The following is a 144179-nucleotide window of genomic DNA, read 5'->3' as shown; positions in this document are numbered from 1 at the left end:
TGTGGGAGAATGGTACTGAAACCTACTTTGCTCTAATTTAGAAGCTGTATTTTCTATTCCTTTTTTAAATTGGTTATACTAAATATTATGACATACATTTTAATTTTATAGAATATGACATTAATGAACATATGGATCTTTCTCTTGAATAGAACAAAGTTGTTTACTTTAAAATCTCATCATCCTCAAACCCCACCTTAGTCTTGTTAATTGGGACTTTAATTGCATTTTTTATTAGTTTGTATTTAATAGGTTTTATTTATGATTTTAGTGTGTAATTTCATGAATGTATGTAAAATTGGTCTTGTAATTAATATTTTTATTGTATTATTTAACTTGTTTTTGACTAGAGAAAATATTTGATTTGATATTGGGATATTTATATTCATTTTTCATATTTAGGCTTTCTTAGTATATTTAGATAATTTATATTTTTCATAAATGTAGACTTTTTAAGGATTATGAATTTTCTGAATCATATCCTCAGTAAATAGTGATAGAACTGTCTTCTTAATTATTATTATTTTTTTCTTATCTTATTTCCCTTGCTAGAACTTTACAACCTTATAAAATAATAGTTAAAGCAACATTTCTCACCTTGTCCCTGATTTTAGAAGAATGATTCTATTTTTATGCTAGATCCTTCTGCTTAAAAATGATCTTTTATCATAATAAAATAATTGTGCTTACAGTAGTAATATTAACTTTTAATTGAATTATTTAAAGTGTCATTTCTACTACTAAAATAAATATAGTATTTTCTCTTTTGGCCTACTGATATACCATATTAAAGCTATTGAATTGTTTCTATTGGTGGTGGTGGTTTATATTTTTGATTTTGTGTGTTTTTTTTTCCTTAAGCAACTGACTTTTATTTCTCATAGTTCTAGAGGCTGAGCTGGCCAGGTTCTGGTGAGGCCAGAACTCTTTTCCTGGTTTGTAGAGAGCTGCTTTCTAACTGTATCTTTGCATGGTGGAGAAAGCTGGATTTTTTTATATTCTAGAAACTTGCATTGCTGGAATAAAGCTTACCTGGTTTTGTTGGATTCAATTTTATTTGGATTCTTCCAGATGATTAAATTTAACTGGGATGTATTGCATAGTATTTCATGGCATATAGCTATTATTTTCTCATGGAAATTGTATTTTCCCAAAATTTCTAATAACTCATTGAAAAACACAATGGCCCTAGCTAAATTTTCTCACCTGGCTGTCTGCCATTTTCTCAAGGTTATTGGATGGTTTAGACTATTATTTTTTTCTTGAGTATGTTTACGTAACATATTTTTTTAAATTACAAATATTCTGTTCTTTGACATGAACATTGTTTGCCTCAGGGGATGCATCAGATTCTTAAAATTTATTTACTCTAATATCTGATGTTATATAACTTATCAGTTCTATTTGTCTTTATATTTATGTTGTTATCTTCCCACCATTTATGTGTGCTTTGCTTTTATTTTAATTCATTAGTTTCTACTTTTATATGTTTCATCTTGTTTTCTTTATTCTTAACTTGTTGTGTTTAATGCTAACTTCTTGATATAAATACTTAGGTTTTTTTATTATTATTTCTTATTCAGTTAAACCATACATTGATGCGACTTTGCCTTACAGAACAGCTTTACCTACAGATAATAACCTTAGATTAGTAGCACCCTCACTCTCATTATTTTCCAGTTTTTGCTTTCTCTTTCTTCAAAGAGTTATTTGGAATATTTTAGTGCCAACTTGTTCAAATTCTCATTGATGTGCATTTAGATTATAGGATGATAAAATAATATCTTCTATGAGAGTTGAATAAATTATTTCACAAATAGATTTAACTAAAATTTATCAAACATGCCACAATATTTTGGTACTATATGTAATGTTAATTTGCAAAATAATCTTGCTCTTCAAATACAAGCCTCTTGAAGTCTCTGCCTGTGCGCCTTTGCATAAGCTGAGTGAATTCCTCCAAGAATTGTGATCCCTCTTCTTCCCCGTTAAAAATCTACCCATTTATTTGGAAAAATTAAAAATGGCATTTCCTTCTTCAATTCCTTCCTGGTTGCCTCAGCTGAATAAAATATTTCTCACATCTGAGCAATTTGTTAATTACTTACTCTGATCATAGCACCTACAATGTCTTATTTTATATTTTTTGACTTGGTAAATTTTAATATTTCTTCAGGGCATAATAAAATATAAAGAGTGGGAGGTGTTACATAAGAAGCCCTCAGATATTTGTCAGGTCAGATTCAATTGAATTCAGATTCCAAAATAGAAAATCACTGTTCCAAATAGGAATAATTTCCCCACAGTGGACTGCCTGGAATATAGACACTGGGCTTTGTGGGTTTTACAAGTTAAATTGGATTAATACAAAACTTTTCTCCACACAAGTGGAAACTGTTGCTGTTAATAAAGAACAGAACTCCTGGGTAAAGAGAAATGGATGCCACCTGTTTAAAGTCACACCTTCTACCTCCTCCTTTGCCTTCTTCTGGGTCCTGAAAACCCCCATGTATTTCTGCTTTTTCTACCAGTAAACCTTCCCTGGAGAGACTCGATTCTGAAGGCAATTTTCCAAGACCATTTGCAGAATTGGCTGGGCCTTCTGCTGAGACATAATAGGGCATTTATTCTGGGACCTAAAAATGGAGTTTGGAGGAAACATCGCTGAACTTGTATCAGAAATAGATACTATATGCATTAGTTATATTGCTTCATGTATATGTGTTAAACCTAATATGTTCCACTAAAAGAATATGCATTTGCATGTGTGCATGTGTACACTTTAAGTGTTGTTTATATAAATTTCTGCAGATATTTTAACACTTCCATGTACAAGTGAGGTGAGGTTAGTGCTATGTTCTCAGCCACATATCTGTAGAAGCAGATATGTTCTAACGCTAGATTATATGCCCAAATTACAATACCCTGCATTCTAGAAACATGCAATATAATGGAATTTCCAGCCATATGATGAAAAACTTAGAAGTTTTAGTCTCTATATGTTTATACCAAGTTTAACATCAATGAATTTGATTTTTGTCAGCTTTTGACAAGGCCAGCCAATCTTATTTGAGACCTAGGAGAATAAGGAGGATTAGTATAGTTTAGAAAGGATCTTAACTTCCACTCTATAATTTTAAGTTTTAGACAGGTGGTAGTAGAACTAATCTCATAGGCTGACCATCTTATATACTGTCCAAATTGGAAGACACTACATTTGAGATTGAAAGGTGGTACTGTCACCCAAGATCTACAAGTGTAAATCCATCCATCATGGAGGAAAGTGGCATATGATCACCCTATATTTTAAGTGTTAAAAAAATACACTTTATTTCTGAACATTTCTAGGTTTTGGCCATGTATCTGATGGATCCATGGAAGCCTGTAGTCCAGGCATAAAATAACAAATATTTGGCACTCATATAATATTTCTTCTGTCTAATATTTACAGCATATTTAACGTACCAAAACATTATTTCACATTGATTTCTGTTATGTATCAGATTCCTTCTCCACACAGCTCTTCAGATAGCCAATAACTCTTATCAAGCTTGACTCATTAGGTTGGTGCCAAAGTAATTGTGGTTTTTGCCGTTACTTTCAGCTACAATTACTTTTTGCACAACCTTTATAAAATTGAACTTACTACTTCTGTGCTCAAATAAATTTGCTATGGCATTACATGGCTACTTTTTATTTATTTTTATTTTTTGGAAAAAAAGGGCAAATGTAGAGATAATAACACCTCTTTCTTTGCTAATTAGAGCTTGGTGGTCCAGAGAGCGTCTGCAGTGATTCAAGAACATCAGCTGTAATATCATTATGGTAACTTACTAGGTAACAGCCAAGTAAATCAATGAGAAGGGCTGCAGCAGGCAGCCCAGTAGTTGGGCGTATACTGGATTACGGGTTTCAGAACACCCTTGAGTAGGGCAGAGCGAGTTCAGGGGACTAAGATTGATACAAAAGTAACTGCATTTATTGCCATTAAAAGCAATGGCCAAAACCACAATTACTTTTGTACCAACCTTTTAGAATGGTTCCAATTGCACCTCCTCTCTTCTTTGGTTCCCTTCCATGAGGGCTATGCTTAGGCAAGGATCAAAAGCAAAACAGTGACCAAATTAAAGTTTATCCAAAGTTTGACAAATGCTTGAAAACTTAAATGCAGTTTCTTTACTTAAAAAATTGCGTGCTTTCTTTAGGCCATGTGGCAGAAGTGGGGCCTCTTACTTCCCTCTATGAAATCCTAAATGGCAAAGCATTCATGTCAGTACCAATCCTGCCGATCACAGGGAAAGCAGAGAGCTGGGCATGCAGGCAGGGCCTGTCAAATCTATTTACTACACAGAAGACACAAAGATGAAGTTTTCCCCTTGCCTTTGGATCTTTCAGGCACAGGATAAGCATCTACTGGAAGATGCAGGCCCAAGAATATCCTAGGATCTCAACATTCAGGTTAAAGAATTTTCTTCTTCTGGAGATAGACAGGAGTTAATAAAAAGTAAGAAAAAGGGAAATGTGGGTGTCTCTAATCTCAAGGATAGAGTTCCAATTATGAAAAACAAAAAAAGAGTATAATTGTTCCTCTTCTCCAAAAAACACAATGACTTTATTCCAAGCCCTGACAGTAGTTGGGAGTGTGATTGCTGCTATATGCCCTGACTGATCAATCTTGGCTCAGGATCTCATGAGTGTCTACCTGTTGGAGCATTAGTGACTCCAGCTCTAAAAAGTTGGAAGCAAAAGATCCTGGGGAATTTAGGTAGAGCTCACGTAAACAAACATTGCAAGTTTATGATTAGATCCACTTGGCCATTATTAATGTGGCATTAAAGCAATCTTGTTTGAATCTCAGTTATTGACTAGAATGTTTCTCTTCTCCATGATAAAGAAGAGCTGCATCTTAAGCTTGGTAAATGCTTCTTTGAGAGGAACCGTAGCTCTTTGATAAGCAGTGCTCACCATCATGGCTAAGATTAGTGCCATGCTGTATGTTCTATACTCAGTAGGAAGTGTTGAGATAACTCCCAATATATCCATTTGTGGCTCCTTATATTGCTCTCCTGAGACTTCCCATATTTGGATCAATGTGTTCTCTGCTTCTCTGATCCTGGACTGCTGAGACAGGATTGCTGGAGAGTCGAGTGCAGCCAAAACCAAGAATTTGAGTGTTGTTGGACCATTTAGATATTCTTCTCCTAGTTACCCTTCAATGTGGTTCAGTTTCTATTTCTCCCTAGTCAGCTCCCTGTCTCATGCCTCCAGTGATGTCCTTTCCCTGTGAACTCATTTTCAAGTCAATTTGTGATCCCTTCTCTCTTAAGCGCTTGCCTTATCAGCAAGCTTTCCACTAGGGATAGAATGTGCATTTTGTTTAACTGATATCTCTTGAAATTAGCTGTGTAAAATAATAAAGTGAGGAGAACCTGGTAGCCATATCTGGCCTGGGTGTGAAAGTGCACACTAAATGACTACAAATCTGTGTCAAGCCCTGCTTAGAAACAAGGAGTAGTGTCACAAGTGCCAGGGATTTAACATCCTTACTCTGGGACCATCAAATGACTCCATCTCCCTGTCATAGAGAGCTCTGGCATAAACATGTTGGACTGAGGCTCCAGATGTGCTGAAACCTGAACAACAAGGGCATCCCAGAATTCTGAGGCACTGATCTGCAGGAATTATCCCATCATGGGCAGCTGGCTAGTCCCATACAGAAAGATTAGAGACTGAGAACCTGGTTTGTAGAGGTTTCAAAAGCTGGGAAAGACTGAGTATGAAGACTCTGGTGTACTGAGAATATATTCCAGGAACATCCAGACATCAGAAGAACTCCAGATATCAACACTGACATCTAAGTAAGTTTCTCATTCATGAGGAAGTTAGGGGTGTGGGGAGGACCTAGGTGTTGGAGAAACTGTCTGGTAAGGTAAAGGCAGAAGAACTACTGTTCAGGCCAGGGTTTCAGATCCACAGAGGAACAGGAGAATTCGGTTGGAAAGCAGTCTCAGATCTGTTCTATAGGCTGGGCTAGCATGGTGGATGATAGAGGTCCTGAGATTCATAGCAGCCTTAACAGATTTAAGGAAAATGTATTTCTGACATAAGTATCCAGTAACAGACTGTCTCACCTAGCTCAAGACAAAGTCAGGCCAACTCTACAGGTGAAGACATCAGTACATTTGCTTAGAAGAGTATCCCTTGCAATCCAGGTTCTAGAAGATTCCACAAAAATGGCACCTCAACCCTTACTCTTAACCTTGAAGATTACATGCAAATATCTTGAAGATATACAGCTGTCTCCTTATTCAATTGGTCATTTTAAATCGTATTAATTTGGCTATGTATTAAAATGGAATCTTTGGATAAACCAATGAGATCTCTAGTATCTGTTTGTTTTTTCCTCCAGAAAAATTAAGAAGTGAGCATTGAAGAAAAATAGAATGAATGACTCTCCTCTGCACACTTTCCCTTTGGCCCTACTGCCTTGCTTATAGTTTCACCTTGTGCAGTGGTCATAAAGTCAAACAGTCCCCATGGCATCCTGAAAAAGATCGTTCTTTTCCTATCAAACCTAGATCCTATTGACACTCAGATCCTTAGACTCATCCCTGAATTACCATCTTTGAACTGAGGACTTTTTAGATAACCTGGGGGTTTCCTGGGAGTTTTCATCCCTTTTTTAAATATCGATTTTGGAATTTTAAACTAGGTTTGTGCCTCTGATCTTTTATCAGCATCTGTAAAATCCTTTATTTCCCACAAGTTTGACAGAAGCTGACTGTTGGAGATGTAAAAGGATCAGGACAGAAGGCCTTAAAACAAGTTAGCGAGAAGTTTATCTCCAGAGTCTGGGGCAGGTATCTAAAGTGTTACACTGCATGGGAACCAGATGGAATTTGGCTCACGGTGTCTTACAGAAAGTATGGAAAGAAATAACCGCAGAAAGGGTGTGTAAAAAACTCATTCCTGGTTTCTCCTTTGCCCTCATAGTTGTCACGACTTGATAATATCTGGCTCTCTGGAAGCCACACTATGAAACAGAAACAGCAGGAATATACACCAGTGGCAGGTCTAAGTGGTGTTTACATTTGACTTTGAAACATGTTCTTGCACTGATGTCTGAATATGTCAAATAGCCTAATAATATAATTTATAATTAAAAGAGCCAAACAGGATACCATTATCCTAACTATTTGAACCACTGTTCACCCCATCTGTTCTATAAAGCAACCTGAATAATATGTTGTCAAACTATGCAAAGGATGAATTCAAGAAGGTTGAATTCACCAGTTGTCACCAGTTACCTCTCTTGCTCTCTACAGCAGTCATTACTGCTGCCTTCCTCATATCTCCTAGGTATTCGCTCTTTCTACCAAAGGCTTCTTCCTGAATACACCTGCAACAGATAGAGACCTGAGGAGTGGGCTTAACCCCCAAACAAGGCAGGCCTGAAGTGTCAAGGACTCAATGCTCCTTGTAACTGTCTTCAATTAATGACAGACGGAAGTTGGTAGAAAAATAGCTCAGCTACCTCATTCTTTTGATAACATCTCTGTATTGTAAACATCAACAGATGTCACCTAAGAGGTCGAGCGCTGGTTACTCAACTAGGGTAGTGAGCAGTAATGGACTTGTTTGTGCATCCTGTACTGTCTTATTTCCTTTCTTTTCTCATTTTCTTGCTGTGCTTTCTGAGATCATCTCCCAAACAAGCTACTCACCTCCACATCCTTCGCTTGATATTTATTCTGGGGCACCCACCTTGAGGCTCTGCCTGTCTCAACTTGTGGGCATCAAAGAGGAGTTAGAGGCTATTGATATGTTAGCAGTAAAATACCTTCCTGGGATTAAATACTTGAACAAGGCAAAGCCTTCTTCAGAATGGAAATATTGTACTCTTGTAAGATTATCAGCATATACATTATGTGTGCAAAGAAGGCAATATGTTTATTTATTGGCAATTAAAGATCCTAGACATTATATTTAGATAGATGTATATAAAGGCACATAATATATTATTTATTTGCTTACAATCATTATTTTTTTCTTAATGAATGTGTGTCAGTTACTTTAAAAGATGCAATAAAATACAATAATTAAATCAATGGAAGCCATGGGTTAGCAATTTGAAGGTTAGAATGTGAGTCCTACTAAGGACTATATATCATAAAACACGGGCAGTTGCAATAGGTGGGCTGTAAATGTAGTCAGTCCTAAGCATCCTAAAGAAGAAAAAACTAAAGGAAATGAGCTTTCTTAAAAGCCTGAGAAATTAGGAGCACAGTTGTATATGGCTTTATAATTATATAGTTTATATTCTTATTGTGTATTATTTATAATCATGTCAGTTACTTAGATTCCTGACTTCATATTTGGTGCCCTTCAAAACATCTGTACTGTTTCATTTTTGACTTCCTTATTTAGGTTGAGTTCCTCCTCTCTTCTCCACTGGGTAAACAAAGATTTCCCCAATTTTAGGACCTATTTTGTTTGTTTCCATAGTTACTGAGAGTGTACACATATATACACTTACCACATGCACACAAATACACAATGACTTTTGAAACTTTTGAGATAAATATCTTGCATGTAGTTTTTCATCTACCAGATTCAAAAATAAATATTTTTAAGAGTATAGTCTCTTTAAATACATTCTAATTATTTTTAAAGATGGTTTACTTCTTCCTTTAACAATGTCAGAACTTTGGTTTGAATAGCCATTATTAATGCAGATTCTGGGGAGATGTATCATCAAAGTTAGAAAATTATAGAGTAGGTCTGTTCTAAAAACTGACAATTGGTATCTTCTAAATTAATACATTATTCTTAGTTCAAGCAACTCAATGCCCAAAGGACAAACCAAATATGAATTTCAATAACTAGCGAATGTAAGGATCACAAATCTTTTGCAATATCTTCTGGGAATGAATATTTGTGTCTAATTTAATGTGTTATCTTTTGTTAAAATCCAAAGTTTAAGATGTAAATTGTCAAAATAATCTAAGATAGGAGTTTTCAAACTTGCATTGGGCAGACAGGTAGATTACCTTATTCCTGGGACAAGATACCTTATGTCTTATGGATGTCTACCTCACAGGAAGAACTGATTGGTCTTAACGCAGTGTGAATTAAGCTGAAAAGGTCAATTGAAGTGACATTTTAGAACAAACATTCAAGTTCTCAGCTAGATACCAGTAAAGTATCTCATTCTCAGAACCTATGTTCCTCCATTAGTTCATCAGATCCTTTCCCCTTCCCTGCACCCACCCAAGGACTACAACTATCACTCAGTTTCAAAGAGTTAAACAAATAACATCAAATCCTTCTAGCCAAATCACCATTGAGCTGACAATATAAAAAATTAAATCTATGAAGTTTGAGAATCTTGAATGACAAGAACTACAGATGTGAAAACTTTTCATTTGTGTACTAATGGCATAAACCTTTAGTAATATTTTTCTGTACTTTCTGGCATATTTCCTGCTTACTCTTGTGCTATGGTTAGAGTGTTTGTGCCTTCCAAAATTCATGTTGAGAGTTAATTGCCATTTTAACAGTGTTAAGAGGCAGGACCTTTAAAGGGTGATCAGGCCATGAGGACTCAACCTTCATAAATGAATTAAGGCTGTTATCAAGGGAGTGAGTTCTTTATAAAAGGGTGGGTTTGGTCCCCTTTTCTGTCTCTCTCTAACCCTCTATTTGCCTTTCTACCATGTGACGCCCCTGCAACATAATGACACAGCAAAAAGGCCCTTGCCAGATGTCAGCACCTCAATATTGGAGTTCTCAGTTTCTAGAGCTGTGAGCCAATACAGTTTCGGTTCACTATAAATTAACTGGTCTGTGGTATTCTGTTATAGCAGCACAAAATCGACTAAGACACCTTGGGAATAAATTTAGTGATATAAGATCAAAGCCTATTTGCACTTTGGAAAAATAGAAGAAGAAAATAAAAATTCTGGATGCAGAAATAACCAACAAATATAGTTAAAATGTGAATAAATGCATATATTTCTTCAAGCTGCCTAAATATAATGCTCATTGCAAAACAGTCCCTGGGAAATAATCTTGATTTTTTAGAATAAAGGGTGACTTCTGTTGGTAATGGGTTCAGTGAGATGAACTTTAATCTCCCTTTCAAATTTATAATCCTTTGATTGTTCAAGCAGTGTGTTTCTTTGGATAAGGCTGAGGAAGTGGTGTGGACTACAGTTTACTTAACAAATACATTTTTACAAGAGAAATAATTTGGGGAATCTAGTTTCCTAGACTCAACAATGATACAAAATTGTTTACATTAGCTGCATCAGAGAATTTCCTCAAATCACCATGTCTATATAGAGAGTTGTTATTTTTCTCTTAATGAGAAAAGTTCAACTGATGGTTTTCCTCACAACTAGAACAAATGATTTGGAGATGAGTCCAGCTATTTCTACTGACCTTATTTGAGCCCCAGAGATATCATTTTATGTGTTTTTCCAAAAAAAGGGAATCAGAAAGGAAACAGGACTTATCACTTGGAAGAAATAAAATACTTACCAGATGATTCCTCCAAACAGTGGTAGCCCTGCCTTCCTTAGCACTCATTTGATTCTTCAAAAATGTGTTATCTCCATAACATGCACCTTCTCTGTGACAGTTAGGATTTTAGAAATGCCTATTGTCAAGAGAAATGAAGGTTACCTAAGGATAAAGCAGTCGATTGGAATGGCTACGCAACAGAAAATGACTATCGTGGGAAAAGGACCGTTAATATCACGGGTTTTCTGGTGACTGCAGGAAAACTATCCATGCAGTGACTTAGAAGTTGGCCCCGACTTACAGACTACACAAGCGGCTTCCACACTGGTTAATGACGCTGGTAAAATCTGGACAGTTAGCACCCTACTGCTGCCGAAATTTCAATTAATAAAAGTAGTTATAACTGAACTAGTATGGCAAGGAGGTAGAAACCCATTGTATTTTATTGATTGATTGATTTAATAATAGAGCCTTGTTTATTAAGTTCTAATGGCCAAATGCCAAGGGCAGTATGGCCTCACCATTTGGCCCCAAGTTAGTGTATTCATAATAATCCAATTATCCAAGTTTGGTGTTCACGCCAATGGTGAAAATAATGAAAATATGAAAAAGTACTCTTCTTGTAGTGAGCCTCACTACTTGACCACAGCAGCAGGATTCCAAATGCTTACGAGAGTAGCAGTATTCAAAATGCTTGAAGAGCTAATTTAGGTTTCTGAGGTCTCTGGAAGCCTTCATGAGGCAATCACCATAATGATCTCACCTGTCTATCTGGAATGGAACCTGCGGGGTTCTAATACACTGCTTCTTTTTCCTCAGATACAGGGAGAACCTTGGCCAGTACTTCATCTCAGTCATGAATAGACAGTACATTTTAATAAAAGGCATGCTTACTGTAAAGCAACATGAAAATCTTTTTACCAATGCCTGCACATTCTGTATATACAACTTGCAATCTCAACCACATTTGAATTCCCCAGAAACCATAAGAGAAATAGTTAATGAAGTGTAACAAGCATAAGGAGGCTGTAAGCTACAGCTTAAACAATAAATATCTTTCAATTGCTACAGCCCTGAGTACACTGCAGAATCATTTGAGAGCCTTTGACAAAATATCATTGCCCAGGCCCACACCTGACTTACATTGTATTTTTTCCTTTTTACATCTGGGTTTGTGTTCAGATAATAGTGGTTTGAAAAACATCCTAGATGATTCCAATGGCAGCAGAGCAAAACATAAACCCCAAGTAAAATCAAATAGACTTATATGTCTACCCAAGCAAAGGGGAGGGTTAAAAGGATCCATAGTTTCTTTTTTAATCACCTCAACATGACATTGCATTATTAACTTACAAGACAGGCTGATTCTACCAAGAAAAGTCAAAATAACAAAATGAAAGATCTGGGGAAAATAATTATAAGAAAATAGTCTTATCTGTATAGTGGCTGATACTTGAATTACACCTTTAAACAAATGAGATCATGTCCCGGATTACTAGATCCCAACAAAATTCAGAGTATAACAAATCTAAGTGCCTAGAACATTTACCTTTGTACCCTTCTCAGAAATTCAAGAAATATCTATCAACTGAATGACTGCATTTATGAATGAGTCGATGTATAAAGCAAGGTAAGAGATTGACAACTATTTATCTATGCCTATGTTGTATGCCCAGCACTATACCAGGGCCTGAGGCAGGGAATTAAATGAAGATAATTCCTGTCATTGGGGAACTCATAGGCTAAGGGAGCAGACGTGAATCAATCAAGGAAGAGCTTTAAAAGAATTGAAAGGTTAAAACATCATTAACTTTGCAGGGCCTGACAAACATCACAAATCAAAAGAAAATGGCATAACAAAATATTTAGAATGTAATGAAAGTGAAATTATTATATATATATTTAATTGTGAGATACAGCTAAACTAACATGTAAAGAGAATTGTAGATCTTTAATGGAATTCTTTTAGAAACAAAAAAATTCAAAATGAGCTAAGCATTCAATTAAGAAATACTAGGAAAAGGTTTTAAAAGTAAATAAAAAACAACGCTGAAGGAGGGAAAAATAATATCAAAGCATAAACTTTTAAAATATACGTATGTATTAGACATGGTCGGTGAAACCATAAACGGTTTCTAAAAGAGATTAATACAATGGGCATTTGGGTTGATTCTAGGGGATGCAAAACGAGAACACATGGACACAGGGAGGGGAGTACTAAACACTGGGGTCTATTGGGGGGAAAAGGGGAGGGCCAGTGGGAGGGGGAGGTGGGGAGGGATAGCCTGGGGAGAAATGCCAAATGTGGGTGAAGGGGAAAAGGAAAGCAAAGCACACTGCCATGTGTGTACCTACGCAACTGTCTTGCATGCTCTGCTCATGTACCCCACAACCTAAAATCCAATAAAAAATTAAAAAAAAAAAAGAGATTAATACAAATAAATCAAGGCTGGGTGCTGTGGCTCATGCCTGTAATCCCAGCACTTTGGGAGGCCTAGGCAGGCAGATCATGAGATCAGGAGTTCAAGACCAACCTGGCCAACCTAGTGAAACCCTGTCTCTACTAAAACATAAAAAAATTAGCCGGGCGTGGTGGTGGGCACCTCTAATCCCATCTACGTGGGAGGCTGAGGCAGGAGAATCGCTTGAACCCATGAGGTGGAGGTTGCAGTGAGCCAAGATCGTGCCATTACACTACAGCCCAGGCAACAGAGTGAGACTTAGTCTCAAAAAAATGAAAAAATAAAAATAAAATAAAAAATAAACCAAACAGATAAAGAAAAAAAAAACAGGAAAAAATCATAAACTAATTATGAAAAGAAATGGAGAGGATTAAATAATTGATCAACAGAGGTTTCAGATATCAGAATAACTTTATGGCAATAAATGAGAAGAATTAGACAAAATGGGAACTGTAAAAAATAATTTCCAAAATTGAAGAAAAAGATTATTGTAAAAAGATAAACATTAAATAAATAATAAATATTTAAAAATTTTTATTATAAAATTTCAAATTTTTATAATAGAAATTTTAATTTTTAATGTTTAACATTTATAATAAAATTGTTTATTTTTAAATTTTTTTTAAATTTTATAATAAAAATTTAATTTTATAATTAAAAATTTTTAATTTTAATAGCAAATTTTAATTTTTATAATAAAAATTAATTTTTTATTATAAAAATATTAAGCTCTTAGAGACAGGAATTTTTATTTTCTACAAGTGATGGGAAGTACAATCTGTTTCTTTTATAAGCTGCTTCAGAAAGTAAAGAAATAGGAAAAGTTTCTCAGCTCTTTGAGAGAATATTAAAATATCAATACCAGACTAAGATGAAAAAATTATAATTATAAATTTTTTATAAAAATTTTCTCAAGATGAGAAAATTATAGGTCAGTCAGAATTATGAACATTCACGGAGAACTTCCAATATAAGTATCAGCAAGTTAAAATTCACATTTTATTTAAAAGTTTAAAAGTCACTTAAAATTTTTTACTAAGCTATCAATGGGCTCATGGCCTGATGCACATACAAGCTAATGTCATGGCACTGGCTTTTGAGAAAAGAAAAGCTTCTCTGCAAGTTGATTGGCAAGGAAATAAGAGGAAAGGCTCAAATCTGTTTCCTTGAGCTGGTGAGCTGGAGCAGGTCTTATAGCTATAGAGTAATGAGGTGTGATCTGATTGGATTTTTCAATCAGATGATTCCACTAGGCATGGATCTCTTGATCTGACAGGTTCCCGCCATGGTGACACTAGGGCTTGATCTGATTGCATCCTGGATTGTGCCATGTAGTGTCCACTTCTTAATTAATTCCTGTTTCTTGGTCTGAGCACTTAGGTTCCAACTGTGGTTGCATACTTGGTTCAACTGGGTATGTGGCGGGTTGCAGGGGGCATCCACAGCAACTGAAGAACTCACAGCTTTGTTACATGAAAGTTGAACCAGATTTGTCTGGTATGATTACAAAACCATAAACAAGTAGAATTTATCTCAAATGCGTATTTCCCAGACATCTTAGATATGTAATGATGGGTCAACATTAGAGAATACCCCAATATTTGAGTAAATTAAAAGAGAAATCAAAACTGTGATTATTTAAATAAATGTGATAAATCCAGAGGAAAAGTTAATCTCCTTTATGATATTTTTTGTAGTTTAACAACATAGAAATAGAAACAAACTTTCTTAACCTGATGAAATATATTAACCTGATAATTTCAGCTCTTAGCACACTTAATAGTAAAGATGAACATTTGCATCAAATGCAGAAAAACACAAATGCCTCTTATTACCAGTTCTACGCATTATAATAATGTTATTCCTAGGCAATGTAATAAGACAAGCAAAAAGAAAAATAATCAGAAAGGAAGTTGTTCGTTTTTTTTTAACTCATTATTTGCAGAACATAATTGTCTAGATAGAAAACCCAGGAGCTTTCCATTGGCTCTCTATATGTGTGAGTTTCACATCTGTGGGAAAATACTCTGAAAAAATAAAAACATAACAATGAAAATACAAATAAGAACACAATAAGAATAATGTTTACATAGCATTTGTAGTTTATTAAGTATATACATAATCTAGAGGCGATTTAAAGTCTGTGAGAAGATGTATGTAGGTTATATACCAATACTCCACCATTTTATTTAAGAGACTTGGAGACTGAGGATTTTGGTATCCACTGTGGGTTCTGGAACCAATCTCCCATGGACATGAAGGGACAACGATTTACATTTCTTAAACCTATTAAGACATTATATGCATTTCTTAAAACTATTATTCTTAAAACTACTATTGTGATAGTCCAGAAAGGTATCTGAATTTAAGATATTATACATATCTCAAAAATTAAGAGAACTCATACATATTAATATCAACAATAACCAATGAGAAAATGCATTTTGAAAGTCTCATCTTAATCACGGTAAATGAATTAAACATGTGAGAAGAAACACATCTTTGAAAATGACCTTTGTAAGATTACCATGGAGTGATTTAGAAAAGAAGCAGTAGCAAGTACAAAGTGTCTCCTAAATTATCAGTGAGTTCAATGCATTGCCAAAAATGTATAAGAGTTTATTATAACACTTGACATGTTAATTCTAAAGTGTGTATGGAATAATATTTTTAAAAATCAAGACAATTGTGAATTTATAAAAATAGAAGAAAACTGACTTGAACAGTTGTCAAGACATTATAATTATGATAAATATAATGATCACATCCAACTTTTTATTTAAATAAGGTAGCATCATATAACTGAGGAAACATTGAAATATTTAGTGTATTAGAGTATCTTAATTATTCTCTGTACATATAAAATAACTCCTGTAGTCACTCAGAAATACATTACTTCATATTTTCACAATTAAAAATGAAATATATCAGTTGGAAAGGCTTTTATGATATCAAGACAGAGAAAGAAATCTTAAACATGCAAGAGAGAGAATAAGCCTCAAAGAAAAAGACTGAAACATTTGATGGCAACAAAAGGAAAAATTTTCGAACTGAAAAATGAAGTCTTAGACAAAGTTTAAAAAACCTCATTTTATGTGGGAGAAAATATTTGTGTAGTACATAAAAGACAAATAATTATCCAGGTTACGCCAAGATCTCTACTAAAATAGTCAAATTCATAAGAAAATGGCAAGAAGTGATTACCATGTGATTCATGGGGGGCTGGGTGTAGAGTTGAGAGCATTAGGGCCAAAAATATGTCAGAAAATGTAGCAGCACAACATTGAGATATATTTTACTGCCATCGAAATGGAAAAAGAATTATGAAGAGTGACACATCTAGATGTGTAAACCCAGGCTACTAGGAAAAGGACCTCTCAGACTCTGCTGTGTGAGTTGGTACAATCATTTTTTTAAAAACTGGCAGTATACATATAAAACTGAAATAGATATCCTTTAGAGGCCAGGCATGCAGTGACTCAGGCCTGTAATCCCAGCACTTTGGGAGGCCAAGGTGGGTAGCTCACTTGAGGTCAGGAGTTTGAGACCAGACTGGTCAACATGGTGAAACTCTGTCTCTACTAAAAATACAAAACTGAACTGGGCATGGTGTTGCGTGCCTATAATTGCAGGTACTTGGGATCCCAGCTACTTGGGAAGCTGAGGCAGGGGACTCACCTGAACCCAGAGGCGGAGATTGTCCTGAGCTGTGATTGCACCACCACACTCCAGCCTGGGAGACAAGAGTGAAACTCTACCTCAAAAAAGTAAATAAATAGAAAATTTAAAAAAAATTCTTTAAAGCCTAGTAGTTTTGTTTCTCCTTTTATATTCTAGAAAATTCTGGAACATATGCACAAGTATATATGTGCAAAGAAGACTTTAATAGAAAAGAATAAGAGTAAAATGCTATTTTAGCTTGACGTGGAAAATGGGAAATGAAAGTGCAGTGTAAAGCAAAAGCACAAAATATTAAATACTATGTCATCTATATTTAAATCTATAGCTACGACGTTCCAATGTGAATGGATCTCAGAAATGCGATTTTATAAAATTGAAAATTAATAGCTGATATTACTATAATACATTACCATTGATATCATAGAAACCAAAGAAACACTACACATTATTTATAGTTACATTTACATGTGAATATATAAAATAGATTAAAAAGATACACACTACATTTTTTATAGTGATTACTGGTCAGAATGGAGAAGAAAATGGAACTGGTATAGGGAGTGTATTTGTGTATGTGTGTGTGTAAGTGTGTGTGTGAGAGATAGAGAGACTCCATGTAAAATAAAAGTGAGAAATGGTTATAGTTATCATTATACTGATCATTTTGTTCATCGTTTCCTGTTCCTTTAAAATTTCCCAGAGACTATAGTTAAAAATGACATTTCAGTGATATTTCCACATCTCTAAACATTACTTGGAATGTGGTTTTTAAAGACTGCATAGTATTCTATATTAGTGACTTATCATAATGACTTAATGATTCTCCTATTATCATGACTTCTATTTATCATCGTTGTAAATGGTATTGTTAGCATATTCTTGGATGTGAAAGTCGTTTTTATCTACTCGATGTTTCTTACGTGCAAAATATTGTGTTTAAGGTTGTTAGTATAACTTTATTTCCCATCATCTCATTTTATTGCTTACATGTTTTGCTTTATATAGTTTAATATTACTTATTTGGCACATAAAATTTCATAACGATCATACCAACACTATGCATTGTATTTGTTATTTGTACAAAATAGACAAGATTTTCTTTCTTTATGCCTTTAATTCAATTGTACTTGATTTAGGAATAATCACTGGTGGTTTTTTATTCTTACAGAGAATTTTGATCTTGAAAGGTATAATTTCTAAACTATATAAGTTATTTAAACAATACAAGACTGGCTTCCTCATTAATTTACTGAGTTGATACAATTCTGATTTATTATAAATACTGTCAGGAAACAGAAAACAATGATACTCTGGTTTCTGAAAATAGGAGAAAAATATTCTATTAGAGTATTTTAAAAGAGATATGATGAAAAGAGAAAATTCATTATTCAGGAATAAACAATAACAACAAGTATTACAAATAAAATTGAAATAGATAATTAAAAATCTAAAATATAGTTTTTCTTACACCAGTGGCCAATGTCATACTTATGGCTGAATCACTCACTATAGGCTTTTCTTTTTCTTTCTTTTTTTTTTTTTTGTGTGTGTGTCTCGAGATGGAATCTCACTCTGTCCCCCAGGCTGGAGTGCAGTGGCATGATCTCGGTTTACTGCAACCTCCGACTCCCGGGTTTAAGTAATTCTCCTGCCTCAGCTTCCTGAATAGCTGGGATTACAAATGTGTGCCACCATGCCTGGCTAATTTTTTTTGTATTTTTAGTAGAGACGGGGTTTCACCATATTGGCCAGACTGGTCTCCAACTCCTGATGTTGCGATCTACCCGCTTTGGCCTCCCAAAGTGCTGGGATTACAGGTGTGAGCCACCGTGCCTGGCCCACTATAGGCTTTTATATTTAAATAATAAAATGAAAATGACACCAGGAGTGTAAATATTTTCCAATTATTAGCATTTTTTCTTATATAAAAAGTCTATCCAATTCACTTAAAAATGACTAATAATAATGAATGCATAAAGACCCTAAACAGCATTATTTTCATTTAATGCTATTTAACTAAAAGACTTTTTTTCCACATGGTCAGTAAAATCATAAATATATTTTCAACAAGTTTTAAATATCGCTTTACCATATGTTAAGTTATATATGGCTCACAACTTCAAATGAAATCTCACTGCATTGAATTTGTACATAAGTTTGAAAATAACATACTTCACTTAACATGGGTCTTCTAATGGAGAACTGATTAAATCTCTACACATATTTAGGTATTTTTTTCTACATGTATTCATTCTTCAAATATTCATTAAGCACCTAATATACTGCAGACCTGGGGAATATAATCATGAATAACTAAACTTGAATGCTCTTCTGTAATCTTGAGCATTTATACTTACCATTATCTTCAAATGTTTTGTAATTTATTTGCTCTATGTGTGTGCATACCTTTGTTTTATTGGGTCCTTGCAGATGGTTTCTAGCTGGAATTTCTCATTGGTTACTGCTTGGATATCAGAAAATCATTGATTGCAATGCAGTCACGAGTGAAATGACTTCCTAACAATTTAAAGGCTCTAAAGTTGATTTCCCCAGATTTGTCTGAGAAAAATTACTTATTTCCCCCAAAAGGTAGAGTCATGACTTCACTACAAATATTTAGACTTATTTGTTTCTTATATTTTATTGCATTGTTTAGAATTTCAAAATTCCACTGCATAGCAATTTGCTTACTTTAATAGCAATGGATGACAAATTTAAAATTATATGATGAGTGTCACTGACTTTCTAATTTGTTTATCAAGTTACAGATCTTTATATATTTATATTTTAAGGAATTTATTTTTGCTTTTTATTTTTTCAGAAGTAGGTGCTGTATTTTATCAAGTGATTTTTTTTGCTAGACATCAAAACATCCAAATGGTTTCTTAGATATCGTCTCTTTATGCGCTGAATAATATTAACCTATTTCCTGGCATGTAATATCCTTGCCATTTTTATATTAATCTTTGTTTTAATTAGAATCATAAACATATTGAAAACAGAAAACAAGAAATTGCATACCTGCTACAAAAGTTGTTGGGAACTACCAAAATTCATAACTTGAAGTTAGTAAGTATTGATGTTTGCTATTTTTCTCTTTATATTTTCAAAATACATTCATTTCAGATTCTCAGGATGCAACAGTGAGCAAACAAAGCTCCTTCCCTTACAAAAATGTAAATATTTCAGGCGATGATAAACAGAGAGATACCTAGGAGCAGAAAGAGTGCTCCTAGAAAGAGTGCTCACAGAAAGAGTGCAGGGTGTTATTTCACATAGGCTGTTTCAGGAAAGTTCTACTGAGAAATGACAAATGAGCAGAGACCTTACAGAGGAAAGGGAACGAGGCACAGGGTTATCTTAAGAAAGAGTATTTCAGACAAAAGGAGCAGCATGTGTGAAGGTCCTGAGGTGTGAGTATATTTTTCTCCCAGCGATATTTTTCTCCCAGGATCTTTTTTTATTGTAGTTTTTAAGTTTTGTGTTTTAACGTTTGAATCTTAATAAAATTGAAGCTTATTTTTGTTTTGTGGTATGACATAGGGTTATAAAATTACTTTTTAAAGTCATATTTTCTTAGTGATTTGTAAAAGCCACTTTTGCCTTAAAACCAGGCCCCAGCTACGTACTTTGATAAACTTTGTTTTGTCCATAAAAGTTCATATCGTTTTAAGAGTCATTTCCAGGAAACTGATGATTTTGTTAATAGTTCAAACATATGGCTTTATCATAGACTATCATTGTGTATTAATTACTTTTTTATTTTGACATAGGAATGCTATTGACCTTTGACTTTTGATCTTGAGGCTGCAATGGTGGTAAATTCTTTTATGCATTGCAACAATTTGTAGATTATTTTACACTAATCTAGGTAAAGTATCAAGCCTGTGGAATAATGTTATTTTGTTTTCTCTTTTGGAGCCCCAAATATTGTTCCTTAGCTGCCATTGAAAAGTTCTCCAGTATTACAGCAAGCAGTGGCAATGGTGGCTGTTCTTTTCTTTGACCAAATTTAAGAGGAAGAGTTCTAACACTGCAAAATTAAGTACAATATTCCCTGTGAGGTTCCTCTTTAGCAATCTATATTGGAGTAAACTGACATAATATAAAATGTATCCATTTGAAGTGTACAGCTCAATGGATTTTGGCAAGTGTATATATCCCCAAAACTACCACCACAATTAAGATACAGAATCTTTTTAATCAACCCAAAAGTTTTCTCATTTTTTTCAACATCTTTGCCCTACCCCAGATCCAAACAACTATTCTGTCTTTTCTCATTTGAAAATAGTCCCAGATTTACATATAAATGAAACCCTGCAATGTGTACACCTTGTATCCAGTTTCTTTCACTCAGTATAATGTTTTGGGATTCTCATGTGTTGTAGGTGCCAGTAGTCCACTCCTTTTACTGCTGAGTATAGTTCTATTGTAGGGATATAACAGTTTGTTTATTCACTCTTCTCTTGAAGGATAGTAAGCTGTGTCTAGATTTTGTTGGTTAAAAAAAAAGTTATTATGAAAATTACTGTATAGATCTTTGGATGTTTATTTCAGTTTTTTTTGGATAAATGACTAGGAATGGAATTGTCAAGTCATATGGTAATTGTATATTTAATTTTACAAGAGGTTGCCAAACTGCTTTTCAAAGTTGTTGGGCAATTTTATGTTCCCACAAGCAATGCATGATGGCTCCAATTGCTGTATATGCTCACCGAGATTTTTTCTAAATTTTACTCTTTTTAAATTATAGATGCTCTAATGGGTATATAGTGGTATCTGATTGTGGCTTTGATTTTTGTTTCTTTTATAACTAGGAATGTTGAATATCTTTTCTTGTGCTCACTGGCAATTTGTATCATTGATGTATCTGTTCCAATCTTTCTTACCCATTTTAAAACTGGTTGTTCATCTTATTATTGTTTAAAGAGTTCTCTATGTGTTCTGGAAATAACTATTTGATCAGATACATGTTCTGCAAATATTTTTGTCAGTATGTTGCTAGCCTTCTTATTTTCATAATGGTGCATATGTGTTCTACCTTTACATTTTCCTAGACCACAAAGAATCTTTCTTATTTTTTGTTATTAAAAGTTTTCTTAGTGTTAGTGTTTACATTTAGGTCTTTGATCTATATCGAGGTTTGGTATACAGGATAATATGAGGAGTGAAATTCATTTTTTTTTTACAGCATAAATATACAGTTGTTAATACCATTTGTTAAAATGTCTACCTTTTCTCTATTCAAGTACTTTTTTAGCTTTGTGGAAAGTCAATTTAATAAAGACGTGGGTGTAGTTCTGGACTCTTTCTGTCTGGCTGATCTCTGCAGTTTATCCTTACTGCAACCATCTTAATTACCATTAAGTCTTGAACAGGTAGAGTAAGCTCTTGTACTTTGTTTTCATTTTACAACATTCATTTAAGTATTCCAGGTTGTTTGAATTTTTTTAAATTTTAAATCAATTTCTCAATACCTACAAAAATTTTTATGGATTTTGGATTTGAATCACATTGAATTTATTAATCAGCACTGGTGGGACTGACATCTTAATGATATGTATTCACATCAATGAACATGATGCAGTTTGTCACTTATTTAAGTTCTTTCTTTCTGTTGGGTATTGTCTGAGGTCAACAGAATATAAATCTATACATATTTTGCTAGATTTGCTCAATTTTGTAATTTTGGATGTAATTTTAAACTGTTTTAGTTTTATATTTCATTTTTCAATTGATTGTTGAACAACTTAATATAAGTATTATTAAACTGAGTTTTATTTATTGGTGGCTCATTCTGCAAATATGTTAAGTTCATTTTTTCCTTCTAATAGATTTCTAGTAGTTTTTAATAGTTTTCTTTGTTTTTTGTGTACAGAATGATAGCATCAAAGAAGATTTTATTTCCTGTACAATCTGTGTATCTTCTAATTTAATTCTATTAATTAATTAATGCATTTATTTATTTATTTCTGCTAGCTTTACAGTTCTTCATTTTAGTACAATGTTTAATAGAAGTAGTGAAAGTGAACATAATTGTCTTATTTCCAACCGTAGGAAGGATTGGGGGGATATTTCACCACCAAATATTGTGTTAATTATAGTGGTTTTGTAAATGTTGAATATTAAATTAAAGACTTTCTCTTATCTTCTTAGCATTCTGAGATTTTTATAAATCCTGAGTGGGAGTTTAACTTTGTTGTTTGCTTCTTTTGCATTTACTGAGATGATCAAATTGTGACATATTGTTTAAAATTTTTTTTTAATTTAATTTAAAATTTTAATATCAAACTAACCTTGCATTGTTTGGATAATGCCCATTTAGTTATGATCTAGTATTGATAAATTCAGTTTGATTATTTTTAAGCCTGGCTGTCTTCCACAGCCGAGCTTCATGGAATCGCTTCTACGTTCCCTTCTATACCACCTCCACGTTCGTTCACTCCCCAGACAGTTTAGTGTCTCCACATCTTACCCCCCATGCCACTGAAAAGGGACTCCAGTCACTGATGCCACATCCAGTGGGACTTCCTCTGCCTTTCCTCATCCTGGCCCATCCAGGCTGCTGCCTCCTGGCCCACCCTGTGGGGTTCTCAGAGCCCAGCTGAAACCAGGCTGCCTCTTGCTTCACAATAAAAAAATTTTTAAAAAGTAAAGAAAAAGAGATTATTTTTAAATAATTTGCTCATATTTTAATAAGTAATACTGATTTTTAGTTTTCTTGTAATTATAAATTAATTTTTGTTTATGGTATTAGTGTAATGCTAGACTCTTAAAACAAATTAGAAAATGTTTCTTCCTCATACTGGTGATAAATAATTGCAAATAAATATTCTCTATTTTATTTATAATTTTAATGACATTTTCACACAGCATAAGTTCAACCTTTGTGGAAGACAGTATGGCGATTCCTCAAGGACCTAGAAATAGAAATTCCATTTGATCTGGCAATCCCATTACTTGGTATATATCCAAAGGATTATAAATCATTCTATTATAAAGACACATGCACACGTGTGTTCATTGCAGCACTGTTTACAATAGCAAAGACCAGGAACCAACCCAAATGCCCATCGACAATAGACTGGACAAAGAAAATGTGGCACATATACACCATGGAATACTATGCAGCCATAAAAAATGATGGGTTCATGTCCTTTGTAAGGACATGGATGAATATAGAAACCATCATTCTCGGCAAACTGACATAAGAACAGAAAATCAAACACCACATATTCTTACTCATAGGTGGGTGTTGAACAATGAGAACCATGGACACAGGGAGGGGAGCATCACACACTGGGGTCCATTGGGAGGGAATAGGGGAGGGACAGAAGGGGGTAGGGAGGTTGGGGAGGGATAACAAGGGGAGAAATGCCAGATATAGGTGACAAGGGGATGGAAGCAGCAAACCACATTGCCATGTATGTACCTATGCAACAATCCTTCATGTTTTACACATGTACTCCAGAACCTAAAGTGCAATTTTATATATATATACGTATATATTTTTTTATATAATCTTTTATATATACATATAAGGATCCCTGAGAGGGTTTCTTTAAACTGGCACTTTGACTATTTTGTTCCAATATTATCTCACTTCCACTATTTCCAATGAGAGGTCAACTAATGATTGTTCCACTGTTTCATTTGCTGCTTTTCTTATTTTAAAATTATGTTTGGTTTTTACCAGTTTGCCCATCATGTGTTTAGATGTAGTTTTATTTGCATTTATGTTGTTTGAGGGTCATTGAGATTCATGAATCTGTAAGCATATGGTTTTCACCAAATTTGGGAAATTTTTGATCACTATTTGCTCAAATACATATATTTTTCTTTTTTTTCTCTACATTGTGTTCTCCAATTACCTGCATGTTGGATTCCTTCACATTTTTCCACAGATCTCTGAAGACTTACGCATTTTCTTTGGTTTTATGCTCTTTGTTCTTCGTATAATTTTAATTGCTCTAACTCCATATCGAATAATTCTATCTTCTGTCATTTTCAATCTGTTCAGCAAACCTGGCAATATTTTCTTTATGTATGGTTTTCAACATGATGTTTTAATATGCATAAACATAGGTAAAAGATTACCACAGAGAAGCAAATTAGCCTATCACCTTCCACAGTTTTCTTTTTGTATGTGTGTACACATATGGTAATAGCACTTAAAATTTACTCTCTTAGCAAACTTTCAGTATACAATTCATTATTATTAACTATAGTATACTAGATCTATAGACTTATTCTTTCCATATAATTTCAAGTTGGTACCCTTTGACTTACTTGCCTTCATTTCTTCCTCTCTTTGCTCTTGGTAATCACTGTTCCACTGCCTGTTTCTATATATTAGACTTGTTTTAGATTCCACATATAAGTGAGATAATGTGGGATTTGTCTTTCTGTTCTTGGCTTATTTCACTTAGCATAATGTTCTCTGGGTTCATCCATCTTATCATAAAAAGCAATATCTCCTTTCTTAAGTCTGAATAATATGGCATTATATATTAAGTAGTCATTGATGATGAATAAATAAATTGTGAAATACACACCCACACACCCACATATATATCACAATTTATCCATTCATTCAATGATGGACAGTTAGATTGATCCCACATCCTGTCTATTGTGAATATTGGACAATAAACATGGTAACACAGATTTATATTTCTATGTGAAGTTCTGATTTCACTTCCTTTGAGTATATACCCAGCAGATGGATTGCTAGATCATGGGGTAGTCCTATTATTAGTTTTTTGAGGAACTGCTATACTGTTTTCCATAATGGCTTTACCAGTTTACATTCCCATATATAGCATAAAAGAGTTCCCTTTTCTCCACACCCACACCAACACTTGTCATTTATTGTCTATCTAATGAATAGCCATCCTAATAGGTCTGAGGTAATGTTCTACTCTGCTTTTGATTTGCATTTCCCTGACGATTAGTAGTAATGTTGAGCACATTTTCATATACTGTTGATCATTTTTATGCCTTGTTTGGGAAGATGTCTATTCACATTCTTTGATCTTTTTTTTCTTTTTTTGAGATGGAGTCTTGCTTTGTTGCCCAGGCTATAGCACAGTGGCAGGATCTCGGCTCACAGCATCCTCCACTGCCCAGGTTCAAGCAATTCCCCTGCCTCAGCCTCCTGAGTAGCTGAGACTACAGGCATGCACCACTACGCATGTTTTTGTATTTTAGTAGAGACGGGGTTTCACCATATTGGCCAGGATTGTCTCGATCTACTGACCTCATGATCCACCCGCCTCGGCCTCCCAAAGTGCTGGGATTACAGGTGTGAGCCACTGCGCCTGGCCTCTTCGACCATCTTTAATCAGGTTATTTGTTTCTTTGCTATTAAATTATGTGAGTTTATATATTTTGGACATTTATCCCTTATCCGATATATGACTTGCAAATATTTTCTTCCAAACAACAAACTGCATTTTTATTTCATTAATTGTTTATGTTGCTGTGAAGAAGCACTTTAGTTTGTAGTGGTGATTTATTTTTCATCTTATTTTAATTTTTAGTTCAATAATTTTTATTTTGTTCATTTTTAAATTTTTTTCACTCATGGTATTCTCTAACTTTTCAATTATTAAGACGTTTCCTTATTTCTTTAAATATAGTTTTTATTAATTGTTGCAACATTAATAATAGCTTCTTAAAATTCTTTTTCTACTAAATCTAACATCAGGCACACTCTGTCGAATTTATTTACCTCCTTTTTTCTATATATGGTTCACACTCTTCTGGGTTTTTGTTTTTGCATGACTACTCATTTTTGGTTGAAAGGCAAATATTGAAGTCTATATATCTTAGTTATTTGGATACTCTTATGTTCTTCTGAGGATTAAAAAAAAATTTTCACAGATAGTACTTGGCATGTTCTTGAACTGCAAACTCTATGTCCCCTGCAGTGAGCAGCAGCTGTTACTTCTGCTTAATTTTATGAGTTTCCAGCAGTTGTATTTTTAGCTTTTTTTGGGGGGGTCTCCCATTTACCTGTGTAGTTTTGCTGTCAGCCAGGGATTTGGACAGAGTTTACATACAGATTTTGGGACTCACCCTCACTGTGATTCCCTGCTTTTAAGGTTTTCCACATAAAATTCCAGCTTGCTCTGCCAGCTCCAACCTCTCTCTCTCTCTCTCTCTCTCTCTCTCTCTCTCTCTCTCTCTCTCTCTCTGTCTCTCTCTCTCTCCCTCTCTCTTTTACTTAGAACAGTAAGATTTTAGCATTCTGCCACTTCAGCATGCACTTGGTCAAAAATGCAACAAATCTTCCCCAATGTAGTTCTAACGGCTAAGAGTAGCTTTGGTTTTTGCCTGTGTTTGTGCCTGGACTCTGGTGTTTCCCACTGGCGTGGATAGTTTAATTGTCAGTAAGGTGTTAAGGAAGGGTTTACCCTTAGATGTAGTCTCAGCCTTTCTGCAGTTTTCCTAACTCCGGGAATTATCTCTTAAATATTAGGCTGCTTTACCTGCCTTGAACTGTATACTTTGACACCTCAAACCAGTAAGGTTGTAATCTTTCATTGCTAGAAACCCTTACAAATCAGTGTCCTTAACATAGGAGTTTATTTCTCTCTCACATGTAAATATTTAGAAGTAGTCTGCCAAGGCTTATATGTAACCCCTTCATGTCATCAGGGACACAAGATACTATCTTTTTGTATTCTTATCAAGTTAAGCTTCTTGTCACCTTGTCCAAAACAGTTGCCGCATCTCCAGCGGTCATTTTTGCTAAAGACCAAAAGAAGAGGTAAGTGTAGAAAGGAAGAGTGGAACACTTCCAGCAGTATCCTCTGACTTTATACAGCCACTCCCACCAAGATAAACAAACAAGCGAACAAAAAATAAACAAAACAAAAGTACTGTTTCTACTAATTATCTCTCATCGGCTAGCAATTAGATATACAACGGTTATACCTAACCACAATGAAAGATGGGGAATGTAGTCCTTTTATTCAAGATGCCTGTCTCTTTCCAGCTCAGAATCCATGTTCTATTTACCAAAGAGCAGTGAGATGTTGAGGTAAGAAACTAAACACCACAAAGCTTGTTTTTAATTGTGATGACAAAAGCCAGATTAGATGGGGGTTGGAAATGGATTAGATGTCAGAGAAAAATGATCATAGTCAAGAAGTTTGTGTGGAAAGAGTCCGCAATAAACTCAGGATATATAAGACATTAACAACTGGTAAAATTGACCTCAGAATGTTTGCTAAGTGAATAAACGAGTGTAGGCACAGCTTGCATGTCTAAGCTAAAAGATCTTACTGGTAAGCTCTGTAATTAGCATGGTAGCCAGCATCAGTTTTCTTTCTCTTTCTAACACATTTCAAAGAGTATTATTTTCATCATTCATTCAAAAAGAGTGTGGGTATAGTAGACTGTGGTCTGGTGCTTAGCCGTTGAGATCTCTTGCCAGGGACTTCAATAATAAGCATTTCACTCAGCAAGGTCTCAACTGATGGCCTTAAGAATTCCTTGCCCTGCTAATTCATGGCAGAGGCTGCTGTATGTCAACAGCAGGAAAGACAGAAACTCTGAAAACATGATTCATCTTTCAGATAAGTTTTCTCACCAGGACACAATCCCAAAGGGTCAACAACTTTGGAGAGATGGTTCAACAAGAAAGTTTACTAAAGTTATCAGAACCAACACTTCAATGCAAAGTGTTTTGTCAAAGTAGGCTTCTTACTAAAGCAACATTAGTTGGAAATTTTCTCTTCTTCAGCAAAATGAATAACCTATTCCTCATTTTCTTGTCTTGGAAAGGCCAGTGATATTGAATTCATTACATGTTGCAATCAGAGTTCTGGTTACTGAGACCAATATTTTTGTAAAAGAAGAACCTGTAAGAACCACTTCCTGTCTTTAGAAACAAGGGGATTTTCAGATCTTTTCCTTTAGGACCACATCCAGAGATGGTGTATCAGAGATTTAGACTAACTCCTAATTGCTCCTTTGTGAAAAATTTCGAATTTAACTACATTTAGTTTGGAAATAAATGCAAAGATAGCTGGGCTACATTTACACTTCAGCCTAAGAGATTGCTTTAAATGTGCTTACTGTTAGTCAATACCATACGGTGAACTCTTCAAGAGTTCAGAATCTGACCATAAATAGGTCTAGATTTGATTCCAACCCTAACACTTATTACCTACATGATTTTGATCAATCTTCAGTGTCCACATCTGTAAAATGGATGTCATATTATCAAGCCCACAGGGCTTCTGTGAGAATATAATTTTCTAGAGAGATGGAGGAAATTAGAACAAAGCTTGCATAAAGTAAATGTCAATAAGTACAAGCAGTAAAATCAATTATTAAAAGTAATAAAAACATCTGGATATTATCTTAGTTACATCATGCTATAACAATCATGATTTCATACTTGTTTCATCACTTCAAATATGGTTAAATTATCTTATTTAAGGTCAGAGTGCTCATGCAACTAGATAAACAATATACCTAAACATAGACTTTTATGTATAGCATAAACATAGACATATATATATATATATATATACACACACATTTTGTATATATGTAAATATATGTATGTATATATATGAACTAGCTTCCTCAAGAACTTTCTTGATTTCCCGGCCGAGAAACCTGAAAGTTTTGTCGTTATGACCTTGTCAAAAAGGTTGAACAATACCAAGTCAGACAACTGAGAATACAAATTTTACCCAAAACCATGATGGCCAAGTTTATACCTATGTAAAATTTCCCCTCATGTTTGAGCTAATAAGACCAGGATTTCCCAGGCAGCAGAGTTCCACAGACCTAAGAATGAGAACAGGGAATCCCTGCTTGATACAGTAAGAGATGTGTGAGCCAACGATAGGAGGCAGTAGATAGGACTTTGTTCCCTGACTTACCTCATTGAGGTTGTGTCTGAATGAGAAGAAACTGTTAAGGAACTCTGTATACTTGTCTTGAAGCTGCAGGCTGGAGCTGCAGGACAATTAAGAAGAAGGTGGATCGCATTACTGTGGCCCATGGGAGAACAAGGTGGCCTGGGGCTCGAATTCAGTCATTTGAAAGTGGAAGTGGTAAGGAATATCAGGACTGAAGGAGGGAAGAACCCAATAAGCAAAGGCTGGAAGAGGGGTCCTGACCTTGACTTGACTAAAGAACACTTCACGGTGGCTCACGCCTGTAATCCCAGCACTTTGGGAGGCTGAGGTGGGTGGATCACGAGGTCAAGAGATCGAGACCATCCTGGTCAACATGGTGAAACCTCATCTCTACTAAAAACACAAAAAATTAGCTGGGCATGGTGGTGCATGCCTGTAATCCCAGCTACTCAGGAGGCTGAGGCAGGAGAATTGCTTGAACCCAGGAGGCGGAGGTGGCGGTGAGCCAAGATTGCGGTGAGCCATTGCACTCCAGACTGGGTAATAACAGTGTGAAACTCCGTCTCAAAAAAAAAAAAAAAAAAAAAGAACACTTCAGTTCTGCTTAGCTGCAGCTGCCAGGTTCAACTTCCTGCATCGGTGGCAGACCTAGGCCAGTCAATCAGGATTCCTTTGCCAGTATACTCTCAGTGTTGAAAATCATCATTTGTTTCTTGATGCTTTAAGAGTAAGCATACTTGACATTCTTAATACATTGTCATCTCTCAGTCATGCTCCCTCCCAAATGTTCTATCAGGCTGACCCATTGTTTCCTGATCCATTGACTGCCAGCTTGCACCATAGGTCCAAGTTCTGTAGCACAGCATTGAGGATTGGAGACTTTGATACATAAAAGGAAAGTGTTTCCTGCTTCAGCTACCTCACGGGATCTTTGGTCTCGACAGTTCCATAGCCTGTGAACTGACATCAACCCTGACCCCTTTCATTTTTATTAGGATTCTTAGAATGGCACAGATCTTACCATCACTTTCATCATCTCTGCTCTTTATTTTTGATCCTTGTCTTCCATGGCTGATCTCATTTAAGTGCCAACTTGCAGGTAATCCACCAGCATATCCTGTTGGCTCAACATTTAAAATTCATCCCTAATCCAACTATGTCCCTCCTCTCTATTGCTACCACCTTGGTCCACCATCATCTTGCCTGGATAGGTGCAGATGTTTTCTAAATAACTTCTCTTTTCAGCTTACTCAAGAACGCTGAAGTGATCCTGATAAAACATAAGTCATGTCTTCTTGCTCCTCTGCTCAAAACCCATTAATTTTTTTCAAAATAAATGTCATTCAAAATAAGTAAAGCCCTTAATGACTTGAAAGCTTCCACCATCCATCCTCCATTCCTCCTTCCCTTTCTCCCTTCCTCCCTTTTCTTCCTCCCATTCTCCCCTCTTCTGTTTTTCTCTTTCTTCCTCTGCCCTTCCCTCCTCCCCTCCTCTCTTGCTTCTATTCTTTCTCCATCCCGTCCTTTCTGTTTACCTTTCTTTCTTCTTCTGATATACTGTAATATTCTTTCTTTGTCTTAAACCATATTCCAAAAGCAGAAATTGTTCACAGATAAAATTCCTGTATTCTTTTTTTTTTTTTGAGATGGAGTTTTACTCTTGTTGCCCAGGCTGGAGTGCAATGGCACGATCTCGGCTCACCGCAACCTCCACCTCCTAGGTTCAAGCGATTCTCCTGTCTCAGCCTCCCGAGTAGCTGGGATTACAGGCATGGGCCAGCACACCAGACTAATTTTTGTATTTTTGGTAGAAACAAGGTTTCTCCATGTTGGTCAGGCTGGTCTCAAACTTCTGACCTAGTGATATGCCTGCCTCGGCCTCCCAAAGTGCTGGAATTACAGCTGTGAGTCACTGTTCCTGGCTTTCCAAATTCCTGTATTATTATTCAATGTCTATCATTTTATCTTTTATAGTTTTGATGTATTTGTTTTTCTTCCACAGTCTTAGAGAACGTTTCAAGTATGCTCTTCATTTCACTGATCGTATTTCCACAAGGATTTGTTAAGATAATTTCTTTCTCTCAATACAGATTTAAAACTCTATGGTAGAGATGAAGTCTAAAGCAGAGTGAAGATTAAAAACAAATCTACGGTGCAGAGAAATAAGCTGCTAGGTCTTTTTAGTTTGACAGGTTGCTGGATTTCTGGAGAGAGAACAGAACAGGAATGTGGTATTGAGCTACCTTCCATGTTTCTTTTTCTTCATATTGTTTTTTCTTTAACCCAGACTGGTCTACTTTGTAAATATTATTCAATCTACCATTTTTCTAACACTATTTTATCTTTTTAAATTATTTATTTACTACTTAATAGATGAGATCTCACTCTGTCACCCAGACCGGAGCACAGTGGCACAATCATAGCTCACTGCAAACTCAAACTCAATCCTGGGCTCAAGAGATATTCTTGGCTCAGCTTTCTGAGTAGGTGGGACTACAGGTTCAGGCCACTGTACCCAACTAATTTATTTTTATTTTTTTTCTCTTTTTTAAGAGAGGGTTTCTCACTAGATTGCCAGGCTGGTCTCAAAATCTTTGCTTTAAGTTGTCTTCCTGCCTCTGCCTCTCTAGTCACTGGGATTACACGAGCTACCGTGCGTGAACTTTTTTTTTAATTAGTTTTTTTGTCTTTAGGTTTTTTAGTCTTTGTTGCTGTTTTTTAAAATCATTTCTTCTTTTTGAATACATTTTTAGGAAGCAAAAATATATTCAAATCTTCTAGCCAGATGTCATTTGAATTTAGATATCTGAGCATACGTATTTAAGAGAGGAGGAATCAGATGTGGATATTAATTTGAGGGAATGAGACATAGTTCTAAGTAATTGGCTTCAAAGGCTTACATGAAGTTCAGTGAGTAGTTACTTGGAGATACCAGTGGAATGGGGCATAGCTATGCACTAGAGGACCACCCATGCCCCTGCCTTTAATACATTCACTCTTTTCCTATAGTGCTCTGTCCAAATTTCTTTCTTCAGAGTAATTTCTTAAAATCAGAGTCCAGACTATGAGGCTGGTATAGACAGAAGCCACAGGAGGTGAAACTTTTCAGAAGTGTTTACTTGTCAGTGTCTAACATGGCCAACAATTATCTACCCATAAGAAAAAAAAGTCATTATATGAAAAAGACACGCGCAGACACATGGTTACAGCTAGCAGCACAATTTGCAATTACAAAGATATGGAACTAACTTAAGCACCCATTAACCAATGAGCAGTCAAGAAAATGTGGTGTATATACACCGTGAAATACTATTCAGCCACAAAAAGGAACTAAATAATGCCTTTTGCAACAACTTGGATGGAGCTGGAGGCCATTATTCTAAGTAACTCAGAAATTGAAAAACAAACACCATACGTTCTCACTTATAAGTGGAAGCTAAACTATGAAGACACAATGACATACAGAGTGGCATAAGCTTTGGGGACTCAGGCAGGTGTTGGGGTGCAGAGAGGTTGGGATGGGAGGAGGTTGAGAGATGAAAGACTATACTGCTCAGGTGATAAGTGCACTAAAATCTTAAAATTCACCACTAAAGAACTCATCCAGGTAACCAAAGCCACCTGCATCCCCAAAACTATTGGAATAAAAATAAAGACAATAAAATAAAATGGTCACCATGATCAGTCAACCTACACCACTGGGAGTGCCCAGGCTCCCTACACGCACACACGCTCCTGCACACACACACACACACACACACACGTGCGGGAGCACACACACACACACACACACACACACACCCCACCTGGAGTCATAAGCCTACTAAGTTTGCTACTAGAGCTGGACAAAATGAAGTGTAAGCCCACTGGGCCATTAATTCCCTCAAACCTGATTTGCAGTAGTCACCAATCTTTATATTACTGTAATTGCTGGCTAAATGAACTATAATTGTATTAAGAGGTAACTCTGAAATATGTATGTACTTTCTGCTAATTCTCAGGGGATTGATTCACTGTGCTTGGAAGGACCATTTGGAGATGTTCCCCCTGAGGTCTGTCATTTGGAGGCCTCCTTTGCATTTTGGAGAAAGTCAAGGCCAGATGCTTAAGAGTCTGGGAGACAGACATGCAGGAATTTCTAGGAATCTCAGTGGCTTCTCACGGTATGATTGTTTGCAGCAGTTATCTACGAGTGTCAAAGGAGCCAAAGATCAAGCCAGACTCCTCTTTAGTCTTGGACACAAGAGGAGAGATTTAGTTTAAAGTTCATATTCTGATAGCCTACTTTGCTAAGACGTGGGCAGGAGTTTTACAAATATTCCTTTCAAATACCCCTGCAGTATTACTATGCTTGTTTTAAAAATGAGAAAACAAAGGATGGAAGATGCTTAACAGCTTGTCAGTGCTTGTTTGCTGGTAATAGAAAATGGAGACTCATATCTTGGTCTGCTGAGTTCAGGTCCATAGCTACTAGAGAGATATTTTCACTAACATGTAAGGCATTAAAAATACCTTCAGATATGGCCAAGGCTAGAGAATAGTGGTGTAGGTTTATGTCAGGGTGACTGTATGCTGAAAAATGACGAATTTCTTATAAAGAGTTCTGTGTAGTATGTTTGTCTGCTATTTTGAATAATTAAATATCTCAGATAACCCACAATTTTCATCATTGGGGCCACCTGCTTCTTTGATACAGTCTAAACTTGAAGTTTTGGGATTCCTGGGGCTGCTTCTTTGATACAGTGTAAACTTGAAGTTTTGGGATTCCTGACTTCTCATTATGGCTGGTTATTGGGCATCCTTATCCTCCCCTCCCTTTAATTGGTGTAATGACACCGATGTCCTTACTTAAAAAGCCGAAGGGGATAAAGTGGGCTAGACTATTCTGGGGAAAAAAAAATAAACCTCAATGTATGAGTTCCAGTGAGTAATAACATAATAAAGCAAACCCAGTTCCTGTCTCCAAGGAACTAGAAGTCTAGTGGGTGGAACACAGAACCAATCAACAAAAAAGAAAGTAAAACTCGGACTTAACTATGTTTTATACAGTATGGCAGAGACTGCTAGCTACCACACAACCTCTATGAAGCTTTTCTTCCTTAAAAACAAAAATTACAATTTTACGTGGAACAATAATATGCCCAGCTAAAATATTGCATCTCCCATCCTCCCTTCCAGCAAGATTGGTCATGTATCTGTTTTGGTGAATGAATGTTCTGTGATTCTTTAAGGAAGGCTGATTAAATGAAGTGAACTCTTCTATGAGTGATTCCTGCTGTCCACAAGGTAGATGTGATAGCTGGAATGCCAGCAGCCGTCTTAAACTGTGAGGGGACCTCAGACATAGAAACCATTTGCCAGCAGCCGTCTTAAACTGTGAGGGGACCTCAGAGATAGAAACCATTTGCAAACACCAAGAACTTGTAGGTACTTGAAGAAGTTCTGTTTATACCCTCACTTACCTCTAAGTTTATCTGAGGTTGCAGTGAATCACTCCTTGCGTAATTCAATGGCTTGAATGTTTCTGCTTTTCTACCTGAGCAGGGCCACAGGGGCTTGCCCTACTCAGAGCAGGGAAGTCCATGGAAGAGGGGATTTGTTGCCCCTAGGAGCAACTCACAACCAATTAGGAGCCAAAGTCACTGTATAAATCCTTAGGTTTACGCCTCCCTCGGTGGAACAATTCTAGATACCTTCTACAGATCCCTCTAGAAGATCCTCGTTTGCTCACTGGCTCATTCATGTATCCTCAATTGACTCCTGGCATTTCTGCCTCACTGTTCTGACCCCCTTCCTTGTTCTTCCTAGGGATATCTCTCAAACAAACTACCACTATTCAGTATCTGATGTTGAGGTTGGCTTTGGGAGGAATCCACAGCATGACAATAAAGTACTGGCTTTGGTTGACCAAATGAATCCTCTTTGCCAGATCCATTTACCTTGCTTTGACCTTCCTCTTCCTCATTCTTTCTATAGTTTGTGCCGGCATTGATCTTTTCTTTTAGATTGAAATTCTCGTTCCCTTTGACTTCCACTACCACCTGTGTGTTCATGCCTTCTTTGCTTATTTTAGTCCAGGAGTCCTCAAGCCCCAGGCTGTGGACTGGTACTGGTCCATGGCCTGTTAGAACCAGGCTGCACAGCAGGAGGTGAGCTGCCAGCGAGCATTACTGCCTGAGCTCCTCCCACTGTCAGATCAGCAGGGGCATTAGATTCTCATAGGAGCGCAAGCCGTATTGTAACTGCAAATGCCAGGGATCTAGATTGCATGCTCCTTATGAGAATCTAATTGAAGTGAAACAATTTTATATGAAAAGCATCCCCGACACCGTGGAAAAATTGCCTTCCACGAAACTGGTCCCGGGTTCAAAAAGGCTGGGGACTGTTGTTTTAGATCACTGCAACATCATTCACTCTAACTGATGTTCCACCTTTGAGGTCTCTTCGTTCTATTCCAATATGTGTACACTCAAATGTTTTGACATTGGCCGAACCAATAAACACCTTGATTCTCTTTCCATAACTCCAACCTACCTTTCCAGATTACTTTTCCACATTCTCTGCAGTATCTGAAGTGCTAAATAACTTTTTTTGGTGTTTTCTTGAGCAATGCCTATCCTTTCCTTCCCATGAGCCTATAGCCCTTCTATATCTTGTTGCTAGCCCCTTCCTTTCAGGATTTATACCTACCCAAATCCTACCTGCTCTGAATGGTCTGCATCATCTATTTCTTTCCCAAGGATACTTTCATATTCTCCATCAAAAAGTGGCATGTGTTCCTTGGCATCATACTATTCTTCGTATCTTCTGATCATTTAAAAACATATTATTTTGACCCTGAGTCATTGATAAATATTGGTTGAAAAGGATTACAATTATTTTTAATAAGACTTGCCTCTTATTTTACCATTTTCTAGAGGAGATAACTCTGCCCATAGAGTTTCTACTATTTGAATTTCAAAATCACATACAGGCAAATCATATTTCATCATATGAAAAGGTAGTTTGAAATATCAACATGTTGAATCCTTTTCCTTAATTTTTTTCAGGGTGAAACCTACTTTTATGTAGATACACATGGAAAATGCTTCCTATGAGCCTCTATTTTTATTTTATGTTTCCCCTTACAACCAACTAACTACTAATGATCATTCTGTCTCATTCATGAAATAAAATGTAGAGTGAAACTGACAGATTATAGAAAACAAATTTTGTGTCTAACGAGTGGCAAAACATTTGAGTTACAGGAAATGTAGTTAAATGTTCCAAATCTTTAGATATCTTTGAAATAAGTGTACTCATGTAACTCCCTTGTGTACCATGTATTTCAGAGTTTCTTAAGAATTATAACTATTGTGCTCAGGGATATGTGGGAAAACAGTATTAGCAATTACAGAAATCAATTTTCTTTCAATCCGACTTTCCTTCTCAAATGTAGCATATAGGTTCCAATTAAAACCTATTTAATTTCCTTGTTCTAGATATGACTCTTTGAAATATTGTGAATCATTTTCTGATGCATGCTTCTGGTAATATTAAATATCATACCCAGTTGTCACTGGTTCTCCAGGGAGTGCAGAACAGTCTCTCTTCTGACATAGTGCTTTCTTCCCCCTTCTCCTGAAGGAGCTGCAGTTCAGGATAGTTATGTTCAGTGAAAGAAGCTTCTATTGTTTGAAAGGGACATGAAGAGAAAGTAAACCATGAAGGTAATATAGCCAGGAGGCAATCAAAGAATACTGACATTTTGAATGGGCACAAGCCAAAAATAGGGGTGGGGCTCAGCAGTTAAAGACAAGAATCCAATGACCTTGAACTAATTTCTCTTGCTTAATAGATCTGGATTCTATATTGAGGGGTTGCTTTCAAGAGAAACCTGTAAGGCACAGTGGAGCAGGATAGAAAAGAAAGAGTTCAGAAGGAGGTTCACCTTTCTCTGATGCCACAGAGAGATCCAGAGGATGAATTCTACTCAGAGCTCCCCTCATCACTTTTCCTCTCCCAGGGAAAGGGGGTAACATTCTTGTACACTTGTATCAGTTACTGGCAATCGACCCCCTCTGTGAAAAGGAATAAAAGTTTCTAGGTATATGCACAAGGCAGGCCCTATCAGCCACAGAAAGTCCTCCAGAAGAGGAGAAAAGTATAAGCCATGAGCAGCCAACACCTCCATTAGAACCAAGTTACGGGTACCAGTCTAGTAAAGAGAAACAAGGTAGATGATCAGCATTACCTGCCACAGTAATGTATTACTGAAATAAACTGCGCTGAGTGAGCTCATGCTGGGATTGCTACTGAAACTTATTAGTAGTTAGAGCTACAAATATCTGAGCACATCAATAATAACTAACAAAATTGCTTGCTTCATAAGACAGCATCCCACCATTTAGGGAGTTCACATAGAAGACATCTGTATGCACATTGGGAGGATCCTAGGAAAGTAAGTTATGTCATTGCTTTGCCAGCAAAGGTTGCTTTTCACACACAGGGAAGCTTCTGATCTTCCTAAGGATGTGTGCTTAAACCACTGACAGTTGAATTCTTAAAGCTAATCGATGGTCAAGCACCAGTTCACGTTATGGTCAACAAACACTATGTCAGGCCATCTGACTTCTGTTACTGTGCCTTGTCCCCTGTGATTGATTCTGGAGGTTTTTGCTAGCCTATCAAAAAGACACCTGAAACTGCATCAGAAGAGGTAATCTCCAGTGTCTGGGAAGTAATCATTTTATCACAGTTCTGTCTCTGGGAAATGATGGTTTAAACTTACTTACCAGCTATACCCGCATGGGTCACAAGCTGAACTTGTCAGAAATAAATTGAGGGTATAGATATATACTCTGCATATACATAGATGTTGCCTTTTGCTGAGCTGAAAGAAATATCCATGGTCAGGAAGGGCTACTAAAGCAAGTTATGCTCTGTGGCAGAATATTTCTCAAATGCTCAACTAAAAATCAATTTATCAATCATTAATAAAGCCATAAATCCAAAGTTTGCAGTTTATAGCATGCCAGAGGTGACAAGAGTTCAGGGATTGTCCACTACAACCTTCTCATTTTGCAGATAAGGGCATTGCCATTACTAGCTGTGTGTCTAGCTGTATGACTAGTGTGACTATGTAAGTCTATTACTAGCTGTATGACTTTTTCCAAGTTACTTCAACTCTCCATGCCTCAGTTTCCTCTCGTGTAAATGGAGTACTTAGCTCACTGAGATGAAATGTGAATTAAATGTGTAAAACTTACAGACTCCTTAGGACAGTGTCTGATACAAAGGCCATATGTGTTCATTAAATAAAAATAAATAAATAACTTGCCCAGAGTCAGTCAGTTAATTGGCTTATGTTATTAGAGGTTTATTAAGAGTTTTACTGAATTAATATAAAATATGAATAAACACCAATATTCGATCAAAATTTAATTATAAATGATTAATAGAAATGAACTAACATACAAACATGTCAGGATATTTTTATATTCAGGCCCATCAAAGGGTATATAGCCATCGTTTAAAGCCCTAGCTTTAGGTTCACACAGGGGAGAATTTTATTTCTTGTTCGTGCTACTTACTGTGTAATCTTGGGCAAGAGGTTTGATTTCTCTAAGATTCAATTTTCTCAAATGTAAAACAGAAATAATAATTTAAAAAAATAATAGTTACCTGTGGGATTGCTTAAAGATCAAATGTGAGGGTATATTTTGGCATATAGTACAAGTTTAGTCAGTGGCACCTATTATTACTACTATAATAATTTATAGTATCTTTCAAAGAATTTCTTTTACTCATCTGTGAGCAAGAACTATATATACTCAGATGTTTGCTGTTTAGGATAGTAATATAAGATAAAGATAGCAAGCTCAGAACGTTTGCTCATATAAATCACTGCTCAGTGGCTTACTTGTTCTGAATGCCTTATTCTGTAAGTAAGCTAGGATGGAGTCAACAGAGACATCGTGCTTAAAGCTCAGAGACAGGCAGTAGCTGCAACCATAACTTAGAACAAACTATAAGGACATCTGTAGTCCTCCTTCCATGCTGGGATGGCTATGAACTGGTCTGTCAGCATTGCGTGTATTCATATTTGAATAAGTTTGAATTCATACCATAAGCATTTAAATCTCTTTCAATGAGAGGAAGAATACAGAGGCTGCCCACCCACAATATATATAATTTAGATGGGAAAGAGACCACTTAGGACCTTCTCAAACTTAGCTCTGGCCTGAAGGGAGTGAGTGAAAAATAAAAAATAATCTCTATCCTCAGGAAAGACAATCTACACATGCCACATTCAATGAGCAGAATGATGATCAACGTGTGATGCCCATGCTGATGGTGGCACCCGAAATGATTTGAAGTAGGACAGGGATAAATGTCTCAGTGAGAACTACATTGGCCTCTAGTAACAGAAAACCTGATTTAGAAGTTGCTTAAACAAGTTGGGAGTTCATTTTTTTCTTGCACAATAATCAAACACCCTATTCTGTCTATATTTCTGTTTGGCCATCTTTTTAAAACAATTTTAACTAATTAATTGACAAAAAAGTATATATATATATATATATATTTAACGTGTATAATATGGTGTCTTGAAATATTTTTATACATTGTGGAATGCCTAAATTGAGCTAATAAATGTAAAATATCTCACATATTTATCATCTTTTGTGGTGAGAACACTCAAAACCTGCTCTCTTGACGATCATCAAGAATACAGCGTGTTATTAACTGTGGTTGCCATGTTGTCCAGCAGATCTCTTGAACTTATTCCTCTGATCTAACTGTGATTTTCAATCTTATGCTTGTTGCCTCATTGACCCAAAATTGCCACTTCATCTTTAATACTGTGACCACTTTCAGGGCAGGAAAAAAGAGGACAGGCAAAGGTATACATCAGTGGCCTCATTCTCCTGTTATGGCTTTCCCAGAACCTCTTTTGAGCATCTTCTTTTTATTCTTGCTGCTCAGGACCATATCCAGGACCATCCTAACTGCAAAGGAGGTTGGAAAATGTAGTTTACATCTGTTCATGTTGCCACTCTCAAATAAAACAAAGCAAAATGAAACGAAGCAAAACATGATTCTGTTAACACAGTAGGTTAGAATGCGTATCGTGTAGGCAAACAGTAATTAATAATTATGTGTTTATTTATTTTTAAATTTATCTTTCATTAATGGTAGTGAGATTACATTTCTTTTATGAATGAATAAATTTTTAAAAAATATGAATTGATTTCAAGAAAAAATTAATTACTTGAAATTACAAGTAATTTGGTAGTAGATGGAAAGTGCAAGTTTATGGAGATGGTCTATGAATGATTGGAATGAGTGAAAAAATCCCATCGGTAAACAACAACTATGGTGGGCTTCTAAAAAATGCAAGAACCAAAAAGACTTTCAAATATGTGCTCTAGTCTTCTTTTGTGTGTACGTAAGACAAGTGGCAGGAAATACATCCATGAAACCAATCACTTTTGCCCTGGACTGGGGAGAACAGCAAAATGTTTGAGGGCACAGACTTTGCAAACAATGGGCTAAAACAAAAGCCTCTATAAACTGGATTTCTGAGTCTACAAATCTGTCTTTGAGTGCATTATGCATTATGACTGAAGGCCAGTCTCTGGTAAATGTCAATGCTTGCCCAATAATTTCCACTTTCATTGGGTAGCTATGGAGGCTGCTAAATCTCGATAAGAGGTAATGGAGAGGTTCTCCTCATTAGCTCGGCCTGGAGAGGCATCATCCAGTCACCTGAAGTGTCAATAAACACTGGCCTTTAATGGTGTTGGCTTAGTGATAACGATGCTGCACATTTCTGTTTGTCATTATGAGATTTAACACTGGCTGATTCCCTCTGGGTATGGACTCATTATCAGGCAGGGGAATAGAGCAATTGGTGTCTCTTAGAATCAGTCATTGGCTCCTCTAGTCTCTCTCTTCAGTAATGAATTTGTAAAAGCAAGACAAGGATGTGTTTCTTATATTCACAAAATAAACTGTAACACACTTAAAATGTGGTGGTCTGAATTAAGTCAGAGTGGAGAATAGAATGTAAACTAGACATGAACCACTGAAGGTATGGTCTCAAGGAAACAGCACGAACCTAATTAAGAGGATACAATGATGATATTAAGTCAAAAGTGCATCTATAGTATGCAGAAGGAAAGAAAATAGTAAGATGACTGCTTCACCACATGCTGACTAGAAATGAAATATGTCTAGGAATGAACATTATTTGAATTGTTTTGGGAAGAAAAGAACTCTAACTTTAGCAGTTTTAACACAGTCCTGACCAGATTTCTAGATCTCCTATAACTTAAAACAAAAACAAAAACTCCTTCATTGAGGTATAATTTACATACCATAAAAATCACTGATTTTGTGTTCAGTGATTTAAATAAATGTATACATTTGTACAACCATCTCCCAATCCAAGTTTTAGAACACTTTTATCATTTAAAACTCCATGTGTGCCCATTTGTCATCAATCCCCATTCTAATCCCCAGTCTCCAACAATCACTAATCTGTTTTTTTCTACATATAGATTTATCTTTTCTAGAAATTCCTTATAAAGGCAACCATACACTATACAATTGTTGTGTCTGGCTTCTTTCACATAAGGTTCACTCATAATGTGGCAGGCATCAATAATCTGTTCTTTTTCATTGATGAGTAGTATTCCACTGTATGGATCATGCTTCTGTTGCCTGGTTGATGGACATGTGCATTTTTTCTCATATGTTGGCTATTATGAATAATGTTGCTTTGAATATCTGCTTACAAGTTTATATGTGAACATGTTTTCATATTTCTGGGGTTTATACCTATAAATGGAATTACTGGTTTGTAGGATAAGTATAATTTTAGCTTCTTAAGAAATTGTCAAACAGTTTTCCAAAATGCCTGTATTGTATCTTACATGCTGTCTCTTGGTTAGGATTCAGGGTTCTTTCTCTCTCCTCCAACATGACTGTATCATTTTGCATTTCCACTATAAATATGTAAGAGTTCTAGTTTTTCTGTGTCTTCACCAATGTTTGTTATTGTCAGTTTTTTGGATTATAGCTTTTCTAATGGATGTGGAGTGGTATTTTCCTAATGCCTAATAATGTTATGCAGATTTCATGTGACTATTAACCATGTGTATCTTTGTTTGGCAAAATGTTCATTTAAATGTTTTGCTTATTTTAAATTTGGATTGATTGTTTTCTTCTTTTTGAGTTCTTTATGTGTTCTGGATACAAATCCTTTAACAGATACATGATATACACATATTTTTTTCACAATCTTTGACTTGCATTTTCATTTTGATGGAGTCCAATTTTTATTACGTTTTTAATTTTAGAAATCATACTTTTTGATGTTATATCTAAGAAATTATTGCATCACCCAAATGCACAAAAATATTTTCCTATGTTTCTTTTTAATCACTATTTTAAAATAATAAAATGGTAAAACAATTTTTCTGAGGCTTGGAGCCAATGGAGAAAGTGTAGAGTAATTGGCATCTGATCTTCAGGGGGTCAGGGTGAATTATTTTCTATCCATAAAGCTATGAATGTTTTTATAAAGAGTTTTATGAGGATGCTCAGAGGCATGTATTCTCAATGCTTGCAGAGACAGAGACAGGGGAAGTCTTTCACGGTTCCTCATGGCATTTTCTTCTTATGGCAATTGCAGAGGAAAGAGAATAAAGGAGATGGTGGTCTGACCGAAGTGCAAACATTTTCCTGACCACAGCAAATCTTGTGCAATGTGGCTGAGAAATGATTAGGACTCCTGCAGATCATCCACAGGGAAATGGATGGTTGGATAGATGGATGATAATGAGACCATAGCCAGTAACACTCATTTACTTTTAAAATCATATGTTTTTAAATATTCTATATTAACAAGATAGTTTACTATATGTTTATTGTTTGTCAAACGCTGCACAAGGCTTTCAGATCATAATATCTTATTTAGTCCTACAACAACCCTCTGAATTAGAAGTTTTACTGACTTTACAACGAAGCTTAAAATTCATGAAATTACGGTAACTAAGCAGATTGTCTTATATTTAAGACATAAGAGTTGAGATTTGAATCCTGGCTGGTTTTATTTCTGAGCCTGTATAATCAACCACTTACTCTACTACCTCCTGTAGAAACCAAACACCTCTCAGAGTCACCCTCAAGGCTGATGGCTCTAGGAAAAAGTCAGTCTTTCACACACTAGTTTACACACTCACCTACACACACACACATACACACACACACACACACACTGTGAGAGTAAAGAGCGTGGATTAAGCTCTGTTCCCATCATAAATTAATTGTTAATAAAACAGGGCCCAGCAACCCACAGACATGTGAGAACAACTGAACTTCTGGGTGCTCATCTTGGTTGAGACAATAAACAGGACCAAAAGTGACCCTGTCTTTAACCCATTTGCTGAATGTGTTATATATTGATTTCGGAGCTAAAACTAGACTAATGATTTGAGTGGGGCTCCTTTAATAGAATTCAGACACAGGTGGATTCCATGTTTTAAGAAAAGATTGAGCAGATAATGACATTACTTCATTTTTCACTTCTTCCTATACCCACCCTTTTTCTGTATGACTTTGCAGTTCCTTTTACCAAAGTTCCTTAAAGTAAAAAAACCGACTCCATCTCTTGCTTTGGGTTTGCCCATGTAACTTGCTTTAGCTGAGTGAAGGAAGTAGAACTCATGGATTTCTACTTCCTCAAGTGGTCTTACGCATGTCTGCTTGCTTTGCTGAGCCTTTGCCATCAGCAAGGATCTGCCTAGACTAGCCTGCTAGTTCCAGGAGAAGGAAGAGAGACACAGACCCAAGTCATTCCAGATATATAAGAGAAGGCTAGCCTAGATATGCAGACAGTCAATCTTCAGATGCATAAATCCAAGAACACCAGATTTAGCTGACCACTTCAGAGACATGAACAATGAACACTTATTGTGGTATGCCATTGCGTTCTGTTTGTTACACGGCATCATTGTCGCAATAATTTATGCAAGAGGGAAGTGAGTGTTGCTTTAGTATTTTATCTCTGAGAGATGCTTTAACTACTTTTCTCAAGGTATTAATGTAAGATATCTGCTCCATAAAGAAGCTGCTAAATACTGAAGTGACATGACTTGTGGGAGTAGGTTCTTGTGCTGCAATTTATGCAAATAATTAGCAGCTGCTTCCTATCATGAAAAAATATCTCAGCTTATGTAAACTGTGGGCCCAAGCCCTTTGGAGAAGTTGGACCTTATTCAGTCAGTATTTTACACTTTTCCTTTGCTACATCCTTGATGATGAATAGGATCTCCTTTCCTTGCTTCTACACTTAATACTCTTGTATGTTCTGTACTTCTGAAACTAAGTAAGAAAACTTCCACAATTATCGTATGATGATGGTGAGGCTAAGGAAATAACCACAACAGTAGCAGCTAAAAGTTACTCTGAGGCTGGGTGTGGCGGCTCACACCTATAATCCCAGCACTTTGGGAGGCTGAAGTGGGTGAGTCAAGAGGTCAGGAGATTGGGACCATCCTGGCCAACATGATGAAACCCCATCTCTACTAAAAGACAAAAAAACTAGCTGGGTGTGGTGGCATGTGCCTGTAGTCCCAGTTACTCAGGAGGCTCAGGCAGAGGAATCGCTTGAACCCGGGAGGCAGAGGTTGCAGTGAGCTGAGATCGTGCCACTACACTCCAGCCTGGTGACACAATGAGACTTCATCACACACACACACACACACACACACACACACACACACGCGTTACTCATTATGATTCAGTAATTTAGAGAATGGGTTTGGCATCATATTAGCCAGACTCCTATCCTACCTCTTCAGTTTACCGTTTGTGTAACTTTGGAAATTATTTAGCCACTTAGACACTCAATTTGCTCATCTGTAAAATATAGACACCTAATCTGCCTACCTCGCAGGATGATTAGAAGTGTGATACATGCTCGGCCGGGCATTGTGGCTCACGCCTATAATCCCAGCACTTTGGGAGGCCAAGGTGGGTAAATCATGAGGTCAAGAGATTGAGACCATCCTGGTCAACATGGTGAAACCCCATCTCTACTAAAAATACAAAAATTAGCTGAGCATGATGGCATGCACCTGTAGTCCCAGCTACTCGGGAGACTGAGGCAGGAGAATTGCTTGAACCCAGGAGGCAGAGGTTGTGGTGAGCCAAGATCACACCATTGCACTCCAGCCTGGGTAACAAGAGCGAAACTCTGTCTCAAAAAAAAAAAAAAAAAGAAAAGAAAAGAAATGTGATACATGCTCATGCAGGTGAGATTCTAGGCACAGCGTTGGCACATGACCTCTGTTCCCTATATGATAGCTATTATCATCTTTATTTCACAAGTAAGTAAGCTGAGAATGTAGAGGGGGTAAGTAACTTGCTCATGCTCAAAAGGCATGTAAGAAAAATTTGACCACCCCCATGAGGTACCTCTTACCAATGTGGGTTTCATCACACCGCCTTTCATCTGTTCAGACTGAGATACCAAGCCTAATCAATCTGGCCTCATATGATCAAATCCATGCCTACACAGCTTCATAAACCTTCTGCTTGCTCATCTAATCCAGTGAGGGCCATTACTAAGTTCAACAAAGGCTTGTTTTGCTACTTTTACATTCCTCTCTAACATTCTCCACTTTCTCAGTGCATCCTACAAAGGACAGGTTTCCGTGGCCGCTGTGTGGTCTCTGGGAGGTCAGCGAGTTACAATGCTCAGCACTAGAATGAGGTGGTACCCTACAGCACTTTACCTTCTTCATTCGTGGTGAAGCCAAATGAGCCCCTCCTCTTAAAGAGGGCCCACAGTCTAATGCTTACCTTGCCAAGTCAAGATGATGTGACAAAAGGAATAATCTGGAGCCTGCTATGACCTCTATGACCTCTAGAAAACCAGGTAAGATGTATATAAAAGGACCCACCACACCCAACTGTGAGCATTCCAGGTAAGAGTAGAAGACTTAAGTAATTTCACAAAGAGGGGCCAAACTATGAGTGTGGCAGAACTGAGAAGCCTTCGATTCAACCATGTGGGGCAGACCTACAGCCCTTATGACTTTCTGAAGCAATCAGCTAATTCGGCTCCCGCCCATCTGTTGTCACTATTCTAGAAGGAAGAAAAGGCCTGGATGAGTTCCACTGCTATGTGCTTGGGTAGCACCAGCCCCAGGTTGCAGTTCCCAAAGCTGCTCCTGTGCTCAGAGGGAATGAGAAAGAATGGATCCAATATTACTAAGTCACTTTCCTGCAATGAATATGGGCTCCAGATCAATTCATAGTTCATTTTTACAAGAACACCACTGAGGAAGTTTGTATGACCTCTATTTTATAGATTAATAAGCACAGATACAGAAAAGCCACCAGACGTAAGTAGCTCCTCCTATACCACCTGCATGTAATCCCATACTATCCTGTGATTTCTCCCCTTCAAAGCAATGCATTCCCTTATGAATACATTTAATGGCTATCTCCCCAATTAGTAGGGAGTTCCTTGAGGGCAGGTTTCTGTTGGCCATTTCTGCTACTAATTTCCAGAATCTAGCCTAAGACCTGGTGTAAATTAGGAACTCAAGCAATGACTACTGCCTAAATAAATGAATGAATGATAAATAATTCTCTCGAAGTTACATACCTAACAGGACAAACCTGAAATTTGAATTCCGAAACATCTAACTGCAAAATGTAACAGCTTTTGATGAATTATTGAATCAAGTCCCATACCCTTTCTGCTTTCTTTAGATAGATCTGGACCCTGAGCAGAAGTCCTTCTCATGTGGACATTCACAGGACCTCGTATAAGCCACATACTTATTTAAGCATGTATTAATTCATCCGCTCCTTTGGTCAACAAATAGAATGCCTAATAAAAAGCATAGGTTTAAATCTGGAGATGTAAGAGCTAACAAAGTAGATAAGGCCCCTGAATTTGTGGGTCTTGCGTTCTAGTGGAAAGCAGCAAAAAACAAACAAACAGGTAAATTAACAATAAACAAACATCAGATAGGAATAAATGCTAGGCAGAGAATTAACTTCATAGGAAGCTACTTTCTTACTCAGAGAAACTGATAAAATAACTTTCTCTGTTGACCATCCCCTTTTTCTTTGCATCTTTTTGGGTTATCCTTTCAAAACATGTAAGAAAGCTCCTAAAGCCCTTATTCCAATGTTTGAGTCCTAGACAGGCTTGCCATCTTCATCAGAAGTTGCACCATGCTTTCCTTAATTTAATGTGGAGGAAAATTGCAGCAAGATGAGTGGTCCCTAGAAGTTTGCTTTTCTAAAGAGTAGAAGGTTAGTTGTTTTAACCAGAACCTACTTGAAAGATAAGGTATTTGAAATTAAATGTTTTATTTTCTTATGTATTTAAATGTATTCTTGTCTAATTTTATAATATTTATATTTAAGACTGATACAATCAAACACTCCTAGATATAGAAAGTATTTTAGAAGTAATATTTACTTTAATTTTTTTCCCACTGTAGGCATACTTTATAAATCATCCTTGACAAAATGTTGAATGAGATCTACTGAAATTTATGGCCTGGGTGATTTAGAGGTTGAAGGTGTCACTAACAGGGAAGAAGACACAGGAAAATGATCAGATTTAGGCCATAAAGGAAACACAGGGAAGGCATGGTGAGATTTGTTTCAGGGCAGAGTTTCTCAGCCTCAGAACTGCTGGCCAGATAATTCTTTGTCGTGAGAAGCCATTCTTTGCTTTTATGGTGGTTAGCAACATCACCGGCCTCTACTCACTAGATGCCAGGAGCATCTCCAACCCCAGTTGTGATAACCAGAAAATGTCTCCGGACTTGTCAATGTCCCTGGGGAACAAAATCACCCCCAATTGAAAACCACAGATTTAGGCATTTTGAAATTGAGGAGCGGGAAGCGAATCCAGATGGATATGTCTGGCAAAGAGTGGGCAGTGTTAGAATGGGGTGGTAAAATAAGTTAGGCTGTAAAGATCAGGAGACGGTCACCTGAAAATAATAGTTGAAGTCAGGAAATGATGAGACACTAAGGGAGAACTTGCAAACAGAGAAGAGAGTAAGTCCAAGGGCAGTTTGCAGAACATCACTTACATTTGGAATATGAGTAGAAAAGGCAAAGAAGGGAAAGGAGGGAGTGGTGCTGGGCTGAGAAGTCAGCGGAGAAGAGAGTTCAAGGTCAAAAATGTCAAGAGGGAAGAGAGTCAATTATATTATCATGTATGCTCCAACCATTTAAAAATACTGGAGCAAACTTCTCTAGATTTGTGATATTTATTTTTTAATCAGATGGAAAAAAATGTGTGGCTAAATATCATTTCAGTAAATGACAGTTGGTATGTGAGTATGGAAACAAGTAGGACTCCCAGGGTCACAAATATAGAAATCTAACTCTGGATTGTTAATAACTTACCTTGAGCAGACCAATGGCAAATAAAAAAAAATTAGGCCTCAGAAGGAACAAGAATGGTGAGTCACTCTGTTTTCTTTCTCTACTTATCTATATTCCTCTTGTTTTTACATTGATAATCATTCTTCTTTCACATTCCAGATAGATTTTCTGCATTTCTAAGTTCATATGGCAGAAAAACGGCTGCTACCATTGGGACATTATATTTTCTTCATTCAACAAAGCATTAGGCAGATCTATACCTTCTTAACCATGATTCTAGATTCTCAGGGAAAGATTCTAATTGGCTCATCTCTGGTGAGGTGCCCATCCATGAACCAGTGAACCATGGCCATGAATTCACAAGAAAATGCTCATGGTAATTTTGTCAATGGGAGGTTGCTGATGGGCATAGGAGGAAAAAGAAATAGAAGGCAATTCCAAAAAGAAGGACTGAAGCTATCTTCACAGTTGATACGAAGAGCTGGAAAGAAGGAGAAAGTCACTGAAAGGTCTGATGTATGGAATAGGAGTGTGATATCCTGAAAGTTGAGTTTAGAGAATTTGAGACAAGAAGTTGTCTATGGTATCAATAGAGAAGAAAAAGGTGATGAGGGGAGGATAGAAAATCCAGTAGGGGCTGATGAGGGCCTGTGTGTGGTGAATGACAGTAGGAATGGAGAATAGATGCTGACCAGGGACAAGTCCCAAAGGGCTTGATGAATGACTGCCAGATGTGAACAGGAGCAAGAATTCAAAGAGGCCTTCAAGGCATCTAAACTGAGTGATTTGTAGGAAGATGATTATTTGAACTTGGTAATGAGATAGAGGAACTAGAGAACGAATCAATTTGGAGAGTAAAGGCATAGAGGTACAAATGATTCAGATTTTTAATAAGTGAAAATTCCAAATAAGACAAATGACTCCGCTTCAAACACAGATAGTAGTTACAATTTCTTCTATTAACTGGAACTTTGCAGTTGCTTGAGAAGGACTTTGCATATGTCATCTTCATGTTAGCAATGAGGTCAATGAGACTCAGAGAGGTGAAGTTACTTGAACAAATATAGAAAGCCTGTAAAGGGTAGATGAAAGAAATGAAGCCAGCTAATCAGACTTTAAGGCGCTACAGCTCTCCTTGAAAACACAACCACCCTCACAGAAAACAAAATTGCAGACTTTCCCGCATGTTAATCCTAAAAGTAGGTCCCTTGGGGAGGAAATTTCAGCTGGGTAGGAAAAGATACTCTCTGTTTAAATGCTACTAAGTTCATAGTAGGAGGGTCAGGCAGCTTGCCACCCTGAGGGCTTCAGGATGGGCAACCACAAGGCCATGATAAATGTGCTTATTTATCTTAATTGCCAATTTACTCAAAGGCAACAGCCATCTAAGGACATGAAGATCTGGCCAAGGATAGGTCACGTGGAAAGGAAGGGGTAGAAAGATGGCCACAGGAATGCCAGCTCTTTTGCCTAAGGCTCATAAATCTGTCTGCATGGTGACTCTGCTGGCCTGGAGATCAGAGGTCTCTGGCCCAGGGCACTGTCTCCAGGTCCTGTCCAGACATCCCTGAGCTCTCTTTAAGGACCGATTTTAGAAGCTAACCGCCAGGGCTTGGCTTGGCCCCAGGGTATGTCATAAGACCTGAGTGGGGAAGCACTGGGCAGCCACACAGCCCCTCACCCGGTGAGAGACAAGAGTCTAATAGCAGGTTATGTTTCTTGTGATTTGGCTTGAGTGGATATTCAACCCTGAAAGTCCTCCAGGACTAAAAAGCAAGCCAGTCAGGCCAAAACTGGGTGGTCAACGTGAGCTAGCCTCTTTGTTAGAAAACAGGAAGTGCAGTTTTCAAAGGATTACGTTCCCCTGGGCTGTCCTGGTTCTGTGGAAGAAGTGTTCTGTCCTTTCAGTTGGATAGAAGAAACAAACAGAAGTGCCTCTTCTGGTGCTTCAGCATCTCTGACTCAGTAGATCACACATACATTTATGCACGTCCCCAGCAAGCCTAATGCTGGCTTCACCAGTTCTCTCCATACTGAACCTAGAAGACATTGCTTTTTATCTATCAATTTATTATTGCTGGCTGTATAACACACATGTTGTAAAGGGCACAAATCTTAAGTATGGATTGATAAATGTTTTTGTGGACATGTATCCTAGTACCCACTCAGGTCAAGATATAGAACATTTCACCAACTTACAATGTTTTATCGTACACTTCCATCATCGATACCCTCCCCCTATCCAAAGGGAAATGCTATTTTAATTTCTGTCATAAATAATGTTTACATATTCTAGAACTTCATATAAATGAAATAAGACTTTTTTTAAATTTTGGCTTATTTCATACAGCATCATGTCTATGGGATTCATGATATTGTGGCATGTGTCAGTGAGCTGCTCATTCTTACTGCTATATAGGAATTCATTAGATAAATATATAACGACACATTTATCTGTTCCCCTTTTCATGGACATTTGAGTCATTTCCAGTTTTAGGGAATTATGACTATGCCTGCTATACGCATTCTTGTATAGATCTTTTCAAAGACATGTACTCTTATTTCTCTTGGGTAATTACCTAGGTTTGAAATTTGTGGGATGTAAGACTTAGGAGTAGGCTTAAGTTTATTAAATATTACCAAACAGTCCTCCAAATGGGTTAAGCCAATGTATACCCCATTAGCAATGGATGAGACTCAGAATTACTTCATATCCTCACCAATGCCTGATGTTAGCTTTTTAATATTTTATTTATTCTGTAAAACATTTTTCAAAGCTAGAAGGGATCTCATGGTACCAGCTTCTTTCTTCCTTCTTGACGTATCTCTTTTATTTTTCTCTAGTTGTGTTTTTTTTCCTTAGTGGCAATTAAATTTTTTCATTCAACCACAGTATTATATGAACAGAAAAGGTGTTACTTTGTTAATGTAATGTTTGACAAATTAAGAAATAAATCACTAAGTGAATGGATCCAGACTTAGCAGAAAATAAAACCTGCCAATATGCTGTTGAATTATACCCAGGGTTCATCATATGGGAAAAATCTTGGCCTTTGTGTCTAACAAACATTCTGTTAGATCAACCCTTGAAAAGTAAGATCATTTTACATTACATTAGAGACATGGACAAGAGTTACAAGTTTAAATGCTAGCAACTATGGTAAAGGCTTTGAACAAATTATCTTATTTAATCCTCTCAATAACACTGTGAGTTTGAAATTTTTTTCCTCAACTTAGGAGGCTTAGGGTTTATGTGACCTACAAAGAACCCTCAGGTAGTGTGAAAACAGAGCTGCAATATCACTTTTTCACAGTGTAAATGTAAAGTTATTCATCTGAAAAAAAAGAGAGAGAGAGAGAAAGAACTTTTACCGTTAAATTACTCACAGAGATGCAGTCACTATTAATCAACTATGAACATGTGATTAAGTATGTTGGCTAGTTATATATTAAATCAACTGCATGAGGCTTTAGAGCATTTCAGGGCAATTGTAACTATTGTCATTAAATTGATTTGCATTGTAAGTTAAGAAGTTATCATTTCAATTTTGTTAAAAAGGCTATCGTAACACTATGGATTGACTTCAGATCATTAAACTGTACGTAGTTATTTCAGTTATTGATTACTGTGTAAGAAATCACCCTAAAATTTAGTGGCTTAAAAGAACAATGACCTTATTTGCTTATGATTCTATCATCTGGACTGGGCTCAGCTGGGCGGCTTGCCTCTGCTCCATGTGGCATTAGCTGGACTGACTCCTGTGTTTGCAGTCAGCTGGCAGCTCTACCAGGCCTAGATGATGCAAGATGGCCTCATTCGCAAGTCTGACACTTCAGTTGGGGTGACTGGAACAGCTAGGGTCTGACTGTGTTTCTTTTTCCCCTTCAGGGCTTCCCTACTCACATGGCCTCTCGTGCTTAAAGACTTTATGTCAGATTTTCTCATAAGGCATCTCACTCCCATTACATTCCCAATACAATGCATTCAAATTTTCATGAGCAGCACTCTTAAAATTATTGTGGGACTCTAAATTATTGTTTAGGATGATGATCACATCTTTTGCAACCTAACTGGTAATAGGTCTTCCAGCAAAGAAAGAATTCATCTTCAGCTGCTAACCACAAAAATGGGTGTATACAGAACATAATGACTGCATCTCCTCCACCTTTCCTGTAATGATCCCATCTTCATATGCACCATATGCAAGGGGATGATTGCACGTCTTTCTGCAATGTAATTATAACAAGTTTATCAGCAATGCAACAACCCTAATCTCCACCTGAAATGCAATTGTTATTATCATTATGGGCAGTATAAGGAGCATATCTCTACCATAAATGTAGTTAACACATTGTCTTTTGCACACTAGAGATTACATTTCTTCAGGAAATGCAATAACAGTTCTATCTGGAGTGCAATGATCCCATCTATTTGTGCAAGTTAATTATCACTTTTCCACTTGCCAAGCTATAATGATAGGTATTCCTATAGGCCAATGATTGCATCTCTGCCCTCGGGGTAATGATCACATATGCAATGTGAGATAACAAAATTGTCTTCAGGGCAATGATCAGATTCTTTTGCATTGGGTAATGTTAACATATCCACTTTAACCTAAAGATAGTAGGCATGTTGTCAATGCTGTGATGCCAACTTCCCCTGCAGTGACTATGGGTGACAGACATTAATGCAGCATGTATTCACATCTACCTGGATGTGTAAGAATTTTGTAGGGAGTCAAAGTCCTACTTATAGGTAGCATAGTGACAGGAACAAAAGTGCTAGGAACAAAGAAATATGAGTTTAAATAGATGTCACCACATAGTCCATGTTACTTGGAGCATATGGCTTAGCTTCTCTGAACCAGGTTGCAAAACTGAGAATGATAACAGATTTTTCTGTAAAAATATTAGCATGAACATTATGCTTCTCAACATAGAGCCTAGCCCTTAAGTCAAGTTTATTAATTTTCTTCTCCTTCCCATTGATCTCTGGACCATATCCTTGTCCAGATTCCCCCAGAATCTGAATCCATTATCACCTCTCCCCACTCCAGCTTCAACTAAAATTTGCACATTCTTATTCTTAGGCTCTTGTTCTTACCCTCCCTTCTGATATTCTTTTTTTTCCATTTCTGCCTGCAAATATGCTTCTGCCTCTGTATTAGTCCATTCATGCACTGCTGTCAAGAAATACCTGAAACTGGGGAATTTATTTTAAAAAGAGGTTTAATTGGCTCACAGTTCCACAGGCTGTACAGAAAGTATGGCATGGGAGGCCTCAGGAAACTTTCAATCATGGGGAAAGGGGAAGCAGTCACATCTTGCATGGTCAGAGCAGAAGGAAAAGAGAGAAAGGGGAGGTGCTACACACTTTTAAACAACCAGATTTCATGAGAACCCACTGTCATGAGAGCAAGTCAGGAAATCCACCCCCATGATCCAGTCACCTCCCACTGGGCCTCTCCTCCAATTCTGGAGATATAATTCGACATGAGATTTGGTCAAGGACACAAATCCAAACCATATCAGCCTCCTATATCTTACAACCTTATTTACTGACTCTAATTTTATTAGCTCCATTGTAAATACATTTTCTTAGTTTCTAAAGTTGATCCACCTGTTTTCGTGTTTGGTGACCCTTATCTATCCACACATTCAAGATAGAAACCTAGACAGCAATTCACTTCTCACTGTGATTTACTCTGTATTTCCAATCAGGCACTATGTGCTGTTGTTTCAACCTCCTTAATGTTGACTATTACGCTGACCTTCAGTCTGTCTCCATTACTACTATCCTAGTCCAGGCCTTTGGTACTGTTCCCACAAGTGGATATTTAACTTGTCTTGGGTTGTGAAAATATTTTCTAAGGAAAAAGGAAGAGATTTATGGATATGAATATATTAAAGTTCTGAAATGTCATTAAATCATAAATTACAAGAAACAGTGGAAAAATTTTTAAATGGACAAAAAGTCTTTGCTAGGCAGTTTCCAGATAAAGTATTAACATTCTTGGTAAGCAAATAACTTTTTGCCAATTAAATATAAAATTATGAATGCCTCAAGAGAAAATAATAGGAAAACACATCAACATTCAATTTATTAAATAAGAAATTCCAATAACTAATAAATGTAAAACCATTTTAATACGTATATTAATTTTTAAAAGTTCATATGTATAAAATAATATCAGTTATCATATTTTCAAAGATGAAAATAGACAATATTTCTCACAACTATCCAGTACTTCCTCGTAAGTAACTTGTCCAAGCCTTTTGCTTTAGAAAGACAGATACACAAATAGATAAGTAGATATAGACATAAACATACATATAAAGAGAAGTTATAAGACTCAACAGATAGGAAAGATAGGTTTCAGAAATCTCCAAAACAAGTAAGCTATTAACAAAAATCGCAGTATTCAAAAGAAAATATTAAGAAACTATGACACTCAAATATGTAGAAAGTTATGACCCTTAAATGTAGGGAATGTCTCAAAGGAGACAGTGTGTGTTCCTTAATTATTTCTTTTCCCTACATTTCCCTACACACACCCACACACACATTTTTAGAGATACACCAAATTAAGGATTAGTGAAAAAATTTTAAAATTCCAGCAATATTCACATTGAGCACAGAAAAGAGTATAATTGAGATTGTAGGGATGTTGAATCAGTAGCGTGGAGGATATTTTGAGGAAACATCTGAGAATAAAAAGTAGGAGAACAATGAGATAAAAATGGCAAGAAAGAAAATTTTAGAATAAACAAAGAATGGAGACCTAAAATAGAAATAATAGGTTCTCTTGAGGAAAGAGGCTTGGAAAGATTAGGAAAACGAAAAGAAAGACAATAATCACATTCGTAATAAAAGACATTTCCATAATATAGGGGAGAAACTGTATCGGTAAATTGCAGAGGTTTACCGAGAACTACAGAAAAATGACAGAATTAATGGTCTATATTCTTCATCTTTTTTAATGATAAGGATTTCTTGAATGCTAAAATCATTTTGATAAAAATAAAACTTACAAGAATTTTTAAAATACATAAATACAAATATGTTGACACCTTGGGAGGAACAAGAATTTGTCTAATCTGAGGGCTTTTAATCTAAAACATGAAATGCTAGAAGAGAAATAGCCATGCCTATAAAGTTTTGACAGGAATAGTCTGTGTACTTTCTTTTTTACTTTTAAAAAATATGTTTTATTTATTTTTGCTTTTCTTTTTAATGAATGCATCCAAGTTACTTTATACTAAAGAGAAAAAAACATTTTTCGTAAAATAAAAAAATAGAGAAAATTATGCTGTTCATGGTTGCAAGGAACCAAAGTATGGGAAGAGAAGAAAATAAATTTGAAAAATGTGCTTCCTTTTGGTTGAGACAGGAGACAAAATTCATATCAAATGAAAGTAAAAGGGGAAAAACAACTGTCAATAAAGCACCAAAAGCAGTTTTTAAAAATCCAGCCCTATCTGCTTTCTGCCTGGTTAAAATAAGTGCAAATTTCAGCATTTTGGAAAGATATATAATGTACAATTAATGTTATAGTAACACAAATATGTTCCTACACCTTTAATTTTCAAAACTTAGAACTTTATGTGTGTTTTTTCATGTGCGTAAAGAAAGAAAATTAAATGTGAACTACATACCTTGCCTCAGCAAGACACCAAATGATAGTTCCTTCTAAAATGACAATGAAGGTGAGAGAGGTTAAACAACTACTTTGAAATGGCCAAGATAATGGCCATTATTCTTAGGAAAGTAACGCAGGAACAGAAAGCCAAATAGTGCGTGTTCTCATTTATAAGGAGGAGCTAAATATTGAGAACACATGGACACAGAGAGGGAACAACACACACAGGGACCTTTTAGAGGGTGGAGGGTGGGAGGAGGGAGAGGGTCAGGAAGAAAACAACTAATGGGCACTAAGCTCCATACCTGGCTGATGAAATAATCTGTACAACAAACCCCCAGGACATGTTTACCTAAGTAACAAACCTGCACTTGTACCCCTGAACTTAAAAGTTAAAAAATAAATGACTAGTATACTTTTTAAGTAGTATTAACAGTATGAGGCCGGGCGTGGTGGCTCAAGCCTGTAATCCCAGCAATTTGGGAGGCCGAGGCGGGTGAATCACAAGGTCAAGAGATTGAGACCATCCTGGTCAACATGGTGAAACCCCGTCTCTACTAAAAATACAAAAAATTAGCTGGGCATGGTGGCGCATGCCTGTAATCCCAGCTACTCAGGAGGCTGAGGCAGGAGAGTCGCCTGAACCCAGGAGGTGGAGGTTGCGGTGAGCCGAGATCGCGCCATTGCACTCCAGCCTGGGTAACAAGAGTAAACTCCATCTCAAAAAAAAAAAACACAAAAAACCAAACACACAGTATGATGCATGCTGGAGAAGTATACTGTTTCCAAAGCAAAAGGGAAAACTAGGGAAAAAAAGTAGGAGGGATTATGTATATGAATGTGTGTGTATGTGTGTGTGTGTATATATGTGTGTACATTATAACATTTAAAGCATTGCATAAGGCAAAAATGCTGCTATTACTACAATAATTCACCACAAGATTAAAACAGACACAAATATCTTAGAAAAGAGAACATCCCTACAATCTCATCGAAGGGCAACAACATTGCCTACACGGAAGCCCTCACCAAATCATGTGTTTATCAACTCCATGACTTATTTTCTTTTACTCCTTCTGATTACAAAGTCTATCCTATCATGGGCTCTTGGTAAACTCAGGATTTCTGAAACATGCATCTTGTCTTCATAAGAGGTCTTGTCTCACTACTACTCCCATCTCCCAAGTGTCTGCCTTCCTTGCCCAAGTCTTTGCAAGTTTCTGGAAGAACACCATGTCATTTAGTGGTTTTCAGGCTTACTTCCCTTTGACTGTAAGTCCCTACAAGAAAGAATTGCTCTATACATCTTTGCAAGTCTAGCTTCTATGCAATACCTGATGCATTTTAAGTCATTCATAATTTGGGAAAGAAGAAATTTGTAATTGAATAAATTCATGAATGACTACAATGCTTCTGATGCCCACTGAACTCTTACTCAGCATGAAAACCTTACTCCAAAATTTCTTGAGCACAGACTTCACTCCACGTAAGCCCCTGTTCCATACACACATCATTCTTATACTACAATTTGGTGTTTCTCCTACCCTTTGAAGCTCTCTCAAAAGTCACTCAGATAAATGCTCCTAATTTTTGGAAGGTAATTTGGTGACAAGAGTTGAGGCAGGAGCATGAATAGTATTCTAATGTGTGTGACATGTGAATACGAGTATGTACATGTGAGTATAGAGTCTATATGTGAGAGTATGCATGTGTGTGCATGTGTATGCATGTGTGTGTGTGTCTGTTCATTTTAAAGGGACAGGACTGAAAAAAGAGTCAGAGATTTAAAGGACATTATAGAAAGAAGGAAGAACATTTACGAGTCTAGGGAGACAGAAACCCACACACACAGAATGAAAGATGCTATGCAGAGATGACTAGCCTACAGTTGGATGCAGGCTAGGGTCCTATTGGAAGAAAGAGATGATTCCATGGGAGAAAGAAAACAGTGTCCTTCAGCTACCTTCTCTGAGGGGGAAGAATTTAACCAGACATGGGTATATAAACAAGTAGTAGAATTCTCAGCTCTAAGTATATATTCAATAACTGGGCAAGTTGAAATGTTCACAATGCACCCAGATCTTCATTTTTAAATACCATTCTCCAGTAAAAGGAACCAGGGCCATTTAGAGAAATGGCCAGGAAAATGAAACTGTAAGACAGGCCTGGAACATCTTGTAGTGTCAGAACAGTTTAAAAACATTCAAAGAACAAAAGGATGGGATTATGTCAAAGGGTTGCAGGGAAGAACCAGAAAGATCTCCTATGTCCAATGCTGGAATAATTGGAGCAACAAAATAAAAAATTCTAGTATTGAATTATAACCCCAAAAATAAAGTAAAATCCCAAAATCCATACTGATATAATAATTGAATAAATGAATAAATGGAAGAGAAGGAACACTTCTTACACTTCTTTCTTACAAATAATTCTATTAATTCTTTTTTTTTTTTTGAGACAGAGTCTCACTCTGTCATCCAGACTGGAGTGCAATGGCACGATCTTGGCTCACTGCAACCTCTGCCTTCCGGGCTCAAGTGATTCTCCTGCCTCAGCTTCTCTAGGAGCTGGGATTACAGTCACCCACCACCACCACACCCAGCTGATTTTTGTATTTTTAGTAGAGACAGGGTTTCGCCATGTTGGTGGTCTTGAACTCCTGACCTGAAGTGACTCACCTGCCTCCGCTCCCAAAGTGCTGAGATTACAGGCATGAGGCACTGTGCCCAGACCAACAAAATAATTCAAATTAATAAATGCAAAAGTGGTAAAAGAAGTAAAAATCACTGTTGGAATGCCAAATGCCACAGATTGCTGAAGACACACTCTGTCAACAAATGCTAAAATCATCATGTAGAACTCTAAGGACGAGCAGGATATTTGTATCAGCTCAGATTATCTCCTCCAAAATTTACTAAGTATTATGGTGATTTTTAACACATGATCAAAAATTCTTTAATAACCTTGCTTCCAAGAAGTGGAACTTAATTCCCCTCCCCTTAACTGTGAATTAGACTTAGTAACTTGCTTATAAATACTAATAACAGGGTAGAGAAAGGAGGAAATAATAACTATAGCAGGGGAATTTGGAGATATTTATTAACTACATAATCAAGGTTAATATCACCAGTAATAAAACATTTTGATACCATGTGCCACTGATAAGATGTGATGAGATGATATATTAGGCTGTTCTCATATTGATATAAAGAAATACATGATAATGGATAATTTGTAGAGAGAAGTGGTTTAATTGGCTCACAGTTCTGCAGGCTACATAGGAAGCATGATGCTGGCATATGCTCAGCTTCTGGGGAGGCCCCAGGAAACTTGCGATCATAGTGGAAGGCAAAGGGGGAGCAGGCATACCACATGGCGAGAGCAGGAGCAAGAGAGAGAAGGAGAGGCGCTACACCTTTTTAATGACCAGATCTCAGGAGAACTCACTCACTGTCCTCCGAGGACAGTATCAAGGGGGCTGGTGCTAAACCTTTCTTGAGAAATCTGCCCCCATGATCCGATCACTTCCCGCTAGTCCCCACCTCCAACACTAGGGATTATATTCTAATATGAGAATTGGGCAGGGACTCACGTCCAAACTATATTAGAAGGGTACATGACCTCTGTGGTATTCATCCCCCAAATCAATAACCTAGTCTATTCATGAGAAAACATCAGATAAACCCAAATTTAGGGACATTATACAAAATATTATATTGGTACTCTTCAAAAGCATCAAGGTCATGAAATTCAAGGAAAGACAGAAACTCTTCTAGACTGGAGAAGACTAAGCATACATAACTAAACGCAATATGGTGCCTTGGATTAGATCCAGGTACAGAAAAACGAGAGGGGAGATCCAAAGAATGCCTGTAATTTAGTTAATAGTGTATATGAATGTTAATGTCTTGGTTTTAATAAATTTACCATAGTTATGTAAGATGTTAACATTAGAAGCTAGGTGAAGGTTATATAAAAACACTGTACTTTCTTTGCAACTCTCTCTTCTGTAAATCAAAAATTATGGTAAAAAATCTGTAATTTAATTAATTAATTCATTAATTTTTACAGTCTCATAGAATGCAACCTATTTTGTTTTTTAACTTTAAGTTCTGGGATATAAGTGCAGAACGTGTAGGTTTGTTATGTAGGCATAGGTGAGCCATCGTGGTTTGCTGCACTTATCAACCCATCACCTAGGTTTTAAGTCCCGCATGCATTAGCTATATGTCCTAATGCTCTTCTCCCCCTAGGCCCCCATCCCCCAACTGGCCCCAGTGTGTGTTGTTCCCCTCTCTGTGTCAATATGTTCTCATTGTTCAACTCTCACTTATGACTGAGAACATGCGATGTTTGGTTTTCTGTTCCTGTGTTAGTTTGCTGAGGATGATGGCTTCCAGATTCATCCAGATTGTCTTAAAATATGCATGTGAGTACATGCTAGAGCCTCGCAGACCTCCCACGGACCTGCACAATGCTAGAGACAAGACAACTCTTGGTTCAATAAACAGACATTTTAGTAACCAACACACCATTCCTAAAAAATCAGAAAGCACCAGGAAAGGATAAGTTTTGAAATTGGCCTCTTCATAACTTTTCTCCTTGCACTCTTTATTATATTTATGTGTAAGTATATATTTTCCTTGTCTTTTATTTTATTTAGGCACTTTCTAGAGTTCAACTGTCGCTCAGGGCATCAAACTAATTTTCTCCTCAGCAGTGATTGCAGAGCTGCATGCATAATGAACCCCGTTATTGCTCTTGTCATTAAGTAGACCGTTTGGGGACATGGATGGGAGGGAGGCCACAATCTAAAAAGCAATGGCTCTTCCCAGCACTGCCTGCCCCCAATCATAGACTGAGACCACTGCGCAAAGGAAAAATAACACATAGAAATAGAGTCAAATGATACTGATCCTTGATGTGAGGAAATGTCAAAGGTTTGCATTGGCTTTGAGGCACTGACTTTTGTTATTTATTTAATGCAAAATAGAATCGTTCTTTATTGACCACTTGAAAAGACTGCATATTTTGAAAACCAACACCATGTCAGCATTTGCCTTGGGTATTTTCTGAATGTTATCTCATTTAATCCTCACAGCAAGTCTATAAAGACAATGTAGTCATCCTGTTACTAGTTAGGAAACTGAGGCTGAGAGATGCTAAAGGACCTGTCTAAAGTTTTCTACATGGTCTGCAAGGGGTAAGGTCTAGTAGAGTGGTAGACTATAGTCCAGACATCCCAAGGACGTGCTTTCATATCCCTATATTTACCAGAAGCCGGAAGCTGTCCTGTTTCTCTATGTGGTCATAAACAGCAGGGTTCCCAAATTTTAATGTGTATTTGAATAAGCTGAGACCTATTTAAACTGAAGATTCTGATGGAGTAGGTGTAAGGTGGGCCCTGACTTTCCCAGTGCTAGTAAGCTCCCAGGTGATGCCAATGCTACTGGTCCATGGTTCACACTTCCAGTAGCAAGAATGAAGGATAAGACTGACACCTATTATTATGGAGTCATGCCTTAGATTTAAAAGGGAAAAGTAGAAATTAATGGCAAAATTCAAACAGTGGTAAAACATTATCTAGTATTAAATTATTGACTGCATAGCTTGGGCAACATGGCAAAACCCTGTCTTTACTAAAAATACAAAAGTTAACCAGGAGTGGTGGCAGTCACCTATAATCTCAGCTCCTGGGAGGCTGAAGTAGGAGAACTATTTGAATCCTAGAGGCAGAGGTTGCAGTGAACTGAGATTGTGTCACTGCACTCTAGCCTGGGTGACAGAGTGAGACTTTGTCTCAAAAAAAAATTATTGACTCTAGTTAGATTTTATACATTGAATAGATTTATCCTAGGGCTAACAGCTTAGGGTAGACTTCAAAATAAATCAGGAATAATAAAAATCACTATAAATGCATACTGTTTCAGGGACAAAATAAGAAGAAACAGGATTTGTATAGGTGCCTTCATGATTTCCCATGTAGCCATGTTCAGCCTCCTATCCTCCAGTCTTCCTTAAAAAAACTCTAAAGGACCAACTTGTTCCCTTATTAGTAACTTTTAGGTACGACCAAGGGAGACTCATCTGTTACAGACTGGCAGGAAAGACTGAATACCTTAGTTGTTACGCTTTGGGAAAGGTGCTTAATTTCTCTAAGCTCCAGTAGCTTATCTTTAAAAAAAAAAAAAAAAAGTTGGCCAGGTGCGTTGGCTCGTGCCTGTAATCCCAGCACTTTGGGAGGCCGAGGTGGGCGGATCACAATGTCAGGAGTTTGAAACCAGTCTACCCAGCATGGTGAAACCCTGTTTCTACTAAAAATACAAAAAAAAGAAAAAAAAATTAGCCAGGCATGGTGGCTCATGCCTGTAGTCCCAGCTATTTAGAAGGCTGAGGCAGGAGAATTGCTTGAACCCAGCAGGCGGAGGTTGCATTGGGCCAAGATAGTGCCACTGCACTCCAGCCTGGGCAACAGAGCTAGACTCCATCTCAACAAAAACAACAACAATAATAACAAAAGTTAAGTACAGTGTCAGATACATACAAAGTGTTCAGCAAATTCTTGTTCTTCAGCACGTCTCTTCTCCCCAATTAATCTTTTGTACTCCTCACTCTGTCTTTGTCAGATATGTATGTTACAGATATTTTCTTTTAGTCTATACCTTTGCCTTTTCAGTATCTTTTAATGGCACTTTCTAAAAAGAAGTCTAATTTTGATGAAGTCCAGCTAATCATTTTATTTTCTTTTATGGCTAATGTAAACCACTTTCTGTCAAAGAAAATTTTGCCAAATTCACATACTTGAAGGTTTTATCTTATATTTCCTTTTAAAACTTTTGTAGTTTTAGGTTTTATATAGGTATATGATCCATTTTGAATGATTTTTACATAGATGATGAGGTAAAATTTGAGATTTAAAAATAATTATACTTTAAGTTCTGGGGTACATGTGCAAAACATGCAGGTTTTTACATAGGTATACATATGCCATGGTGGTTTGCTGTACCCCATCAATCTGTCATTTACATTAGGTATTTCTCCTAATGCTGTCCTTCCCTAGCTTTCCACGCCCCAACAGGCCCCAGTGTGTGATGTCTCCTCCCTGTGTCCATGTGTTCTCATTGTTCAACTCCCTCTTATGAGTGAGAAGATGCAGTGCTTTTTTTTTTTTTTCCTATTCTTGTGTTACTTTGCTGAGAATGATGGTTTCCAGCTTCATTCACATCCCTGCAAAGGACAGGAACTCATCCTTTCTTATGGCTGCATAGTATTCCATGGTGTATTTGTGTCACATTTTCTTTATCCAGTCTATCTTCGATGGGCATTTGGATTGGTTCCAAGTCTTTGCTATTGTGAACAGTGCCACAGTAAACATATGCATGCATGTGTCTTTATAGTAGAATGATTTCTGAAGCCCTCCAATTTTGTTATTCTTGTACAACATTTTGCTTTGCCCATTCTTTGACTTTCTATATAAATTAAAAAATAAAATTTTAAATATCTATAAAATAGGCATGTGGATATTTTGGATGGGATTGTATTGAATCTGTAGATCAAATTGAGGAAAACACATCTTAAAAATTTTAGCCTTAAAATGCATGAATATTTATTCAGTGTTTTCAGAATACATGGCTTGCACATATTTTGTTTATTTTCTCAGTATTCTGAGAAGAATTCTTCTCAGTATTCTGTCATGAATTCTTCTTGAAGCTATTGTAACTGGTGTGGTCTTAATTTGGTCTCAGCTATTATATAAAATACAATTGATTTGTATTATTTACTTTGACTCCTACAATGTTACTAAATTCACTTGTAGGTTTTAGCATTTAAAAACAAATTTTAAGTTTTCTATATAGAGTCTCCTGGCTAGACTCTCCAGGACTATGTTGAACATACATGATTAGAGGGCTATGCACTTACATTTCACCATCAAGAGTGAGGTAACCTCCAGAGGTTTCTTAACACCTAACCAGATCACTGAAATTAAAGTCCTTTCTTTCTTTGCCAGTATAAGAAGTTGAAGCTATAAATTTCCCTCTACTACAGATTTAGTTACATCCCACAAATTTTGTCATGTTGTTTTCAATATCATTTAATTCAAAATATATTTTATGTTTTATTCTGCTTTTTACTGAACCATGTATTTAGAAGTGTAATTTACACTCCCACCAACAGTGTAACAGTGTTCCTATTTCTCCACATCCTCTCCAGCATCTGTTGTCTCCAGATTTTTTAATGATCGCCATTCTAACTGGTGTGAGATGGTATCTCAATGTAGTTTTGATTTGCATTTCTCTAATGACCAGCGATGATGAGCATTTTTTCACATGCTGTGTACCTATGCAACAATCTTGCATGTTCTTCACATGTACCCCAAAATCTAAAATGCAATAAATAAATAAATAAAAACGTATTTCCAGCATAATCCCAGGTTATACAAAATAGCAGTAAGACTGCCTTTAAAACATGGAAAAAAAGCTATCTTTGAAACTGCTCTGGTGTTTGTCCATTCAACATGAAGAACTGAAACTATGTTTTCATTCTACTGTTTAGAAAAAAAAAGAAAAAAGAAGTGTAATATTTACATTTTGAATATTTAGTAATTTGTTTTTCCGGAAATCTCTGTGCTATTAATTTTTTAATATTGTTGTGTTAGAGAACAAACACAAAATTTGTTTGTGTGTGTATGTCCTGGTGTGAAGGACATCCATGTCCCTGAACATTTTACTATGTAAAATTTCAAATATTTTAAACTTACTGAGAATTGTTATGAACTGATTACATACAATCTACATTGGTGGATGTTCTGTGAGCATTTGAATTCATGTGTCTTTGCTCTTATTCAGTTTAAAATTTAATCTTCTTGTTTTGTCCTATTTGTACCATGAGTTATTTAGTAGTGTTTATTTAAATTTAAATATTTGAGTATTTCCTTTTTCTTTTTTTCTCTTTCTTTATTTTATTTTACTTTAAGTTCTGGGATACTTGTGCAGAATATGCAGGTTTGTTACATAGGTATACATGTGCCATGGTGGTTTGCTGCATCTATCAACCCATCACCTAGGTGTTAAGCTCCGAATGCATTAGGTATTTATCCTATTCTTTCCCTCTTCCCCCCCAACCCCCAGAGAGGTCCTCATGTATGATCTGACCATCTCTGTCTGTGTCCATGTGTTCTCATTGTTCAACTCCCACTTATGAGTGAGAACATACAATGTTTGGTTTTCTGTTTCTGTGTCATTTTGCTGAAGATAATGGCTTCCAGCTTCATCTATGTCCCTGCAAAAGACATGATTTCATTCTTTTTTATGGCTGCATAGTATTCCATGGTATATATATACCACATTATTCTTTATACCATCTATCACTGATGGGCATTTGGGTTGGTTTCAGGTCTTTGCTATTGTACACAGGGCTGCAATAAACATACATGTACATGTGTCTTTATAGTAGAATAATTTATATTCCTTTGGGTATATACCTAGTAATGACATTGCTGGGTCAAATGGTATTTCTGGTTCTAGATCCTTGAGGAATTGCCACACTGTCTTCCTCAATGTTTGAACTAATTTACATTCCCACCAAAAGTGTAAAAGTGTTTCTATTTCTCCACAGCCTCACCAGCATCTATTTTTTCTTGACTTTTTAATAATCACCATTCTGACTGGTTTGAGATGGTATCTCACTGTCATAGAGAAATATGATTTGCATTTCTCTAATGATCAGTGATGAAATGTTTTCTTTTCAGGAGTACATGTTCATTTAATCTGTCTGATTTTTGATGGGGTTGTTTGTTTGTTTTTTTTTCTTGTAAATTTGTTTAAGTTCCTTGTAGATTCTGGCAATCAGACCTCTGTCAGATGCATGGATTGCAAAAATTTTCTCCCATTCCGTAGGTTGCCTGTTCACTCTGATGCTAGTTTCTTTTGCTATGCAGACACCCTTTGGTTTAATTAGATCTCATTTGTCAATTTTGGTGTTTGTTGCAATCACTTTTGGTGTTTTTGTCATGAAGACTTTTCCAATGCCTGTGTCCTGAATGGTATTGCCCAAGTTTTCTTCTAGGGTTTGTATGGTTTTGGGTTTTATATTTAAGTCTTTAATCCATCTTAAGTTAATTTTTGTAAAAGGTATAAGAAATGGGCCCAGTTTCAGTTTTCTGCATATGGCTAGCCAGTTTTCCCAGTACCATTTATTAAATAGGGAATCCTTTCCCCATTGCTTGTTTTTGTCAGGTTCGTCGAAAATCAGATGGTTGTAGATGTGGAATATTATTTCTGAGGTCTCTGTTCTGTTTCACTGGTCTATATATCTGTTTTGATACCAGTATCATGCTGTTTTGGTTACTGTAGCCTTGTGGCATAATTTGAAGTCAGAAAGTATGATGCCTCCAGCTTTGTTCTTTTTGCTTAGGATTTTCTTGGCTATATGGGTTCTTTTGCATTCCGCATGAAATTTAGTGTTTTTTTTCTAATTCTTTGAAGAATGTTAATGGTAGTTTGATGGGAATAGCATTCAATCTATAAATACTTTGGGCAGTATGTCCATTTTCACGATATTGATTCTTCCTGTCCATGAGGACGGAATGTTTTAGCCAATATCATACTGAATAGGTAAAAGTTGGAAGCATTCCCAGCACAAGACAAGGATGCTGTCTCTTACCACTCCTATTCAACATAGTATTGGAAGTTCTGGCCGGGGCAATCAAGCAAGAGAAAGAAATAAAGAGTATTCAAATAGGACTCAAATTGTCTCTGTTTGCAGTCAACATTATTCTATGTTTAGAAAACCCCATTGTCTCAGCAAAAAAAAAAAAAACTCCTTAAACTGATAAGAAACTTCAGCAAAGTCTCAGGATACAAAATCAATGTGCAAAAATCACAAGCATTCCTACACACCAATAATAGACAAACAGAGAGCCAACTCATGAATGAACTCCCATTCACAATTGCTACAAAGAGAATAAAATATCTAGGGACACAGCTTACAAGGGACTTGAAGGACCCCTTCAAGGAGAACTGAAACCACTTCTCAAGGAAATAAGAGAGGACACAAACAAATAAAAAACATATTTGAGTATTTTCTAGCAAGCTTTCTGTTACTGATTTTTAGTTTAACTTTGTTGTGACTAAGGAACATACTCTAAGATATCAATTTTTTTTAATTTGAGAAAGATTTTATAATTGATGTTGGTAAGTATTCAGCGTACACTTCAAAGTTGTGTGTGTGTGTGTGTGTGTGTGTGTGTGTGTGTGTGTTTGCTGTGACTGTTTTGCATTTTTTTGCCTTATTGCTTTGTTGTGTATTACATCTCCTCCTTCTCTGGAACTCCAACTTTACCAAAGAGTGTTTAACGTTTTCACCATGTCTTATGTGTATCTTGCACATCGATCTTACCAATTAACTTCCTGTATATATTAATCATAATCGTTTTGAAATCTGTTATCTATTAACTCCAAAATATGGCTCTCCTATGGGTCTGTTTCTAGTCTCTTTCTCTCTCCCTGTATTATATTTTATTAAAGAATGGATATTGAGTTTGAAAATGTATAATGATTAAGGCCCTGCATTGTGTTATATTCTTCTAGAGAAGATCTAATTGTGTACCTGGTAGGCATCTAGGTTAGAGAAAAATCACCTTAATCCAAGCAGAGAGCAAGCAGTCAATTCACAAAGATCAGTCTTTTTAAGAGCTGATTCATCTCAAACTCTAATTCTTGAATAGTCATCTTTGTTGGGTACCAATTGAATGCCCAAGGCCTTAAAAATACTTTTTTTACTATGCCGTGTAGAGAAAAACTATAAAAGATTTTAAAATATTTTTAAACCCAGTTGCCCAGCTTCGGCAATATCAACCCCCAGCATTGATTCTGGTACCTTTAGAAAAATTCCCCATCTTCAAGTTGTTCCTTCCCCATTTCAAAGCTATTCTGGGACCAACTTATATTTGTTGTTGGTTCCTTTATTTCATGTTTGCTTGCTTTGTTTGTGTGTGTATGTGTGTGTGTATGTGGTTATGTGGGGTGGCAGTGGGGGAAGGAGCCTGAGGGTTGCCTCTGACATCTTCCCTAACAATTGTGGGATTAGAATTTTCTCTAAAATGTGTACCTCTATACACTGTTCAGTGTACAGCAGGAGTCTCTCAGAACTTCTTGGCATTTATAGTTCTAAAAATGGAAATATCTCAAAATAGCAGAATTTGTCAATTTCATATGCATCTAGTTATTTCTCGTATGTTTTGTTTATGTCTGCTTCTGTAATGTAAGCTCCATAAGGTCATAAAGTTTGCTGTGTTGTTTTATTTTGTCTCCACAGTCTAGCATAAACACTTTGCATATGATCATCATTCATTAAATGTCTGAATTGAATGAATGGATGAAAGGGTAGATGTGTAGATGAATGGAGAGAGGCTAACAGCACTCTTTATTACCACTGCCTAGCAATGTACTTATAGGCACTCAAATGTATGTGCTGAGCAACTCAGTTGTACACAGACAAGGGAAAAATGTTGGTGCATGGAAACAGGACCGCAGAGTCTTTTCCTGCTAGGCTGATCCCATTTAGAATGGGGCCCTACGAATGAATATCAGCATCTTTGTGGGTCACCAAGGGCTAAGCATAGGTAGTTATTCGGTAAGTGTTAGTGATAATGATAATCAGCTGAATTCAGTCAAACTTCTCATAGATGTGCCTTCAGTTAGAAGCTGTTTTCCTGGCACTTTGCTTTGGACACATCTACTGCTTCTATTTTGCTCGTGTGTGCATAAACACAAAAGTATACTGACAGTCACTGCTTGTTGAGTACCAGCCTGCAAGGAGAGACTAATGCTCTTACTTATCACTATATCCCAAGGACTAGGACAATAAATATTTTAAAACTAAATTAATAAGTGTATGACTGGTAATGAATAAATGAAGATTCCCTATTTATTAATAGCCAATAAAAAAGTTATCTGAACAATAAACAAGGCTCTTTACTCAAAAGCTTGTAAAAAATTCCAGAAATGAAATAGTATGTAAGCTTGCAAAAAAAAAAAAAGGTATGGTTATGGTTTAAGTCACAAGGGAGCCTCGGATATTCACTCTTTAAGATTCTATTTACTTTTGCAGTATCACCTATATACAATGCGAAGGTTTCATTTATTTATAGTAATCTATAGAAATCTATTTGTGTCAATGGCTTCTGATGTTGGTTAGGGTCTTAAAAACTTTGCGTCTAATATTATAAATATCCATAGTAGGCGATCATATGTGTACATTTCTTTCTTCCAAACTTGAAATTATTGGTCATAAAACTTACATATTTATTTTTCTATCATTGCTATGAACATAGTAGTCAATATTGAATGTAGGTTTACAATATTACTGAAATTCTCTTACCTTTACAGAGACACTGCATATGACTTTCATTTTCTAAGTTTGTACCCCATTTCTCCTACTCTTTCCTTTACATTCCTAGATGAAAGGGACCCTCATTGCCCAGACTTTCTCCTCTTTCATCAACTATGATTATCTTAATTTTCAAACCATAAGATGGGATAAACAACGTCTGGTAGTTACTTAAATGATCTGGAAATTATGCACCCACCACCACTTTTGTCATCTCTACAAATGAAAGAATCAAAAGAACTTCCCTCTTTGGGTTCTGACCTTGGAAACACACCCACAGCTTTCATCATCTCCCACAGCCTTTCCTGCCGGGAACAGACCAGCAGAGTCCCCCAGACAGCTGTTAGAGCTCAGAATCAATTTACTTTGGGGTGAGGACTTGAGGGACACAGATGGGTGAATTACAGGTGTTCAGCTTAGTGGCAGGCCCTGCTTGGCACAGTTTAATATGAGCTCCCACTTGTTTCAGCTGCAGGGCAGCAAAGCTGTCACTCTTTGCCCTGGAGAGGGCTGGCGGGTTTTGGCTGGATGCCATATGCAATCCTAGCTACAAGGTCAACTGCACATTTTTGATTTTTGGAAGCTGTTACAAGTTGAGCTAGTTACTGACTAAACCTTTAACTTGGATCAAGTTTCTCTCTTTAGATTTTTACTGAGATTCAGAGTGACTATTTGTCCCATTCAGTGGCACTATCCAAGAACCTACTGCTGTAGTTTCTGCTCCATGTTTCTGTCAACCATGCATCCTTGCTTCATTGCTTTTTCTGTTTTCTACTTATTTCAATTTCTAATCTTTTCTTCTATAACATACTTCACTTCTTCTCTACAATCAGTTCTGATACTTTTGGGCATTTACTTTAGGCATAATTGATGTAAGAACTCTGAAAGAAGAGGAACTCAGTTCTATGAAAACTTAAGTTAATTTAGGGAGAGAGGGAGAATTGTTTAGGTTCCAATGGGTTGAATACTTTTCCAAATCAAAACCTACACAGAATTGGACAGTGGAAATAATAAAATAAAATGCCCCAGCATCTTAGCCATTCTAGACCTCAGTGGATCTCATCAGCACGTAGGGATTGAGTTCCAGGCAAATTATTCTGAAAACCAGAATTGCCTTGGAAATAGAAAAAACATTTCTAAGGCAATGAAGATACAGGCCCTGGAATAGGATTCATTTCCCTACATTCACATACATTTATGGTTTGAAATCAGGCCAGGCATGCCCTATCCTGGCCATAGCATGACCTCTGCAAAATCATATCTATCATTGAAAAGGCCCTGCTTTCCGTAACTCCTTCTGATATGCTGCCAAAAATTCAAACAGCTATTCCGATTACATTTTAATTGGTACTTTATATTCAACACATAAGAAAACTCACCATAAACAAAAGCTGTTCTTTCCTGAACTCTGTGAAGTTAAAGTATCTGGATCGTGTGTTAACTGTATAATATTTATGGAGTTCAGCTTGTGGATAAAGTCAGCCAAAGCCCATTTCTCCTCCTTAAGGCCGTATATACTAAAAAATGCTTTATATATGATGATCTTGAAATAGCTTTGAAATCCCCACCCCTCAGAAATTCTTGCAATTTTAAAGAACAGAAGAAATAATAAATAGTCAATTCAGCTGACTGTTTTCTGTTTTTTCTTTTTATTCTTTGAGAAATCAATACTAATATAGTTGGCATTTATGTAATCAACCTTCTTCCAAGAATCTCGAAACACATATAAACTCTGCTGGTTGGTTACTTAAAAATAATCACTTGCCCTGAAACCATAAACCAGGTCACATATGGAACTGGTTGTAAGAGTCAAATGCTAAGCCCTAACATTTCTACCAGTAGTTTATGCCAATCTATTACCCTCTCTCATTCACCTACGTCCATGCAAGTAGGCGAGGACCATCAAGGAGTTTGAGATGAAGAGAGCAATTTAAGATGTGTGGACTCAATCAACCAAATTACTGAACATCTCCTCTGTGCTAGATCCCATAGTATGCATAAGGGACAGTGATAAATAATAGGTGGACTTTGCTGTCTAGAAATTCACCTCACCATCTCTAATAGGTAACAGTTATGAATGTCAGCATGTAATGAGCACCTACTCTGTCCTTTAAGCCCTTTATATGCATTAATTCACCTAGTCCTCAGAGTTACTTTATGAAGTAAAGTCTAATATTACACCTGATGAACAGTGTCTATCTAAATATTAAGATGCTTATATTAAGCCTTGGTTGCTTCACATTATTTTTAAATATTTCTTTTCAGACAGACTTTAGGTCCCTGTTGCATCTCTTCTAAATCTCTTTTCCTAGTCTCCTTCCCAGCAGGCAATTTCCCTTCTACAATTGATGTATATATTGCCTATTTATTTTTTTAATAATATGCTCTGTATATCTACACATAAACATATATACATACATACAAACAGCATATTGTATTGTGTGTTTTTAAAATTTGTGCAAATTGTATAATTCTTTAATATTCTTTTGTTCCTTGGTTTATTCACTTGATTTTGCATATTTGAAATAATGTGTGTATGTTGAATCAAAAAGAAATTGTGTATAAACTGTAACAGTTATATAGTATGCTATTATATTAATACACACATTTATCAATCCATTCCACTATTACTGGGCATTACTATAATGGATATTTTCAAATCACTCCCAAAAACGGTTGTACTGTTTACACTCCTACTGGCAATAGATGAATGGTCCAGGTCCCCTATAACTTGAGTGTCACTGGGAGGTGCTAGAAATTTAATTTATGTGAGTTTGATGGATATGAGAAATATGTTGTTATTAACTGATATTTTCATCCATGTTTCTACATAATATTGACTAACATATACTTTCTTATGCTGTCTTTTTTCTGTTCTTTTTTTTATATAAAGGCTATATTATTTTCAGAAATATTGTTAAAGAACATTTCTTTATATTACCTACAATGGTTTTAGAAATTGAAGAATTTTTGTTTTTTAAAAGTGTAGTAACCCTTTATAAAACTATTTTATAGGGTGAAAAGGTATAAATTAATTAAGTATTGGCATTTTATAGTTTCTACTATTTCATAAGTCAAAGTTATTTTATTATTATAAAATTTTACTATATTATCAATGTATTATATTTCTTGATTATGTCATGATTTTCAATCAAATTCTAATATTTATTATTTATGCACATTTCTTATATTTCTTACTTGTGCCTTCTTTTTCTTTGGCCTGTCTCTCAAGGGAATGTTTAATTAATAATTCTAAAGAATCCGCTTTTGTTTTTGATATTTTTCTCCATTGTTCGATATTTCCTATCTTTGTAATTATTCTTTTCTGTTATTAGCAGCTTCTGTCCATTTGGAGGGAGGATCTGGAGAGGAAACTAACACTTTCGACTGAAACTTTAAGGGTTGAAGTCTGGTAGTTAAGATGACAGTTTTGCATCATTTTACTCTCCAGAAAACCTAAAGCATTAACCTATATTAAATGGTCAAAAATAGTGTGCCCAGGAGTCTGGCAAAAGCAATGAATATATTTACTGGAGGAAGACAACTTTAATCAAATCTTGAATTTGTTACTAAAAGTCAGTTTTTAAAGACAATGACCAGCACATAATCAGAAATCACTGGATACATGAAGAATTGAAATACCATTAGAAAAAAAAAAAAAACAGGAAAAATAATACGGTATAGGAACAAACACAATAAAGTTTAAAAAATAGAATTACCAGGCAACTATGTAACAACTGTGCTCTCTATATAAAATGAAAGTCAAGCTTTAAAATGTCAGCAGGGAACCAGCGACCATTAAATGTGACATCAGAGAGTCAAAACTCAGTAAAATATACATTCTAGAATTAGAGTAAAATAGTCAAAAAGATTAAATTAACAGCAAATTAGGAAGAGTTGATAGAGAACTATTGAACAAAAAGATTGGTCAGAAATCTATAAAAAATCAGGAATGAAGAATAAATGAAAGATTGAAAATATACCAGAACACCTAAGAGATATAGATCAATACATAGCTTTTTCTACAAAAATAAAACTATTCTGTATCTGTGCTGTCCAATACAGCAGCCACTATATACATATAAATGTCAGGTATTTCATATGTGGCTATTGAGCTTGAAAAATTATTTAATTTTATTTAATTTTAGTTGGTTAAGTTTAACTTTATATACCCCCATGTGGCTAAAGACTAACATATTGAACCATACAGACATAGAGAAGATGTATAAAGATTCTAATATATAAGTAGTAGAAATACCAGAAGCAAAAGAGGAGAGAAAGTGAAACAGACATAATGTTTGTTTGAAGAGATAAGGGCATAAATGATTTCATAACTGATGAAAGACACAAATTCACACATTCAAAAAACACAAAAATATCAAGTGAGAATAAAAAATCTTTCAGAAATGTTATAGTGATTCTGAAGAAAATCAAGTACAAAGAGAAAAATTTTAAAAGGAGGCAGAGAAAAGAGGAGAGATTACTTTCAAACAAATAATATTTACTGACATTTGACTTCTCAGTTAACAATGGAAACAAAAATAGATACATTCGATGTGCTAAAAACAAAAACAAAAACAAAACCAACAATTAAAAAAACTCCCATCCTGTAGTTTCATGCCCAGAAAAATAACTTTCAAGAATAAAAGTAAAATAAAGTCATTTTAAGATCAAAATCAACAAAGACAGTTTAACACCAGCAGATGCTACCAATGGGAATTATAAAATATTCCCAGATGAAAGGTGAGAGATGTAAGAAGCAAAAAGAACCATGAAAATGATAAATATGTGGGTAAAGTATAAGAGAATAATACTATAAAACACAAATGATAATTCCTTGTGAACTCTCATTTTTTTTCTCTTTCTCCCTGTGTACTCCCCATGTTATGTTGAAGTTGTTTACCTACACGACTGAAATTTGTGCTTTTTTGGTTGGGATCTATGTTAAAGTGTCCAATAAAGCAGCACAATATTAATGCTGCTTGTAAGGAGAAATGGATGAATGAAATAGAGCCAAGGAAGTTATTTAGTTTTTCCCTAGTGATGGGGCAAACATATTAAAGCACAATGAGCTTCAGAGAGAGGTAACAACTTTGAGGAGCTGAGTCTCAAAATAGTCACTTGTGCCACTTCAGCATTTTCAGATAATATCACAGACTTGATATTTCTGACTTATGATTCTTATAATAAAAGTCCTGAGAGCTCATTCCAGATCTTGGCTTTGGTCAAGTTACCAAAACTTTCCAATCCTCATTTTCTTAACCTTTGAACCAACCCATTTTGCATGGCTGCTGTGCAGAGAACCACACTTGGCTCCTCTTCACTAACTTCCCTGAAATGCTGTTGACTCCTTGGCAATGTACTCTCAGACCTTTTCTCTGACTTTATTTATTTATTTATTTTTGTTGTTTCCTTTCTAACTGTTTGGGTACTTCCTCAGGAACACATTCAGGCCTATGATTTGTATCCTGTTTCTCTCTCTCCCTTTGTCTTTTTCATCAATGTTTTTTGAGAACTTTTCAAATTGTACTTTATGTTCCCATCTTAAGTTCAAGTAGTGCAAATTCTTTACCACTTCAAATGCAGACTTTGTTTTGATATTATTAGAAGTTTTGTCTGATCCTTTTATTGTTTCTTATGTCATTTTTAAGACTCGTCTTTGAAGATTACTTTGTAGGTATATTTTATATCCAATTAAATATATTTTAAAATATTTTTCAGTTAACTCATCCATGAATGAGAGAACATTTATCAAGAGCTGATGTTTGTCAATACGGGTACATGGTCTTCATTTGTGAAAACAAACTCATTTAGATATTAAGATTGATTTGCTTACTGTTCAGTTCCTTACTGTCTTCCATGGGAGGACTATATTTTCCTTCCCTGGAAGACAGGTTAATTGTACAATAACTGAACAATTTCCAATATCTAATCAACTTTCATATTTTTGAGTGCTGATGCAGAGGTGGCTTTTTCAACTCCAACTGACATTCTGAAGAAAAGAAATACATAACAAACTACTACCACTGCAATGTACTGTTACCATGAGTTTTCCTGACTACATTCTTGCCAAAGCAGTGTAATTTTGCAGTGTACCATGGCAATATTTGCTAAAAGCTCTTTTTTTCTAATTCTCCGGTTGGTTTTTGGAAGTTGAAGTCTCCAAAAATTGTAATAACAAAATAAAAATACTTTGCCTCAAAAAGGTAGCATTCAGAGAAGAATTCTCCAGTTTTTTCCTTGTTTCAGACTATTCTGGGTAAGTTTTTTTCTGCTTCCACAGTAAACTATGAGTTCACTAAGGTTGGACTTCCACACCCCAGGCGCATTTAAATTCATCTATATGGATTTTGGTCATGGAATGCTCTTTGCTGTTCCTCACTTGTGTTTTATGTATTGGATTGGAAAGCTGTGTTAAGAACTTCTAGTAACATTCCATTTTAAATTGAGGAAGATTCTTATGTATCTAATAAAATTTCCCTCTCTCTTAGAATATTCTGTATTTTGTACTTTTACTGGGTCAAGTATACTGTTTTCCTTGCCCCAATAATTGATATTTAACTCTATATAAATATAGACTTTTAAAAATAAAATTTGGGTAGAATATAGGATTTTAGAAGCTGTGGCTCTCTGATGTTTCCAAGGATTCAGTATAGGTACCCAAGAGAGCATTTATTTTAATATTTTATTGTAAAAAAAATTAAATGTGCAGCAAAAGTGAAAGAATTCTGCAAGAAACAGACTTGCACCTACCATCTATATTTTACCTTTAACATTTTTCTCTACTTGCTTTACCACGTCTGTCCATTGATCCATCAGTTAATTTGTCACAGTTTGGATGCATTTGAAAGTAAATTGAGAAAACTAGTATACTTCTTCTTAAATCATTCTGTATAAATATTATTAGAGTTCATTATTTGTTTACCTTTTTCTTTATTTGTGTAAAAATTTACATGTAAGGTTAATGTACATTTATTGAGTTTTGCAAACATACACCTGTGTAATGCAGACCCCTATCAAGTCATAGAATATTGCCATCACCCTTTTACTCTTTCAAAAAGTACAATTCTAGGACATTATAATCTGACAAAGTTAGAAAGGAGGCAATTTCCTCCAGAAACATCCTCAAGGCTAACTCAGTTTCCCCACTACATTTATGGTAGAAAAGGAATTCTTTCTTCCCTGTAGTTTCTTAGATTTTGTACTTTTGGTACTGAATTTCGTGTTTGGGAGTGTGGAGAGTAAAGAGGCAAATGGAAACAGAAAAAGCCATGTCATCATTAAAAATAAACAGAGACACAAATATGTCAGAGGGCAGAGGCAGGCACTTCATTGTGCAAGTGATTTATGAGGAAGCTAATTTTAAACAAGTTTGGGCTTCATGGTGCCTTGCAGCCAAACAAACATGCAAAGCGCCCTTTCGACAGCAGCCGAGAGCTGCTGATCTCCTCAAGAAGTAATCTCATTTTCTTGGTGGTGTAAAAGGCACTAAGTGGCTGTTTTCTGTCTAAGAAAACCCTGGCTGAGTCATTGAAAGCAGCCCCTATTAAATGCCAGAGAGTAACAAGACAAAGTCCTGCCCTCTACAAGTCAAAGCCACAAAACAAAACACTGACACATTAACAACAAATAAAGCAGGAGGCTTCCCTCTGTGTATTCCATGTCCTACATTTTTTCCCCCTTTAAATGGCACCAGGACATGAGAGAGAGGGGCTGGCCACCCAGGAAATTAGCCATGCCTCTCTGGCCTGGCTATTCATGTCTGTTTTGTAACACAGATCAGGCAGGCACTGAGAGTTATACCTGGGGGAGCCAGCCAAAGAGCTGGGAACGTAGAACCAGAAGAGGCAAGCAGGCCAGGCTCATATGTGCTGGAAGCATTGCAATGCTGTACAAGACAGCCAGCCTAGGATTAATGGAATCTATCTTTAGATTGGAGGCCTTGGGCTATTAGTTTTCTCTACCTTCAGGTTTGAGGCTTTTCCACATGCTAATGCTGAAAATTCTGTAGTTCAATAGTCTGCTGCATGGGAAATTCTTATAACCAAGCAGAGGTAAGGGTGTGTGTGTGTGTGTGTGTGTGTGTGTGTGTGGTGTGTAGGGATTGGTTGTCAGCAGTAGTTTCAGTGAATGAACATTTAATACAGACCCTCAATATATAAGGTTCAAAAGGCACCTGAAAGGTTTAAAAAGATTGAGGTGCTAGATTAAAGAGAGAATTTCTTTGGGAAAATGTGTTGGAGTATTTTTCCTACTGCCATTCCAGGAAGGAGGTGTAGGGAGTTAGATTGCTTCCTTTGGATGTAGTGAATAGGGTGGATATTTCAGAGGGCTCCAATAATCAGTGAGACCTGAGCACTGACAAAATGAGAACTGAAATCATTTGTGCATTTGGAGTCAGCTCTTGCAGGGTCTGGCTTTGCCAAGTATTTTTTTCTTAGGTTCCTTAATAGTGGGAGGTCTGGAGGTCCTGGGAAGAGGCTGAGGAGGCAAGGGCATTGGCAGAGGATTTGAGGGGAGCTCAGAGCAGAAGTTATCTATCAATTGTTACAAGAGGACTTCAAGCCATGCAAAGCCAGTTTGCTTTACTAGTGCATACCAGTTAACTGGCAGACCTGAACAGCAGATGGAGTACGGGCTGCTGGGGTTACAGAGTACCTGCACTTCTGCCAAGCACTGGTAAAGGTGCATGCTTCCCATGGAGATGTCAGCCATGTGAGCAGGAGGAAAAGAACTGACTCTTATCACTTTAAAGGGATTTTGCCCAAGAAGGTTGTCTGGAAGGGAGATAGGACAGCAGCAGAGACATTATATGGTGGAGAGGAAACCTAAAAAACCAGGGTGCTTTTATGCTATAAACTCTCAGCAGTCTTTGGCAACAGATGATCCTTCTTAGATTACTGTTTTTAAGTACATAAATTAAATCCATAGAATTGCCAAAGGAATCCTATTTAAGTAGAGTCATTAAAATACTTCAAAATTCTTATAACATTAAATAACCAGTTTTAACATCAGTCCTAATAACAATCATTATTTTCATAATTTTAAAACACTGATAAGTGTAAACAACATTCTGAAATACCTCCACAATTGCAATGTAATATGAAACTATCTGTATATGGGTACTCATTATTTAAGGTATTTTTAAGCCTCCACTTCTTTTCTCTCCTGGCTTCAACCAGGAGGTTTGAAGTCAACACCAGGCTGTGGTAGGGGATGGAAGGAGATAACAGAGTAGAAAAGACAAAGTCCCTCTTTCCCCATCAGTGGATTTCCAACGTATTGCAGGTTCAAGTGTGGAGACAGGCTTTAACTTTGAGTGAAGTTCAAAATATCAAATATTTCATTAACTTGGGATGTTCATCAGTGAACAGAGACTGTTTTAGGTGACTAAAGTGCCTGGAGTTTCTTTGCTTATTTCAGAGGTAATCAGGAAACTGTGTGGTCTTTTCTGCCCAGGAGTTCATCCAGGGTTAGGGAAAGATCTGATCCACGGCACAGGTTTGAGTGAGCAATTATGGGGGAAATGAAGGTGCTTTGGGATTGTATCCTGTGAGTCCTGCTGGTCCAATATACTAATCTCATAAAGATGTAAGGTGTATGTATGCGTTTGTATGTGTGTGTATGTGTGTGCATGCAATTAAAAAAAGTTTCTCTGCCTGAAAAATAGTACATTAAGGTGGGAAGGAGCATGATCTGTCAAACTGCCTGTGAAAAAATTCTGGTGGGACCACTTACTGCAAAACCTTGACTAAGTTCCTTAACCCTTCTTTGTCTTAGTTTACTCATCTGTAAAATGGGGCTAATTGATAATGTTTTATGTAGCTCATAAGGATAAAAACATGATTAAATGTGTTAATATACACAAAATTCTTAGAACACTGCCTGGTGCTATACAATTATAAGTTGTGTTGTTATTGTTAATTGAATTACTTTTCCCCCTGACTTTTGCAATGGCCTCTTGAGAACCTCTGTTGAATCCTAAAGATCTGAAAAATAAGAATTGGATACCACAATTTTAGAACATCTGTATTTGCCTCCTAGAGGTTGGATATTTTGGCTAATTAGCCACTACACTCCATGATCTAGTGAAATAAATGTCTCAACCATCTGGACCAGCTGTGTCCCCTGTATTTCCCAAGGGACTACACCCGGCCAACCCCCTCCCAGGCAGTCTCTAGGTCATTGCCCAGGCATTTTTGTTGTTTCATCATCTCAGCAAAAGCTGTCATGAACCCACTATGCTGTAAGATAAAACCTTCAGAAGCTATTTATGTAGAAAGTATTTGTTAAATATTGCAGGTAGCTAAGGGCCTTTTCATTTGCTAAGGGAGGTGTTACACTTAAATTTCACCAACAACAAACCAAACAGCTGTGGACACACCTGGTGTGTGGATAGACGTTTCTGGCAGTTGTGGTGGAATCGAAAGATTATTGGGCCAGGGTCAAGCAATCTCGTATTTAAAATACCGTTCATCACTCACCAACTGAGTGAAACTTAGTATGCTCCTTAATGTCTCTGAAATTTAGTTCCCTTTTAGGCATAACCCAGATAACCAATAATTTCTTTGCACAACTGTGGAAATTACATGCGATAAGGCTTAGGTGTTCAGCTAGTGTTGACATTCCCTCCACCCTTTACATGAGAGGAATGCTATTCAGATGTTAGCTGCAGATCTCTGTTCCACTGCAGAGAAAGCTAAGCATGACTCAACCTTACTTCTTCCCCCCTTATAAATTCAGTGGTCCGTGGAAGTCTTAACACTCTTCAGTATTCCTTGTGAATTCCCTGTGAGAGGGTGGAAATGGGGAGTCGTATTCCTCTAAGTGGCTCAGCATTGTAGACTCTTATGTCTGAGCATGCTATCTTTGTATCATATCATTTTACCCAGTAGGAAATGCTCCGCCCTCTCTTTAGTTTTCACAACAAGAACAGGACCTCTATCTACTCCTGTACTCCATTAGTCAGTTACATAGATTGTGTTGAAAATGTGGAAGGCACAGTGGAGTAGATACTCACTTCCAGGCAACATGTTAACTCCTCTTTCTTACATACCCTTTGGCCGTCCTGGCACCATGAACAGTCTCTGTACCTCCCAAATATAATCACATATACTCTCCATTTTGTTAGATCTTCTCCCACTCTCATCCTCATTTCTTTTCTTTATACCACTTCAAGCAACTATTAGCAACATGATTCCCGTCTTGCTACTGTAAATTGGCTTCCCACAGTCTTTGATATCCTGATGCTGCTATTCCTGCTTGTGAGTGTATCTATTAGCTAATGCTGAGTAAGAATACATGCCAAAATTCAGGAACTTTAAAATAAACACTTATTGTTGGTTGCTAATCTGTTTGTGAGTTGCATGTCTCTAGGTTGAGCTCAGCCGATCCCCAGCAGGCTTTGCTCACTTTGGCAGTCAGCTGTGAGTTGGCTGATCTAGAATGGCTTCATTGGAATGGTTGATTGAATACTGGCTATAGAAATGCACATGATTGGGTTGTGGGTTGCTCCTCATCCAGCAGAGTAGCCTGGATGTATTCATATAGCAGAACAGGATTTCAAGAAAGCCGCCACAATGTGTGAAAAAGCCTTTGAGACCTAGCCTCGGAGTGGTAGATTATCACTCTCACCACTTTCTATTGTCAAAGCAAGTCACAAAACCAGTTTAGATGGTGGACAAATAGATTTTTCTCTTGAGGGGAGGAGCTGCAAAGCCATATTGCAAGGGCAGTGAGTACAGGGAGGAGAAATGTTTGTGCTATTTTTGCAATCAATCTACCACACTCTGGCTCATCCATGTCAAAATGCCTCTTGAAGGTATTTTCACAAGAAAAATTTCCTCCATGGGAGAAGTTATGGTGCTAGCTCTCGATATAATAAAAACAATTTTTTTACTGCATTAGAGAAAAATGACTCAACTTCCTTTGAGAAAGACAATTGCAAAGGTCACTTTGCTTGTTATCTTGTGTCCTGTTTCTGGAGAAGAGAAAGCTGAGACCTAAGACCTACTTGTTCCCGAAGCTAGAGAAGTTTTCCTTCCCTGGAGGGAAGGATAGACTGAGAAACGTATGTGAAGACTTTTAGGATAAGTGATTCTGTGGGAAATGGAGCACTGTTGTATTGCTCCACAAGGTGCAAAATAATGGCTTATGGATTTGAAAGATGACATAATGGCACTTTGTCAAGCTGCAAAGAATCACTGAAATACTATGTCTTCTCCCTCCTCTTCTCTGCCTCATTTCATGAAGCTTAACATAAAGGTAGGTATTAAAGATTCATAGCCATTAGGGTACCAGTTGGGAAACCAGTGTCTATTGCCTTAAAATGTTGTTGATGATATCACATATTTTCTGTATGATAATTGCACTCAACTATCTTGTTAAATTTATTTGAAGTGTCATTAAAAATTATTCAAACCTGTTTCAATAGCCATGATATATAGTTTTAGTGAATTCAATGTAAACTATTAAAATAGTTTTTGTTAAGAAAAAGATACCCCTTTGGCCTAAGAAATAATTTAAAGAGGATGCTAGCAAATTGGCCCTCTTATAGATAAAGACTAGAAAACTTACTGGGAAACAATTTGGCTATAAACTATTTAGCTAAAAACTTGCTCAGTAATTCAAATTCTGATTATAAATAGGAAATATATCTAAATATGTAAATAAGCTATATACACACACTATACTATGAAAAACAAATTTATTACCATGAAAAAGTACAGCTTGACACACAACTTAAATTATATTTTGTAATGATTTTAATGTATAATTTTTGTTAGAATAAATTAACCAGAATTAAGAATATAGCATGAATTTTAAGACATCTATTCATCCTGCCTATAATGTACCTAACATTTTTCTGTGGTGAGAAATGGTTTCCAAGAAATAAATGAATAAATAAATCTAGACACACATTATTCCTCTGTCTTGTTTTATTTCTATTATTTATCTATTCATTTATCTGCTCATTCATTCAATTCTCATTGAGGTCCCACTATGTGTCAAGCACTGTGTTATATATTTTAAGAAGGAACTTTATTTAGTCATTCTAATAACTGAATGTTAACTATTGTTCCTCCATTTTAAAGATGAAACAACAGAACTTTGAAAATATAAATAACTTTCTTAAGCAAGTAACTCAGCTAGGCAGAATGCTAGTTTAGAACTTGCTGACTTCAAAACCTGAGGTTTAATGATAAATACATGAAAAATGAACTCAGTTTCACACTGTGTACATGTGTGCTCTGATACCCTAAACACATTACATTCAACATTGAGAGACTGCCATGGCCCCTGCATAACAATGTGATCTTTCCAGTACAATGGTATAATAAAAAATAAGGCCTATTTTACTAATGAGTAATAACAGGAACTTACTGAAAATGCAAATCTGGTGCCTAAGTCAAGTAGAGAGCAAAGGTTCTTTTTTTACTTTTTCTTTTTCTTTTCTTTTCTTTTTTTTTTTTTTTTTTTTTTTTTTTTTGAGACAGGGTCTCCCTTTGTCTCCCAGGCTGGAGTGCAGTGACAAGATCACAGCTTACTGAAGGCTCTCAATCTCCTGCAGGCTTAAGAGATCCTCCTACCTCACCCCCCAAGTAGCTATGTTTTGTATTTTTTGTAGAAACAGGGTCTCACTATGTTACCCAGTCTCATCTTGAACTCCTGAGCTCAAGTGAAGTGATGGGCCAATTGACAGAAGTAGTAGGCTTCAGAAGGTTGGGAATAAACTCTACTGAACTGAAAGAGCATGTTCTAACCCAATGCAAAGAGGCTTAGAACCTTGACAAAAGGTTACAGGAACTGCTAACTAGAATAACCAGGGTAGAGAGAAACATAAATGAATGGATGGAGCTGAAAAACAAAGCATGAGAATGTTGTGAAGCATATACAAGTTCAATAGCTGAATTGACCAAGAATATCAGAGATTGAAAAACCATCTGGCTAAAATTAGGCATGCAGACAAGATTAGAGAAAAAAAAATAATGGAAAGAAACTAACAAACCACCAAGAAATATAGGACTATGTAAAAAGACCGAACCTATGATTGATTGGAGTACTTGAAAGAAACAGGGAGAATGGAACCAAGTTGGAAAACACACTTCAGGATATTTTCCAGGGGAACTTCCCCAACCTAGCAAGACAGGTCAACATTCAAAGTCAGGAAATACAGAGAACACCACTAAGATATTCCACAAGAAGATCAACCCCCAGACACAGAATCATCAGATTCTCTAAGATTGAAATGAAGGAAAAAATGTTAAGGACAGCAAGAGAAAAAGGCCAGGTAACTTACAAAGGGAAGCCCTTCAGACTAATAGCAGACCTCTCAGCAGAAACTCTAAGTCAGAAGAGACTGGAAACCAATATTCAACATTCTTAAAGAAAAGAATTTTCAACCCAGAATTTCATATCCAACCAAACTAAGCTTCATAAGCAAAGGAGAAATAAAATCATTTCCAGCCAAGCAAATGCTAAGGGATTTTGTCACCACTAGGCCTGCCTTCAAAGAGCTCCTGAAGGAAGCACTAAATATAGAAAAGAAAAGCTGGTTCCAGCCACTGCAAAAACACACAAAAATGTAAAGATCAATAACAGTATGAAGAAAATGCATCAAGTGCGGAAAATAACCAGATAGCATCATGATGACAGGATCAAGTTAACACATAACAATATTAACCTTAAATGTAAATGGGGTAAATGCCCCAATTAAAAAACACAGACTGGCAAATTGGATAAGGAGTCAAAACCTATCTGTGTGTTGTATTCAGGAGACCCATCTCCCGTCCAAAGACACACATAGGCTCAAAATAAAGGGATGGAGGAAAATTTAAGCAAATGGAAAGCAAAAAGAAAAAGCAGGGGTTGCAATCCTAGTCTCTGACAAAACAAACTTTAAACCAACAAAGATCAAAAGAGACAAAGAATAGCAATACACAATAGTAAAGGGATCAATTTAACAAAAAGAGCTAACTATCCTAAATACATATATACACCCAAAACAGGAGAACCCACATTCATAAAACAAGTTATTAGAGACTTACAAAGAGACTGAGACTCCCACACAATAATAAAAGAGACTAGACTTCCACATAATAATAATGGGAGACTTTACCACCCACTATGAATATTAGACAGATCAATGAGACAGAAAATTAACAAAGATATTCAGGACTTGAACTCAACTCTGATTCAAGTGGACCTAGTAGACATCTACAGAACTCTCCACCCCAAATCAACAGAATATACATTCTTCTCAGTCCACATGGTACTTATTCTAAAATTGACCAAATAATTGGAAGTAAAACGCTGAAATCATAATGAACAGTCTCTCAGAACATGGTGCAATCAAATTAGAACTCAGGATTAAGAAACCACACAACTACATGGAAATTGAACAACCTGCTCCTGAATGACTCCTGGGTAAATAATGAAATTAAGGTAGAAATCAAGAATTTCTTTGAAACCAATGAGAACAAAGAGACAACACACCAGAATCTCTGGGACACAGGTAAAGCAATGTAAGAGGGAAATTTATAGCACTAAATGCTCACATGAGAAAGCTAGAAATATCCCAAATTGATTCCATAACATCACAATTAAAAGAGCTAGAGAAGCAAGAGCAAAGAAATCCAAAAGCTAGCAGAAGACAAGAAATAACAGACTTTAAACCAACATAGATTTTAAAAAGTCAAAGAAAAGCATTACATAATGGTAAATGGATCAATTTAAGATCAGAGAAGAACTGAAGGAGATAAGACACAAAAAAATCTTTCAAAAAAATCAATCCTGGAGATGGTTTTTTGAAAAAACTAACAAAATAGATAGATTTATAGCTAGACTAATGAAGCAAAGAGAGAAGAATCAAATAGACACAATAAACAATATTAAAAGGGATATCAACACTTACCCCACAGAAATACAAACTACCATCAGAGTTTACTATAAATATTCTATGCATATAAATTAGAAAATCTAGAAGAAATAGACAAATTCCTTGACATGTACACCCTCCCATGACCAAACCAGGAATAAGTCAAATACCTGAATAGACCAATAACAAGTTCTGAAATTGAGGCAGTAATTAATACCCTACCAGCTGAAAAAAAGCCCAGAACCATACAGATTCACAGTTGAATTCTGCCAGAGGTACAAAGAGAAGCTGGTACCATTATTTCTGAAACTCTTCCAAACAATTGAAAAGGAGGGACTCCCCACTAATTCATTTTCTGAGACCAGCATCATCCTGACACCAAAACCTGGCAGAGATACAACAACAAAAAAAAACTTCAGGCCAATATCCCTGATCAACCTCGATATAAAAATCCTCAAAAAAATACTGGCAAACTGAATCTACAGCACATCAAAAAGCTTATCCACCATGATCAAGTTCAGCTTCATTCTTGGGATGCAAGGCTGGTTCAATATATGCAAATCAACAAATTTGATTTGCATCCATCACATAAACAGAACCAATGACAAAAACCCCGTGATCATCTCAATAGATGCAGAAAAGGCCTTCAATAAAATTCAACATCCTTTTATGTTAAAGCTCTCAATAAACTAGGTATTGATGGAACATATTCCAAATAATAAGAGCTACTTATAACAACCCACAGCCAATATCATACTCAATGGGCAAGGGCTGGAAACATTCCCTTTAAAAACTGGCACAAGACAAGGATACCCTCTATCACTACTCCTATTCAACATAGTATTGGAAATTCTGGCCAGGGCAATCAGGCAAGAGAAAAAAAATAAAGGATGTTCAAATAGGAAGAGAGGAAGTCAAACTGTCTCTGTTTGCAAATGACATGTTTCTATATTTAGAAAACCACATTGTCTCAGCCAAAATACTCCTCAAGCTGATAAGCAACTTCAGCATAGCCTCAGGATACAAAATCAATGTGCAAAATTTACAAGAATTCTTATACACCAATAATAGACAAGCAGAGAGCCAAATCATGAATGAACTCCCATTCACAATTGCTACAAAGAGAATAAAATACATAGGAAAACAGCTAACAAGGGATATGAAGGACCTCTTCAAGGAGAACTACAGACCACTCCTCAAGGAAATAAGAAAGCACACAAACAAATGGAAAAATATCCATCCTCATAGATAAGAAGAAGCAGTATCATGAAAATGGCCATATTGCCCAAAGTAATTTATAGATTCAATGCTATTCCCATCAAACTACCATTGACATTCTTCACAGAATTAGAGAAAACTACTTTAAATTTCACATGGAACCAAAAAAGATCCCATATAGCCAAGACAATTCTAAGCAAGAAGAACAAAGCTGGAGGCATCACATTACCTGATTTCAAATTACACTACAAAACTACAGTAACAAAAACAGCATGATAGTGATACCAAAACAGACATATAAACCAATGAAACAGAACAGACATGTCAGAAATAATACCACATATCTACAACCATCTTATCTTTGACAAACGTGACAAAAACAAACCATGGGGAAAGAACTCCATATTTAATAAATAGTGCTGGGAAAACTGGTTAGCCACATGCAGAAAATTGAAACTGCACCCCTCCCTTACATCTTATATAAAAATTAAGATGGATCAAGACTTAAATGTAAAACACAAAGCCATAAAAATCCTAGAAGAAAACCTAGGCATTACCATTCAGGACATAGGCACGGGCAAAGATTTCATGATGAGCATGCCAAAAGCAATTGCAACAAAAGCCAAAATTGACAGATGAGATTGAATTAAACTAAAGATTTCTGCACAGCAAAAGAAACTAGTATGAGAGTGAACAAACAACCTACAGAATGTGAGAAAATTTGTGCATTCTACACATCTGACGAAGGTCTAATATCCAGACCTTTGTCAAATTTATAAGAAAAAACAACCCCATCAAAAGGTGGGCAAAGGATATGAACAGACATTTCTCAAAAGAAGACATTTATGTGGCCAAGAAACATATGAAAAAAAGTTCAACATCACTATCATTAGGGAAATGCAAATCAAAACCATGATGAGATACCATCTCACGCCAGTCAGAATGGCGATTATTAAAAAGTCAAGAAATAATAGATGTTGGTGAGGCTGTGGAGAAATAGGAACACTTTTACGCTGTTGGTGGAAATGTAAATTAGTTCAACCATTGTGGAAGACAGTGTGGTGATTCCTCAAGGATCTAAAACCAGAAATACCATTTGACCCTGCAACCCCTTTACTGTGTATTTACCCAAAGTAATATAAATTATTCTGCTATAAAGACACATGCATGTGTATGTTATTGCAGCACTATTTATGCTAGTAAAGACATGGAACCCACCCAAACACCCATCAGTGACAGAATGGATAAAGAAAACATGGTACATATACACCATGGAATCCTATGCAGCCTTAAAAAAATGAATTCATGTTCTTTGCAGGGACATGGATGAAGCTGGGAGACATCATCCTCAGCAAACTAACAAAGGAACAGAAAACCAAGCATTCACATGTTCTCACTCATAAGTGGGAGTTGAATAATGAGAACACGTGGACATAGGGAGGGGCACAACACACAATGGGGCCAATTGGGAGATTGTGGGGTGAAGGGAGGGAGAGTATTAGGACAAATAGCTAATGCATGTGGGGCTTAAAACCTAGATGATGGGTTGATAGGTACAGCAAACCACCATGGCACAAGTGTACCTATGTAACAAACCTCTATGTTCTGCACTTGAATCCCGGAACTAAAAGTTAAAAAAAAAGCAATCTTTCCGGTCCAAATGCAGGATCAATCTTTTGAAACTACTATAAACACAAGGTGGGAATGGCATGGAGTGAGAATAGAGATTTTGTTGGTGAGGGTTCCTAACATACTTTGAAAAAGGATGTGTGGAGGTCATACTTTCAGTTATTGGATTTGATTATTTGGGCATGAAGCCTCAGTAAACATCTCCTTCATGGGAACCAAAGGAAGATCGCTTGCCCTTTTGAATGAGGCTTTATGGACAAAACCCTGTTTCTCAGGGTAAGATGTGGTTTTGAACATCCTGGAAAAATACACCTACACCTGATTCATTGGAGCAGCTCTGGCCAGTATAGGGTTTCAGCCTTGCTTGAACTGGCAGCCCAGATGTTCCCCCAGAACCCAACATATCCCCATGGACCTAAGGAGTCACTCACCATGCACCACAATCCAAACAAAACCTTCTTTGTGAAATGGGAAGGGAGCTTCAGGTTGCACTCTCAGCCAGCTGCCAGTCCCTCTCAGCTTGGGACCCTTTCCTTCTCTCCCCAGGGCTCCATCAAAACTTTTAGCAGAAATATTTGCCTTTAGGCATCCACTGTGTCAGAAGCCTGACAGCTTGTTTATATATATATTTTGTTACACTCAAGCATGGGTACTGTTTTAGGGAAGAAATAAAGAAATAAGATGAAAAGTCTATTAGTTAAGCTTTGGTTAACTTTCCGTGTTTTTTGCTGTTTTTCTTTCTTTTTGTCCTAGCCAATGGACAGCTCTTAAATGAGCTTATTATATTCTCTAAGGACTGATTTATCTGAGTTAATGAGTTATTCACAGGGAGACTAAGAATGCAAGCATGGTGGTAAATAACTTAGGTACACAGAAGAAAGTTCTTCCTCCAGCTAAGACTTTGCTTCAGACCCTAACTCAAGAAGTGTCAGAAGGAATATGTGATCTCTCTGTATCTTTGATGACTTCTCTTCTTTTTAGTGGTTGATTAAACCAGGGAGAACCTTATGGGAACTTGGCCATAGCAATATAAGCCACAAAATTACAGCCATAAAAGTAGCAGTACTAGTTCTTCTTTGTCTTGTTTCTGTTTCTTGAATATCTTAGATCTCAGGAAATGTATCAGCTAGATATTGCTGTGTAACAAACCACATCAAAACTCAGTGGCTTAAAACAATAGCATTTATCATTCACAAGTATATGGGCCAAATAGATGGACCTTCTGCTTTCATCTCTGGTCACTGATACATCATCGGTTGCCAACTGTGGTAAACACTTCTTCCCATCTTGGCTGGACAATTTCACATGGTTGGGAGCATAGACAGCTAAAGCTGGTCAAGGATGACCTTGGATGGGACAACTTGGCTCTTTTCCTCTTGGTTTCTTATCCTCCAGCAATGTAGCCCAGGCTTCTTCAAAAAGTACATGACGTTTTGAAAGAGTGTGAAAAAGAGCACAAGGCTTCCTGAGGCTGCAGGCAGATCCAGCACGGTGCCATTTTCCACACATCCTGTTGGTCAATGCAGAATGTAAGGCCAAGTGCAGAGTCTTCTATGAGGACACAACCAAGGTGTGTGGACCCAAAGGGACATGGAAAATTATGGGCATAATATGGGGTTGGATGTGATTCCTTTTTAGAAGACTCCTTCTGTTTTTGACTGCCTGTCCTAGAGCTAGGTGGTTAAGTTCAAACTTGAGTGAAAGGGGGAGCTTTACTAATGCATGATGTATTTTGGTTCACATCTGGCCAATGTCTACTGATTAATTGGTTAGAAGCCATTAGCAGAAGTGAGTGATTAGGCTCTGCCTAACCTCCAATATTTAGAAAGAAAATGAGCAAAAAAAAAAATCAAAGGAAATCAATGGTTCTTTCACGCTCACTGGTGCCACTCTCACCTGGATAGTTGCCAAAGATCCCTGAAGAGTCTCCTGTCTCTTGTTCTTGCTTTCTTTGTTCTCATAGTTGGCTCCCTTTCATTGAGACTTAATCCTATCAGAGCATTCATTCCATATTAAGTTTGCCTATTTACTTACATACTCCTTCATCAGACCATAAGTTCCATGCAGATAACGACTACACTGGTGGTTACAATTTTTTTCCCAACAATAAGGAGAATTTTTGTGACCCATACAGTAGGTAATCAATACAAATTTGGCAAATCAATGACTACAAGGTTAAATGAGTGACTAATCATGGATATTGTTGATTTTGATTATTTCACATCCTTACAATGGAATTGGAAACTAGATGCATACAAGAAAGGCAGGATTCCTCACATAAGGAATCAGAATTACAATAATGTTCCTGCCTTGCATGCCTCTAAAACAAAGCTCAAACAAATCAAAGAGATCAGGGATCTGTTAAAATTACTGTGGTGATATTTTCTAAATAAACAATTGGTACCCATGACCTAATAGGCCTTGGTACAATAAAGGGGCCCTAGCATAGAGTATTTGAGATCAAGAATGTCTCATAAAAGTTTCGTTTAAAATCCAACTCTACATCCCTATGTTGCAGCGTAACTCCAGGGATTAGAAGTGACTTGCTGTTCCTTCCACAGAGTCAGTCAGATATTTTTAAAATTTTATCTAACCTCTCTTCCACCCTGTGCCTCTCTCCCAGCAGTGGTTCTCTTGGGACTGCTGGTTAAACTTGTATCATCCCTTCATTTTCATTCCTAGAGAAGATCAGCAGGGATGTTTTAGATCATTCATAAAATGTTTCATACAATCATTATTCTATGATAGGTTCAGCCACCTAGAAGTCTTTTATGTCATAGTTAATCTACTCAGAAATCCTCCTGACTTATGTGAATTTTATAGTAAGTGTGGGGAAGACAGAAAGGCCTAGAGTGGGACAGAAATCTGCCCTGGTTTTAGCAGAAGCATTGATGCCAGGTCAACTTCCATTGTTCCTCGCACTTGAGTTTTGTATGCAGTTCTTCTGAGCCTGCAACATGTAGGGAGATGCTAGAGCAGTGAATAAGAGTCAATATGATTAACTAAGGGAGATATAAAATCTAAGGTTCCTAAGCCTCCATTCCAGAAATTCTGCTTTAGTATGCCTGCAATAAGACCAGGAATTGGCATTTAGCCAGTTACCCAATGAATTTTGCTGCACTGACTCCATATTGAAAAATACTGGCATGAGGAAATTAACCAGGGAATTGTCTAGTTATTATTATTTTTTGGTTTTTAAAAGTATAATCTTATTGCCATGTACATTCAATTGAAATAAGCAATTGGTGGAAAAAGTATCTTCTACAGGCCTTTGAATTATAGCTCTGATTTTATAAAATTTCCATATTTTCATTTATCTGGAAAATGAAAGAAGCAAAACTAAAAGTATATTAAGCTTGACATATTTGATATGTTTTCTTATAACTTTAGCCAACATAAGTTGTGATGGCTTTATTCAAGACATTCCTTAGTCTAATACTTGTTTTTGTAACATTCCCCAAAACTATAGCATGAGTTCTCATGCTCTTATGGCCAGGGAATGGAAACAGAGATAACTGGTTAGATAAATGATTGTTCTAAGACTAGTGCTGTACCAGGAACATATACTCATGTGGGCCAGTTGGTGGAAGGGTAGAGTTTAAATTGGACCTTAGAACTTGGCTACTGTTTGATGATAGTATTTATCATGAAGCTGTCAGGAAGATAGTCTCATAAGCATGCTATTGGGAAGAAACCAATAGGGGTTTTTCCTTTTGCAAAAGGATCTGGTGGCTCTTCTGAAAGAGTCAATAAAGATAAAGCTTTAAACTTAAAATTTTATCTCAAGTCAAATAATTTCAAACAGAGAAAGGAGTCAAAACCTGCTCCAGAGACTGAAGGGATGCCTAGAGGGATGAAGTCTCCCTTTGACAGAGGACATGCTTGAGATGCGTAGGGCCAGTGCTAAATTCATGGTTGGCTAATGGGGATGGAGGACGTGTATAAGGCACCATGGAACTCCACCTTATCCCCAACATGTAGATTTGTTACAAGCTTTTGGAGAAGTGAAAATGGAGCTATTAACTGACAGTTTACCAAAAGAGGTAAACCGTAGTGTGGCTGAGGAAATCAAAGCCTGTTTTCAGATATCCTAGGTTTGTGTCCATGAATGAGCTGTGTGGCCCTGAGCAAGTTTCTAAGCCTATATGCTTTTATTTCATCACTCTTCAAGTGAGCATAATAAATGAGATCATTTATACTGGAGTGCTTAACGCATTGCTTAGCATATAGTGAGCACTCAATAAATGTAAGCTATGATATTGTAACAGAATAAAAAATAGATATTTGGTCTCTAACTACAGTCCCTGACACCACTTCTAAAACTCATAATTTCCTGAGCAACAGTGGTGCTAGGACAATGTTTTGTTCTAGTATTTTGTCTCTGATCCCAGTTCCTGACACAGAGTTCTTAAATCCTTAGACTTTTCTGGGTAATAGAAGCATTTTTCTTTCTAATGGGGCTACTATTTCTGGGCTACTGGATGGGGGCTGGTCATCAGAAAGCCCAAGCTTTCCAGTAGCCCAGAATTAGTAGCCCCATTAGAAGCTTGGGGCTTATAGCTTCCATTTCCATTCTCCAGAGGGAGGCAAGGGGCTGGAAATGGAGTTAATAGTTGATTATGCCTGTGTGGTGGAGCCTTGATAAAAATTCCTGTACTATGGAATAGCTGCTCAGATACCTGGACACATGGAGGTGCCTAGAGGGTGGCATCCTGAGAGGGGATGGGAGAGCCATGCTCCTTTCCCTAGATCTTTCCCTATACATCCCTTCCATCTGATTGTTCACCTGTATTCTTTCTAATAGCTTTTATAACAAATGTGTAAACATAAGTAAAATGTTTCTCTGAGTTCTATGAGTTGCTCTAGCAATTAACCAAGCATGAGAAGAGGGTCATGGGAACAAACCCCCAGTTTATAGCCGATTGACCAGAAGTATAAGTGAAAACCCACTACGTATGACTGGCATCTGAAGTAGGGATCAATCTTGTGGGACTGTCTGAGTCATCACTTGTGGGATTTGATGCTATCTCTGGATATATAGTGTCAGAACTGAATTGAATTGGAAGACACCCACTTGGAGTCTATGCAGAATTGCTTGGTTGATGTGTTTTTTCTCCTGAAAAGAAAACTCCGCACATCTGATGTCAGAAGTGTTATGTTGAGTGGTGAGTGCGAATAGGAAAAACACAATACTTTGGGTTTTTCTTATCTCTTTTGTTACTATTAATACTATTAGCAGAAGCAGCAGAAGCTTTAATGGTGGTATGTATACAGAGCATCCGGGGCCCTGAAACGTAAGTCTTACTATCTTGCCAGAATCCTAGTCTGCCTTAGAGAAAGCAACCCCAAGCAGCCAGAGAGATGTTCTTTTGTTGAGTTTTTGAAAATGTTTCTACATTTAGAGAACCACAACTGGTCTCTTCAGATTAGGGGGTCTGCTCCTCAGAACTGGCTAGCTGACATTTTACAACACAGTAATTATCTTTTAACCAACAGCATTACACCCCACCCTACCAGAAAAGATAGTCTTTAATTTCAAGCACCCTCTTCCAGCTTGGTATGAATTACATTGTATCTGGATGGAATTGTCTGGAATTTGTAAAATAAAGTGGATTTGTTTTCCTAGAGTAAAATGTAATGAAAGTTGGTTTTAAAATTATTTTAATAAGTATTATATTGGATATCACAAAAAGAAAGAACTAGAGAGGATTTTAACTGTGCCTAAAATAAAAACAAATTTAAAAAACAGCAATGTCCAGAGCTGACAAAATTTTTGTAAGGTTAGTCTATTTGTTATTACAGTGACATTGCTTTAAAACCCCATGCAAGCTTTTATGGAAAGCAACATTACAATATGTAACAAAAGTCACAGAACTGGTTTAATTTTATTGAGTCATTTTTCTCAGTGGAATTTGTCCCAAGACAACAATTCACCAGAACCAAAACTTGGATTCATCAGAACATATGGTTCATGGACAGATCCTGAAAATTTGATTACAAGAGAATGGCTCAGTCAATCGTGGAATTTTCACTTATTGGAAAAACATGTGTCAATTAAACACTGGTCACTCCAAAGACCCCAAATATATGAAAAGTATGTGAACTCTGAAGTAAAATGAAAGAAACAGGCAAGGAAACATAGAATACAAATTGTGTTTACCATTATTTAAAGTATCTGTTCATGTACATACAAACTTGGTAGAAAACATAAATATCAAATCATCATTGTGCAGAAAATATAAAAATATATTTTTCTCTTTTAAAAATTTCCTTTTATCGGCCGAGTGCAGTGGCTCACGCCTATAATCCCAGCATTTTGGGATGCCGAGGTGGGCAGATCACCAGGTCAGGAGTTCGAAACCAGCATGGCCAACATGGAGAAATCCCATCTCTACTAAAAATACAAAAATTAGCTGGATGTGGTGGTGCGCACCTGATATCCCAGCCACTCAAGAGACTGATGCAGGAGAATCACTTGAACCTGGGAGGCGCAGGTTGCAGTGAGCTGAGATTGTGCCACTGCATTCCAGGCTGGGCAACAGAGTGAGACTCCATTTCGAAAAAAAAAAAAAAAAAAACTTCCTTTTTTCCTACCGAATACACATTTTTTTGCCATTAAAAATTGCAATTAATTTTAGAAAACTAACAGCTGATAATTATTTGAGATCACTGTTGCTTATATTCATAAATGTACATTCTCCTAGATCTCGTAAAGTCCAAGACACAGGCTTGTGAAGACATCTTGTCTATTCCTGATTAATTATCTCTGTCTTTCTTTCCCTGCTTCCCTCCAACCCACTAGGTAATTTAGTCTTCTGTCCTTTCTCTTTATGGCCAGGGACCAGGCCAGTCTGGTTGCACTTCCACTGCGGCTGTGCAAATTCTCAACTCATCCAACAGCTGGAATAATTATTAAAAACCCCACTGGGGCAAATCTCAGTGTAATAATGGTGAAACCACAGCCACATTGGTATGGGGGGGTGTCCTTTGTTTTTCATGTGAAAGATGTTTCTCCTCTTCCACTCCAATTTTCTGAGAGTAACAGTGGGCACTGGGTATGCACGATTTGGAACATGTAAGTAGATTCTGCTGACATCTGTAAGGCCTCAGGGAGTCTGCCTCCCGGGGACAGGATGGGGAGCCTTCCCATATGTGGATTTGTCTGCTTTATTTATTCATGTCTGCATCTGTGTCTGTGTTGTTGTGTTTTGTTTTGTTTGTTTTCTGCTTGGCTTAAGAGCTTCTTGTCCTTAGGGATCCAGGCCCCGCCCCAAGTGGCTTATGCTATACTGGATCTTGGAGGTAGAAATCCAGAAGTCTCCATTCCACTCTTTGGTGTTGTATGAATAACTGGGATGAAGCATTCCTCTCTGTCAAGGAGCAGGAGTCTCACTGTGTTTCTGTTCATGCTTTGTGGTGGCCAAGAATGCTAATGACTCTTCATGAAGATAGAGAAGTGACATAATAAGGGACTTTCTAATCATTATAGATTCCTCTAAATGTTAGAATCCACTTAACTTGCTATTATGTGTGGGTTTTTTGCTTTTTTTATAACTTACTAGTTAGACTGCAATGCAAATGACTATGGCTGGCAAGCTGCTGGCTAAAAAGCAAGGGGGAATAGTGTAGAAGTAAGATGAGAAAAGAATGCTTAGCCAAGTGGCTTCATAACCAGAGAAGAAAGAACAAAAGTTAAACATTCTAGGAGTGAAAAGGGTGTGGACAAGTTTGAGTTCCTAGCTATGTGATTACAAGCAAAATCTCCAGAAACCTAGCTCCTTTTCCAGGCCTTTGCCCACTGGTGCTGATAGGGTTAATGCTTTCCTGCTCCAGTGGCAGGGGGAGAGAGGCAGCTGGTGGGTGCTGGGCTTGGCACAGGGCATCAGGCCTCACTGTACCCCTCCTCCTCTGGGGCTGCTGGATCATCGCATTACTGAGCAGCTGTTGTGCTCTGGTTGCCAGAACAACCTTTGGAAACCTAGTCCCAGACGTAGCAGGGGTGCTGCTCTGGCCTATGAAAGGCGAGCTCAGGCAGACTTGGGAATTGCACCTTCTATGGGTAATGCAAAAGCAATATTTATCAAAGCGCCTCAGTCCCAGGCACCCCAGGCTCTCTTGTCACAGTGCAGCACTTGGCTGCTGGCTCCCTGCAGTGTCTTCAGTCCTGCACTGAAAGTAGAGGATTGATACGGTGATCAGACAAGTTCCCCAAAAAGAGAAGAGAAGGAAGCATTTTCTAGGCTTCTGCTAATGCCGATTGGCTTACAATCAACTCAGAATAGAATGGGTTTACAGAAATAGGAAACATGCAGCAAAAAACCTCGTAGGCTGTCCTAGCCCAGCAGAGGGGTTTCAGAGTGACCAGTAGGATTCTCTAGTTTTTCTTTCTGGGCAATGACCTGGCTAAGACCCACCACAGTTCTGTGTCTGGCCAGCAGAGTGGATATGGGAATGAACTCAGAGCCAAGCCACTAAATTTGAATTTTGGCTGTGCCATTTACTTGCTGTGTGACCCTAGGCAAGTTACTTAACCTCTTTGGCTTTCAATTTCTTTCTCCATTAAGTAGGAGTAATAATCTCAAAGGATGAGCAAATGAGTTAATTTGTGTGAAGTGCCTAAACTGGAGCATTTTATAAATGCTTTTAAAAATAAAGAAAAAAATCACCTAATTTGTGCAGGCAGTAAAGGTAAGTCCTTATATGGAGCAAAGAGGAGGCAAAGACTACCTGTTTGGCTGATGGCACATTCTGAGCTGGAAAAAGAAGGCCAGCATGGAGGAAAAATAGCTTCAGTGGTGAATGGGGTAGCTGGAACAGTCAGTGAGAGTCAACTGTGCACACATCTTTCCAACTCCATGTTCACTGATATCACCTTGGTAACTTGAAATTGAACATGGTGGAAGTATTTACACCACAGAAACTGGCAAGTGGCAGATGCTACACCAGCATGCCAGCACCTTTATAGCACATATTTCTGAAGGCCTAGAAGACAGCTGATTATCTGTATCCCAGCAGAGTTTAGCTCTGTCTGGCCCAAATCTACTTGAGCATCTCTGGGCTAAGAAAAGAAATTCTAGGCTTATACTACAATAAAAGGTAACATTTATTGAGCACCTACAATAGACCAGGCATTGTGTGATTTTTTGTTTGTTTTGGTTTTTGTTTTTGAGACAGAGGCTTATTCTGTCAGGTTCACGCTGGAGTGCATTGGCACGATCTCAGCTCACTGCAGCTTCTGCCTCCCAGGTATAAGCGATGCTTGTGCCTCAGCCTTCTGAGTAACTGAGATTACAGCCAGGTGCCACCACACCCGGCTAATTTTTGTATTTTTTATCAGAGATAGGTTTTTGTCATGTTGGCCAGCCTGGTCTCAGACTTCTGGCCTCAAGTGATCCACCTGTCTCAGCCTCCCAAAGTGTTGGGATTACAGACACAAGATACCGCGTCCAGCCCATTGTGTAGATAATTTGCATGCATCAGATCATTTAATAATCACAGCAACCTTAGGAGTATTTCTATATGCAGGTGAAGAAAATGAGGCCCAGGTTGGGTAAATAACTCACGGAAGGGAGTGGCTGAGTTCTGATTTGAATCTAGCTAGTATGCATCAGTGGATTGGCAAAAGTAAATTCATTATCCACTTGAAATTTCTTTAACTCATGGCATCCAGGAATTCCATATTGAACACACTGCTTTGTGGATCGTAATGGGATTAAAATGACCTTCTAAGGAAATATGTGGTACTTCTAAAATATATTTTAACAGGGCTAGAAGTTGTTCTTAACAGGAATCAATTATTCAACATAAATATGATGGATGTTTTCTATGTGCAGGATGCTGTCCCAGGAACAGAGGTTACTAAAGAGAAGTGTGTGACTTGGTTCCCTATCTTAAGGAACTTGCAGACTTTCCAGTGAGGTGTGGCTTGAAAGATTATTCCTATCCCAAAGCAGGTCTTCTGGACAATTTTTAAGTGGTTGAGTTCCCTGGGAGTCAGGGCGCGTAAGGAAACTTGCCAAGTCTCAGATCCTTGTCTGCATAGCAGGATCACAGTCATATGATTGCCTCATAGCTTCATTGTGGGGATTGAATGAGAACGTACATTTATAATCTTAGTTCAGTGGAAGGCAAATAGTAAAACCTTATACCTCATCAATATTAACTGACATTCATTATTATTTTTTGAATTGTGGAGACAATTCAATTCTATAAAATGTATATTGAGGTTTCTGATGTTAGAGCAAAGACAAAAAAATAATAGAACATATTGAGAGGAAAAAGACTTGAAATAGCTGTTCATTGCTCCAGAACACTTAGAACCAGAGGGGACATAGCATAAAGCTTAGGAAGAAAATCAGCTTGAATTCTAGTTGTGACACTTGTATGGCCTTATAGATTAGGGTTTTGTATCTTCTCAGAGTAGTCTAAGGTGTTAAGTCAGGTGAAGTTATGCATGTGATAAAAACTCTCTGATAGACTTTTTATTTGAATAAACTCTCAATTTCATTGAAATAAAAAGTCCTGGCTGGGCACAGTGGCTTACGCCTGTAACCCTAGCACTTTGGGAGGCTGAGGCAGGCAGTTCACAAGGTCAAGAGATCAAGACCATCTGGAGCAGGGTGAAACCCTGTCTCTACTAAAAATACAAAACTTAGCTGGGAGTGGTGGCATGCATCTGTCGTCCCAGCTACTCAGGAGGCTGAGGCAGGAGAATCACTTGAACCCGGGAGGCACGAGGTTGCAGTGAGCTGAGATTTCACCACTTCACTCCAACCTGGCAACAGAGTGAGACCCCATCTCAAAAAAAAAAATTTCTGGCTGGGCGTAGGCTCACGCCTGTAATCCTAACACTTTGGGAGGCCGAGGTGAGCCGATCACCTGAGGTCAGGAGTTTGAACAGCCTGGCCAACATGGTAAAACCCTGTTTCTACTAAAAATACAAAAATTAGCCAGGTATGGTGGCATATGCCTATAACCTCAGCTACTCAGGAGGCTGAGGTAGGAGAATCACTTGAATCCAGGAGGCGGAGGTTGCAGTAGCTGAGATCATACTACTGTACTCCAGCCTGGGCAACAGAGTGAGACTCTGTCTCAAAAAAATAAATAACAAAAACAAAAAGTCCATATGATGGCCTTCAAGGTCCTGTGACCTGGTCCTGTTACTTCTCTGGCCTCTTTCCACCAGCCTTTCTGCTCCACCCACATTGACCTCAGTGCTGCTGATTCTGCCATGGAGCCTTTGCCTTTGCTATTTTCCTCACCTGGATCTTCTTCTCTCAGATACTCCCATGGTTCTCTCGTTCACCTCCTCGAAGTCTGTGCTGAAATATAACTATCGCAGTGGAACACACCCTGATCTCTCTATTGAAAATCATAATCCACCACTCCTGTCCACCCTGGGTCTACAGGTAGCCTCCACCCAGATCTTTTACTTCACTCCCACAGCACTGCTTGCTATCTAACACCCTAAATTACTAATTTACCATAATTATTGTTTCCCATTTTCCCCACTGGAATGTACTCTCCATGAGGGCAAAGTGATCTTTGTCTATTTTGTTTGCTGATGTATTCAAACTCCTATAAAAGTGACGGAAATATAGCAGACACACAATAAATAATTGTGGAATGCGCAAATGAATTACTTAACCTCTGTAAACCCCAATTTCCTCTTCTATAAACAGGAATAATAATCATACTTTATAGGCTTATCATGAGAGTTAGCTTAGAAAATATTAATACATATAAAGCATAAGCACAGTGCTTGTTACCTGGTAAACATTCAAGTAATTATCATTACTATCGTTATTATTTTCTAACAGTTTTAATCTCAGACAGACATTGGCTCAGGTGTAATCTCCATTTGTAAACTGGCTCATCTCTTAGCGAAGGATTGTTTTAATTAAACCAAAAAGGAAACTAGTCAATATTGATTTTTGACATGATCGATTACATGACCCTCAAGGACAGGAAGCATATTTTTAGCCAGGACACAGAGCTATCGGATGGCGAATCAGAGTGAAGCTACCACCTCCACCTGCTGAATGCCCAAGATATTTTTGGCTTCTCTTCTACCCTGGGCAAGCAGGCTCATACCTTCTTCTTCCCCAGGAATTGTGAGTACATACAGCTGTGTCTGACCTGGTTGTCAATTCTAAGCAGTCTTTACCAAGCTGTACATTCTATTCCATCATTATTTGCTCCCTTCATGGATCCATTCTGAATTTCCAGGAGAGGGCACATGGTTGACCTCAGTAAGCCAGTTGCTCATCACTGTCTCATGTGGTCAGGACTGTTTTTATATATGCTGCCCCTCCCATTGGACTCTTGGGGCTCAGCAACAGGATAAGGGATACCTAGAAGGCAGGAGGGCAGTCACTGTCACAGCTACCAGGACAGCAGTGTGGATAGTACTCTAGTCCAGAGCAGCTGTGTGGCCTCAGGCAGGTCACTTAACTATCTGTGCTTCAATATCTTCATTTGTAAAACAAGATGATGAAAATCATAATAATTATAACCTCATACAATTGTGGCTTTAATTAAGTGAGCTGATTTTTAACGTGGTCTAGAATACAGACTAATGTATAATATGTATGTGATTTCTCAAAATCCCACCTAGGAAGCTAATGAATACATTGAAAAGCAGCAGTCAGCATACATCAGCATAGATAAGGTGCACACCTCCTAATTCTCTGTGCTCTCTTTTTGTCATTTCTGATGAGTTTGCACCTGAGTATTTTCCTGGATAATCCAGGAAGCAAGTCCCCCATTTTCTGCTGTTCTGAGAGATTAGTGTATCTCCCAGTACCCTCACTCTTACAGGAAAGGTCAGGCCTTAGAGTTGAACTTATCTGCGTTTATCGGGAACTGCACAGTGGGGTACTCCACCATCAATATCCCTCACAGACTGTACAGTTCTTTTCCTTCTCCTCAGTCAGCTCATATCCATTATCTTTGAATCACTGCCCTGTATCCCAGACCTGTGCCTCTTTTCCTGGCCTAAACTTAATCTCTGCCCTTGAAGGCCATCAATTGCTCCACGGTGCCAGCTCGGCCAGCTGTTCCTGGAATGGTGGTTTCCCCAGGCTCCTGAACATCACTCTCCAAAACTCTAACCCTGGAAGGAATCAGAGGTCAGACATCATCCATCTATCTATCCATCCATCCCTATTTGCCTTTCAGCAGATGGCAGTTAGCCCCCGAGGGTCTTCCTGTTGGCAGAGGTGCATCTGTGACATATGCACCAGCTCAGGTAGTATGTCTCACAGCAGCCTTCATACTCAACAGGTAGGTGTGGCATCCTCCATTGCTCCACCAACAGAGGTCAAATCTGGCTATTCCAGTGACTGGGAAGGGATTCAGACCCCTGCTGCTGTACCCCAGGCTGCAATTAATCAGAGCCAAGAGCCAATTCAGGGTCTGAACATTCAACTAGGCAGTTAAGCAAAGGGAGCAATTAGGAGCCAGGATCTGGGTACTTGGCTGGGTCTGGAGGTGTGAAGGTCAAGGCCTGGGGGACACTCAGGCTAGAAACAGAATTCAAGGTCAGAAGTGTAAGAGAATAAAGTCTGCATGTCAATCAAAGTGAAGAGCATGGGGAGAGCAGAGTGAACAAGGGCAATGGTGACAGGTGTTTGGTTCATGAACTGAGTAAACGTAGAACCAAAAAGGCAGAGCCCCAACTCAAAAGAGAGACTAGTAGCCCATTGTCTATTGATATTCCATCTTTCCTGGGAGTTCTCATTTTAGTTTTTGTGCCTCCTGATCTTCAACTCTTCGGTGGGTCCAGCCCTCTGGTTTTGCCCTAGCCCCTCCACCATGGAGGTACGTGGCAGAAGTGTGGGCTAATAATGATGAGCACAAACCCAGAGTTCAGACAGCCTGAGTGTAAATCCTGCCTCTGCCCTGCACTAGCTGATTAACTTTGGAGAAGTTGCTAAATCTATTTTGCCTCAGTTTCCCCATCTGTTGAATGGGGATAACCATAGTGTCAAATTGTAGAGCTGTTATATTTTAGTCAATGTATTGCAAAGCACTTAGAGCCTGGAACACAGAATGCATCACCTATGTGTTCGCTTATTATTATTATAGAATGAGCACCTTGGACCTCAGAGAAAAGGGTCAGGGATAGGCCATCAGAGCTTGGACGTTTTCTAAATCTTTTAGAAGCCAAATTGTGCCAAGATTTAAAAAAAAAAAAGTTTTGAATTTGGGATATTGTTATTATTGTACATACAGAAGGGGAAAAAAAAGTTCATCTTTCCAAGATTTTGCCTGATTGCCCCAGAAAGAAAACATTTTCATTGTGTGGTCATGATTGGGAACACATGTGAACCACACCCCATTTAGCTCAGTCCCTTCCCGTCCTTAGTCTCTCTCTCCCTCTCTCTGTTCCTAATTAGTAAGAAACCAAGTAGAATTTGGTGTTTCTTTCCCAGTCGTGGTAGGGGACTCTGTGGTGGATTAATTACCTCAAGTAGTCCTGGCTTCCCTAAGGAACAATCAGGGATAGGGCTTGGGATCCAGTGGCTTACGGAGGTCTGACAAATTTAAATCTCCACCCGAAGGGAACAGAAATTAATTTTAATAGGAGGCAGTGTGGTCTCAAGTTTAGTGGAGGAGGATAAGGAATCAATCATGTTTTCTGTCTTAGCTGACCCACTAACTTTTTGTGAGACTTGGCTCTGTGTAGAATATAGCTTCTGGGGAAAATAAATCTACCTTTCGGCTAAGGAGTGCTGAGCTGATGGTGGGCAATGACAACAGCTAATGTTTAATGAGTTTGTATTTTATACCAGGCGGGGTACTTATTGTTTAATAAGTAATTTAAATATATTTAAATTAAACATACTTATTTAACATATTTCAAATACATAGTAAATTCAGCATATTATAAAATTCACATATATAAATTCAATATATATAAAATTCTCATTGGCAGGACTGTGATTATCCCCATGTTATAGATGAGAAAACAGGATCAGAAAAACTGTATGTGGTTGCCCAAGGATCTATATTTGGAAAGGGACAGCAAATGTATCATATTCAATTCTGACTTTCCCTGAGTCCAGGATCTAAAGGGCTCCATCCTATTGCATATTAATGCAGGAAGGTACTTACATTTTATAAGTATTGAAGAAAATAAAATCAGGGATCACATTTGAAGGGTTAACAAGATGGTTTAGTTGGCCGAACAATTCCTTCCTCAAATACCCCGATTGCTCTGTGTTACTCTAGTCATTTACTTTGGGTAAGATATTATATTTGGCTTTTAGCTTTTAAGAAGTGAAATTTATCTTTAGAAAGTTTCCAGAAATCCACTAGCTGTTCCCATCCCTATGGACATAATATTTCTCCTGGAAGAGGGCTAGGGGTCCTGTACCTAGAGCAGATTCTAAGCAAGAGGCAGTTTTATGGAGGGCAGTAGTGGGCAGTTCCATAAGAATGCGTCAAGGTCCTGTTTAGAATTGAAGAAGAGCCTGAGGCCGCCTGGCAAAGCAGAGTCAGAGAGAGGAGTCAGGCTGGCCTTCAAGAGAAGGGAATTGGATATGGGTGGGTTTGGGTGTTCTCTACAAATGAATGATTCCCGTTGCTCTGAGTGGCTTTTGGCTGGTTTGGCCTCACATGCAACTTCATTGCATAGCCCTGCCATGGGCTTCTCTTGATACAGCATTGGGGTGTTCATTTCTGTGGGCCTTAGATCTGGAGTCAACGGACAGTGGCCAGATTCACAGTCTCTCTGACCTCCTTCTTTAAGGACAGCTCCCAGTCCCCGCTTCCTCTAAACCCTTGCAATAAGAATATACAGAGAGTCCCTGTTTTCCTCAACCCACTCATGCACTCAGGAGAACTCAAACAGAACTTTATTAAGGGATAAGGAATTCCCTGGGGACACTGAGATAAATGAGGTAATTTCCTTACTGGTGGATATTGTATGCCTCCATGAAATGGCAGCAAGAACCCCAGAGAAGAAAGTCTACTTAACAGCCTAAAACACAGCTCCAAACGAAAGAGAAGGCAGGCTTGTTTCAATCATCTGCCCCTTGTTCTGTAATAAAAATGTATTTTTTTTCCTGAGAACAATTTAGTGTGGCCAATAAAAGCCCAGCTAATTTCTAAATCAGCATGGAGCCAACTCAGCCACCCAGGAGCTCTCTCCTAGGGCAATATTTCTGAGGCGTGCACAATCTATACTAAAGCGATCAACTTCCCTTCATCCTGCCAAGGAGATGTGTTAGTGAAGCCCAAAATATGACAAGAGGAAATTTATGTGCAACTTTTACACATAATATCTCATTATGACTCTTCCCAATCTTTCAATTTTAAAAATAAACGGCCTTTGTAATGATTTTACCAGGAGAACATCTAAAGTCAGATTAAAAAAGAAAGAGGAAAGTGGTTCAGCTGCCGTCATTTCTTTCTTTTCTCTGGGTCTTACTTGATGGAAATTCACCTTTCTTTCTTCCTTACTTTTCTCACTCATTTCTTTTCACCTTTCTCCCTTTATTCTATTTCCTTCCTTCCTTCTTTTCCTTCCTCCCTTCCCTTTCCTACTCTTCCTCCCTTCCCTTCCCTCTGCTTCCTTCTTTCCTTCCTTCCCTCCTTCATTTTCTCCTCTCCTTCCTTCTTCTTTCCTTGCTTCTCTTCCTCCTTTTCTTCCTTCCTTCCTTTTCTTTCTTCCCATCTCATTTAAGGAGAAATAGAAATTTTGGGGTCTGGCATTTCACCTAGGGGAACAAGACCTATCTTAGAAGCAAATATGTCTCTTACTATTTGGTACATAATCAAACTTTTCTTTTAGAATTCAGTGTCCTTTGCCCAAGATTCTGGTATCAGTTTCCACTAGAATCCCAAACTCTCCTGTCACAGTTTTCTTCCATTGCTTCTGCAGTCCTCATCTTACAACACAGTCAGAAACAGAGATGTAGGAGGAGATTTCCTGTGCCTCCTAGGGTCACACACTCCATGTTTGGGGCTCTGTGTATGCTGGGTTCACAACTCCTCACTGGACTCCCTTTGCTTTGCAGGAGAGGCAGCAGGGCAGGAGGAAATAAATACTAGTCATTAGCGGGTGAGGGGACAGCTCTATGTAAAGACCCAGCATTTCTTCCTTTGGTATTGACCTGAAAGTTTATGACTTGTCCAGTTTTTATTTCCTGGAGATATCCAGCTCATGGGGTGTCACTGCTTGTACATTTGTATTTCTTCCTTCTGTCTGGGAACCCACCTCCTGGGCTTATAACTTGGTACACAGCTGCCCCAAGAGAGCCCAGCCTCTCCCAACAGCAAGGCTCTAGGGCTGATTGATTATATTTCTTAATTTTTTTTGTTCAGGCATTATCTACAGAAAGCTGAATGCAAAGGATTAAAATTAACAGGTGAATTAAATACAGGTGCTGCCTTTGAAGAACTCACAGACTGTTTGGGAGACACGCGCATAAGCAATTAACAGCATTACATCATGAAAGTGTCAGAATGGAAGATGGAGAGTGGAAGCAAGTGCAACGGGCTGTGCTTGAAAGTGTCAGGCCAGCCTTGATTCAGAAATGCTTTGCCTGGAAGTCAAACTCTGGGTATGGGACTTTGTAAGGACCATCAGCGGAAGAAGTACCAACAGCCTTTTCTGATCATTGTACCTCCTTAGCATTTATGGCTCTAAATTCTCAATCTGAGCTGGATTTTTGTGAGATGGGATCGTCTTTTAACCTGGCAAAGCATAGTTTTCTGTGTGTATGAGAAAAAGGATTATTTTAAGGGCAGTCCTGGCATTAAACAGAGCCTGTCAAATCAAAGACAGACATGGAGGCAGAGACGCTGGTGGTTTGACCCTTGACTTAGAGTCAAAAATACTTAGTTGAAGCCAGGAGAAAATCAGGATTACCAATGGACTGGAAATGAATGTTGTCTGGACCCTGATGGCGAACCTAAAGCCCTACAAAGTGTGGCCGCACCGTCCCCCCACCAACCCACAACATTCATCATCCTCCTTGCTGTCATAAACATGTTAGCCACAATTATTTATTGAGTACATATCAATCACCATGCAGCATCAACAACATGGCACTTGCATGAATGACCTCGTGTAACCTCCACACCTCATGGGACGAGGACATCCTCACCTCTCTGATGTAGATGTGGAAATTGAGGTTGGCAGTTCAGCAACTTGTCCATGGTCCCATTTTCATAAGTGTTAGGGCCAGGATTCAGCTGTGGGACTCTGAAAGTCCAAACAGTGCTTCTCAAGCCTGCTTGTCCCTGGCTCCTGCATCCAAGATGGTTATTTCTGGCCTTATTATTTGTTACCCATGTCCTCTCCTTGCTTCCATTCCCTGCCTGAGCTCTGTCTCCCCACAGAACCTTTAAAAACATCTCTGTAGAGTGTTCTTCCTTTTTTATTAAATCTCTTTAAGAACATTTCTCGGGTAACTACCACAAAGTAGGCTTTGGGTTAGGTATTTTCACTTTGTTTTAGTCCTCAAATGAATCCACCCTATACAAAAAAAGTAGAGACTGCAATTCACTGAGTTCAACAGCATGCAGAATATCACACATGTAAATGATGAATCCAAGACTTGAGTCCACTTGTGCCTTTCTCCCCCAGACAAAATTCACTGCCTTCCTGTCTGGGATTCCCTAGCAGCTTTGCTCAGATTCAACATTCACCATAGTGCTTGGCATTCATAGGCTCTCCAGAAATATTTTTGAACAACGAGTAGATAAATGAATGAATGAATTAGTTTATATTAGGAGGGAATTATAGCTTAGTAGAAAAACATACGGGTTCTGAAACTGGACTGCTAGGGCTCAAATCCAGATTCTGCCACTTTACTAGTCATGGGATCGTAGAAAGATGGGCCTTCCCATCTGTCTCAGTGGCTGGGACAGAGCCACATATCTATCCACAACTAAGCACTGGCAAAGGCATAAAGCTGGCCAAAGCTGCCTCTCTCTTTTGAATATCTTCCATATTTTCTGTCTGAGATTAACAGCATGGGTTCTTCTCTTTTCATTAAAAGGGAATATGCTAGTCTGCATTTTTTTCCCAGAATGGGAAAATGAAAATAATATGGAGAGGGATGGAAGGAGAGAAATGAGATAGGATAAATTTAACAGTTGCTAAGCACTCACTAAGTTTTGGGCCCCAGGTTTCCACACTGATGCCCATTCTTTAATTTAAACCTCCCAGCCACCCTTCAAACAGAGAAGTAATATGGATGCAGAAATGGAATCAGAGAGAATGAATTTAATCTGTCCAAGATCACACAGCTAGTGAATATCTGGCCAAGATAAATGTGCTTCCAAATGCAAATCTAGTGCTTTCTTCATAACAGAATTAGAAATGTGTGTTCTCTTTATGAAATTCAGCATGAGGGGTTGGGGTAAGAATTGGAATACCTAGGAATACAACTCACAAAAAATGTAAGGGACCTCTTCAAGGAAAACTACAAAACACTGCTCAATGAAATAAGAGAGGACACAAACAGATGGAGAAACATTCCATGTTCATGGTTAGGAAGAATTAATATCGTGAAAATGGCTATACTGCCCAAAGTAATTTACAGAATCAACGCTATCCCCAACAAGCTACCATTGAATTTCTTCACAGAACTGGAAAAAACCACCATGAACTTCATATGGAACCAAAAGAGAGCCCGCATAGCCAAGTCAATTCTAGGCAAAAAGAACACAGCAGGGGGCATCACACTACCAGATTTCAAACTATACTACAAGGCTACAGTAATCAAAACAGCATGGTACTGGTACCAAAACAGAGATATAGACCAATGGAACAGAACAGAGGCATAAGAGGCAACACAACGTATCTAAAACCATACAATCTTTGATAAACCTGACAAAAACAAGCAATGGGGAAAGGATTCCCTGTTTAATAAATGGTGTTGGGAAAACTGGCTAGCCATGAGCAGAAAGCAGAAACTGGACCCCTTCCTGACACCTTACACTAAAATTAACTCCAGATGGATTAAAGACTTAAACATAAGACCTGGCACCATAAAAACCCTAGAAGAAAATCTAGGCAAAACCATCCAGGACATAGGAGTAGGCAAGGACTTCATGAACAAAACACCAAAAGCATTGGCAACAAAAGCCAAAATATAAAAATGGGACTTAATCAAACTCCACAGCTTCTGCATGGCAAAAGAAACAGTCACTAGAGTGAATTGGCAACCAACAGAATGGGAAAAAATTTTTGCAGTTTACCCATCTGACAAAGGGCTGATATCCAGAATTTACAAAGAACTCAAACAGATTTACAGGAAAAAAACAAACAAGCCCATTCAAAAATGGGCAAAGGATATGAACAGACACTTTACAAAAGAAGACATATATGAGGCCAACAATCATATGAAAAAATGCTCATCATCACTGGTCATTAGAGAGATGCAAATCAAAACCACATTGAGATACCATCTCACACCAGTTAGAATGGTGATCATTAAAAAATCTGGAGACAACAGATGCTGGAGAGGATGTGGAGAAATAGGAACACTTTTACACTGTTGGTGGGAGTGTAAATTAGTTCAACCATTGTGGAAGACAGTGTGGTGATTCCTCAAGGCCTTAGAAATGGAAATTCCATTTGACCCAGCAATCCCATTACTGGGTATATATCCAAAGGACTATAAATCATTCTACTATAAGACACATGCACACGAATGTTCATTGCAGCACTGTTTACAATAGCAAAGACCTGGAACCAACCCAAATGCCCATCGATGATAGACTGGATTGGGAAAATGTGGCACATATACACCATGGAATATTATGCAGCAGTCAGAAATGATGAGTTCTTGTCGTTTGTAGGGACATGGATGAATCTGGAGAACATCATTCTCAGCAAACTGACACAAGAACAGAAAATCAAATACCGCATATTCTCACTCACAGGAGGGTGATGAAAAATGAGAACACATGGACTCAGGGAGGGGAGTACTAAACACTGGGGTCTATCGGGGGAAAAGGGGAGGGCCAGTGGGGTGGGGGGAGCTGGGGAGGGATATCCTGGGGAAAAATTACAAATGTGGGTGAAGGGGAGAAAGGAAACAAAACACACTGCCATGTGTGTACCTATGCAACTGTCTTGCACATTCGGCACATGCACCCCAAAACCTAAAATGCAATAAAAAATTAAAAATAAAAAGAATTGGAAGTCTGGATAAGACTTGGGAGACAACAAACTTTGACTCCAGGGTGGGTCTTCTGTGACAAAAGGCAGACAGATTCCAGGACACATCATCTGGGAGTGCCCTGCCAAACTTTTGCGTCCCCATATCTGTACCCCACCAAACTAAAAGGTAAAATGAAGAGAGTCTTGATCCTTAAAAAATCCTGAATGTGAAAAAACCCAGCAAGGAGTTAACCATCTCTTTTCTTTTTCCCCAAAAATATAAACCGTTAGGGTGTTTTTTTTTTCTTTCAAGTGATAAATTTGAGTCTAAAACACAAAGTGGAGAACATTATGTAGAAAGTGCTTATTTTCTTGTGATGTTTGATAGGAATTAGGATTGGCAAACCCCAAACTCTGTTTCCCCTTTCACGCAGCCTGTCATTTTTGTCAAACAAGAAGCTGATTAAGTTTCAATCAAAAAACAAAAAACTCCAAAACGATTCTTCTTGAAAAAGCAGTGGCTTTAGAAATTACCCCATGGAAAATACACTTACTGCTGAGCATGTGACTTCACTCAAATGCCAGCGTGCCCTTTCTGTTTAAACAGTGAGTGTTGGGAACATGCTGACCATCCTAATTTAATCCCACCCTTGACAAATGGGAGAACCTTGTTAACTATTGACATCAAAATTGAGTATTCACACTATGTATGTGGGGGAGATTCCCTTTTAGTAAATGTATTTCAGGCCAGTCATTGTGAGTGGATAGAGGAGGAGATTCTATCAGGAGCCAACTGGATGGGTGGAAGGGAGAAAACTTGTGGCTTGTTGTAAAAATGGCCAGGTGTTTTTTTCTTTCACTATCCATGACCTTTCATAGAGCCTTCCCAAACGGTCTCTGGACTGCCTATGTGACTTGCTTTGGTCAAAAAGACCTACGCTGATGCTCAGAAAATGAATGCACATTGGGCTGGCCCTCTCTGGCCACTCTTGAGACCTTTGTGACCAGCACTTTGTAAATGAGGCCAAGCCAGCCTATTGGGTGATGAAAGATACATAGTTAAGTCATTCCAGTAGCAATGGCTGACTTTGCGCCAACCATGAGATGTGTGAGTTAGGCGATTCTAGACCACCCAGCCTCGGCCAAACCATGCCCAATGAGAACCTTCCAGCCAATGAGTCATGAATCTCAGAAAAATCATGAGAAAGTATATAAATGTTTATAGTTACGGAAGTTTGGGGTTGGTCTTTCATGCATCAAACACCAACCTCTCCACCAGTCTTATCTTTGCTCTCTAGATTCCAGCTTCAGTTTGTCGACTAGGATAGGGGGAGGAGGTTCTAACCAGAATTCAGAATCCCATCTTTTTGAGATCTATCACCAGAGGTTTTCAGGCATAGAGCCTGTATTTAGCAATTTCAATTTCACAAAGACAAGCCTTGTTTACATGGCTTGTCTTCCCGCAATCCACATGCGGCTTTGACACAAGATTTAAATTCTCTATCACCAGCTATTGAAGTTTTCTCTTTTAAGAGCTGGGTTATTTTGCTTCTGCCTTACCATTTGACTATAACCCAGCCAGTTGTCAGTTTATAAAGCTCAGTCCTGGTGCTGCCAGGTAGAAGGGATTCTGTCTGTTAAGTAGAGTGGCAGGTGAGACATCAGGGTACACAAGTCTCTTCTGTTTTGAATTATTGCAAAATTATTGCTCTCATCACCCTTGCTCCCCAAGATTTCTCTTTTTCTCACCTCTGAAATTCTCCTGTGTTATACTGAACTATGTTGAAGGGCTGAAGATTCATGTACTTGAGCCTTCTTTTCTTTCAGCACCCTAGGTATGCTTCCTGGGTACAGCAGTCCACTGTCTGCATCTTCCCACTCCCAGGAAATCCGAGTTCTGGTTTGCTTTGAGGAGCTAGCTTTTACTGATAAAAACTGGCATGAACAACCAGTCAAATCTAGGAGATCTCATTCTGCCTTCATTACATGAGGCCTAGATATCATCATAATTAAATGTGTTCTCCTGAAATTAAACCAGATTTTATTCTAAAGTCATACCCTTGCCTTTGAAAGTCCCCCAAATTGTGCACTCAAACAGGTTAGGAAAACTCATCAAACCCACACAGTTCTGAAGGTTCTCTGAATACCAGAAAAGTCCTAAATTTCCTGTGAAGTGAGGAAGACAGGCTGCAAGCCCCAGACCAGATCAGCCCATTTCCATACGTTACTGGTCACTTATGTTGTCCTGCTGGTGGCCAGCTCTGCTCATCTCTGGCCTCACTGCAGACTGCCTCCTTGAACTCAGTCAGGAAAGTACGTCAACTCTAAGCTCCCCTTCATTTCTGGCTTTACTCCCTTTTTGTTATTAAAGGAAAGTAAAATAAATGTACTCTGAGGTTTCTCGGGGGATGTTTCATTTCTTCTTCTTGTAAAGTACAGAGTGTCCCAGTAACAACATGGAAAGAACACCATTATAATAAATGAATGATGCCTGCTTATTAGTTAGTGGAGAAGAAAAAAATGGTGTTCTGGAGGCCTCGAAGACCCCTAGCCTTCATTTCCAGGGCAGAAGGAGAAAACTCCAGCTATGAATCCAAAGAATTCCAGTTTTGTTATGGGTATGACATCATGTTGCTGCTTGTCCATACCATGGCTATTTTTGAGATGCCTGAAGAAAGAGGGCATCCAGTGTCTGGCCCCAGACAACATCTAAGACAGAAGCTTCTATAGGACCAGTTTTGGAGGGCTCACTTCTGCCACAGTTCTATTAATTCTTTTATTAGATCATTTCTCAAAAGCATTGTAGCTTGAGTCTTGAAACTAGAATGGTTTTAGGTGACAAAACCACTGAGGTCAAGTCTGCAAGTGAAAAGTGCTCTGTATCTTAGGGAGGAAGCTCTTTTAGCATCTACCTTTCTTTAGTTTTTGCTTTAGGTGAGCCTGTCCTCAATTTAGTGTACAGAACTTGAATATTTCCCCCTGAAACCCAGTAGGAAATATTCTCAAGAGAATATACTGGAATCCGTTGAGACCGATTGACACTTCTCTTCATGTTCTCATGTCCACACACACGTCCACACACATATGCATGCATGCAGTTTCATACACACATACATACACATGTGCATGCATACACATAACCCCTTACACACATAGGCACATGTGCATGCACACAGTTTCACACAAGTGCATGCACACACATAGGTTCATACACACATGTACATACACACAGCTCCACATACACATGTGCACACACATGCATGAACACACAGGTCCATAAAGACATGTACACACACATGTGTGCACACAGGTTCATACACACATATATGCACATCTGCATGCACACACCAGCCCATATACATATGTGCACACACATCTGCATGATACACCCATGGCCACACACATGTGCATGCACACAGGCCCACACACATGCACACACACCTGCGTGTACACACATGTCTACACATGCATGTAAATACATATACACAGGCTCATCCACATGCATACACATGTGCATGCACACAGGTCTATGCACACACATGTATATGCATACACACATGTCCACACACATCTACACACACATGCATGCACAGGCCCACACACATCTGCATGCCATGTATACACACGCATACACATATATGTGTGCACAGAGGTTCATATACAAATACACATGTGCATGCACACAGGTTGATACATGTGCACACATGTGCATGCCTACATACAGGTCCAAACTTGTACACACATACATGCACACAGGTCTATACATGCATGTACACATATATGCATGCCCATGGACACAAAACTGATATTAGTTTATTCAGCAGACATTTATATCATTTCCCAAGTGCCAGCCACTCCTTTATGTTCTTCTATTGACTCACCTAGTAATTATAACCACCCTATGGGGTAGGCCATTTCACAGATGAGAAAACTGAGGCTCAGTAAGTTTAAGTAATTTGTCCACTGTAATACAATTAGTAAAGGGGAGAGCCATGGTTTGAGTCCAGGTAGCCTGGCTGCAGATTTGTTCTTTTCCCTTTTTTTCTTTTTATTAGGGCAGGGTCTTGTTTTCTCACCTAGGCTGGAGTGCAATGGTGCAATCACAGCTCACTGTAACCTTGAATTCCTGGGGTCAAGTGAGTCTCCCACCTCAGCCTCTCGAGTAGTTAGGACAACAGACACACACCACCACATCTGGCTAATTCTTTAGTTTTTGTAGAAACTGTATTTCACTACACTGTCTATGCTGGTCTTGAACTTCTGGCCTCAAGTGATCTTCCCATTTTGGCCTCCCAAGTAGCTAGGACTATAGGCATGAGCCACTGCTCCTGGCCCAAAATCAGTTCATATATATATATATATATATATATATATATATTTATATTTAATTGCATTTTAGGTTTGGGGGTACATGTGAAGAACATGCAAGATTGTTGCATAGGTACATACATGGCAATGTGATTTGCTGCCTTCCTCCCCATCACCTATATCTGGCATTTCTCCCCATGTTATCCCTCCCCAACTCCACACCGCCCACTGTCCCTCCCCTAGTTCCCCGCAACAGACCCAAGTGTGTGATGCTCCCCTCTGTGTCCATGTGTTCTCATTGTTCAACACCCGCCTATGAGTGAGAACATGCGGTGTTTGATTTTCTGTACTTGTGTCAGTTTACTGAGAATGATGGTTTCCAGGTTCATCCATCTGTTCTTTTACATACTAGCTGTTACTGCCATCTTTGAATTAGAATGGCCACTTCTGCTCTTCCATTTTATTCTCTCTGTCATTTCTTATAACAAAGACCTCACTCTAACATGTGTGCAGGAGACACTGGCTGCAGTGCACTCTTCGATTTAAGTACTCAGATGCTGTAAATACTGTTTCCCTTAGGGTCTTTGTAAATATTGGTTTCACATAAAACTGTGCCTCCTCACAGAGGGGAATGTAGGGGATGACACATCTTGCCTTTTTTTCCCTACACTTTATGAGTAGTTATAGTTTAAGATTCATTGGGATACACTTTACCAGTGGGAAGAATCCCTGTGGTAAGGTGCATGCCAAGCTCAACACTGCCTCTCTCCATCCTTCCACCTCCCTTTGCCTCACTTCCTCACAGGTTGTTGCTGGATGACTGATTATCTCACCCTCATTCCCAGCTAACACACAGGAGGGTCGCCTCTCTTCATCATCTGGAGTTTTCACTCCTCATTTAGGTCAAATTGCCAAGTCACAGACTTTCACAATTTTCAATTGTGTATGTTGCCTGACATTGACTAACATCTCTCTATGAAGACAAGGATCATTGTCTATTTTGTTTTTCTGTGTGTGTCTAAGTGTGTTTTCTCTCTTTCATCATTGTGTCCCCACCATTCCGCATAGTATTTGGCACCTAGTGTGTATTAAATAGGTTTTGGATACATACATGAATTTAAAAAGGATTTCATTATTTAATGCACATAGTATTCAGCAGCCCTACCCTTATAGTGGCTGCAGTCTGGCAGGGGAGACAGGTGGGTAACTTAAACATCAAAACAGAGTGTGATAAATGCTTTGATAGTTAACTATGCATATACACAAAAATATACTACTCATACCAACAAACTTGAATTACACACACACACACACACACACACACACACACACACACACGTAATTATAATGCTGTTAAGGTGTTTAATCCCAAGTTTATCACTAGGGATTGGAAAAAGTCTTGGCTAGGAATGGTGAATACAAACATTTCTCCTCTAATCTGACCAAATTTACTTTATTTCCTTGTGAATTTTTTGATCCTCTGCTTCTTATCTCATTAACGGGAGATAGGAAGCTGATATCAGATTTCTGTCTTACTTCAGAGAATTCTCAGTCTCTGTGTATGAAATGGCTTACCTCCCAGAATTAGGAATGCAAAGTGTTTTCCTACCTATAGCAATTTATGTTCCTATTTACTACTGTACAGACCTAAGCTAATGATGAGCTCTAAGGAAGTTCATTCCTCTCTGACCCCATAATAAAATATGCAAGTGGACTCCAGTGATAGCCTCTTTTTTGCTGTGCCACTTAGGACCTACAGTCAGGGATGATGTTTAGTGCTTTGCCCTAGATGTTACGTGGGGCAGAACATCAAAATTTTCCCTTGTTACTCATGAAGATCAGCATGGTGTAGGTTGCTTTGGACCACACTAAATACTGTTACCTGGGCCGGGCATGGTGGCTCACGCCTGTAATCCCAGCACTTTGGGAGGCCGAGGTGGGTGGATCACGAGGTCAAGAGATCGAGACCATCCTGGTCAACATGGTGAAATCCCATCTCTACTAAAAAAAAAAATACAAAAAATTAGCTGGGCATGGTGGCTTGTGCCTGTAATCCCAGCTACTCAGGAGACTGAGGCTGGAGAATTGCCTGAACCTAGGAGGCGGTGGTTGCAGTGAACCGAGATCGCGCCATTGCAGTCCAGCCTGGGTAGCAAGAGAGAAACTCCGTCTCAAAAAAAAAATACTGTTACCCTTGCCTGGAGGAGTCTGGTTTTGCTGTTAACAACTTATTTCCCACCGAGGTGTGTGGAAGGTCTGGGGTAGAGCTGGCTGAGCTAACTCAGCAGGAAATTGTTTTATGAAAATACAAATTGTCATAGCACACAATAGGTGTTCATATTTAGCTTTTTTCTGGTTCTTGCGTACCTTAGTTTTCTAAAGTTTTGCTCGAATCTTCATTCTTCTTCACTCTATCTCCTGCATCTTTTGATTTGGAGACATTTTCTACAGTACGGATTTCTCCTTTGGCTCCAGTTTCTGGGCATTCAGGCTTAACTCAAGCAAACCCTTTGATTTATGGCAGTAAACATGTGTGGGATTTAATTGATTTGAATTTAATTGCATTTAACCAAAGCAATTACATTTTACATGTAAATACATAAGGAGAAGAGTCTGAAGAGAAAAGAGCTTTCTCCACACCAGTGAACATGTGCTTGTGCCACGACTCCAAGCACCAAACAACTGTGCATGAACATGAGTGTGTGCTCTGCAGGTATGGCACGCATGTCTAGGCTGTGTGCCTGAGGCATGACACAGTTATTTACCTTGCATGTATTTTCTGATTCTTCTTTCTACTCTACTGTTCTTCATGGTGGTCATGCATCCAAGACCAGGCAATGAGTCATGACTGGCCTAAGCTACTGATTCTCAACCAAGGGACAGTTTCATTTCCCAATGGATATTTGGCAATGCCCAGAGACATTTTTGGTTATTAGAAATGGAGGAGAAAATTGCTGCGAACATCATTAGGTAGAGTCCAGGAGTGTTCCTAAATACCTTACAATTCACAGGCCAGCTCCCTACAACCTACAACAAAGAATTATTCATCCCCAAATGATAATGCTGAGGTTGAGGAGCCCTACTCTAAGACCATCACAATCATTCTCACTTTTTTATGTCTTCCTTTCTAACTAAGGGTGGCCATGTGACCCAATTCTGGTCAAGAAGATGTAAGCTGACATTATTTGTTGATAGATTACATCTAAGTATTTGCTTTGCTCGTATAGGGACAACAAGACTGAAAAACAGTTTTTTCTTTCTGTCTCACTTTGGTCTCAGACATAACAACTGAAACTTCAGCGGCTATCTTGCAACCATGAGGAAAAGCCCAAAAGAATCAGAGCAGTCTCACTCTTTCCATGTGGGAGCTGTTGAATCAAATCTAACAACAACTTAACCTCTATTGCTGTAAAAAACTCCAAACTGATGGAATCTCACTTGTTGAATGGCTTAGGTTATAATCTCTAAGAATACTTCTGATTAATACAGAATGAGAGAGTGCGTGTGGAGGAGAAAACATAACATGCACGTTCCTCATCTCACAGCCCTCCCAGCCTGCTCCCACTGCATAGAGGAGTGTAGGAGAATAAAGAATTCCACTTCCTCTCCAGTAAAAGCAAAATGTCAGGGCATAGCATTCTGGTTCCAGTGAAGAAGTCATAAGACTGTGTCAGGGAGTCAGGAACTAAGCAAAGGGATCTGAAATTGAGGACCCTTGAGGGCATACCAGTTACTTTAGGAAAAAGCCTCATGCGTTTGCTGCCCATCCACTGAAACTGCAAGGAAATATGACAGTTCAGTGGGTACAAGTGTACCAAGCGTTCTCCTGGAGCTGACTTGGGGGTCAGAGGCAGCCAGGATTTTAGTTGAGGAGCTTCAACTCACAAGAGGTTTGGAAAGCAGGAGTTAGATGAGAAATCTCATCCAGGTGTAGGACTATGTTCCTCAGTGGGCAGTTCCTACAGAGTTTTCCAACGGCAACCAGACAGATTAGAACTCTATTTTATTTCAGATGTGTGGGTGGGGAGATCCAGAGATGCTCCTTCGCCTTGAGAAGAGTTGGATATTACAAAACTCTGTGAGCTCTTTAATAAGCAAAAATGACTCCATCTTGAAAATGTCCTCATCACCGAGGTGTGTGGAAGGTCTGGGGTAGAGCTGGCTGAACTAACTCAGCAGGAAATTGTTTTATGAAAATACAGACTCCTACTGAGATTGCTTGTATTTCAGACTTAATTTAAACAGCTGCAGAAACATCATTCATGGGTGTGAATCAAAATGATACAATTTGCCATCCTTTCTCTTGAGGAAGACACTGGCTTCTCTCAAGGGCTCTTTAGAATTAAATTTCTTGACCTGCCATGAAAAAGTTGCTTCCTTGGCCTCAACCATTTTTGTCTGCAGCAAACACATTATCCTTCACAGCAGTGGTTTTCTCTGTCAGTGTAGGATGAGGTGTTCTGAAGTCTGGGGTGACTGTCAGTCCCCAGATGTAGAACAGAGGGAAGTTGGAGTGGGTGGAACTTGTTTACTTCCTGCAGGGCTCTGCAGCTGGATTCCTACCAGCTATGGATTTGGAGTGCCTGCTACAATTTCATTCCAGCTGCCAGTGGATGTGGCGAAGTGTTCCCATCTTACCCATATCTTGCCATCTCAAGGCTCTGGAAAAAGACCAGGACAAGGGCAATGTGAAATCATTACTGAAGGAAATCACCTATTATAATTTTCAGCAACTGATGCTTCAAAGAATGGGTTAGGACTGGTGTTATTGCACAGGAGAAGAGTAGAGAAAATCTGAACCTATTCACTCCCCTAATTATAATCACTTTGAGTGATTAGATACACCAGACACTCAGCACCTACCACTTCGTGGCAGTCATGGTGTGAAGTGCTTTGCATGCATTTGCTCATGGAATTCTTACCACACCAACACAACCTGCACAATAAGAAAACTTTGAAATGAAGATAGTAAGTGAGTTGTCCAATTTTAGTTGGTAAGGTTTGATCTTAGGGAATCTGGCTCCAGAAATTGCTTTCTGAAAAACTCTGGTACCTGGTCACCTGCTCCATCTGACTTTGGTTTTGGAGAAATCCCAGTGCTAAAGTTGCCAGGGTACACCTGTAGTTCATGTTAGATATAAAGCCTTTATTCAAGTAAATTGCTGGAAGAGAGTAATTTGTTTTCATTGTCTGCTTTGATTTTCAAGTTATAACAAAATATTCAGATTCTTATCTTTGTGCAGGGCAAAGGCAAAGAAACTATATTACATTCTGATGACCACAGAAAAGCAGATTGCCATTTGGAAGGGAGACGACACTGATTTTTCTGCTATTGTTTTATGCCAGGTCTAACCATGACTTTGGGCTTCCAGGACAGAGGTAATGAGGTAAAAGTCAATATGGCCTTCTCTACAAGCTACATAGATGCTGTGGCCTGAACAGGCTGAGGGAAAAGGATGAGCATTCACCTCAGGCGGATAAAAGAAACGGATGCCTCGAATTACCATCTAAGAGGGAATTGGGATTTGCACAGGTCTGGAATAACTGTAATAATTATAAAGTATGTAACATCCTTATATTTCTTTTTCCCTACTATTTATTTTTCTGATTTTCTTATCCGCCCTGCTGGAGTCAGTGTCTGATTCCCTGCTTCTTTCTATGAATGCAAATAACACACACCGGATAAAGACAGGCATCAGTGAGGTGGTCTGTAACACCTTTCAGTGTAATGCAGAGTAGAGGAAATGTCTATGGATAAGATAAGTTGGGTTTTCTGTTTGTTAGAAAACAATGGCTGTTCCTACACTTCAGTGAAATATGTCATTCATTCATGGCTCCATCTGTCTATTCCATTTATCCCTCCATCCATCCATCCATCATCTATTCATCCATCCATCCATCCATCCATCCATTCATTAATCTACCCATCTATCTATCCATCTCTTAACAACTGTTCACTAAATGTTTACTCTGTGTTGGTAATGAGGAGACCAAAGTTAAGGCAGAGTTTCTGCTCTCTTAGAGCATATTATCCAGGAAGGAAGACAGAATTATTATCAAATATGCAATGAATAATACACATATCCCATTGGAATAAGAGTTATGCAGAGAAGTTAAGTGAGGTACTGTGTTAGAGAGTGAGGTTAGATTGTGTCAGGAAAGGCTTCTTGGAGAAGTTAATATTGTGGCCGTGATCTCATGCTGAGAAGAAACCATCAATATGAAGCACAGAGCGAAACACATTCTAGGCCGGAGAGCTGCTCACACAAAAGCTATGAGGCTGACTCTTCCAAGAATATATGAGACACTGAAGGAAATCCAGTGGTCAGCAGCACATGAGGCAAGACAGATAGTGAGACACGAGGTCAGAGAGGTAGAAAGTGTCAGGAATCATAGGGTTTCCAAAGCTAATCTGCGGAATCTGATTTTTGTTCTAAGCCTAATTGGAAACCACTGGCAGATTTAAGCCTGAGCATGGTATGATCTGTTTAATGTTTCAGTAAGACTTCTATGTCTGGTGTATGGATGGGGAATTGTAAGAGGAGCAGGAACCAGAGCGGGCATTAAGAGGGCTTTTGCTACAGCTGTGAGAGAGGCAGGACAGCTTGGGGTGGTCTGCAGAATTTAGAGATGTGTGGCAGTGGGCAAATTATGGAGAAGCAGAGATAGAAGTGGGAGGATGGGCATGTCATACATACAGTAGTGGAAACCATGAGCCCTTCTTTCAACAACAACAACAAAATGTGTTGAACACTTGCTTTGTGATGCACCCGGAGTGCAAATATTAGTAACTTAAAATCCCTGACCTCAAGGAACCCAAAATCCTGGTGGGGAAGACTGGGATATAAACATAAAATTAAAATAGATTTTAATAAATACTGCAATCAAGGGATATACACGGGGGCTAGGAGAGCCCAAAGTAAGGACTGATTAACTCTGTTTTAAAATTAAATAATGTCAGCCTTTTGACAGACATTATTTTTATTGAATTCTATCTATTGGTCTACTGAGTTGGATTAATGTAAAGAAAACTCAATAAAATTTATGTCAGTCAAATGTTTGGGTTCATGTTCTGGACATAAATTATTTGATAACTCTGGACTACTCACTTTTATTTTCTCCCCATCTATCAAACAGTTTAAGTCATTACTACCTTCAAGTTTGGACCCAGGAACAGACTGTGACAGTCACATCCTAGTATCACCATCTCAGTGACTTCTGGGGGTAAAGTAGTGAGTTTGTGGGAGCCAGCTGGGGATAGGTTGCTGATTCTCTAGGGCCCATTGATGATAAGGAGGTTTCACGATTTCCACTATGTTTATCAGAAATAAAGTATACTATTACATACAGACAAATCATTTCGATATGCAGTTTTATGATTTTTAGAAAACATAAAAACATTTTACTATCACTGATATCAAGATATCAAACATTCATCTCAAACCCCAAAAATGCACCTCCTTCTTCAACTCCTGGCAGTCTCTGATCTGTTTTCCTTCCTATCGTTTTTGCCTTTTCCTGAATGTCATCTAAATGGAATCATGTAATTTGAAACTGTTTGAGTGAACTTCTTTCACTCAGCATCATGTATTTGAGATTCATCCAGTTGTTATTCGTGTTAGTAGTTCATTTTCTTTATTGCTGAGTAGCATTCCATTGCATGGATGTGCTACCGCTTGTTTATCAGTTCTGCAGTTGAAAGACACTGGGGTTGTTTGTAATTTTTGAAAATGATAGATGAAGCCACTGTAACAGTAATTAGGGTATTTTTTGTTTGTTTTTAATAAACGTTAAGTTTTTATTTCTCTCAGGTAAATATCTAGGAGAGAAACTGCTGGGTCACACAGTAAGTATATGTTTAACTTCTTAAGAAACTGTCATACTGTTTGACAAAATGGCTGTGTAATTTTGCATTTCTGCCAGCAATTCACAAGAGTCCCAGGTGCTCTGCAAAAGTGCTAGCACTAGTGTCAGAGTTTTTTCATTTCAGCTGTTTTAGTGGGTACATCATTGTGCTTTTAATTGGCATTTTCCTAATAAACCAGTGATGCTGAACAACCCTTCATGTCCTCCTTCTATATATGATGCATCATATAAATGTTCCTCCTTGTTATTTAAATACTAATATGTGTTTAACCTACCCTTTACAGTGCTAGAGACACAAAAATGATTAAGCCCCAGTGTCTGACCTCCGGAAGGTCCAGTCTTGTAATGCAGATAAATAAATTACAACTGTGAATGTAATGTGAGTGGTTCTGTGGAAATTCCCTGTAAGGTAATATTATAACCTTTTAGGACAATTGGGAAAATCCTCAGAAATTCTGTGAGGTCTTTAGAATTTAACTTTGAAAGGCAGACTGGGAGAGGAGCTATGGAGAGGGGATCCCCAAGGAGAGACAGTAATTAAACTTCGATGGCAGAGATGGTGAAGACACTGACAATACAAGGAGAAAAAAGGAATACAAATATGTGAGGAACAAAGATGGAATAATAAAAATCACAGAGCAGGGCCAGGCATGGTGGCTCAAGCCTATAATCCCAGCACTTTGGGAGGCCAAGGTGGGTGGATAACAAGGTCAAGAGATCGGGACCATCCTGGTCACCATGGTGAAACCCTGTCTCTACTAAAAATACAAAAAATTAGCTGGGCATGGTGGTGCATGCCTGTAATCCCAACTACTCGTGAGGCTGAGTCAGGAGAATTGCCTGAACCCAGGAGGCGGAGGTTGCGGTGAGCTGAGATCCCACCATTGCACTCCAGCCTGGGTAACAAGAGCGAAACTCCGTCTCAAAAAAAAAAAAAAAAAAAAAAAAAAAATCGCAGAGCAGAATAGAGATCCGTATTAGTAAGGGAGGCTGCCTGTAGGTAGGTAGGAGATGATGGTAAAAATATGAGTGAATCAGAAGGAAGAACATTGAGGAGACTTAACTGAACATACAGTTGATCCAATGTTATCTGCTGAGCATGAGGAGAAATGAGGCATGATTCAGGCTTGAATGAAACAGATGAGAAGTAGGCTGAGACTCAGAGTCTTTTCTGACTACATTTTCATCCACAGTCTTGTCCTCCTGCCCTGACTTCACATCCAAGAGCATCCTGATAGGTAAAGGATGAAATAGTTTCCCCCAGAGCTGGAATCCTTCCTTCCTCCTCTGGATCTTGTGCTGCTGCCCGCATGCCATGCTTCATGCTGGGTGGCAGCCAGCTGGACAATCTGCATCCTCTTTCCACAACTATGAACACATCGCCATGTTTGTCTTCAGCTGGCTGCCAGCTCAGAGGACCCTGAATGTGGAAGGTTTGTGGGGCACCTCCCAACACCTTCTTCACTGGAATAATCATTATATAGGACTAGAATGGGATGAGGGCAGGAACCTGCCTCAGAGTGCTCAGTCCCCCATGCAGAGTGCAGCCTATTGGTTGTTAAGTGACTCTGTTGTTCACAGAATCTCAGTTCCATATTGCAAAGACAAAAGGATGATGCAGCAGAAGAAAGTCTAGAGAGTGGTGGTGCAGTAACTACTTTCACCAGGAACAAGAGTCAGGCAGAAAAGCGAGGCACAAATGCTGCAGCCATCAGAGACCTGAGCTGAGGGTTCGGACCACTCAGTACAACCACGAGATCGCCCAAACTCACTGAAGATGCCTTCCAATTATTTCTAGGAACCATGCTCTGTGACAGCAATGCATAACAAGATGGCATAACTTACAGTCTCAGAAGAAAGGTACAATTTGGATTTGTAGCTGATTCCAAAACATGAAGCTTTTGCACTGTCTTAGGTGTAAATATGTATGAGATAGAACTATGATTAGCTAATATTTACTGAATCCTTTCTATATGTCAGCCGCCCCATTAAGCATTTTATTTTCATTAAATGTATTGTTTGGCCTTTGAAAGAGTCATTCAAGTAAAATTTATTTCTCCATTTTAAAGATGTGAAAACTAAGCCTTAAGGAGGCCAAATAACTTGTTCATGGTCAGAGCTAGAAAGTGAAAGAACTGGGATCCACATCTAGAGGGAGAATCAATTACAGAAAGTGCATTCCTAATCTCCGCATGAGTTGTCTCCTTGTGATGGAGAACAGGCATCTCTGAGGCACTGTACAGATTTCCTCACATTGAAATGAGATTACAGTGACATTTCAGAATTAAGTGGTCAATCATGTTGGGCTTGAGAATATTTTGAGCAACAAATGCCACTGTCTTTATGACCTGGCTAACTGAAAATAAATAGAAAATCAGATTATTTTTATAGATAATGAATTTTTATGCTTATATACCAGTATAAACCAAGAAGCTCTGATTAAAAAAAAAAATCAAACAATCAGGAACTCCTAGAACTAACAAAGGACAATAGCAATGCATGATCTGTATATTCTGTGTATATATAGAGAGAAAAATCCACAACTTCCTTAAGTATCTAATGGCAAAAAAACAGCTATAAATGGGAATCGGGGAGATTGCCCTACTCACACAAGCAACAAAACTCCTACTACTTAGGAATAAACTGAAAAATGAAGGTACTTGACTCACTAATAAAACCATAACATCTTAATGAAGGGCATTAAGATAAAGAAATAGAAAGATGTAACATATTATTAGAAAGAAAGGGTTCTATTTAAAACCACAGCAAATCTCCCCAAATTACCATATATATTTAATGCAATCTCAGTGTGTCTCCTTGATCATATTCCACTCTTTGCCTACATTCTCCAGATTTCTGAGATAAACTCTATCCTAAAAGTTTAATATTCATATTGATATTTGTATTTGTATAGACACAGAAGAAGATATTATCTAGATTAAGATTTAGAACATTCCAGTGCCCTTGCAGGTTGTCTTATGTTCTCTTCATTAGTTAACCTATTATGGCCGCTATCACGACAGATAAGTTTTTACTGTTTTTCAATTTCATGCAACTGGCATTATTCATAATTGTCTTTGTTCACTCAACTTTAAGTCTATAAGATGCATTTTGCTTTGTATATAGCCATAATTTATTTTCATTGCTGTGTAATATTCCATTGTTAATGTATCTATTCCACTTTGGGTTGTTCTCAGTTTGGGGCTATTATAAATAATGTTTCTATAAAGATGCTGTTGTTGGATATGAACACAGATTTGTGTTATATCTGTGTGTGTGTGTGTGTGTGTAATATATAGACATATGCTGTATATGTAAAACACAAATATATATGTGTATATATTTGAAAGATAAATTGGTTGTACATAGGGCATAAATTGTAGGTAATGTGTAGCTTTAACAGGCACTTCTCAAGAGCTTTTCATTGCTGCCAAAGAGTAAGTATGAAACCCAGTTGTCACACATTCTTGAAAGGTATTATTGTCAGTCCTTTCAATTTTAGCTACTGGATGCTGCTGGCATCTAGTCAGTAGAGGGTTGCTGTTCAACATCCCACAGTGCGTAGCACAGCTCTCATAACAAACAATTATCTGGTCTCAACTATCAATAGTGATGAGCTTGAGAAACCCTGGCCTACCCTAAACTTCTGAAGATATTTTCTTCTAGAATCTGTGTTGTTTTTCCTTGAACATTGGATTCTATGATTCATCTCAAATTAAATGTGAGAGGTAACAGTCAAAGCTCATTGTTCCAAAGATATATAGCACTGATCCTGCATATTTATTAAAACGATTATACTTTCCCCACTAAAATAATACTTTGTTTTTTTATTGCTGGGAGACCATAAATGTGTAGATTCAGTGGGGTATGGGGAATCTGGATCTTCTATTTATTTTTCTATGTATCTATTGATATGGTTTGTCTGTGTCCCCACCCAAATCTCATCTTGAATTGTAGTTCCCATAGCCCCATGTGCTGTGGGAGGAATCTGGGTGGGATGTGACTGGATCATGGGGGTGTTTTCCCCCATGCTGTTCTTGTGATACTAAACTCTCAGGAAATCTGATGGTTTCATAAGCATCTGGCATTTCCCCTGTTTGCACTCATTCTCTCTTCTGCCCTGTGAAGAGGTGCCTTCTGCCATGATTATAAGTTTCCTGAGGCCTCCCTAGCCATGTGGAACTGTGAGTCAATTAACCCTCTTTTCTTTATAAATTACCCAGTCTTGGATATTTCTTCATAGTAGTGTGAGACTAGACTAATACATTTATCCTTTGCTGAGAGCACAGTATATTCATTTCTGAAACTTCACATTAAATCTTGATATATGGTCATCCAAGTTTATTTTTACTAAGATTTAAGAGCATAGATCTTTTCTAGGTTTATTGAACAATGTTGTGTAGTTTTCAAAGTAGAGGTCTTGCATATATCTTTTGTTAATTTAGACAGTCATATGTCTGGATTAGGTGCTATTGAAATAATATTTTTAAAATTTTATATTCTACTCTCATTTTCTAGCTTATAAAAACAAAATTTATTTTTGTATATGGACCATATATCCAATAAACTTGCTAAAATCATTTCTTACTTCCATTAATTTTTTTGAGTCTTTCATTTTTCTATATAGAGATGTTTTCTATGAATAATCATGATTTTTTTCCCAGCATTCACAGATCATATTTATTCTACTTGCTTTTTTTTATTTTTTTAAGTTAGGCTCTCCATGCAGCAGCAAAGAGCCTAACTCAATTTGCTGAGGGGTATCTTGGAAAAAGTCTACGGTTAGTGGTAAAATATTAATGGTTTACTTCAGAGATAAGAAACGAATAAGAATATCAATCATCATCACTTCAACTCAACATTGGATGTTCTAGTCAGTGGAATAAAGCAAATAAAAAATATGATCTATGATGATTAGCTTTTTTCATATGTTTGTTAGCTGCATAAATGTCTTCTTTTGAGAAATGTCTGTTCATATCTTTCACCCACTTTTTGATGGGGTTGTTTGCTTTTTTCTTGTGAATTTGTTTGAGTTTTTTGTAGATACTGGATATTAGGCCTTTGTCAGATGGGTAGATAATTTTTCCCATTCTGTTGATTATTGGTTCACTCTAATGATAGTTTCTTTTGCTGTGCAGAAGCTCCTTAGTTTAATTAGATCTCATTAGTCTATTTTGGCTTTTGTTGCTGTTGCTTTTGGTGTTTTATTCATGAAGTCCATGCCCATGCCTATATCCTGAAAATTTACTCCAGATGGATTAAAGATTTGAACACGAGACCTAACACCATAAAAACCCTAGAAGGTTCACTGTTATAAAACAAGGAAGAAAGGAAATGATTTTGTTTCTTCCACTTGCCTACTTAAGCCTTTTTGGCCACCTCAATATGAACCAAAAATAAGTTATCCCAGGTACCAGAAAGAGAAGTCCTATAAATAACCAGATTTTCACATGACTTATATTCTCACTTTCTCTAATTTTCTGTGAATATTAGCTCCTTAGAAAGGGCTTTCCTGTCCACTTCATCCATTTTTCCTCATCACAAATCATTTCCTAACATTTTACTTTAACTTTAGATAACTCTTTTTGTAAACTGTTCATTGTTTCTGATACCTTGCATAATTGAAATCAAGGGCTTTTTAAAAATCTATTTTAAGGTTTCCTCTTTTAACAATAATTTTTTAAATGTGCTTCAGGCTACATACTTTCTTCAGAAAATACATTAATTAAACCTGAAAATACTTCTTCTGAAAATGTAGTTTTTTTTCCTGTGAAAATATATAGCTTTAGCTGTGACCCATAGTTTTTTTTTAATAAGGGTTTATTTTTCCCATTCATGCTTTAAATATAATTTTTGACTTACATTTTCACCTTTATAATCAGATGTTGCTAGAAAAATTTTTTTAAATAAAAAATGAGCTAGTTATGTTTTTTAGGTGCATAGACATCATTTGTTATTGAGTTTAATCTTGGGGGAGAGAAAGCTATGATCAAAAGTGAGGCCTATAAAATATCTCTTTTGGACATATATTAAGATTTTTTTGTAGCTAAGTATATTAGTTTTCTTTTACATTGTTCCAAGGACATTAAAAGGATATATATTTATATTTCAAGATAGTATATTGTGGCTGGGTGTAGTGGCTCACCCCTGTAATACCAGCACTTTGAGAGGCAGGCAGATCACGAAGTCAGGAGATGGATGCCATTCTGGTCAATATAGTGAAACCCCCTCTCTACTAAAAATACAAAAAAGTAGTTGACCATGGTGGCATATGCCTGTAATCCCAGGTACTCGGAGGCTGAGGCAGGAGAATAGCTTGAACCAGGGAGCTGGAGGTTACAGTGAGCTGAGATTATGCCACTGCACTCCAGCCTGGTGAGAGTGAGACTTGATCTCAAAACAAAAAAAAAAGAAAGAAAGAAAAAGTACATTCTATACAAATCTATTAAATTGTGTTTATTGAGAGTGAGAGTGAGACTTGATCTCAAAAAAAAGAAAAAGTACATTCTATACAAATCTACTAAATTGCATTTATTGATTATATTATTTAAATATTCTATTTGCATCCACATTGATTCCATATTCTCAAATAGTTGCACTGAAATTTTCCCATGAAATTTTATTTTAACAAGTTACCATAGCTTTCAATGTCTAACTCAATTCTTACATTTTTCTGCAGTGCTAATGGCTACATAAGGATGTACATTATTTGTAAGTCTCTTTTATGGACTGTTACATATTATTGTTATATAATATTCCTCTTTATCCTGTTTAGTTCACATGACCTTGATTTTCCTTTGTTCTGATATTAATATTTTCTAATGTTTCATTAGATTTTTGTCTAATAATAAACAACAAGGAAATTTCTCTTCATTCCCTGCTGGTAATCTCTTGGTAATTTAGAAGCTCTATTGCACTTTTATTCTGATGGTAAGTTCCACTTCTAATTGTCACAATTAAACCTATATTTGTCTCACTGACACTTTACATATCTACTTCCCCCTTCCACTGAAATAAATGTTTTAGAATGCCTTTGCTTTTTACCTCAATATGAGATCTTAGAAGTTGCTGTAAACCCTGTCGAACCTGAATTTGGAGATAATGCAATTAGTGAGTGGCTCCTCACCTCTGCCCAGTTCTCAAACAGGGTTAGGTTAAAGCTCTTATTCTTTATGAGAAGTGGGTTGTGGTTAGGATTTGTCCCCTTGTGATCATTTGGGACTTTTCAGTTCATGTATCTTTCAGTTGTGTACTTCTGTATATGATAGACTATCTTATGATTTTAGACAGTACAGAGCTTCCCAAAATACTGTGTTATATGTTTTAGTAAATTAATAATACCATGAACCTACATTTTACAATTGAATTATTTGGATCTCATGTATCTCACTGTGGCGGCATATTATCATATGTTAATTTTTTGTTCTTTATTATTCCTTCCTTCTCCCACACCTGCAACTGAATTTTGTTGAAAGAGTTGAGGTTTTGTGTTTGTTTTTGTTTTCTTTTTGGGGGGCAGTCTATTTAAAAGATTTCTCTTTCTATACATGGTTTCTCTTCTAAAAAGACTCACTTTGTGCTTATAAGTTCACAGTAACAATACCATCATCCAATTCTATATGACATGTATATAAGCAGAGAAACTGTGTCCATCTATTGTTTTATACATCTTTCATTTATCGCTGTTATGTCCCCTTTTACATTTTCCAATATATTGGGGTCTCTAGTCTTATTACACTGAAATTTTTAGAGTGCACAGATATTTTCCAAATAATAGACATGGATTGTATTCACTGAGACTTTTCTCACCTTACTGTTTTTTCACCAATAGGTGTATAATATTTTGCTTATGTGTAGAATATTGATGTTATAAGGCCTTTCCTCCCCAAAGTCTATAGCTGTTACAGAATACAATCCCTGTACTGGAGGCAAATCTAAGGCTAGACAGGTTAACTCTGATATGTGAATAGTGTTTTATAACTGGAAGCTTTAAGCATTTGTATATGACTTACGGTTTTTGGAATTTCAAAAGTTCACTTATTATTTTTTTCCAGTAATTTTTTGATACCTAGCAAGAAACCCAAAACTATATATTTATCAGTTTAAGCAGAAATCGGAAATTCTGCTATTCCTGGATTTTTTCTTAAAAATAAAATTAATGAATTTTTGCCAGGTACAGTGGCTCACTCCTGTAATCCCAGCAGTTTGGAAGACAAAGGTTGGCATATCACTTGAGGTCAGGAGTTTGAGACCAGCCTGTCCAACATGGTGAAACCCTGTCTCTACTAAAAATACAAAAATTATCTGGGCGTGGTGGTGCATGCCTGTCCCAGCTGCTTGGGAGGCTGAGGTGGGAGGATAGCTTGAACTTGGGAGGCAGAGGTTGCAGTGAGCCGAGATTGTGCCTCACACAATCCTCACAGAGTGAGACTCCATCTCAAATAAACAAAACAAAACAAAACATATTTTAATAATTATATTTAACCCAAGACATATGTAAAACAGAAGGATTCATTTTAACCCCTACGACCTCTGTCCTCCACTTTTGGAAAGTGGTTTAACAATACCACATTAATAGAAATAAAGATATTATATAGTAATTCAAGATGGAAAAGGAGATAAATCCTCTTCAAACATCATGAAAAATAGGAGATATGCTAGCAGAAGTTGTAATTTCCTCCTTGTGAAAGGTCTAATTGTATTATAGATACTTCATCCAGAGATCAGGCCAAAAACAGGGCCACTTTCCTTTCTCTACCACAATCTCAGCATCTGATAAACCCTGCCCACTTCTGCCCTCTATGAAGCTTACAAACTAGACAGTGGTGACTGAGGATCTGTGACAGAGGACATAACATGGGGAGGTGGGGCCTTGCTTGTCAGAGAGAAGAATGGAAAGTCAGAGAGAGGACAATTAGAAATGTTAAAGAGAAGAACATGGAAAAGGTCTGGGCCGGGGTGGAGGGACTTCTCTTCAGAGCCCACGGAAGGTGCTGTGCAGACCCTGTGCTTATGGCAAGTACTTGGAGAGAAGTCACGTAGAGTAGGCTCTCAGGCATGATCTCAATCTCTTTCAGATTCTGCAAGGATTGGATGATTTTGATACCAAAAGTCAAGTATTGACTAAACTTTCTCCAGGATTCCAGCAAGACATTTCTTTTCTGTTTTTACTTTTTCACTTCACAATAAAGAACTATTTCCTGATTTATATATAAGGACTTGCTAAATGAAATTATAATATATCAAAACTAAAAATTATTCCTTAAAAGGAAAAAATAATAACTGCACAGTGGAGAAACCTGGCAGACAGTACCTTAACCGAGTGATAAAGGTTACCATCACCAGTGATATCATGTGGATATCATGTAACCTTGTGGTAGTCTATCCAAAAATTCATAACCTCAGTCAAACCACAAGGAAAATCAGGAAAACCCAAAATGAGGGGTATTCTATAAAACATCTTACCATTATTCTTCAAAATGGTCAAGATTATGAAAAATAAAGTAAGACTAAAAAACTGTCACTAACCAGAGTAGTCTATGGAGATATGGTGACAAAATGCAGTGTGGTAGCCTGGATTTGAGCCCCCCCCCCAAAAAAAACACAAAAAATAGAAAAGCTAGTAAAATTGAAATAAAGTTAAATAAAATCTAGAATTACAGTGAAGTACCAATGTTGGTTTCTTAGTCTGACAAATAAACCATGTTAATATATAATGGTAACATTAGGAGAAACTGAGTTAGAAATATATGGAACTATCTGTACTCACTTAGCTAATTATTTTGTAAGTCAAAGATAATTCCAAAAGGAAGAGTTTACTTCAAAATATTTCCATAACCTAAAGAGTGCAATTTACCTCTCCTCAGTTCAAAGTTAGACGCACTTTATCCTTTAGACCCAGTTACCTAGACAGGCAAGTATACTGCAAATATGGTACCGACACTCACAAATATTTTATTGAGCACCTACTATATGCTAATAGTATGATGGTTCAACTTTAGTATATTGCTATTCACATGATAAGGCACAACTATTGTCACTGCTGGGAAAGCAGTTTATTAGCGCCTATTTCTCTCTCTGAGTTGATTTCTTCTCCTCCATGTCTATAGTCATATAGAAAGTTTAATCAATATATTGAGGATGTTGTGGGGTTTATTTTTATTATGAGTTTGATTTTTGTTTTTGCAGATTTTTTAAATGCCTTCAGTGACTATCACTGGGGGTAACGCAGTGAGTTTACTACTAATACTTCAAGTAAGCATAAACAGTCCCCAAAATGGTTTGTCTGTGCAATGACAGTTGTTCAAAGGACATGGGACATAACTGGATGCTCACCTTCACATTGCCCTCAGTTAAGTCCAAACCGGATGCTGGGTAGAACAATGAAAGGGAGATAGCATCAGTTTCTTCGCCAACAAAAAGTGCAAGAAGTAGTATTTCCCCTTCCCCTGAAAACTTGATGGGAATTCAAGAATCAAGAATGCTAATGGAGTGAGAGGAGAGGGTGTTTGGGAAAGGAAAAAGGGGAAAGGCTGAAGCTGAGCCAAGGGTCTTGCTCTCTCTTGCCTTCTTCCTCTGCTGGGACACATGGAGGGGAAGGAAGTGGGTCATTAGCAAGTGTGTGTTCATTTCTGATGAATTTGAGATAATTCTTATCAGCCATGGTCCCACCATTTTTGGATGGGCTATTGGAAGTAGAGTGTGTCCTCTCTGCTTTGGAAGTTAGAGGAATGGGTTTGGAATGCAGCCAGATTCCCTCTGGCCATCAGTGCATTCTGCCTTAGAATACAGCAAGACAGAAAGCAGAATTTTCCCTATGACACCAAGCTTCTCAGAGTTAGACAGACATTCATGCATTCTCTTTGCAACTGGGTATTTAATAATTATTGAAGAAGCTTAGGGTCAATTCAAAAATCTGACCAAATAACATCTTGTTTTCCCAGAAAGAAGCATGCTGATGCCTTACTTCTCCTTAAGTGTTTTTTATTGAAAGCCTGCTTGTTTGGATGACAGAAGAACTAAATTCTAAAGCTTTTCACCAAATAGATGCTCAGAAAAAAAAGTAGATGTTTATGGTTGTAAAATATATTTAAAAGTATAATACACATTGTTGATTGCAAGACTAATTTTTAACATCTACTGAGTGGAACATGGCAAGACGCACGACTCAGGTGGATGATTGCACTTAGAAGTGAAAGATAGCATAGATAAATTTCTCAAATTCAAATAACATGAAAGGAGCATCTGTGAGTCATTAGCTAAATAAAAAACATGAGGCAAATACTAATATAAATCACAGTAATTAAAACAAAGTTCTACCTTGCTATTTCTATCCATTATACATATACTTACGTGGCATGAGGATAATATAAGACAAAACTGAGACACACCAACAGATACTGATAATCTAATTTTTGCATTATACACCAGCAGCCACAGTGGCATGGGCTAAAGGGCATATCTCAAAAGAAGGGAACTCTGGAGTTCACACTCTGGAACACAGGGATTCTTCTGGTTACTACATTCCTTTGAAGCAAGCCCAAAATTACATTTCCATCTACAAAATAAACAACAACCAAAAATCCCCTCAGAGAACCAGTTTGGGTCTTTGCCTTTTCTATGTCAACAACTTTTAATAATTATGTAAAAACTCAGCAATTGTACAAGTATAAAGAGACAGCCCTGAGAGAAGGGCCAAGAGCAGAATCAAGAACCAGAGAGAAAAACCAGAGAGAAGCAGAGAGAAGAACAAAGGGATCGGGTAAAATTTCTCTTCCAATCTCCTGCAAAAGCAATCCATACCTGAGAATCAGGCTCATCAAATGGGCTCAAGAGCAAGCCTCTACATTTTACCAGTTCCCAGGAACCAAAGAAAAACTCTTACATATAGAAAGTTGAGAACATTTCTGATTAATCTTCTAAAAGACACATCGAATTTGTGAAATCAAATTAAACATACACTAAGTGAAACAATCTAACATCAGGAAAGATAGATAAGGGAAGAAATTAAAAGATACATTACTGCTTGGATTTTTGACTTAAAGGCTTTGGTAAAAGTGGTAAATGACAGATTTTATGCAAAAAACTATGTGTATCAGAAGAGAAAAGATTATAGGAATTCAGAAGCATTCAAAGATAAAGGAAAAAGAACTTTGAGACTTAGAAGCAAACAAATAATGAGGAGCCTAGAGAAATATGGAGCATATATACATAATAGAATATATATATGTGTGTGTGTGTATGTGAGATGTACATACTCCAAATATATACATACTTTGTATACTAAGTGTGCAAATATTTATATATAAAGTATAAAACTACATGTGTTTGTATATAAACATAGATTTATATATAAAAATATATATCTACATAAATATATATGCACAGAGGTGTCTCAAAGAAACCTCTTCTTTGGTTAAAAAAAAAAAAAACAGACCAGAAGTAATTAAAGGGGTAACAGAAGGAAACTTTATTGAGTAAAAGAAAAAAAAAAATCTGTGAACTAAAATAATTTATCAATCCTGGGCAAAATTAATTTAAAAAAATGAATTAGAACCTGAGATTTATTCAGGTAATATGTTGACACTTGAAATATAAAGACTAAACACTTTAAATAGAAGTGAAAATAAAAGTTAGGTTGATTAAAATACATTCCAAATCACTGTAGCTTCGTATATTGCTATATGCCACGCACAGTTTAAAAAAAATAGAAAATTCATTGCTTCTTCACCTTTTGGCTAAGATCAAAAGTAGTAACAGCAACCACAGAGTTTAAGGGAAAAAGATTATGGCCCCAAAATTCCATGCCCGATTATTCTGTATTAAGGCAGAGGAAAATATTTCTCAGGCTGGCAAAGACTCAGAACAGAGACAATGCCTGTTCTCTTGTGGAGAAAATTACTCTAAGTCACTCTACCTGAGTAAAAGATAAATCAATATAAACAACTCAACAACGAGGAAGTTGTGGTAATAAAGGATTGATGGTGTCCCTTTGGGCATTGTGCTTTTTAGTCTGTATTGAGTCCTTTCCACTGCTTGACTAATAGTGGGGTATATGGCATGTGGCAAGCTCTTCCTTTTTAAGAGCGAAAGACATCGCACTTGTAAAACAGGACAAATGGACTTGTCCCCTCCCATCAGCCCCAGAGGGAAAACCAAAGGAGAATTCCATCAGAATACACTCACCCTTTTCATCTACTTGAACTGTGGTCAGCAAGGGTCTAATCAGAGTCAGCCCCAGGAGTGAGCCCTGGATCTCTTGCTGGTGTTTTGCAACATGCCTCACCGATCTGTCTGCATCCCACTGAAATGCGAAACAAAAGAGCAAGGGATGGTTTCTATGTCTGCAGTTCTCTTTCTGAAGCTTTTTATTTTAAATCAAAAATAAACTCTCTGGATTAAACTGATGTACTCAGGACCCGAATGTCCCCCCATTATTGCTTTCCCTTTAGATGTCATTAGCAAATAAATAAGCAGGACAGTTAAACTTCACAAGACAGTTAGGTTGGCATATATAATGGAAGCCTCATTTTTCACACTTTGACCAAAGTTTTCTTGTGCAGAATCCTTTCTAATCACTGGGAAGAGTTGTTGATAGTAGGAAGAGTATGTATTTTTTATTACACCAAAAGCAACAGCCCTTCAATGTGAAACTTTCCTAGTGTTTTTAGTCCAGCTGGGATAAACTGCCTTTTGAATGGTGCTGGACATTCACAAGTGTTCCTGTCTAAAGACACATATCACAAGCAATTAGAGGGTGAATAATAATTAAGAAATAAAGAGTCCATACAGTGGGAACATAGAAGAAAATTCTTATTTAGTATATCTCTTGCAGGAAAAGAAGAAGAAGAAGAAAAAAAATGCCCTTAGCCAATTGGGAAGGCATACAGACTCTCCCTACTATTTTATGATTCTTCCATCAGCACTTATTCTGTAATCGTCTCACAATCATGAAAATTCGACATTTTAATTTTATCTCTAGGGGAAAAGTGTAGATGCTGGCATGATGACAAGTACTAACAGTATAAAAGGACAATTACCTTCAACTCACACTTTTTAAAAAATTATTTCCAAGAAAGAACTGAATTGTTAAGGTTCATAGCAGAACATTTTGCTGTGGCTTTATGTACATGGCCTTTTATTACATTAAAAACTCTAAAAATCTGTATGTTCCAAACCTAATTTATTCTCTTAGAAGTCACACTATCATTTATTTATTTTTATTCATTCCATAAATATATTTGCAGCACCCACTATGGACCAGGCACAATGAAGACATTGGGAAGCAGTATGATAGAGCAGGGAAAACGAGACCTCCTTGCACAGGTAGTCTGGTTTCAAACCCCAACTGTGTTTTGCCATCTTGCATGGTTTTGGATACGTTCCTTAACTTCCCTGAGTCTGACTTCCTAATTTATGAGATGGGGAAAATACTAAGACAAACTTATCAGGTTATTATGATGCTTACAATATTTTCTATTGTATTCCTCACACACAAAGAATGTAGATGTGATGACGATGGTAATCATGCCTACTTCTCGGTAACTGCATTTTCACCATTTATGATGCTAAAGGAGGAAGAGTACCTGTATTTTCAGATGTCACAGCCCAAATGGAAATTGCACTACTCAAAAGAAGCAACCTTTGAATCTTCTAGAAATGATTCAACTCCTCTCTTCAAAGACTTTCTAAAATCCAAATATCTTCTAAATTCTCAAGATCCACTATCCTACCAACTGTACTCTTCAGGTATCGCCTGCACATCCTGGCTCCAGTAAACAAAGTAACCCAAGGATGGTAGACATTTCTGAGGCAACAGAATGGCCATGAGGCACTCTTCTAACTTGGCTAGGAATTGCTTACAGTGTCCGGACAAAACAGTTGGCTTCCAACATGTACACGTGAGAAACCCAATAACAAACTTTAAAAACCATCCTTGAAAGAAAAGCAGCTGTGTCACTTACCCTTAGATGGGCTTATGAAGGATTCTGGAATCTTACCTGACTTTATTTGAGTACACTGCAAGTTCCTGTTACCTGTTTAGAACACATTAAACTAGGAGGACCTATTCTTACAACAGAGTAATGTCCTCATTAGGTACTTATGCAGGTGGAATCAAGGATCTAAACAACAGTATGCTGAAACTGGCTCCAGCCAATTGCTCCCTACTCAGGATTTCTGCAGCCTGGATGTGTAATCTTTCTCAGCTTGAAATCGGTCATGGTTGAAATAGTCACATCATAAGTATCAGCAAATGCTACAAATCAGGGTGTTTTCACCACAAGGGAGTAAGTTTACAAACACTGCACTGAACTTAGTAACTCCCACTTTGAAAAGTTCTGAACTGGGGTAGGTATCAACAATACCTGGGGACATGTTTCTTTTCCCTAAAATACAGACTCTTGGCTCCCATGAACGATCTAATGAATTACATACACTTTCTACTGCTGGCCTGAAATATATATTTTGGAAGAAACAAAAGTCACTGAAAAACTAGGACACATATTTTCAAAGAAGTTATAAAAGCAAAACTAGATACCCGAAGAATATTAGAGGGAGGAGAATGAGTGAGAAGTGGGAATAGCTAAATAACAAAATATATGAATCCAATGGGGGTCTTCCTAGGATGCCAGAAATATGCCAAGCTACTTGGTGTTTAAATAATTCTACCTCCTATATATGAGGTAAAAGGCATAGAATGGGGAGTCAGTGCAAGAATCTCCAGTCTCATGTGTGATGTACGCATACTTCTCATACTTAGTCGTAGCACTAAGAACTGTTGAAGGAAAGGATCGCCTCTTGCTAGTTTTTGTGTCCCCAGTGTCTATCACAATGCTTGGCATAGAGTAGGCTTGCAGAATATGTTTCTAGAATATATGAGTGACTGACTGAACGAATAAATAGTAATAACAATAACTTTAATCTCTTAGCACAATCCCTATTAACCATGGATACCAATAAAATTGTTTCAAATAAACATTAGATGACATCACTGCTTTGCTGGAGTCCTATAGTGGTTTCCATCTCACCCAAACTCACCAACCCTACCCCCAAGTTCTCTTACAATCAGTCCTCTGCCTGATTTTCATCTCCTACTCCTCTGCCTCTCATTCACATATCTCTGTCTCCTCCTGACCTTCTTTTATTTCCTTGAATGTCTCATACCTGAGTCATACATTTTGGACTCTGTTTTCTCTTCCTTTAGACGTTGACTGGCTTACACGTTGCCTCATGCAGATTTCTGCTTAAATGACATGTCCTTAGGGAAAATATATGTGGCCAAACTACCTAAAATAGAACGACCATCTCCTTGGCAATGTTTGATCTCCTTCACCTGTTTTATTTCTCTGCATAGCACTTACTGCTATGTGACATTTGTTTATTCTATGATTTGTTACTCTTCTTCATCTTTTGGTGCATTGAAGCTCTACTAGGCTACAGATTTTGTCCATCTTGTCTTCTATGGCACCACTGATGTCTAAACAGTGCCCATTATGGAAGGATCTTATTAAATTTTTGATGATTGATAAGTGAATGCCTTTACTAACAAAAATTCAAGAGTGATTGGTCTATGCAAAATGAACTAAAGGAGTATCTTGACCTACAGAAAAAATAAACAACCCTGCCACCTGCTTCCCTAGGCAAGCTCATGAATCTGCCCCTGCTAACTGTGTCAGCTCTCCAGTCTGAATCTCCAAGTATTGACCATGTCCTGAGTAACAGAAGCACAACATATTCACTGTGTAATGCAGGCAAACACAACTTAACATGTTCAAAAGCAAACTAAATCTATTCCCCAGACTCCCAACTTCATTCCTTATCTCAGTTCAAGACATTGGCAAAACCAGAAAATGGGATCTCAACCTAGACATCTCAATCTATTTGTCACACTGCTACCCTCAGGGACAGCATTCTAAAATGAGAACAATTATGTCGTGTCATTGGTAAAAAATCCTTTGGTTCTCACGGGCTAATGCCCAGCCTGCTCAGGAAGGCATCAAGGTTACCTTGACTCTGACTCAGATGGACTTTTCAAGTTTATCTCCAACCATGTATCTTCTCTTCCTGCCACTGACTAAATAATGTACTGCAAGCATACTAAACTGACTTTCAGTTTCTTGGATCCTCCACGGTCATTCATGCCACGATCTTTACGGTTTCTGCAACCTCTGACTAGACTATCTTAGCTTTCCCTTGCCTGCCATGTTAACATTCTTCCCAGCCCCAATATTGCCTTCATGGGAAGCCTTTTCTGACACCAACAGGTCTTTTCTGACACCAACAAATGTTCTCTTGATACATTCTTCAGAAAGACTAGAAGAGCCATTGCTTCTAACACAGTTTCCCTTTTGAAAAATCTCCGTGGTGTATATGTACTACATTTTCTTTATCTAGTGCACTATTGATGGGCATCTTGGTTAATTCCATCCATGGTTTTGCTATTGTGAATAGTGCCGTGAAGGAACAAAAACCAAATATGGCACTTTCTGACTTATAAGTGGGAAGTAAACATTGAATGCACATGGGCACAAAGATGGCAACACTGGAGACTGTGTGGCAGGGAAAAGTGAAAGGGAGAAATGAGTTGGAAGATTGTGCTCACTGCCTTGCTGATAGGATCATTCATACACCAAGCCTCAGCACACGATTTACCTATGTAACAAACCTGCACATATGCCTCCTAAACCTAAATTAAAAGTGGAAGAAAAATTAAAAGCTCCAATATGAGTGCTACTCTCCAAGGTATATATATCTACCCCCATCACTAAGTATATAAAGAAATTCTTTGCAAATGCTGAGAAAAGAGGGTCAAAGGCCTAACTAATTTTTCAACACTGAAGTCTGAGTTTTACAATTTGTCCCTTTTTTATGGTAATAAATTTCTCTAAAACAAGCAAAGCTGGTGTTTAGGCAAGTGGCCAGCAACTCTCAGTTGACAAAGAGCTTTCTTTTCTCAGGCTATGTATATTTGGAGAACAATGCCACAGGTCAGATGTCAACATTAGCCCAGTTCCCTTCTAATAGAGAATGTAGGTCTCCCTTCTATGCTATCTGCCAAGAGATGTCACTCTGGTTCCCCCTCAAATTCTACAAGACTTTGGGCTTTGGTCTATGCCAATACTTTCAGATCAACTTTCAATATTTTGGTGTATGCCAACTTAGAGAATTGTCGTTTTGGGAGTGAACTTAGAAATTATTTATTTACTATATTAAGGCAGTTATTTGCTTATTCTACAGGTAAGTAGTACCCATGTCTCATGTCTCTAACACCAGCTTTCAGTCCATTTTCACCTTTTACCCACTCTTAGTTGGTCACAAAAATAATCTAAATATCTGCAACCCCTTCTATTGCAAAAAGAACACAGGTATCAGTATTACAAGAAATCATATTTTCAACTGCCAGTTGCATTTGAGCATAGAAATACCCTCTTCCCTGTTTCTAAGGACACAGGTGATATGCATCACCTCTTCATACTTTGGGCAGCTGTCTGGATTAAAAAATCTGAGTGGGGCATTGGTCAATGACAAGGAGGACACTTACTTAAGTCCTATATGCCTAAACCTTTTGGAAAGCTGAATTTTCTTTTTGCTTCAAGTATTAGTTTTCTATTTCAGCATAACTACAAATTTAGCAGCTTAAAAATGACACAAGTGTATTATTTCACAGCTTCTGTAAGTCAGAGGTCTAGGGACAGCATAACTGAATTCTCTGCCCAGAATTTCACCCAGCAAAAATCAAGGTGTCAACAAGGCAGGGGCTGGAGTTCTTGTCTGGGGCTTGGGATCCTCTTCCCAGCTCATCAGTTGTTGGTAAAATTCATTCCTTTGTGGTTGCTGAACTGAAACGCCTGTTTCCTCACTGGCTCTCAGCCTCACTGGCCCCTCACTGGGGCCACTCTGAGCTCCCAGAGGCTGCCTGCACTTCCTGTCACATGGCCCTTTCATCTTCAAGCCAGCAGTGGTGCCTTGAGTCTTTCTTATGTTTTGAACCTCCAACTTCCATGATACCGGATAAAATGCTCTGCTTATATCAGGCTCACGTCATTAGGTCAGGGTCACTGGGATGACTTTCCTGTCAATTGATTTGGGACCTTCACTCCATTTGCACAGTTCTTTCGCAGAAGCAGCTAGATTGGTGCCTGCTTTAATCACGTGGAGTAGGTGTGTATACACCAGGGGTAGGAAGTCTTGAGGTGGGGACATCTTAGAATTCTGTCTACCACAACTTCCCAGTGTATTCAAGAAAGTGGATTTTAGAGAGAACATTTTTTTTGTTCTACACCCTAAGTTTTCTCTTACACATTGTTACTTATTTACACATCTTTGCCTGAATGTCTTTACCTTAGCATGTCCTCATTTCAAGGTAGAGGAAAATGATTTGGAGAAAGAGACAAGACAGATATAGCAGAACCATGCTGATCATGTTGAAGAATGTTGATTGCACCTGCCTTGCAGAGGGATGTATTAAAGGGCTTTAGGTAGGCGTGTAACATGATCAGCTGTGTTGGAAAGGTGCATGAGGAGGTGTGAAGAGATCAATGTAGCACAGTTGCAGTGTTTAGGTGAAAAATGACAGTTGTCTAAATTAGGGTGGTGTCAATGGGGTAGGAAGGAGGCCTTCTCTACTAATAAGACTAATTAGGCATCTTCTTAGTTTCCTCTACACTTCTCTTTCATGTAACTTAGGACATTATTTTGGAGCTGTTGCTTAGCTTGTCTCTCTCCCTCTTGACTGTCTTGTGGCATTGTATCCCTGGAACAGAGCCTAGACCATAGTAGGCGATCAATACATGCTCATGAATCAATGAATGTGTTCTCTATACCATGACTGATCACAGTCCCAGATTCACTTGCTTCCCTTTAGAAGCCTCTGCTGGCCTTGTTCCTGCTTTTGCTGTCTCAGTTCAGAGGGTGCTTGACCCACTAGCAGTTGGTGTTCCTATTGTCTTCCCCCCACATACCCAAGGTCAAATGGGCTGGTCCATTCAACCCCAATTGAACTTCCCTCTTCCCAGCTCATCTTGGCTCTTGGTTAGTGGCCAGGCTTGGACAAGCCTCATCATGTCTCTGATTGAATTGAATATTGTCTCTCCTGCCTCAGAGCCTGCGACAGGACCCACTTTGGTTCCACAGTCCTTATACTCTGCCTCCTCTTCTCTCCCAGGGCACAGGCACGGCCTTGGTCCTGATTCCTCCCCTAGCCTTTTGAGCCAGTTCACCAGTGCACAAGGACAGGAGCTCCCATAGCCTCCAGAATCACCAGGACAACATTAGATTTAATGGACTTTTGCTGTCCTCTTCTGTCCCAGGATCCCAAAACCCCTTATTAGATTTAATGAGTCCACTTCAAATTGTTTCTGGTTTTCTGTGATGAATCTTTAATATAACTTCTTCTCTCTGCTAGGAAAGTCCTGTGAAAATTACTTTATACTCATGGATTTAATTGACTTCACTCAAATTTTGCTTTCAGTCCTATTAGAAGACAAGCCAATTGCTCCCACACCCCACCCTCCCCCTTCCAATGAGTGTCAAGAGAACTGTTTGTGTTTTGTTACCAAGACCGTTGTTGAACTTGAGGCTCCAGCAAGAGCAAGACCCTCTTGAGTCTTGGCAACCAAATCCCATGTGGCCTCACTCTGTTGATTTTGTCCTCTCAGTCCCGGTCCCTTGTGGACAATTTGTAAAATTAGGAAATTAAGAAAACTGAGACTAAAAAAGACTTTGGAAATGCTCAGTAAGGAAAATTCCTTTATAAAGATGGAATCTCCACAACAAATTTGCCAAGGGAATTTCAACTGCAGACACTCACATGAGGTGCTGCAAAAAATAATATTCTCTCTCTCTTTTTCCTTTCTTACAAAACATAGTACAGGCTAAATGAACATCAATTTACTTCCCTAGATGGACAAAAGAAAAAAACTACCTTTGGATTCAAAATGGCTAATCATGGATAAACACACTCCTGAAAATACTGCGACTCAGATAAAGGTTGATCCAAACCCTTTCTTGCTATAGTTTTCCTTAGATTCCTGTATTCTCTTCAATCCCTTCTTTTTCTAGGCTCATTTTATATTCCCAATCCCAAGAATTATGAAGGATGTTTCTTGAATTACGTGGAAGATTCCTCTTTCTTGCAGTTAATATAATCCTCTCCTCCTTGTGTGAAATATCATACTTGTAAACACTTCACCAGTAGGTTTAATTGAAAAAGAGAAACTATTTTTAGGAGAAGAGATGAAGCCCTGTTTCTGATTTTCTCCATAAATGATCTGAGTCATCCAAGAGGATACCTATACCCAATGGGCATCAAGAATGCGAAAGAAAGGAATTCCACATAAACTTGTATAAGGCGAAAAACAAAGATGGTCTGTGTCTTCAGTGTGACCACAACTTTCACTTTAAATAAATTTTACTTAAATCACATCGTTTGAAATTTACATTCAGGGTCTGCCAGGCATTAAGTCTCTCTGCTTTTATAGGAAGATCGTTCTCTCTTAACCAGCTTATGGGGTACAAAGGGAGGCATCTGGGCACCATGTGAGGCAAAGACACCCTTTAATGTCACCACTCCCGGGCTGAGGAGCCAGTCCTGCACTTTGCCATGGGTCTCGGCTCCACCTCCTTGGCTGCAAGCTAAAGAAGTAGGGATTATAAACTGCTCTCAGTCTGTGTCATCAAAGGGACTACAAGCTCTTTGAAGTGGGAGATTGTATCTTATTCATCTTATTCAATCTTGCCCCCATTGTCTAGAACTGGGGCAAGAATAAACTAAAGAGAGAGAGAGAGACAGAACCTGCAGAAAGTGCTGCTATAGAGGATATGAAAGCAAAAAAGGCACAAAACCAACTTCAACTAAGATTCCCTAAAAATCCAGAAAAGTAACATGCTGATTTCCTTTTTTAAAGAAAACTAGCAGAGCTAAGGAGGCGCTGTTACCAGCAAAGCACCTTGGGACCTGCCCTGGTATCTTCATGGCTAGGCATATTCTGAGATCAGAAAAGATATGATATTATCACCTCCTTCACCCCAGGAATAGGGACAGTGAGAGCTGGTAGTTACTAGGAGTTGTTGCTACAGGCAGAAAACAGTGTAGAGAAGTGACAATGATGTATGAAATATAATTGTTTGTTTAGTGAACACATTTGAGACTTCACCTATTTT

At 37.8% G+C, this 144179-nt stretch overlaps 1 long non-coding RNA gene across 1 annotated transcript; it reads right to left on the bottom strand.

The window, feature by feature from the left end:
- Positions 1–52571: 52571 nt before the first annotated feature.
- On the bottom strand, positions 52572–56653 carry LOC144582831 (uncharacterized). Its single transcript, XR_013536276.1, has 3 exons — positions 56624–56653; positions 54655–54834; positions 52572–53194 (listed from the first exon to the last, which is right to left on the bottom strand). It is a non-coding gene; the product is annotated as an uncharacterized LOC144582831 (long non-coding RNA).
- Positions 56654–144179: the final 87526 nt, after the last annotated feature.

The sequence above is a fragment of the Callithrix jacchus genome, chromosome 5, assembly GCF_049354715.1.
Source record: "Callithrix jacchus isolate 240 chromosome 5, calJac240_pri, whole genome shotgun sequence".
NCBI classification, from domain to species: domain Eukaryota; kingdom Metazoa; phylum Chordata; class Mammalia; order Primates; family Cebidae; genus Callithrix; species Callithrix jacchus.
This window is presented reverse-complemented; position numbering and strand designations above follow the sequence as displayed.